The 131,116-nt window shown below is 44.7% G+C and overlaps 3 long non-coding RNA genes across 6 annotated transcripts; 1 reads left to right on the forward strand and 2 right to left on the reverse strand.

Moving 5' to 3' along the window:
• The first annotated feature begins 17,144 nt into the window (after positions 1–17,144).
• LOC126517442 (uncharacterized) lies at positions 17,145–54,868 on the forward strand. Of its 3 annotated transcripts, none has more exons than XR_008609563.2 (8): positions 17,145–17,342; positions 17,449–17,583; positions 17,692–17,903; positions 17,989–18,129; positions 26,606–26,817; positions 26,905–27,045; positions 49,847–49,947; positions 51,606–54,868. It is a non-coding gene; the product is annotated as an uncharacterized lncRNA (long non-coding RNA). The 3 variants fall into 3 exon arrangements; XR_007596203.3 differs by having other exon boundaries at positions 49,854–49,947; XR_011891345.1 differs by lacking the exon at positions 49,847–49,947.
• A 2,046-nt stretch (positions 54,869–56,914) lies between these two features.
• Positions 56,915–75,926, reverse strand: LOC129381364 (uncharacterized). Of its 2 annotated transcripts, XR_011891327.1 has the most exons (4): positions 74,439–75,926; positions 60,546–60,735; positions 58,339–58,754; positions 56,917–57,136 (listed from the first exon to the last, which is right to left on the reverse strand). It is a non-coding gene; the product is annotated as an uncharacterized lncRNA (long non-coding RNA). The 2 variants fall into 2 exon arrangements; XR_008609556.2 differs by having other exon boundaries at positions 56,915–58,754; positions 74,439–75,920.
• Positions 75,927–89,251: 13,325 nt separating this feature from the next.
• LOC129381737 (uncharacterized) lies at positions 89,252–90,873 on the reverse strand. The gene is made up of 2 exons (XR_011891343.1): positions 90,364–90,873; positions 89,252–89,405 (listed from the first exon to the last, which is right to left on the reverse strand). It is a non-coding gene; the product is annotated as an uncharacterized lncRNA (long non-coding RNA).
• Positions 90,874–131,116: the final 40,243 nt, after the last annotated feature.

A 131,116-nucleotide genomic window follows, 5' to 3' on the forward strand; every position in this document is an offset into this window, starting at 1 on the left:
GGGTAACGTATCGCTATAAACTATGTGGATGGTTGAAGTTTGATCCGCGGGTCAAACGCGTGGGCTATTTGTTAGAGGTGGGCGAATATGAATATTTTCGAATATCAATGGATTACGAGTAGCAAGTATTGAATGCAGAATCAAATATCGAATAATCAAACGCAGACGCATAGCAAGAAAATTTAGTTCGGTATAGTTAGGTTTCCAGGCTTGTACCGACGACTGAAAAAAAGGAGGACATCCAGCTGTCACGTACGAACAAATAGGATCACGTTTAAACAGAAGATCGTCAGCTATCAATAAAAGAAGAAAAATAGCCTCGCGTATTGAGAGCCTGGTTCTAAACAAGCTATCTAAGAATGAATGGCTATTGTGTGAAAAACACTGGTTAAAAATAAATGGTTAAATGATTACATGTTGTGGAGAAAAGAAAAAAAAAACAGCTGCTGAAGGATTTGTGCACGGTAGACAGATGTAAGGGGGCCCGTTTCAGGTCAAGTACAACATCTCTGTTCGTGCTGTAAGAAATAAACCAGTGCCTGACTAGACTGGATGGAACACAACATTACAGACTAAAAGCGAAAATCACAGGCTTTCATTTAGGCTTTCGCCGTGAAACCGAAAACAAAGCTTGCATGGCCCATTTTGTGTCAGCGTTGCTCTTGTTCGTTTTTCACTTGTGGTATTTTGCGATATTTTGTTTAGGAGATGGAGAACAGTAACTCGGCTTTCCCAGTCGAAATAGCTCATTAGATTCGGTATTGGAAAATAAGCGAATTGCTAGTTTCTGAATGCCAATACGAATTTGCGAGTGTGCTATATTCTATACAATTTCTATACAAATACAATTTCTAAGGAAGACACTTTCTTAAGTACAGTACTCTGAAGGTTTTTTTTTTGTGCGCCGGTGAATACGCGACCCCCACGTTAGAGGGAAAAAGATAGAGGGAAAAATTAGAGGGAAAAAGATAGAATTTAAGAGACCTCTATTGTAGAGTCGAGGCACGTTTCAGTAATTATGATTAGTTGACACACTGTTGTGTTGCCGTAATTACTGAGGGCATCAAGCTTCCGTACGATGCTTCTAATGCTAGTGAAGACATACGAAAAGGAATTCTTGGAGCTAGCATTGCTGGGGCCTAGGCATATAACGGGGGGGGGGGGGATGAGACAACCTTTTGGGTGTTAACGATCAAACGTTTACGTTTTGTCATCAAGAGATAGTTGGTCGTGTCTCAACTTGAACGGCTTCTGTTGTGTGTTGGCGAATTTGACTAAACGCCTTCTAGCTTTTAGAATGTTATGGCTGTAATTTTATAGAATTCGATATTCAATGCCCTTCAATTTCTCAACATGTGAAACCATTTGTTCTGTTGCGTTGAAATGTGAAAGATTAACGCTAACTGACATGGTGTTTAAAAATATAATTTGGCCAATCGGTGGGCGCGTTCGATCTCTGTTGAATGGTCAGCCATGTTTAATTATTTACGTCAAGGTTCTGTTATTAAATATTCTGATTCTGACCACGTTTCTCGTTCGCTATCCATTAATCCGAATAAGACTAGGTTAGAGCGCCGTGCGCGGTCTTTCGAGTCATCCAGGCTAGTCTTATTTAATGCGATATGTTTTTTTGCATTTTGATCGTCAAACGTCCGGATATCGTCAACTTGTTTCTTTTTTCATCACAACCAGTGATGCGCAATCTTCTTAAATTTTGGCAAGCCGGTTTTCAATCTCCTTTGTAGCGCTGTCACTCTGGGACAGCTTACGTTGCATGATTTACTTGGCTGGCGAAATTTGCGCATATTGGATTTCAGTCAGTACTGCCATTATGTCACCGCACGCTTGCGTTTCCACAGCATTGGTGCTTGGAACTGTGCTCAAACTAGACGTTTCCTGACAGTTTTAGTGGTTGATGAAGGACGCGTGCACAATCGAATGCAGTATGAATAGAACAATGTGGGCTCGGTAGCACAACAAGGGCTATATAGCAAGTGCGTCGCGCATACAATGAATATTGATGATGTCCTGCAGAAAAAAAAAAAGAAATCGTCAGCCCTTCTACTCTGGAGGAGGACGAGCAGCGAAGCTGTGGCGTTTGCCTCTCTCTCTCTCTCTCTCTCTCTCTATATATATATATATATATATATATATATATATATATATATATATATATATATATATATATATAATTCTCTACAAAGTGGCAATAATAATAATAATAATTATGATCGTTATTATTATTATTATTATCGAGATGTAAATCACTAGTGTAGCCACTATTGAAAATGTTCTATTGGCCCATGCTGGCCATAAAATACTTATAGTCGGCGATTTTAATACGCCTGGCATTTCCTGGCAAACTGGCAAAATTTCAACCCATTCTTTTTACTTATCTGCCAAGGGCAACTCGTTACTTGATTTTATATCTTTTGCATCTCTGTGGTAATTTAACAATATCCTGAACTCTTGTGGCAATGTACTAGACCTATCTATGCCTTAATAACGCAGAAGCTGTGAATATGTCCTGTGGCGATTTCTCCCTTGTTAAGCCAGGTAAATATCATCCGCCGTTTCATAGTTCGTTACAGTTCGCGTTACCTGTATAGTAGCAGGAGATTAAAGGATGCAGCAACACCTCGGTCTTTTAGTTTCTCATGCGGAGATTACGTGGGTCTTTACCACTATCTTAATGCTGCTGACGGGTCTGCAGTAGTAGAACTAAGAGATGTTAATGACCAAGTCACGGCATTCACGAATAATGAATAATTCACGATGCAATGAATAACTTTAAACCACTAAAATGTGCTAAACACTCTAAATTTTGCGACTGGTTTTCTGTTGAACTCAAAACAGCTTTGAAGCTTAAAGAGCGTGCTCACAGGAAAGCACAGCGTACAAATCAGGAACACTGGCATATAGATTTTAAAATGTGTAGGGCACCCTCTAAACGTCTTTACAAGCGTGATCATTCCTTCTGTATAACACGTGCGGAAGCTAGTACTTCTAAAAATTTAAAGTCCTTCTGGAGACACGTTCGTGAACTATCATCCAACAATACGAAACAAGGTATCTCTTTACTTAGCGACGACAGCCAACCTGTTCCAGTGGTCCAGGGCGTCTTCGCCATACACTTCAGGTCTCTGTACGGTGTAGGGTACAATGACGGAGTTAGTGAGCTTTCCAATCACCCTTCCCTGGATTCAAGTCTATCGGTTTCAGAGGAACTTGTCCTTTAAGAGCATCAAACGCTTAAAACTTTTTTTTTCGTGTGGTCTTGAGACGTACGTGTCCTTGCTTGTTCCAGTGCTCACTTGTATTTTCATTTCTGATTTATAAGAGGAACACATTCCCAAAGGCATGAACAACAACGCGGGTCGTTGGTAACACGTTGGTTGCGCGGGTGCGCTGGTAACAAGCTGGTCATGAATGCATCACAAATGAAAGTTGTAAGCTTCACGTGGACGACTAACAGGACCCAATGTCAGAAGTGTCAATGAGAAAATTATAGAGCGATGTGAAGAACTCCCGATACAGCGTTCTGCTGCTCAGTACGCGCGACATCAAATTGTTTTTTCGAACGTGAAAGAAGTGCACAGATGCACGCAAAATTGCCGCGCAACTGGCCGCTCGAGGCACTTTGCGTGTATTCGCGATTTTCCTTCAAGTTCGGAAACACACGTTTATGTAGGAGGTATTGAGCAACGGAAAGCGCTGTCGGGAGTTATTCATCTCGTTTTGCAATTTTCTCGTTTACATCTTTCATCTATTTCTAATATTTGAGAAGTTGATTAGTTAAGACTAATTATCTAATTAGGCGGAAAGGAAAAAATATGAGTATCTCCAAGTGACGGCAAAGAACATTACCTTTGTACTGTCTAGCTATGTGGCATTTGCACATATTTAATTCCGGCTAAAATTTGTTGGGGCACCCTGTAATACAGGTTCGCTGTAAAAAGGCATATAGCAGGTAAGCCGCCGTGGTCATGGCTGTCGGGCTAGCAAGCCCAACATCAACGAATTGATTTCGTCCACGCGACGTCTCAGCATCCACGTCTGACGCCATTATCGGGCGTTTCCATTTCCGCATAGCTCGAGAAGCGTTCAGCACGTAAAGGCAACTATTGCGTAACATTATAAAGTTGTGACCTGTGCGGTGCATAAACCTAGACATTGCGTCAGTGCACGTGTTGCGTAGGATTTAAATTAAGACGTGCGTCGCATTTCGTTTTACACAATTCATGTGACCGCTTCACAAAAGAACTTCGTTTCACGTAAATTGCGCGTTGGATGCGGGTAGTTCTTGTTGTTGTTTTCTTCTTCCGTCGCCGGTCGACTTGGCACACATGTGCGCCTCTTCATAGCCAATTCTGCTTCTGCGTGCAGCTCGATCGAAGCAACTGGGCTGAAGACGAGCCTGGACGCGTACCCTTCGAGTGGTGGCGCGTCCAGCTACAATCGTGTCCAGGGCCTGGAGTTCCTCTCTCCAGAGCAACTGTTCTTCGTGGCCGCGTGTCTCACGCGCTGCATCGGCGGCGACGCACACTCAGGCAGCTTCGCGCATGCGCAGTGTGACGCCACCTTTAAGTACGTCGACGAGTTCGCCCGCGTGCTCGGGTGCCCTCACCAGTCGTCCATGAACCCGGCGCAGAGGTGCAATCTGTTCTGACCGAGTGGCACCGGGGACTACGACGAATGTGCCTTTGAGCAAAAATGGATCACCGCTTGTGTAGTTGCGACAATATTCCTGTTTAAGCGCTATCTTCGGCACACCTCGTGCTGGCAAGAACATAACGTTGTGCGACATCTTTTTTTTTTTTTTTGTAGGCTCGTTAGGTCTAGTGGTGTTTCGGAGAAACTCGTGTTGACAGCCTTATGCAGTGGGCCGGACGGAACACAGACTTCAGGAAGACGTCTATGCTATGATGAGCATTTTCGTTTCTAGTCGTATATATTATGTTTATTTTTTTCACTGATAATGAAGTACATAAGGAATGATTGAGTGACCTTTCGAAGTTTGTGCTATGAAAGAATATTTGTCGTGATTGCTCTTTTTTACTAATTACAAGCGCCGATGCGAAATGACCAAATTCAACAGGCCTCCTCCTTGCTCAGTGTTTAGAGCCTCTTAATCTCAGCTGAGGTGAGAAATGCCTTTCGTCGAACACGACTTAGGTGGAGCTGTGTGTGTGATTTCGAATAAATTATGCGCGAATGTGTAATTTGCATATGATTGTCTCATTAGTGCCATTAGTACCAAGACTATGATGAGCACGTCGGTGTCGTACCGGAACACGAACTTTCTTCGAAATGAAGGCCCCTTAAACTCGGCGCTTGCTCTTCTGGCGGTGGCGTCGCACTCTTCTGGACCGGTACCACTGGGCCAGATGGTCTCGTGTTCGCAGCTCGCACTGTCGATGTGCAAAAAAGGACGGCGATGCAATCCCTGCCATGGAACGGCTCGACTAACAACGTGCTGACGGTGATCCGCACGCCAGATTGGCGGACTTGGCTCGTTTAGACGGACGAGGCGACTGGTATACGGTAGTCAGGTTGACCCGTGGCCAGCTCGAGAACTAGGTCGTGCGGCAGGGGGGTGTTGTGTTCTGCTCGTTCCGAGGAGCCGGACAGCCGCTTGCACACAACAGGCTCGGTAGGAACCTGTTGTGTGGGTTCGGGTAGCCCCGATAGACAACGTGGGCTCGCACAAGGCATGGTATCCAGGAATTCCATTTTCATGAGTTCAATGATTCGTACGATGGGATTAGGCAAAGATCTGCACCATACCCAAGGAGAAAATACGAAAATTAAGCACCTGTACAGATCCACCAAAATTTGTCAACGCGAGAAAGCGTCTCGAACCCGTTCCTACACCTTCTGTCAAGCGCTGCAGGCGACATGATGGCAGCGAATTACCCCCTTGGTGCGTTTTATATCGTAGGTGATCACCTACAATTTATTTGGCTGTTCATTAACGGCGAATGTGTCCTGCATCCTACCATAGAACATGTGTGCATTGCACCCCCAGCTTCGAGTACACTGTTCGTTTTACTCGCAATAGCATTTAATGCTGCGAGGTGTGGCACATGCAGTCCGGTGAGCAAAGAATAGAAGCACCAAGGATTCCGCGATTAAGCTAATCTCCATTTGCCGAAATTAATGTAACTTGAAATTGAAGGCTTCAGTCGAAAATTGTCATTGCAAGCTGTCAGAGCACTCGTCAATTTCAATTTCCGCGTGCGAATCACGAACAAGACTATGGTTCGTTTCGATGATTCTGTGGTCCGTATACTTTCTATGACGGGTGTACGTATATCATTTTTTTTGCAAAGATTTTACTGTCGCCACACGAATACGCGGCGTGCCAGCGATGGGAACTAGCAGATATTCGACACGAGTTTGTGAGAGCAATGCAAGGCTTCACAAATCTGCGTTCCGTAGCGCGATTACCGAGCGTATACGAACGTGTCGATGAATATGCTACAGTCGAGGGCGATAAGGGAGCGCGATAGCAGGAACGTGCTACTCGCGAAGACCAAGAGATGAGACCGCAGATACGGCGGGCTACTCGGCTCGGTCGCCTTGGCAACCGCCAAGCGTGCGCAGTCCGACCGAGACGCGACAGAACGGTATCGAGAGCTGCCTGCGGAAGCCACGGCTGCGTGCGAGGTGAGCCGAACTGCAATTTTTATTGCAATAAGGTTTAAAATAATAATTCTTGTGAAAAGTCAGTGAGACGCTAACTTTCTTAAAAGCTACATACGCTAGATAGAAAAAGCAACGCGTTAAATGTTGCTGGGGAATCCCGAGGAATGTTTCGTTTTGTGCGTTCATTGCCAAATTGTGGCGCAAAATATGGTCTTGCCGTGTAAGCCTGATGTGTATATGTCTGTAGCTAAAGCGCACTGTTTAAGCTCTACTTTCGGTCAGACGCTCTGAACGAAAGCAGGGGGAATTAAATAGTACGTTGGACTAGCTACATGCTGTGTTGCCTCTCGAACAGTACAACGCCACGTGCAAGCCTCTCTGCTGAAGCAGTGGCAAAAGCATTGGTCAAGGATTTAGCGAGGGCAAAGCTCTTCTAGGCGCCTCCGTAATCGGGACCACAGAAGGCGCTCTCGTGACGCCTGATACCGGTCATTCTACACTTCGGTTGTGGGTCTCGTAATTTGCCGCTGCTAGTACTACGTATAAAAGTAATTAGTCCGCCACAAGCTTACTATCTCAAATAGTGTAGCAACCTTAATGTTGTCCTGGCACTGAGGAACTCACAGAAGTGTTCAAAACGTCCTTTTGGCATCCCGACCTTGGACTGAACAAATGTGTCCAAACGACAGGAAAGGGACTGCCAGTACAGTGGACCGTTTCGGTCAATGCGAACTTTGAATCCTCGCGAGGTTTGTTAGCTATTAAAAATACTGGTAAACTTGCCGGCAGGTGTAATTGTTTATCTTTGTGTTCAGCAGTATTGCAACAGCGAAGAAGTAGGAGGTGCCATCCACGGTTCAGTGTGACTAAGAATCTTTACGTCAAATAAGACCAGCTGATGAAAACTAATCCGTCAGTCCCCCGTTCCTTTATACGGCGTACCTCGTAACGATATCATGGTTTGGGCACGTAAAACTGCCGAAGTGAACCTGAAGTCCTTCTTTTAAGCGAATCTGACAATTTCGCATAAAATGGCGGGTACAAAGAATAGGTAGGGATGTGTTCGAGTCTGTAAAACGTAGTCTTAGGCGCGGTATCAGTTCCACTTGACGCTCGCGGCGGGGCAAAGAAAAAAAAATGCGCAGAATTGAAGTCGGGCGTTCCGTGAAGCCCGATCCTTCAGTGCGACGTCCGTTTAGTTCAGGACTTGTAAATAGCTGAATGCAACAGCGATTCTTTATGACGTTATCTTTTTCCAACTGGTTGACCAGATGCGAGCTTATCTGCCAGACAAAGTCGCCGGCGAAGTTTGCTACGCAAAAGAAGCGCAGCACTTTTCCGTGTCATGCTGTTACACGGAAGCTGTTCGTGCGAGTGGGAAAGCGCTTGATGATGTACGTTTTCACCATGTTCCGAAAGAACTAAATCGAATTCTCCCTTGCGTAAAAGCGTGACGTCACGGGCCGTGCGCAAAGCGAAGTGGGAGACGTGCGCAAATTGATGATGGGTGAAAGATTTCCCTCATGTTAAGGCTACCATGGCATATGGGCGATGGATTTCTCCGATTACCCGAGTTTGCTGCCAGGAGCTGTTTTTCAGCGGTTTCCTGATCCTTTCTTTTTATAGGCGGCTCGAAACACGATACGAAGTGAAGGCCGACGTGCGATTCTGCGACATGTCTTTTCGTCGTGGAATGAAACCGTACTGCTCGCTTAAGGCGTGCCCCCTTGCCATGAAGGGACATGGTCGGACATGTGCGATTGAGCTCACTGAGCTATGAGGGTGCAGACGATTGATACCGCGATCAAGAAGCTCGATCACGTTGGAATGGAACCGGATGGAGCAAAATCGCGATCTGAAAAGCCCACATAGCAGCACTCTATCCAGGTTTGACTCTGCCGCGATCGTAAGTGCCCGTGTGGCGTCAACCGATGTGACAAAAGGTACGAATGCTCGTTTGCTGCGGTGCCAAACTGTTGTTGACATTGCCAGCTAAGACCATCGCACTGCATTTTACAGTGAAGCTGCCTAGAGCAACCCTGCGGCGGTGGTCGATGTTTGTACGTCTATTGCGTCGCGTCGAGGCGAAATAATTTTCGTCTCCAATTTGTCGCGAATGATCTGTAGCTCTACTCAAAATTCTACTCAAATTGGCCGCTAAGGCGACTCTATCATTACGCTGAGTTTCATTTAGCTGTCTTAATTAGGTAGTTCACAGTGAAGTTGTAAATGTTACAGGATTCCCGTCCGCTGTCTATACGTGGCCGTCTATGGAGGTAATATGGTTACAAAAAACGGCTGTAGCTCTTGTTATCATCGAAAATATTCCGAAACAAATTATATGACAAATAGCCGCTAGGACGACCCTAACAGTAAGCCAAGTTTTATCTACTTTTCGTGATTACATAGTTCACAGTGAAGTTGTAAATATTCTAGAATTCCCTTCTGCCATGCAGCGGCGCTTGCACATGTCACTATTTCATGAAATGAGGTTAAATCATTCCATAGTTAAAAGGCGTATTCCTTGTCTGTGTCCTATAATAATAATAATAATAATAATAATAATAATAATAATAATAATAATAATAATAATATACATAGATACATACATATATGCGTCGATTGATGTAAAAGACACCACAGCTTCGCCACTCGTCCTTCTTTACAGAGTGGAAGGGCTGGTGACTCTTATTTATTTTTTGCGATTTGTGCATCAAACCGCACAACTCGCCGTCATGAAGATCCGGCTTTGCGGACGCGCACGAAACCCCGAAAGAAAGGAACAACACCCGCAATGCGCCAAGCTGTCAGTGCATGCTAACGAGCATGCAGCGTGCGTTTTGCCTACATAACCCTTCAGCGGGTACCCGAAGACCACGTGACCGACTCATCGGGACGCAGGCAGGGAAAAGTCTATTATTCACCGAGTTCTTATTTGCAGGGAAGCTGAGGCACTTTTAGAAGTGAACTTCGAGCAAGTTGTTATAGCTATTCTATCCTGAATACAAAAATAGCTGTTTATCAGGCCATAATATTAATAATAATACGTCGCAAGTAGCTTTAGTGAAACGAGTAGCAGTGGTCGTGGGGAATGGTTTGTAGAGATTGACGGGGTATGATTGGCGAACACGATCGTGACGTCATCGGGGGCATCACCGGGGCGCATAATTCAAATGTGGTGCGGAACTTGCTGGGCTGTGTCCTGCGCGATCAGAAATGCTGAACATTTATCCTTTAAAGTGGAGTTCCTTTGTCGTTTGGCGTTTGTCTTCTGCATGCGTACCGGAATTAGTAAACTGTGAATGCGATTGTGGTAGTTTGGCAACCACAGTGCAATGAAGCATGGTGCAAGGATACGCGGAGCCCTGGGCCAATTTCATCCTTCGTAAATGGCTATTGGTGCTAGTTTATTTAGTCTTAGCTAGGCCTATGTGTTCTGCAGGAGTTGATTGGGCGGTAAATGTCTGCAAGGAGACGTAGGAGAATTTTCCGCAAGCTTCACGACAATTCACTGCATGTTTTTCTTTGTGGTATATTGTGGTTGTCGTGCACAGTATGGTGGTGTCGTCGTCGTTACTTCATTTCATTGTCCTAGCTGTTGCGGTGTTTTCGTCACCCCCCGTAGTAGTGTACATATCATGGCGGTCAGGTTGGCGTCATAGTGAAGCTTCGTACTTGTCATCACCGTTGCGGCCGGGTCATCTTGCCGCGGTCGTCCTTGTGACAAAATCGATGGGTTTGTGCTATCACTGTCACCATCGCGTCATCCTAATTTTTGTCAAGTCGTTTTTATCCTTGACTTGTGTGGTCATTGTCGTACCATTGTTTTTTCATCGTCTCTCGATCTCACACGCAATCACGCACATAATCACACGGGCACGCACACATGCACACGCACTCGCATACACAATAGTTCGGCTTACAAGGAGGATGAATTATCTACCAGTATGGTGAAGAACTATAGTTGGAGGCAGGTCCACATAGTGGAGGATAGCGTAACCGTGGCGTAAGGCACCTCATCAAGGCAGACTCAAGGCAGACAAGTAAGATATACAGATGCGACAGGTTGCGTAATTGTTTGGACATATGCACATTTTAAAACGAAGTTTTTATCCTACCCCCTCCCTGTGTGACGTGGCTGCTGCTACTGCTGCTGCCTGGTCGGCCGGCGCTGTGACGGATAGACGAGAAGGTTATGCGAAGGTTACATGCGAAGGTTATGTGTGGGTCATGTGCTAGTACCAGCAAACGGGTTTATATAACCCCTATAAGCCTGACGGCTAAGTAGTGCCAGTGCGTGGACCTCTGTTTGGCGCAATACAAAAAGTCCCTACATAAAATCATAACGTATGATACCCGCACATACGTATCTCATAAGCACACAGACGTCCTAATGTATTAGCACATTGTAATAAAGTACTTATTGTACTTTATTTTATTACAACACATTAGGTATGTGCCAGTGGGTGTGGGCCATTTCTTGGCCAATTCTTGTGAATGGCTATGTGCCACTGAACACAAGTGGTACAGAAGCCTTAATGTATCTTGACATGTCACACCTCTCCGTGCATACACCCCGTTTCTTTCCCCGAGAAGCATCATCTCACCTTTGCCCTCGTGACATCGTTGTGTAGATGTTTGACACTGCGTAGCCGCATTATTTGGTGTTGGAATTTGATCATATTTTATGAATGGTGTAGTGTATAAAAAATTGCATGAGAATAAACTTGCGACCTTCTTGGTAAATAAGCATGTACAATGCAAGTTTTACACGCAGCACAGGACGAAAATAAACGAAATTGTATGCATCGCCATAACTTGTATAGCATTTATTTACCTGCTTCACTGAAGCTTCGCTTGACAGAAATTCCAATGTGCGCCTCGGATCTGCATAGTTCTCACGCATTAGTAATATTGGAGTGTTCATTGGGGCCCCAGCTGGTACATTGCACGTCTTACAATAGCGTGAAGATGCAGGAAACAAAATTTGACTCCAAGCCACCGAGCGACTAGCAGCAAGATCATCATTGAGCAAAATCATCAACTGATAGTCAGCGCATGCGTTTATTCACTGCTGTTCACTTTGCTACTTGACAAATACGTTATCCTGCTTTATTCATCGACGTTTGGTCTAACAGTGAGTGAACCCAAGCAATAGAAGTCCCTAGAATCGGACAGCCGAATGCGTAGAACTTATCGTAGGACTAAAACAGCAAGCCTTGTGTGCCTTTCACCTCTTGAGTTAACAAAATGGGAAATTTGAGCAGATTAGAAGATGCACTACGATTATCATGACTTCAAGCAACATTGTGTTCTGTTACTCACTGTTTTGACAGTATTGCCATATTAAAGCTGTGAGAACTTTATGGCTTGGAGTCGATGGTAATATAATACACATGTGCAGGCAGTACCAAAATAAAGGAATAAAGGCGGCTGTGCCATTGCATGACCCACATCTAAATCTGAATTTTTCGTTTGGGAAGCTGTCGTTGTCGGCCGCTGTTTGTTCGTCGATCGTCTTCGTGGCGCTGTCCCACCGCTTTGCTTCCCTGGACGGCGCTGAATCATCTACACAGGTTGAATCTGCGACTGCGTGGCCAAATGGGGGTCTGCTGCTGGCATCGGCAAAATCACCACTGGAGATCGCTGCTATCGCGCCGCGCCCTATAAACAAGTCGACATCGACGACTGGTCTTCACTGGCAGCTGCGGCACTGCATGACCCACATCTAAACCTGAATTCTCTGTTTGCGCAGGTATTCCTGCGTTGACATATTTTTTTCTCTTTTTCAGTAACTGCTGCTGCTACTGCTGCCATCAACCGTTTCTCCTTTTTTTTTATACCTGAGTCTGCGTTTAATGCTCATACTGAGCCGACGAATGCAGAACTGTCGAAAGAAATGGAGGGGCTGGAAGAAAAGGTTAACAACATGGCTGAAAGCACGCATGAACTAGTCTTTGGTAAGATCTTGCTGAGAAAGGAGGAGTCTGGCATCGATGTTGTTGAGCTGAAAAAAAAGGAAAGTTCATTCCTTGAATACAAGGGCTGAGCACTTGAATGGACTTGTATAAGAACTACGCAGCCAATATGGCACGCTAATCGTTGAGAACAAACGATTGAAATCTCAGAACCAGTCATTGACTCGCAAGGTTGAGGAGCTTGTACAGTACCCTCGCCTTGGCAATGTCGGGATCAAGGGCGTTCCCTGCTCACAAGGAGATGACTGTGTTGCCATAATGAAAACGGCAGTGGAAAGAATTGGCTGTCCCTTGTCGGCTAGCGATCTGGACATTGTTCATTACGTGCGCACCAGATCTAACGACAACCACAATACCATTGCTCGATTGTGTTCTAGAACTAATGGAAAATGGAAAAGCGCTCCCAAAATGGAGACTTAGGAAGAAAGTTGGACAAAGCGCTTGTCTTGTGCTGATGCTGCACAAACTCTGTCTTAGCGACGTTGGACTGTCTGGCTCTTTCAACGCTCCCGTTTTCGTAAATGAGCATCTGACCTCGTCTAAGAAGGCTCTCTTTTCCAAAGCTCCAACTTTGTAGAAAGAAAGCAAGAAACTGGATGTTTTTTTGGACGGACAACCGCCGAATTAATGCTAGAAAGACTACTAATATCAATGTTCTGCGCATTCGAGATGAACCTTACCTAACTAAAATGGACTAGAGCTCATTGTTTATACAGCTGACGTAACAATTATGGCTTCTTCACTGAAACATGATTAAACCCTACTAAGCGGATTTCATTCCATCATTCAATTTGACGCTAGGAGACTTCGTAAGCACTATGCGGTAATCGGTAGTTTCTTCGCTTCGCTAACTAGTTAGTTTTCTACCCGTCGCGGTGCTTCTAGTGCTGTGGTGTTGAGCTGCGAAGCACGAGGTCGCGGGTTTGGATCCCGACCACGGCGGCCGCATTTCGATGGGATCCAAATGCGAAAACACCCGTGTACTTATATTTAGGTGCACGTTAAAGAACCCCAGGTGGTACAAATTTCCGGAGTCCCCCACTACGGCGTGCCTCATATTCAGATCGTGGTTTCTGCACGTAAAGCCCCATAAATTAATTTTTAGTTAGTTTTCACTTATTGCCATTACTGAAACTTGGTCATCTGACGAAGACAAAAATGTGCTGCTTCGCGAACTATAAGTCGGAATACTGCAATAGATTAACGAGCAGTCATGGTGGTGCAGCCATATATGTTTCTTCCAATATTGCTTATCGAAGAATACATGACCTATCCTTAAGCGTTACTAATTGTGAATCTGCTTGGATTCAATTGAGTAACTGCTTTCTTGCTCAGAACAGCAAGAATTTATATTTGGCTGCATTTACAGTTCTCCGTCATGGTCAGTCTACGAATTCTGTACCAATCTTGGTCATATATTACATACTGTATCACTAGGAAATAAAGATGTTGTTATAATGGGTGTTATAAATACTAATTTACTCGATGAAGCATTATCCATCTGTATTAACTGTACAAGTTTTTCCCGTAGCTACGGATATGATTAATTGACGTTCCCGCACGCGAAGTCTCTAATGGCACGGCACACTTATTGATCATGCTTTTTCTTACCTGCTTCATTCACCAGAGGCGAAAGTTTTGCACGTCGACATCAGTAATTATTACCCTCTGCTCTCACGCTTCCGTTCTAATGTACTACCTTACCCACCTTCATATACTAAAGGTGTTCTAAAAAAAAAAAGAAACGGCTTAATAACTGCTGTTGATAATACAAACTTGTCTGAAATTAGATCACTAAAGTACCCACAGAGAGCTTTTCCACATTTTTTCCCACTAATTATATCGTACTTACGAAAGTTCACCTCCAAAAAGAAATATAAAAAAAAACTGATTATCATAATCCATGAGTCTTACAGCAGTTATCATGAGCATTGCCCAAACGAGCCCAAACGGGAAAGCTAAACGGGAACCGTTTAACATGAGCTTACTTGCCCGTTACAAAGGCTTCTATAACACTTTTAACTGCAAACTGAAATCAACTGAACGGTTGTATTTCGAGCAAAAAATTTGACAGGCGGCTAACACGCACGCACGCACGCACGTCGGCCAAGCGCTTCAGCACTTAAACACCCGCTTGGCCGTGTCTTATGTAAACTATGATAACGTCGTTGAACGTGAAAATCGAAGCACGCACGAGAAGAGTGAAACCTAATGTACACGAGGTGCATGTCTACTCCTGCGTGTTTATGTTCTCGCAGGTCCAGCGTCACTAAAAATGTGCACCAGCACAGATGTTCGCCGACCGGTCTGTAAATCTACGTCCTCCTGTCGTTCCATTGAGAACGTGCCCCAAAGCGGACCGCATAAGCTTACGCGCCCTAACCATAACGTAATGCGAATCCTTTCGTTACAGAGATGAGAGACCAGTACCTAGGAGTGTTGTCCTCTGTGCTGCAAGTGGCGAACCAGCCCGACACGGCCTCAACCAAGAAACAGTCAGGTCCAGCGTCACTAAAAATGTGCACCAGCACAGATGTTCGCCGACCGGTCTGTAAATCTGTCCTCCTGTCGTTCCATTGAGAACGTGCCCCAAAGCGGACCGCATAAGCTTACGCGCCCTAACCATAACGTAATGCGAATCCTTTCGTTACAGAGATGAGAGACCAGTACCTAGGAGTGTTGTCCTCTGTGCTGCAAGTGGCGAACCAGCCCGACACGGCCTCAACCAAGAAACAGTCAGGTCCAGCGTCACTAAAATATGTGCACCAGCGCAGATGTTCGCCGACCGGTCTGTAAATCTGTCCTCCTGTCGTTCCATTGAGAACGTGCCACAAAGCGGACCGCATAAGCTTACGCGCCCTAACCATAACGTAATGCGAATCCTTTCGTTACAGAGATGAGAGACCAGTACCTAGGAGTGTTGTCCTCTGTGCTGCAAGTGGCGAACCAGCCCGACACGGCCTCAACCAAGAAACAGTCAGGTCCAGCGTCACTAAAATATGTGCACCAGCACAGATGTTCGCCGACCGGTCTGTAAATCTGTCCTCCTGTCGTTCCATTGAGAACGTGCCACAAAGCGGACCGCATAAGCTTACGCGCCCTAACCATAACGTAATGCGAATCCTTTCGTTACAGAGATGAGAGACCAGTACCTAGGAGTGTTGTCCTCTGTGCTGCAAGTGGCGAACCAGCCCGACACGGCCTCAACCAAGAAACAGTCAGGTCCAGCGTCACTAAAATATGTGCACCAGCACAGATGTTCGCCGACCGGTCTGTAAATCTGTCCTCCTGTCGTTCCATTGAGAACGTGCCACAAAGCGGACCGCATAAGCTTACGCGCCCTAACCATAACGTAATGCGAATCCTTTCGTTACAGAGATGAGAGACCAGCACCTAGGAGTGTTGTCCTCTGTGCTGCAAGTGGCGAACCAGCCCGACACGGCCTCAACCAAGAAACAGTCAGGTCCAGCGTCACTAAAAATGTGCACCAGCACAGATGTTCGCCGACCGGTCTGTAAATCTATGTCCTCCTGTCGTTCCATTGAGAACGTGCCACAAAGCGGACCGCATAAGCTTACGCGCCCTAACCATAACGTAATGCGAATCCTTTCGTTACAGAGATGAGAGACCAGTACCTAGGAGTGTTGTCCTCTGTGCTGCAAGTGGCGAACCAGCCCGACACGGCCTCAACCAAGAAACAGTCAGGTCCAGCGTCACTAAAAATGTGCACCAGCACAGATGTTCGCCGACCGGTCTGTAAATCTGTCCTCCTGTCGTTCCATTGAGAACGTGCCACAAAGCGGACCGCATAAGCTTACGCGCCCTAACCATAGCGTAATGCGAATCCTTTCGTTACAGAGATGGGAGTCCAGTACCTAGGAGTGTTGTCCTCTGTGCTGCAAGTGGCGAACCAGCCCGACACGGCCTCAACCAAGAACCAGTTAGGTCCAGCGTCACTAAAATATGTGCACCAGCACAGATGTTCGCCGACCGGTCTGTAAATCTATGTCCTCCTGTCGTTCCATTGAGAACGTGCCACAAAGCGGACCGCATAAGCTTACGCGCCCTAACCATAACGTAATGCGAATCCTTTCGTTACAGGGATGGGAGACCAGTACCTAGGAGTGTTGTCCTCTGTGCTGCAAGTGGCGAACCAGCCCGACACGGCCTCAACCAAGAAACAGTCAGGTCCAGCGTCACTAAAAATGTGCACCAGCACAGATGTTCGCCGACCGGTCTGTAAATCTGTCCTCCTGTCGTTCCATTGAGAACGTGCCACAAAGCGGACCGCATAAGCTTACGCGCCCTAACCATAGCGTAATGCGAATCCTTTCGTTACAGAGATGAGAGACCAGTACCTAGGAGTGTTGTCCTCTGTGCTGCAAGTGGCAAACCAGCCCGACACGGCCTCAACCAAGAAACAGTCAGGTCCAGCGTCACTAAAATATGTGCACCAGCACAGATGTTCGCCGACCGGTCTGTAAATCTGTCCTCCTGTCGTTCCATTGAGAACGTGCCACAAAGCGGACCGCATAAGCTTACGCGCCCTAACCATAACGTAATGCGAATCCTTTCGTTACAGAGATGAGAGACCAGTACCTAGGAGTGTTGTCCTCTGTGCTGCAAGTGGCGAACCAGCCCGACACGGCCTCAACCAAGAAACAGTCAGGTCCAGCGTCACTAAAAATGTGCACCAGCACAGATGTTCGCCGACCGGTCTGTAAATCTGTCCTCCTGTCGTTCCATTGAGAACGTGCCACAAAGCGGACCGCATAAGCTTACGCGCCCTAACCATAGCGTAATGCGAATCCTTTGGTTACAGAGATGGGAGTCCAGTACCTAGGAGTGTTGTCCTCTGTGCTGCAAGTGGCGAACCAGCCCGACACGGCCTCAACCAAGAAACAGTCAGGTCCAGCGTCACTAAAATATGTGCACCAGCACAGATGTTCGCCGACCGGTCTGTAAATCTATGTCCTCCTGTCGTTCCATTGAGAACGTGCCACAAAGCGGACCGCATAAGCTTACGCGCCCTAACCATAGCGTAATGCGAATCCTTTCGTTACAGAGATGGGAGTCCAGTACCTAGGAGTGTTGTCCTCTGTGCTGCAAGTGGCGAACCAGCCCGACACGGCCTCAACCAAGAAACAGTCATCAAATCAATGGCAATCTTGCATATTTTGCTGTGTCCAAGGCCTAACGTGTAGAGCATCAGGCGGCTGTGCCGATGGAACAGGGTTCGCTACCAACCTTCAGACCAACACGTGTCACTAATAGCTGGTATGTGCCGCTCTTGAATGACCTTTTTTCTTCACGCCATCTTCGCGCTTTTCACGTACGTGAGCATTCTTTTTTTTTTCCACAGGGAACGAATGGCACGAGATCAACATGTTCGTACCCTGCATGCACGTGCGGGAGCAAAGACGATGCTGGCCCTGCGTGCGTCATCGTGACGTCAAACCTGGGAGGCAGCACTGGGTCGGACAGCAAAAGTCAAGCCAGCCAGGTGAGCGCGTCGGAGACGTGACGTGTTGCGTCGTGATCTTTCCATAGCCTTTCACACTGCCAACATAAATGCATATCAAACGATTTCACACAAACAAACTCGAATACTTTTGGATTTAATAACGCGATTTCAGTGAACAGGATTGCGCTGAGATTCGAACAGCCTGTAGACAGATGTTTTTTCACGCGATAACTCATTTATGCAAATGCGTTTATCAAACGTGAAAGTTAGTATCAGCATATGTTCCTTTGCAGGGGGCTTAATGCATGCGTCGATGTTCAGGTTCTCATAGAAGTGAGGGAAAAGGAGCGAGTCGAGGTTCTAATGGGCTATAGGCTGTTTTTTACCACCACTCAATTGGGCAAACTGGTTTTTCAATCATGTAAGTTACCGTGAATGTAACTGCGTTTGCTGAGACAGTGTTGTATGGATATACTTTGAGCTTTTCATAGATTTTTTTGAATAGCTATGCGTTGAGATGCGAACAGGCTATAGCCGTGCGTTTCTTTCCGCAGTAACTAATTTGTCCGAATTCGCGTATCATTCGTTTTAGTTAGTTTTATTGTGTGTGCATATGCAAGGGGTTAATGTATGCGTCCAGATTCAGGTTCTCATAGAAGTGAGAACAGGAGCGAGTAGAGGTTCTAATGGGCTATATAGGCTGATGTTTTTTACCACAACTCATTTGCGCAAACTGGTTTTTCAATTACGTAAGTTACCGAGAGTGTAATTGCGTTCGCTGAGGCAGTGTTGTATGCATACAGTTTGAGCTTTTCAGAGATATGTGTGAACAGCAGTGCGTTGCGAGTGGAACAGGCTATAGCCTTGCGTTTTATTCCGCGATAACTAATTTTTCCAAATTCGTTAATAAATCGTTTAGGTTAGTGTCAGTATATGTGATTTGCAGGCGCCATAATGTATGCGTCGTAATTCAGCTTTTCAGAGAAGTGGGGGAATGGGAGCGCGTCGATGTTCTAATGGGCTATAGGCTGATGATTTTTTACACAACAACTCACTTGCGCAAAAGTGGTTTTTTTCAATCGTGCAAGGTACCGTAAGGTTAATTTCGTTTGCTAAGCACTGCTGTATGCATCCATTCTGAGCTTTTCAGAGATTTGTGTGAAGAGCAATGCGATGAGATCAAACAGGCTATAGCCTAGCGTTTTTTTTTTCAGCGGTAACTAATTTGTGCAGATTCGTTTATCAATCGTTTATGTTAGCTTTAGTATATGTGCATATATAAGGGGTTTAATGTGTGCGTAGAAATTCAGCGTTTTTTTTTCAGCGATAGCTAATTTGTCCGAATTCGTTAATAATTCGTTTAAGTAATTGTCAGCATATGTTCATTTGCAGGGGCCATAATGTATGCGTCGCAATTCTGCTTTTCAGAGAAGTGAAGGAAAGGGAGGGCGTCGAGGTTCTAATGGGCTGATGTTTTTCACCACAACAACTCATTTGTACAAATTGGTTTTTCAATCATATAAGTTACCAAGAGTGTAATTCTGTTTGTTGTGGCAGGGTTGTAAGGATACACTTCGAGCTTTTCAAAGACTTGTGTGAATAGCAATGTGTTGATATTCGAACAGGCCTTGCGTTTTATTAAGCGGCAAATAATTTGTACAAATTCGTTTATCAATCGTTTATGTTAGTTTCAGTATATGTGCATATGCAAGGGGCTTAATGTATGCGTAGGAATTCGGCGTTTTTTTCGGCGGTAACCAATTTGTCCAAATTCGGTAATAAATCGTTTAAGTTAGTGTCAGCATATGTTCATTTGCAGGGGCCATAATGTATGCGTCGTAATTCAGCTTTTCAGAGAAGTGAAGGAAAGGGAGGGCGTCGAGGTTCTAATGGGCTATAGGCTGATGTTTGTTACCACAGCTCATTGGACAAATTGGTTTTTCAAGCACTTAAATTACCGTGAGTGTAGTTACACTTGCTGAGGCAGCGTTGTATAGATACAATTTGAGCTTTTCAGAAATTTCTGGGAACACCAATGCATTGAGATTAGAACCGGCTACAGCCTTGAATTTTTTTCCGTGGTAACTAATTTGTCCAAATTTGTTTATCAATCGGTTATGTTAGCTTATATATATATATATATAATGGATATGCAAGGGGCTTAATGTATGCGTCGATATTCAGGTTTTCATAGAAGTGAGGGAACGAGCTCGCGTCGAAGTTCTAATGGGCTTTAGGCTGAGATATTTTCCCCACAACTCATTTGGACAAGCTGGTTTTTCAATCATGTAAGTTACCGAGAGTGTAATTGTGTTTGCTGAGGCAGTATTGCATGCAGACAATTTTAGCTTTTCAGAGATTTGTGTGAACAGCAGTGCGTTGCGATTGGAACAGGCTATAGCCTTAGAACTGAGGTGAAACAGCGCGAAAAAGAAGAGGACACAAGGAAACAAATACCACAGACAAGCGCTGACTGCCAACTGGAAGTTTACTTGAAATTCACCGGACATTTATACCTTTTTTCAGCATAGGCATGCGCACATCAGTCGTAAAAACATTTGCAAATGAACAACATTTTAATCTTTCTTCCAAAAATGTGATTTCTTTCGCCGACAAGGAAAGAGAGGGAGTGTTTATACATTTATCTCCTTCCTTTCTTATATGAAAGGCCTCTACTATTTCCCTTCTTACCCTTTCCTTTGCCTATGAATTTTGTCTTTTCAAATATGGGGGTGCATTGACACTTGTTACAGTGTCCAGCTAAATGACTCCCATAGCCATTCTTTAGGTTAGTGCTGTGCTGACGAGCTCTTTCATTGAAGCACTGTCCCGTTTGACCTATATAAGATTTTCCACAGCTCAGCGGTATTTGATAGATGACGTTGCGCCTGCACTCAGTGAAACGAGTTTTATGATTTGTGGTGCACAGGTGCCTTTCGCGCTTGTTCATGGGATTACATATCGAGGACAACTTACACGGGGCACTGAAAACCAAATTAATATTGTGTCTATTGGAAACCTTCTTCAGATTGTGTGACAACTTGTGTGGGCATGGCACCACGTGCGCTTGTCTTTTGTCTTTGTTTTCTTTTTGGGAAGCATCAGAACTTCTTTTCTTATTCTGCAATATGGCTTCGCATACTGAAGTGATCACAGAACTTGCAAAGCCATCGCCGCAATCATCTGTACATCCAAATTTCTGAATTGTATAACTACTATATTTAACAGCGAATAATTTATGTTCGTTACGTGTTTTCTTTATTATGATTTATACATGTAACCCACCCCTTATGTAACACACCCAACCCCGGGGGCCTTTAAGGTAATAAAGTGAAGTGAAGTGAAGTTCTGTAGTCGCGATATCTGACTTAAAAAACTTTGATTGCACTCATCATGCTCACATGACTTACTAAGTGCTGCCTTAATGCACGTTGTTGCTATTCCTCTCTTAATCAATTTAGAGTGTGCGCTGTCGTAACGCAACAAGGTTTTCTTAGATCTGGGATGATATCCCCAGCATACGTGCTCGTCCAAAGAAAAACAGAGGTTAATATCTAGAAACTGAATACGGTTGTTAATTGGCAATTCATACGTGAACTTAAGTCCTTTCGATGAGTTGATGAACAAGTTTAAAATTTCTTCGACCGCGTCATGAAAATGCATACAAGTATCTTTCTTCATAAGAATTAAGTAGTCAACATATCTAAACACTCCCATTATAGGCATGTCCACCAACTTAGCAGAATTTACATTGTCAACTGAGGATAAAGAAATGTCACATAAAATGGGGGCGATGGCTGATCCTATACAGATGCCAGTGCGCTGGATGTAGAATTGACTATCATAATTAACAGCAGTTGAGTGAAGGTAAAAGTCTAAAAGCGCTAAAAAGTTATCGCTGTTGACACATTGCGATGACGTCTTCTCGGACACAGTAACCCTGAAAGGGTATTCAGGCTTGTGTGTCTTGCAAGTGAAGAAAACATCTCTGCTTTGTTCACAAGCTGCCGTAGAGATGTAGAGGACTTATATGTACTTACATGTAATTATATGGACTTTGATGTAGCTGCCGTAGAGATGTAGAGGACTTATATTATTCTGTGCCGCGAGGTGGTTTGATGTGCGCTGTGCGCGATAGGATAGAAGATTTCGGAGAAGTTAATTTTCAGAATTCTGTATGTGTCAACAGCGACAACTTTTTAGCGGTTTTAGACTTTTATCTTCACTCAACTGCTGTTAATTATGATAGCCAATTCTACATCCAACGCACTGGCATCTGTATAGGATCAGCCATCGCCCCCATTTTATGTGACATTTTTTGTATCCTCAGTTGACAATGTAATTTCTGCTAAGTTGGTGGACATGCCTATAATGCGAGTGTTTAGATATGTTGACGACTACTTAATTGTTATGAAGAAAGATACTTGTATGCATTTTCATGACGCGGTCGAAGAAATTTTAAGCTTGTTCATCAACTCGTCGGGAGGACTTAAGTTCACGTATGAATTGCCAATTAACAACCGTATTCAGTTTCTAGATATTAACCTCTGTTTTTCTTTGGACGAGCACGTATGCTGGGGATATCATCCCAGATCTAAGAAAACCTTGTTGCGTTACGACAGCGCACACTCCAAATTGATTAGGAGAGGAATAGCAACAACGTGCATTAAGGCAGCACTTAGTAAGTCATGTGAGCATGAGTGCAATGAAAGTCTTTAAAATCAGATATCTAGACTACAGAACGCAGGCTGTCCAAGTTCTGTGATCACTTCAGTATGCGAAGCCATATTGCAGAAAGAGAAAAGAAGTTCTGATGCTTCCCAAAAAGAAAACAAAGACAAAAGACAAGCGCACGTGGTGCCATACCCACACAAGTTGTCACACAATCTGAAGAAGGTTTCCAATAGACACAATATTAATTTGGTTTTCAGTGCCCCGTGTAAGTTGTACTCGGTATGTAATCGCACGAACAAGCGCGAAAGGTACCTGTGCACCACAAATCATAAAACTCGTTTCACTGTGTGCAGGTGCAACGTCATCTATCAAATACCGCTGAGCTGTGGAAAATCTTATATAGGTCAAACAGGACAGTGCTTCAATGAAAGAGCTCGTCAGCACAGCACTAACCTAAAGAATGGCTATGGGAGTCATTTAGCTGAACACAGTAACAAGTGTCAATGAACTCCCATATTTGAAAAGACAAAATTCATAGGCAAAGAAAGGGTAGGAAGGAAATGGAAATAGCAGAGGCCTTTCGTCTAAGAAAGGAAGGAGATAAATGTATAAGCACTCCCTCTCTTTCCTTATCGAAAAAGAAATCACATTTTTTCAAGAAAGATTAAAATGTTGTTCATTTGCAGATATTTTTACGACTGATGTGCGCATGCCTATGCTGAAAAAAGGTATAAATGTCCGGTGAATTTTAAATAAACTTCCAGTTGGCAGTCAGCGCTTGTCTGTGGTATTAGCTTCCTTGTGTTCTCGTCTTTTTCGCGCTGTTTCACCTCAGTTCTAAGGATGAACCAACTAGCCCTCATCAAGATCTTACTAAGGCTATAGCCTTACGTTTTTTTCCGCGGTAACAAATTTTTCCGAATTCGTTAAAAAATTGTTTAGGTTAGTGTCAGTATATGTGCATATGAAAGGGCCTTAATATATATGTCGATATTCAGGTTTTCTGTGAAGTGAGGGAACAGGAGCGTGTCGAGGTTCTAATGGGCTATATGGTGATAATTTTTACCACAAATCATTTGAGCAAATTCGTTTTTCAATTATGTAATTCACTGTGACTGTAACTGCGTTTGCTGAGGCAGTGTAGCATGCATCCAATTGGAGCTTTTCAGATATTTGAGTGAACGGCGGCGCGTTGAAATTCCAACAGGCTATAGCCTTTCGTTTTTTCTGTGGTACCTAATTGGTCAAATTCGTTATCAATTATTTAAGTTAGTTTAAGCATGTGTGCATATGCAGGGGCCTCACAATGTGGGTCGATATTCAGATTTTCAGAGAAGTGAGGGAACAGCAGCGCATCGAGGTTCTAATGGGCTAAAGGCTGATGTTTTTTACCACAACTCATTTGAGGAAATTGGTTTGTCAATCATGTAATTCACTGTGAGTGTAACTGCGTTTGATGAGGCAGCGTGGCATGCATACAATTTGAGCTTTTCAGAGATTTGAGTCAACAGCTGTGCGTTGAAATTCGAACAGGCTAAACAGCCTTTCGTTTTTTTCCGCTGCAACTAATTTGTCCAAATTCGTTCATAAATCGTTTAATTTAGTTTCCGTATATGTACATATGCAAGGCCCTTACTATATGGGTCGATATTCAGGTTTTCAGAGAAGTGAGGGAACCAGAGCGCATCGAGGTTCTAATGGGCTGTAGGCTGATGTCTTTTACCACAAGAACTCGTTTGAGGAAATTGGGTTTTTCAATCATGGAATTCACTGTGAGTGTAATTGCGTTTGCTGGGGTAGTGTTGTATGCATCCAAGTTCAGCTTTTCAGATATTTAGATTCCAACAGGCTATGGCCTTGCGTCTTTTGCACTGGAACTAATTTGTTCAAATTCGTTTATAAATCGTTTATTTAGTTTACGTATATGTGCACATCATCATCATCATTATCATCATGGTTACGCCCACTGCAGGCCAAAGGCCTCTCCCATACTTCTCCAACTACTCCGGTCATGTACTAATCGTGGCCATGTTGTCCCTGCAAACTTCTTAATCTCATCCGCCCACCTAACTTTCTGCCGCCCCCTGCTACGCTTCCCTTCCCTTATAATCCAGTCCGTAACCCTTAATGACCATCGGTTATCTTCCCTCCTCATTACTTGTACTGCCCATGCCCATTTCTTTTTCTTGATTTCAACTAAGATGTCATTAACTCGCGTTTGTTCCCTCATCCAATCTGCTCTTTCCTTATCCCTTAACGTTACACCTATCATTCTTCTTTCCATAGCTCGTTGCGTCGTCCTCAATTTCAGCAGAACCCTTTTCGTAAGCCTCCAGGTTTCTGCCCCGTAGGTAAGTACTGGTAAGACACAGCTGTTATACACTTTCCTCTTGAGGGATAGTGGCAACCTGTTGTTCATGATTTGAGAATGCCTGCCAAACGCACCCCAGCCCATTCTTATCCTTCTGGTTATTTCAGTCTCATGATCCGGATCCGTGGTCACTACCTGCCCTAAGTAGATGTATTCCCTTACCACTTCCAGTGCCTCGCTACCTATCGTAAACTGCTGTTCCCTTCCGAGACTGTTAAACATTACTTTAGTTTTCTGCAGATTAATTTTTAGTCCCACCCGCCTACCCAAACCGGGGAAGTCGATAGGGCCTGAAGATCTTTCCAAGCTGTCCAAGTACAGCTCTTTAGTTAAATACAAGGGGGGCTGGGCACACTTTCAAGCGTGCTATAGGCTCATGTTATTTCTCGACAATGATTTTGCGTAAGTTCCAGTATTGTTCGCTTTAATTAGTGTTGGTATACGAGTATTTTCAGTAGAAATTATGTGTCCTTCCAGTAAAGTTTTTAGAGAAGTCAGAACAGGGCTGGGCGTACATTCTAACAACCTTTAATAAGCTATGCTTTCCCTCCGCAATATTATTCCTAAATTTTTGTATTGCCTTTAATTAGTGTCAATGTATGTGAATTTTCAGAAGTCGTAAGGCCTGTCCAGGTGCAGCTCTTTAGGTGAATACAAGGAGGGCTGAGCAGGCATTCTAGCGGGCTGTAGGCTCATGTTTTTTCTCGACAAGGATTTCGCGCAAATTCCAGTATTCTTCGCTTTAATTAGTGTTGGTATGCGGGTATTTGCAGTGGTAATGTCCTTCCAGTAAAGTATTCAGAGAAGTCAGAAGAGGGCTGAGTGTACGTTCTAACAGCCTTTAATAAGCTATGTTTTGCCTGCGCAATATTTTTCCTAAATTTTTGTATTGCCTTTAATTAGTGTCAATGTATGTGAATTTTTATAGGTCGTCAAATCTGGCCAGGTGTCGATTTTTAGGTAAATACAAGGATGGCTGGGCAGACATTCTAGCGGGCTATAGGCTCATGTCTTTCCTCGACAATGATTTTGCGTAAATTGCAGTATCCTTCGCTTTAATTAGTGTTGGTATATGGGTATTTGCAGTGGTAATGATATGTCCTTACAGTCCTGATATGATATGTCCTTACGCACGCACGCACGCACGCACGCACGCACGTCGGCCAAGCGCTTCAGCACTTAAACACCCGCTTGGCCGTGTCTTATGTAAACTATGATAACGTCGTTGAATGTGAAAATCGAAGCACGCACGAGAAGAGTGAAACCTAATGTACGCGAGGTGCATGTCTACTCCTGCGTGTTTATGTTCTCGCAGGTCCAGCGTCACTAAAAATGTGCACCAGCACAGATGTTCGCCGACCGGTCTGTAAATCTATGTCCTCCTGTCGTTCCATTGAGAACGTGCCACAAAGCGGACCGCATAAGCTTACGCGCCCTAACCATTACGTAATGCGAATCCTTTCGTTACAGAGATGGGAGTCCAGTACCTAGGAGTGTTGTCCTCTGTGCTGCAAGTGGCGAACCAGCCCGACACGGCCTCAACCAAGAAACAGTCATCAAATCAATGGCAATCTTGCATATTTTACTGTGTCCAAGGCCTAACGTGTAGAGCATCAGGCGGCTGTGCCGATGGAACAGGGTTGGCTACCAACCTTCAGACCAACACGTGTCACTAATAGCTGGTATGTGCCGCTCTTGAATGACCTTTTTTCTTCACGCCATCTTCGCGCTTTTCACGTACGTGAGCATTGCCTTTTTTTTTTTCACAGGGAACGAATGGCACGAGATCAACATGTTCGTACCCTGCATGCACGTGCGGGAGCAAAGACGATGCTGGCCCTGCGTACGTCATCGTGTCGTCAAACCTGGGAGGCAGCACTGGGTCGGACAGCAAAAGTCAAGCCAGCCAGGTGAGCGCGTCGGAGACGTGACGTGTTGCGTCGTGATCTTTTCATAGCCTTTCACACTGCCAACATAAATGCATATCAAACGATTTCACACAAACAAACTCGAATACTTTTGGATTTAATAACGCGATTTCAGTGAACAGGATTGCGTTGAGATTCGGACCGCCTGTAGACAGATGTTTTTTCACGCGATAACTCATTTGTGCAAATGCGTTTATCAAATGTGAAAGTTAGTATCAGCATATGTTCATTTGCAGGGGGCTTAATGCATGCGTCGATGTTCAGGTTCTCATAGAAGTGACGGAAAAGGAGCGAGTCGAGGTTCTAATGGGCTATAGGCTGATGTTTTTTACCACCACTCAATTGGGCAAACTGGTTTTTCAATCATGTAAGTTACCGTGAATGTAACTGCGTTTGCTGAGACAGTGTTGTATGGATATACTTTGAGCTTTTCATAGATTTTTTTGAATAGCAATGCGTTGAGATGCGAACAGGCTATAGCCGTGCGTTTCTTTCCGCAGTAACTAATTTGTCCGAATTCGCGTATCATTCGTTTTAGTTAGTTTTATTGTGTGTGCATATGCAAGGGGTTAATGTATGCGTCCAGATACAGGTTCTCATAGAAGTGAGAACAGGAGCGAGTAGAGGTTCTAGTGGGCTATATAGGCTGATGTTTTTTACCACAACTCGTTTGCGCAAACTGGTTTTTCAATTACGTAAGTTACCGAGAGTGTAATTGCGTTCGCTGAGGCAGTGTTGTATGCATACAGTTTGAGCTTTTCAGAGATATGTGTGAACAGCAGTGCGTTGCGAGTGGAACAGGCTATAGCCTTGCGTTTTATTCCGCGATAACTAATTTTTCCAAATTCGTTAATAAATCGTTTAGGTTAGTGTCAGTATATGTGATTTGCAGGCGCCATAATGTATGCGTCGTAATTCAGCTTTTCAGAGAAGTGGGGGAATGGGAGCGCGTCGATGTTCTAATGGGCTATAGGCTGCTGATTTTTTACACAACAACTCACTTGCGCAAAAGTGGTTTTTTTCAATCGTGCAAGGTACCGTGAGTGTAATTTCGTTTGCTAAGCACTGCTGTATGCATCCATTCTGAGCTTTTCAGAGATTTGTGTGAAGAGCAATGCGATGAGATCAAACAGGCTATAGCCTAGCGTTTTTTTTCAGCGGTAACTAATTTGTGCAGATTCGTTTATCAATCGTTTATGTTAGCTTTAGTATATGTGCATATATAAGGGGTTTAATGTGTGCGTAGAAATTCAGCGTTTTTTTTTTCAGCGGCAGCTAATTTGTCCGAATTCGTTAATAATTCGTTTAAGTAATTGTCAGCATATGTTCATTTGCAGGGGCCATAATGTATGCGTCGCAATTCTGCTTTTCAGAGAAGTGAAGGAAAGGGAGGGCGTCGAGGTTCTAATGGGCTGATGTTTTTCACCACAACAACTCATTTGGACAAATTGGCTTTTCAATCATATAAGTTACCAAGAGTGTAATTCTGTTTGCTGTGGCAGGGTTGTAAGGATACACTTCTAGCTTTTCAAAGAGTTGTGTGAATAGCAATGTGTTGAGATTCGAACAGGCCTTGCGTTTTATTAAGCGGCAAATAATTTGTACAAATTCGTTTATCAATCGTTTATGTTAGTTTCAGTATATGTGCATATGCAAGGGGCTTAATGTATGCGTAGGAATTCGGCGTTTTTTTCGGCGGTAACCAATTTGTCCAAATTCGGTAATAAATCGTTTAAGTTAGTGTCAGCATATGTTCATTTGCAGGGGCCATAATGTATGCGTCGTAATTCAGCTTTTCAGAGAAGTGATGGAAAGGGAGGGCGTCGAGGTTCTAATGGGCTATAGGCTGATGTTTCTTACCACAGCTCATTGGACAAATTGGTTTTTCAAGCACTTAAGTTACCGTGAGTGTAGTTACATTTGCTGAGGCAGCGTTGTATAGATACAATTTGAGCTTTTCAGAAATTTGTGGGAACACCAATGCATTGAGATTAGAACCGGCTACAGCCTTGAATTTTTTTCCGTGGTAACTAATTTGTCCAAATTTGTTTATCAATCGGTTATGTTAGCTTATATATATATATATATATATATATATATATATATATATATATATATATATATATATATATATATATATATATATATATATATATATATGGATATGCAAGGGGCTTAATGTCTGCGTCGATATTCAGGTTTTCATAGAAGTGAGGGAACGAGCTCGCGTCGAAGTCCTAATGGGCTTTAGGCTGAGATATTTTTCCCACAACTCATTTGGACAAGCTGGTTTTTCAATCATGTAAGTTACCGAGAGTGCAATTGTGTTTGCTGAGGCAGTATTGCATGTAGACAAGTTTAGCTTTTCAGAGATTTGTGTGAACAGCAGTGCGTTGCGATTGGAACAGGCTATAGCCTTAGAACTGAGGTGAAACAGCGCCAAAAAGACGAGGACACAAGGAAACAAATACCACAGACAAGCGCTGACTGCCAACTGGAAGTTTACTTGAAATTCACCGGACATTTATACCTTTTTTCAGCATAGGCATGCGCACATCAGTCGTAAAAACATTTGCAAATGAACAACATTTTAATCTTTCTTCCAAAAATGTGATTTCTTTCGCCGACAAGGAAAGAGAGGGAGTGCTTATACATTTATCTCCTTCCTTTCTTATATGAAAGGCCTCTACTATTTCCCTTCTTACCCTTTCCTTTGCCTATGAATTTTGTCTTTTCAAATATGGGGCTGCATTGACGCTTGTTACAGTGTCCAGCTAAATGACTCCCATAGCCTTTCTTTAGGTTAGCGCTGTGCTGACGAGCTCTTTCATTGAAGCACTGTCCCGTTTGACATATATAAGATTTTCCACAGCTCAGCGGTATTTGATAGATGACGTTGCGCCTGCACTCAGTGAAACGAGTTTTATGATTTGTGGTGCACAGGTGCCTTTCGCGCTTGTTCATGCGATTACATATCGAGGACAACTTACACGGGGCACTGAAAACCAAATTAATATTGTGTCTATTGGAAACCTTCTTCAGATTGTGTGGCAACTTGTGTGGGTATGGCACCACGTGCGCTTGTCTTTTGTCTGTATTTTCTTTTTGGGAAGCATCAGAACTTCTTTTTCTTATTCTGCAATATGGCTTCGCATACTGAAGTGATCACAGAACTTGGAAAGCCATCGCCGCAATCATCTGTACATCCAAATTTCTGAATTGTATAACTACTATATTTAACAGCGAATAATTTATGTTTGTTACGTGTTTTCTTTGTTTATTATGATTTATACATGTAACCCACCCCTTATGTAACACCCCCAACCCCGGGGGCCTTTAAGGTAATAAAGTGAAGTAAAGTGAAGTGAAGTTCTGTAGTCGCGATATCTGACTTAAAAAACTTTGATTGCACTCATCATGCTCACATGACTTACTAAGTGCTGCCTTAATGCACGTTGTTGCTATTCCTCTCTTAATCAATTTAGAGTGTGCGCTGTCGTAACGCAACAAGGTTTTCTTAGATCTGGGATGATATCCCCAGCATACGTGCTCGTCCAAAGAAAAACAGAGGTTAATATCTAGAAACTGAATACGGTTGTTAATTGGCAATTCATACGTGAACTTAAGTCCTCCCGATGAGTTGATGAACAAGTTTAAAATTTCTTCGACCGCGTCATGAAAATGCATACAAGTATCTTTCTTCATAACAATTAAGTAGTCGTCAACATATCTAAACACTCGCGTTACAGGCATGTCCACCAACTTAGCAGAAATTACATTGTCAACTGAGGATAAAGAAATGTCACATAAAATGGGGGCGATGGCTGATCCTATACAGATGCCAGTGCATTGGATGTACAATTGGCCATCATAATTAACAGCAGTTGAGTGAAGATAAGTCTAAAAGCCCTAAAAAGTTATCGCTATTGACACATACAGAATTCTGAAAATTAACTTCTCCGAAATCTTCTATCCTATCGCACACATTGCACATCAAACCATCTCGCTGCACAGAATAATATAAGTCCTCTACATCTACTGAAAATGCGGTTAGTACGGTTCCCTGGTCTTCATTTATGGAAAAGATAACTTCTTCCGAGCTTCTTACCAGGAAAGGGTCATTTATCCGCAACATATGGAGATGGCCTTGCAGAACTTTTCCTACATGACATTGCGATGACGTCTTCTCGGACACAGTTACCCTGAAAGGGTATTCAGGCTTGTGTGTCTTGCAAGGGAAGAAAACATCTCTGCTTTGTTCACAAGCTGCCGTAGAGATGTAGAGGACTTATATGTACTTACATGTACTTATATGGACTTAGATGTAGCTGCCGTAGAGATGTAGAGGACTTATATTATCCTGTGCCGCGAGATGGTTTGATGTGCGCTGTGCGCGATAGGATAGAAGATTTCGGAGAAGTTAATTTTCAGAATTCTGTATGTGTCAACAGCGACAACTTTTTAGCGGTTTTAGACTTTTATCTTCACTCAACTGCTGTTAATTATGATGGCCAATTCTACATCCAATGCACTGGCATCTGTATAGGATCAGCCATCGCCCCCATTTTATGTGACATTTCTTTATCCTCAGTTGACAATGTAATTTCTGCTAAGTTGGTGGACATGCCTGTAACGCGAGTGTTTAGATATGTTGACGACTACTTAATTGTTATGAAGAAAGATACTTGTATGCATTTTCATGACGCGGTCGAAGAAATTTTAAACTTGTTCATCAACTCACCGGGAGGACTTAAGTTCACGTATGAATTGCCAATTAACAACCGTATTCAGTTTCTAGATATTAACCTCTGTTTTTCTTTGGACGAGCACGTATGCTGGGGATATCATCGCAGATCTAAGAAAACCTTGTTGCGTTACGACAGCGCACACTCTAAATTGATTAAGAGAGGAATAGCAACAACGTGCATTAAGGCAGCACTTAGTAAGTCATGTGAGCATGAGTGCAATCAGTTTTTAAAATCAGATATCTCGACTACAGAACACAGGCTTTCCAAGTTCTGTGATCACTTCAGTATGCGAAGCCATATTGCAGAAAGAGAAAAGAAGTTCTGGTGCTTCCCAAGAAGAAAACAAAGACAAAAGACAAGCGCACGTGGTGCCATACCCACACAAGTTGTCACACAATCTGAAGAAGGTTTCCAATAGACACAATATTAATTTGGTTTTCAGTGCCCCGTGTAAGTTGTCCTCGGTATGTAATCGCACGAACAAGCGCGAAAGGTACCTGTGCACCACAACTCATAAAACTCGTTTCACTGTGTGCAGGTGTAACGTCTTCTATCAAATACCGCACAGCTGTGGAAAATCTTATATAGGTCAAACGGGACAGTGCTTGAATGAAAGAGCTCATCAGCACAGCAATAACCTAAAGAATGGCTATGGGAGTCATTTAGCTGGACACTGTAACAAGTGTCAATGCACCCCCATATTTGAAAAGACAAAATTCATAGGCAAAGGAAAGGGTAAGAAGGGAAATAGTAGAGGCCTTTCGTATAAGAAAGGAAGGAGATAAATGTATAAGCACTCCCTCTCTTTCCTTGTCGGAGAAAGAAATCACATTTTTGGAAGAAAGATTAAAATTTTGTTCATTTGCAGATGTTTTTACGACTGATGTGCGCATGCCTATGCTGAAAAAAGGTATAAATGTCCGGTGAATTTCAAATAAACTTCCAGTTGGCAGTCAGCGCTTGTCTGTGGTATTTGTTTCCTTGTGTCCTCGTCTTTTTCGCGCTGTTTCACCTCAGTTCTAAGTACGAACCAACTAGCCCTCATCAAGATCTTACTAAGGCTATAGCCTTACGTTTTTTTCCGCGGTAACAAATTTTTCCAAATTCGTTAAAAAATTGTTTAGGTTAGTGTCAGTATATGTGCATATGAAAGGGCCTTAATATATATGTCGATATTCAGGTTTTCTGTGAAGTGAGGGAACAGCAGCGTGTCGAGGTTCTAATGGGTTATATGGTGATGATTTTTACCACAACTCATTTGAGCAGATTCGTTTTTCAATCATGTAATTCACTGTGACTGTAACTGCGTTTGCTGAGGCAGTGTAGCATGCATCCAATTGGAGCTTTTCAGATATTTGAGTGAACGGCGGCGCGTTGAAATTCGAACTGGCTATAGCCTTTCGTTTTTTCTGTGGTACCTAATTGGTCTAATTCGTTATCAATCATTAGGTTAGCTTCAGCATGTGTGCATATGCAGGGGCCTCACAATGTGGGTCGATATTCAGATTTTCAGAGAAGTGAGGGAACAGCAGCGCATCGAGGTTCTAATGGGCTATAGGCTGATGTTTTTTACCACAACTCATTTGAGGAAATTGGTTTGTCAATCATGTAATTCACTGTGAGTGTAACTGCGTTTGATGAGGCAGCGTTGCATGCATACAATTTGAGATTTTCAGAGATTTGAGCCAACAACTGTGCGTTGAAATTCGAACAGGCTATATAGCCTTTCGTTTTTTTTCCGCTGCAACTAATTTGTCCAAATTCGTTCGTAAATCGTTTTTTTAGTTTCCGTATATGTGCATATGCAAGGCCCTTACTATATGGGTCGATATTCAGGTTTTCAGAGAAGTGAGGGAACAAGAGCGCGTCGAGGTTCTAATGGGCTGTAGGCTGATGTCTTTTACCACAAGGACTCGTTTGAGGAAATTGGGTTTTTCAATCATGGAATTCGCTGTGAGTGTAATTGCGTTTGCTGGGGTAGTGTTGTATGCATCCAAGTTGAGCTTTTCAGATATTTAGATTCCAACAGGCTATGGCCTTGCGTCTTTTGCGCTGGAACTAATTTGTTAAAATTCGTTTATAAATGGTTATTTAGTTTACGTATATGTGCACATCATCATCATCATCATCATCATCATCATCATCATCATCATCATCATCATCATCATCATCATCCTGGTTACGTCCACTGCAGGCCAAAGGCCTCTCCCATACTTCTCCAACTACCCCGGTCCTGTACTAATTCTGGCCATGTCGTCCCTGCAAACTTCTTAATCTCCTCCGCCCACCTAACGTTCTGCCGCCCCCTGCTACGCTTCCCTTCCCTTATAATCCAGTCCGTAACCCTTAATGACCATCGGTTATCTTCCCTCCTCATTACTTGTACTGCCCATGCCCATTTCTTTTTCTTGATTTCAACTAAGATGTCATTAACTCGCGTTTGTTCCCTCATCCAATCTGCTCTTTTCTTATCCCTTAACGTTACACCTATCATTCTTCTTTCGATAGCTCGTTGCGTCGTCCTCAATTTCAGCAGAACCCTTTTCGTAAGCCTCCAGGTTTCTGCCCCGTAGGTGAGTACTGGTAAGACACAGCTGTTATGCACTTTACTCTTGAGGGATAGTGGCAACCTGCTGTTCATGATTTGAGAATGCCTGCCAAACGCACCCCATCCCATTCTTATTCTTCTGGTTATTTCAGTCCCATGATCCGGATCCGTGGTCACTACCTGCCCTATGTAGATGTATTCCCTTACCACTTCCAGTGCCTCGCTACCTATCGTAAACTGCTGTTCCCTTCCGAGACTTTTAAACATTACTTTAGTTTTCTGCAGATTAATTTTTAGTCCCACCCTCCTACCCAAACCGGGGAAGTCGATAGGGCTTGAAGATCTGTCCAAGCTGTCCAAGTACAGCTCTTTAGATGAATACAAGGGGGGCTGGGCACATTTTCAAGCGGGCTATAGGCTCATGTTATTTCTCGACAATGATTTTGCCTAAATTCCAGTATTGTTCGCTTTAATTAGTGTTGGTATACGAGTATTTTCAGTAGAAATTATGTGTCCTTCCAGTAAAGTTTTTAGAGAAGTCAGAACAGGGCTGCGCGTACATTCTAACAACCTTTAATAAGCTATGCTTTACCTCCGCAATACTTTATTAAATTTTTGTATTGCCTTTAATTAGTGTCAATGTATGTGAATTTTTAGAAGTCATCAAATCTGTCCAGGTGTAGATTTTTAGTTAAATATAAGGATGGCTGGGCAGACATTCTAGCGGGCTATAGGCTCATCTTTTTCCTCCACAATGATTTTGCGTAAATTGCAGTATCCTTCGCTTTAATTAGTGTTGGTATATGGGTAATTGCAGTGGTAATATGTCCTTCCAGGAAAGTATTTAGAAAAGTCAGAACAGGGCTGGGCGTACATTCTAACAACCTTTAACAAGCTATGCTTTACCACCGCAATATTATTCCTAAATTTTTGTATTGCCCTTAATTAGGGTCAATGTATGTGAATTTGCAGACGTCGTCAGCTCTGTCCACGTACAGTTCTTTAGTTAAATACAAGGAGGGCTGGGCATACTTTCAAGCGGGCTAAAGGCTCATGTTTTTCCTCGACAATGATTTTGCGCAAATTCCAGTATCCTTTGCTTCAATTAGTCTTGGTATACGGGTATTTGCAGTGGTAATAATATGTCCTTCCAGTAAAGTATTTAGAGAAGTCAGAAGAGGGTTGGGCGTACATTCTAACAACATTTAGTAAGCTATGTTTTACCTCGGCAATATTTTCCCTAAATTTTTGTATTGCCTTTAATTAGGGTCAATGTATGTGAATTAGCAGACGTCGTCAAGTCTGTCCAAGTACAGTTCTTTAGTTAAATACAAGGAGGGCTGGGCAGACTTTCAAGCGGGCTGTAGGCTCATGTTTTCCTCCACAATGATTTTGCATAAATTCTAGTATCCTTCGCTTTATTTACTGTTGGTGTATGGGTATTTGCAGTGGTAATGATATGTCATTCCAGAAAAGTATTTAGAGAAGTCAGAACAGGGCTGGGCGTACATTTTAACAACCTTTAATAAGCTATCCTTTACCTCGGCAATATTTTCCCTAAATTTTTGTACTGCCTTTAATTAGGGTCAGTGTATGTGAATTTGCAGATGTCGTCAAGTCTGTCGAAGTACAGTTCTTTAGTTAAATACAAGGATGGCTGGGCAGACATTCTAGCGGGCTATAGGCTCGTGTTTTCCCTCCACAATGATTTTGCGCAAATTCCAGTATCCTTCGCTTCAATTAGTCTTGGTATACGGGTATTTGCAGTGGTAATAATGTGTCCTTCCAGTAATGTATTTAGAGAAGTCAGAAGAGGGTTGGGCGTACATTCTAACAACATTTAGTAAGCTATGTTTTACCTCGGCAATATTTTCCCTAAATTTTTGTATTGCCTTTAATTAGGGTCAATGTATGTGAATTAGCAGACGTCGTCAAGTCTGTCCAAGTACAGTTCTTTAGTTAAATACAAGGAGGGCTGGGCAGACTTTCAAGCGGGCTGTAGGCTCATGTTTTTCCTCGACAATAATTTTCCGTAAATTCCAGCATTCTTCGGTTTAATCAGTGTCGGTATATGGGTATTTGCAGTGGTAAGGATATGTCCTTCCAGTAAAGTATTTAGAGAAGTCAGAAGAGGGCTGGGCGTACATTCTAAACACCTTTAATAAGCTATGCTTTACTTCCGCAATATTATTCCTAAATTTTTGTGTTGCCTTTAATTAGTGTCAATGTATGTAAATTTGCAGAAGTCGTCAGGCCTGTCCAAGTACAGCTCTTTAGTTAAATACAAGGAGGGCTGGGCAGACTTTCAAGCGGGCTATAGGCTCATATTTTTCCTCGACAATGATTTTCCGTAAATTCCAGTGTCCTTCGCTTTAATTAGTGTTGGTATACGGGTATTTGCTGTGGTAATATGTCCTTCCAGTAAAGTATTTAGAGAAGTCAGAAGAGGGCTGGCCGTACATTCTAACAACCTTCAATAAGCTATGCTTTACCTCCGCAATATTTTCCTAAATTTTTGTATTGCCTTTAATTAGTGTCAATATATGTGAATTTTCAGAGGTCGTCAGACCTGTCCAGGTGCAGCTCTTTAGTTAAATACAAGGAAGGCTGGGCAGACATTCTAGCGGGCTATAGGCTCATGTTTTTCCTCCAGAATGATTTTGCATAAATTCCAGTATCCTTCGCTTTAATTACTGTTGGTTTATGGGTATTTGCAGTGGTAATGATATGTCCTTCCAGAAAAGTATTTAGAAAAGTCAGAACAGGGCTGGGCGTACATTCTAACAACCTTTAATAAGCTATGCTTTACCACCGCAATATTATTCCTAAATTTTTGTATTGCCTTTAATTAGGGTGAAGGTATGTGAACTTGCAGACGTCGTCAGGTCTGTCCAAGTACAGCTCTTTAGTTAAATACAAGGAGGGCTGGGCATACTTTCAAGCGGGCTAAAGGCTCATGTTTTTCCTCGACAATGATTTTGCGCAAATTCCAGTATCCTTCGCTTCAATTAGTCTTGGTATACGGGTATTTGCAGTGGTAATAATATGTCCTTCCAGTAAAGTATTTAGAGAAGTCAGAAGAGGGTTGGGCGTACATTCTAACAACATTTAGTAAGCTATGTTTTACCTCGGCAATATTTTCCCTAAATTTTTGTATTGCCTTTAATTCGGGTCAATGTATGTGAATTAGCAGACGTCGTCAAGTCTGTCCAAGTACAGTTCTTTAGTTAAATACAAGAAGGGCTGGGCAGACTTTCAAGCGGGCTGTAGGCTCATGTTTTTCCTCGACAATAATTATCCGTAAATTCCAGCATTCTTCGCTTTAATCAGTGTCGGTATATGGGTATTTGCAGTGGTAATGATATGTCCTTCCAGTAAAGTATTTAGAGAAGTCAGAAGAGGGTTGGGCGTACATTCTAACAACATTTAGTAAGCTATGTTTTACCTCGGCAATATTTTCCCTAAATTTTTGTATTGCCTTTAATTAGGGTCAGTGTATGTGAATTTGCAGACGTCGTCAAGTCTGTCCAAGTACAGTTCTTTAGTTATATACAAGGATGGCTGGGCAGACATTCTAGCGGGCTATAGGCTCATGTTTTCCCTCCACAATGATTTTGCGCAAATTCCAGTATCCTTCGCTTCAATTAGTCTTGGTATACGGGTATTTGCAGTGGTAATAATATATCCTTCCAGTAAAGTATTTAGAGAAGTCAGAAGAGGGTTGGGCGTACATTCTAACAACATTTAGTAAGCTATGTTTTACCTCGGCAGTATTTTCCCTAAATTTTTGTATTGCCTTTAATTCGGGTCAATGTATGTGAATTAGCAGACGTCGTCAAGTCTGTCCAAGTACAGTTCTTTAGTTAAATACAAGGAGGGCTGGGCAGACTTTCAAGCGGGATGTAGGCTCATGTTTTTCCTCGACAATAATTTTCCGTAAATTCCAGCATTCTTCGCTTTAATCAGTGTCGGTATATGGGTATTTGCAGTGGTAATGATTTGTCCTTCCAGTAAAGTATTTAGAGAAGTCAGAAGAGGGTTGGGCGTACATTCTAACAACATTTAGTAAGCTATGTTTTACCTCGGCAATATTTTCCCTAAATTTTTGTATTGCCTTTAATTAGGGTCAGTGTATGTGAATTTGCAGACGTCGTCAAGTCTGTCCAAGTACAGTTCTTTAGTTAAATACAAGGATGGCTGGGCAGACATTGTAGCGGGCTATAGGCTCATGTTTTCCCTCCACAATGATTTTGCGCAAATTCCAGTATCCTTCGCTTCAATTAGTCTTGGTATACGGGTATTTGCAGTGGTAATAATATGTCCTTCCAGTAAAGTATTTAGAGAAGTCAGAAGAGGGTTGGGCGTACATTCTAACAACATTTAGTAAGCTATGTTTTACCTCGGCAATATTTTCCCTAAATTTTTGTATTGCCTTTAATTAGGGTCAGTGTATGTGAATTTGCAGACGTCGTCAAGTCTGTCCAAGTACAGTTCTTTAGTTAAATACAAGGAGGGCTGGGCAGACTTTCAAGCGGGCTGTAGGCTCATGTTTTTCCTCGACAATAATTTTCCGTAAATTCCAGCATTCTTCGCTTTAATCAGTGTCGGTATATGGGTATTTGCAGTGGTAATGATATGTCCTTCCAGTAAAGTATTTAGAGAAGTCAGAAGAGGGCTGGGCGTACATTCTAAACACCTTTAATAAGCTATGCTTTACTTCCGCAATATTATTCCTAAATTTTTGTATTGCCTTTAATTAGTGTCAATGTATGTGAATTTTTAGAGGTCGTCCAATCTGTCCAGGTGTAGATTTTTAGCTAAATACACGGAGGGCTGGGCAGACATTCTAGCGGGCTATAGGCTCATGTTTTTCCTCCACAATGATTTTGCATAAATTCCAGTATCCTTCGCTTTATTTACTGTTGGTGTATGGGTATTTGCAGTGGTAATGATATGTCCTTCCAGTTAAGTATTTTGAGAAGTCAGAACAGGGCTGGGCGTACATTCTAATAACATTAAATAAGCTATGCTTTACCACCGCAGTATTATTCCTAAATTTTTGTATTGCCTTTAATTAGGGTCAAAGTATGTGAATTTGCAGACGTCGTCAGGTCTGTCCAAGTACAGCTCTTTAGTTAAATACAAGGAGGGCTGGGCAGACTTTCAAGCGGGCTATAGGCTCATATTTTTCCTCGACAATGACTTTCCGTAAATTCCAATGTCCTTCGCTTTAATTGGTGTTGGTATACGGGTATTTGCAGTGGTAATGATATGTCTTTCCAGTAAAGTATTTAGAGAAGTCAGAAGAGGGTTGGGCGTACATTCTAACAACATTTAGTAAGCTATGTTTTACCTCGGCAATATTTTCCCTAAATTTTTGTATTGCCTTTAATTAGGGTCAGTGTATGTGAATTTGCAGACGTCGTCAAGTCTGTCCAAGTACAGTTCTTTAGTTATATACAAGGATGGCTGGGCAGACATTCTAGCGGGCTATAGGCTCATGTTTTCCCTCCACAATGATTTTGCGCAAATTCCAGTATCCTTCGCTTCAATTAGTCTTGGTATACGGGTATTTGCAGTGGTAATAATATGTCCTTCCAGTAAAGTATTTAGAGAAGTCAGAAGAGGGTTGGGCGTACATTCTAACAACATTTAGTAAGCTATGTTTTACCTCGGCAGTATTTTCCCTAAACTTTTGTATTGCCTTTAATTAGGGTCAATGTATGTGAATTAGCAGACGTCGTCAAGTCTGTCCAAGTACAGTTCTTTAGTTAAATACAAGGAGGGCTGGGCAGACTTTCAAGCGGGCTGTAGGCTCATGTTCTTCCTCGACAATAATTTTCCGTAAACTCCAGCATTCTTCGCTTTAATCAGTGTCGGTATATGGGTATTTGCAGTGGTAATGATATGTCCTTCCAGTAAAGTATTTAGAGAAGTCAGAAGAGGGCTGGGCGTACATTCTAAACACCTTTAATAAGCTATGCTTTACTTCCGCAATATCATTAGTAAATTTTTGTGTTGCCTTTAATTAGTGTCAATGTATGTAAATTTTCAGAGGTCGTCAGACCTGTCCAGGTGCAGCTTTTTAGTTAAATACAAGGAAGGCTGGGCAGACATTCTAGCGCGCTATAGGCTCATGTTTTTCCTCCACAATGATTTTGCATAAATTCCAGTATCCTTCGCTTTATTTACTGTTGGTGTATGGGTATTTGCAGTGGTAATGATATGTCCTTCCAAAAAAGTATTTAGAAAAGTCAGAACAGGGCTTGGCGTACATTCTAACAACATTTAGTAAGCTATGTTTTACCTCGGCAGTATTTTCCCTAAATTTTTGTATTGCCTTTAATTAGGGTCAATGTATGTGAATTAGCAGACGTCGTCAAGTCTGTCCAAGTACAGTTCTTTAGTTAAATACAAGGAGGGCTGGGCAGACTTTCAAGCGGGCTGTAGGCTCATGTTCTTCCTCGACAATAATTTTCCGTAAACTCCAGCATTCTTCGCTTTAATCAGTGTCGGTATATGGGTATTTGTAGTGGTAATGATATGTTCTTCCAGTAAAGTATTTTGAGAAGTCAGAACAGGGCTTGGCGTGCATTCTAAACACCTTTAATAAGCTCTGCTTTACCACCGCAACATTTTTCCTAAATTTTTTTATTGTCTTTAATTAGGGTCAATGGATGTGAATTTGCAGAAGTCGTCAAGTCTGCCCAGGTGCAGCTTTTTAGTTAAATACAAGGATGGCTGGGCAGACATTCTAGCGGGCTATAGGCTCATGTTTTCCTCCACAATGATTTTGCATAAATTCTAGTATCCTTCGCTTTATTTACTGTTGGTGTATGGGTATTTGCAGTGGTAATGATATGTCATTCCAGAAAAGTATTTAGAGAAGTCAAACAGGGCTGGGCGTACATTTTAACAACCTTTAATAAGCTATCCTTTACCTCCGCAACATTTTTCCTAAATTTTTGTATTGCCTTTAATGAGGGTGAATGTATGTGAATTTTCAGAGGTCGTCAGACATGTCCAGGTGCAGCTTTTTAGCTAAATACAAGGAGGGCTGGGCAGACTTTCAAGCGGGATATGGGCTGATATTTTTCCTCGACAATGATTTTCCGTAAATTCCAGTGTCCTTCGCTTCATTTAGTCTTGGTATACTGGTATTCGCAGTGGTAATAATATGTCCTTCCAGTAAAGTATTTAGAAAAGTCAGAAGAGGGTTGGGCGTACATTCTAACAACATTTAGTAATCTATGTTTTACCTCGGCAATATTTTCCCTAAATTTTTGTATTGCCTTTAATTAGGGTCAGTGTATGTGAATTTGCAGACGTCGTCAAGTCTGTCCAAGTACAGTTCTTTAGTTAAATACAAGGATGCCTGGGCAGACATTGTAGCGGGCTATAGGCTCATGTTTTCCCTCCACAATGATTTTGCGCAAATTCCAGTATCCGTCGCTTCAATTAGTCTTGGTATACGGGTATTTGCAGTGGTAATAATATGTCCTTCCAGTAAAGTATTTAGAGAAGTCAGAAGAGGGTTGGGCGTACATTCTAACAACATTTAGTAAGCTATGTTTTACCTCGGCAATATTTTCCGTAAATTTTTGTATTGCCTTTAATTAGGGTCAATGTATGTGAATTAGCAGACGTCGTCAAGTCTGTCCAAGTACAGTTCTTTAGTTAAATACAAGGAGGGCTGGGCAGACTTTCAAGCGGGCTGTAGGCTCATGTTTTTCCTCGACAATAATTTTCCGTAAATTCCAGCATTCTTCGCTTTAATCAGTGTCGGTATATGGGTATTTGCAGTGGTAATGATATGTCCTTCCAGTAAAGTATTTAGAGAAGTCAGAAGAGGGCTGGGCGTACATTCTAAACACTTTTAATAAGCTATGCTTTACTTCCGCAATATTATTCCTAAATTTTTGTGTTGCCTTTAATTAGTGTCAATGTATGTAAATTTGCAGAAGTCGTCAGGCCTGTCCAAGTGCAGTTCTTTAGTTAAATACAAGGAGGGCTGGGCAGACTTTCAAGCGGGCTGTAGGCTCATGTTTTTCCTCGACAATGATTTTGCGCAAATTCCAGTATTCTTCGCTTTAATTAGTGTGTGTATATGGGTATTTGCAGTGGTAATGATATGTTCTTCCAGTAAAGTATTTTGAGAAGTCAGAACAAGGCTGGGCGTACATTCTAACAACCTTCAATAAGCTCTGCTTTACCTCCGCAAGATTTTCCTAAATTTTTGTATTGCCTTTAATTAGTGTCAATGTATGTGAATTTTTAGAGGTCGTCAAATCTGTGCGGGTGTAGATTTTTAGCTAAATACAAGGATGGCTGGGCAGACATTCTAGCGGGCTATAGGCTCATGTTTTTCCTCCACAATGATTTTGCATAAATTCTAGTATCCTTCGCTTTATTTACTGTTGGTGTATGGGTATTTGCAGTGGTAATGATATGTCATTCCAGAAAAGTATTTAGAAAAGTCAGAACAGGGCTGGGCGTACATTCTAACAACCTTTAATAAGCTATGCTTTACCACCGCAATATTACTCCTAAATTTTTGTATTGCCTTTAATGAGGGTGAATGTATGTGAATTTTCAGAGGTCGTCAGACATGTCCAGGTGCAGCTTTTTAGCTAAATACAAGGAGGGCAGGGCAGACTTTCAAGCGGGCTATGGGCTGATATTTTTCCTCGACAATGATTTTCCGTAAATTCCAGTGTCCTTCGCTTCAATTAGTCTTGGTATGCGGGTATTTGCAGTGGTAATAATATGTCCTTCCAATAAAGTATTTAGAGAAGTCAGAATAGGGTTGGGCGTACATTCTAACAACATTTAGTAAGCTATGTTTTACCTCGGCAATATTTTCCCTAAATTTTTGTATTGCCTTTAATTAGGGTCAGTGTATGTGAATTTGCAGACGTCGTCAAGTCTGTCCAAGTACAGCTCTTTAGTTAAATACAAGGAGGGCTGGGCATACTTTCAAGCGGGCTATAGGCTCATGTTTTTCCTCGACAATGATTTTGCGCAAATTCCAGTATTCTTCGCTGTAATTAGTGTGTGTATATGGGTATTTGTAGTGGTAATGATATGTTCTTCCAGTAAAGTATTTTGAGAAGTCAGAACAGGGCTTGGCGTGCATTCTAAACACCTTTAATAAGCTCTGCTTTACCACCGCAACATTTTTCCTAAATTTTTTTATTGCCTTTAATTAGGGTCAATGGATGTGAATTTGCAGAAGTCGTCAAGTCTGCCCAGGTGCAGCTTTTTAGTTAAATACAAGGATGGCTGGGCAGACATTCTAGCGGGCTATAGGCTCATGTTTTCCTCCACAATGATTTTGCATAAATTCTAGTATCCTTCGCTTTATTTACTGTTGGTGTATGGGTATTTGCAGTGGTAATGATATGTCATTCCAGAAAAGTATTTAGAGAAGTCAAACAGGGCTGGGCGTACATTTTAACAACCTTTAATAAGCTATCCTTTACCTCCGCAACATTTTTCCTAAATTTTTGTATTGCCTTTAATGAGGGTGAATGTATGTGAATTTTCAGAGGTCGTCAGACATGTCCAGGTGCAGCTTTTTAGCTAAATACAAGGAGGGCTGGGCAGACTTTCAAGCGGGATATGGGCTGATATTTTTCCTCGACAATGATTTTCCGTAAATTCCAGTGTCCTTCGCTTCAATTAGTCTTGGTATACGGGTATTTGCAGTGGTAATAATATGTCCTTCCAGTAAAGTGTTTAGAAAAGTCAGAAGAGGGTTGGGCGTACATTCTAACAACATTTAGTAATCTATGTTTTACCTCGGCAATATTTTCCCTAAATTTTTGTATTGCCTTTAATTAGGGTCAGTGTATGTGAATTTGCAGACGTCGTCAAGTCTGTCCAAGTACAGTTCTTTAGTTAAATACAAGGATGGCTGGGCAGACATTGTAGCGGGCTATAGGCTCATGTTTTCCCTCCACAATGATTTTGCGTAAATTGCAGTATCCTTCGCTTTAATTAGTGTTGGTATATGGGTATTTGCAGTGGTAATGATATGTCCTTACAGTAAAGTATTTAGAGAAGTCAGAATAGGGCTGAGCGTACATTCTAACAACCTTTAATAAGCTATGCTTTACCACCGCAATATTATTCCTAAATTTTTGTATTGCCTTTAATTAGGGTCAAAGTATGTGAATTTGCAGACGTCGTCAGGTCTGTCCAAGTACTGCTCTTTAGTTAAATACAAGGAGGGCTGGGCAGACTTTCAAGCGGGCAATAGGCTCATATTTTTCCTCGACAATGATTTTCCGTAAATTCCAGTGTCCTTCGCTTTAATTAGTGTTGGTATACGGGTATTTGCAGTGGTAATAATATGTCCTTCCAGTAAAGTATTTAGAGAAGTCAGAAGAGGGCTGGCCGTACATTCTAACAACCTTCAATATGCTGTGCTTTACCACCGCAATATTATTCCTAAATTTTTGTATTGCCTTTAATTAGGGTCAATGTATGTGAATTTGCAGACGTCGTCAGGTCTGTCCACGTGCAGCTCTTTAGTTAAATACAAGGAGGGCTGGGCATACTTTCAAGCGGGCTATAGGCTCATGTTTTTCCTCGACAATGATTTTGCGCAAATTCCAGTATCCTTCGCTTCAATTAGTCTTGGTATACGGGTATTTGCAGTGGTAATAATATGTCCTTCCAGTAAAGTATTTAGAGAAGTCAGAAGAGGGTTGGGCGTACGTTCTAACAACATTTAGTAAGCTATGTTTTACCTCGGCAATATTTTCCCTAAATTTTTGTATTGCCTTTAATTAGGGTCAGTGTATGTGAATTTGCAGACGTCGTCAAGTCTGTCCAAGTACAGCTCTTTAGTTAAATACAAGGAGGGCTGGGCAGACTTTCAAGCGGGCTGTAGGCTCATGTTTTTCCTCGACAATGATTTTTCGCAAATTCCAGTGTCCTTCGCTTTAATTAGTGTTGGTATACAGGTATTTGCAGTGGTAATGATATGTCCTTCCAGTAAAGTATTTAGAGAAGTCAAAATAGGGCTGGGCGTACATTCTAACAACCTTTAATAAGCTATGCTTTACCACCGCAATATCTTTCCTAAATTTTTGTATTGCCTTTATTTAGGGTCAATGTATGTGAATTAGCAGACGTCGTCAAGTCTGTCCAAGTACAGTTCTTTAGTTAAATACAAGGAGGGCTGGGCAGACTTTCAAGCGGGCTGTAGGCTCATGTTTTTCCTCAACAATAATTTTCCGTAAATTCCAGCATTCTTCGCTTTAATCAGTGTCGGTATATGGGTATTTGCAGTGGTAATGATATGTCCTTCCAGTAAAGTATTTAGAGAAGTCAAAAGAGGGCTGGCCGTACATTTTAACTACCTTTAATAAGCTATGCTTTACCTCCGCAACATTTTTCCTAAATTTTTGTATTGCTTTTAATGAGGGTGAATGTATGTGAATTTTCAGAGGTCGTCAGACATGTCCAGGTGCAGCTTTTTAGCTAAATACAAGGACGGCTGGGCAGACTTTCAATCGGGCTATGGGCTGATATTTTCCTCGACAATGATTTTCCGTAAATTCCAGTGTCCTTCGCTTCAATTAGTCTTGGTATACGGGTATTTGCAGTGGTAATAATGTGTCCTTCCAGTAAAGTATTTAGAAAAGTCAGAAGAGGGTTGGGCGTACATTCTAACAACATTTAGTAAGCTATGTTTTACCTCGGCAATATTCTCCCTAAATTTTTGTATTGCCTTTAATTGGTGTCAATGTATGTGAATTTTTAGAGGTCGTCAAATCTGTCCAGGTGTAGATTTTTAGCTAAATACAAGGAGGGCTGGGCAGACTTTCAAGCGGGCTATGGGCTGATATTTTTCCTCGACAATGATTTTCCGTAAATTCCAGTGTCCTTCGCTTCAATTAGTCTTGGTATACGGGTATTTGCAGTGGTAATAATATGTCCTTCCAGTAAAGTATTTAGAAAAGTCAGAAGAGGGTTGGGCGTACATTCTAACAACATTTAGTAAGCTATGTTTTACCTCGGCAATATTTTCCCTAAATTTTTGTATTGCCTTTAATTAGGGTCAGTGTATGTGAATTTGCAGATGTCGTCAAGGTTGTCCAAGTACAGTTCTTTAGTTAAATACAAGGATGGCTGGGCAGACATTCTAGCGGGCTATAGGCTCATGTTTTTCCTTCACAATGATTTTGCGTAAATTGCAGTATCCTTCGCTTTAATTAGTGTTGGTATATGGGTATTTGCAGTGGTAATGATATGTCATTCCAGAAAAGTATTTAGAAAAGTCAGAACAGGGCTGGGCGTACATTCTAACAACCTTTAATAAGCTACGCTTTACCACCGCAATATTATTCCTAAATTTTTGTATTGCCTTTAATGAGGGTGAATGTATGTGAATTTTCAGAGGTCGTTAGACATGTCCAGGTGCAGCTTTTTAGCTAAATACAAGGAGGGCTGGGCAGACATTCTAGCGGGCTATGGGCTGATATTTTTCCTCCACAATGATTTTCCGTAAATTCCAGTGTCCTTCGCTTCAATTAGTCTTGGTATACGGGTATTTGCAGTGGTAATAATATGCCCTTCCAGTAAAGTATTTAGAGAAGTCAGAAGAGGGCTGGCCGTACATTCTAACAACCTTCAATAAGCTCTGCTTTACCTCCGCAATATTTTCCTAAATTTTTGTATTGCCTTTAATTAAGGTCAATGTATGTGAATTTTTAGAGGTCGTCAAATCTGTCCAGGTGTAGATTTTTAGCTAAATACAAGGAGGGCTGGGCAGACTTTCAAGCGGGCTATAGGCTCATATTTTTCCTCGACAATGATTTTCCGTAAATTCCAGTGTCCTTCGCTTTAATTAGTGTTGGTATACGGGTATTTGCAGTGGTAATGATATGTCCTTCCAGTAAAGTATTTAGAGAAGTAAGAAGAGGGCTGGCCGTACATTCTAACAACCTTCAATAAGCTCTGCTTTACCTCCGCAATATTTTCTTAAATTTTTGTATTGCCTTTAATTAGTGTCAATGTATGTGAATTTTTAGAGGTCGTCAAATCTGTCCAGGTGTAGATTTTTAGCTAAATACAAGGATGGCTGGGCAGACATTCTAGCGGGCTATAGGCTCATGTTTTTCCTCCACAATGATTTTGCGTAAATAGCAGTATCCTTCGCTTTAATTAGTGTTGGTATATGGGTATTTGCAGTGGTAATGATGTGTCCTTACAGTAAAGTATTTAGAGAAGTAAGAATAGGGCTGGGCGTACATTCTAACAACATTAAATAAGCTATGTTTTACCACCGCAACATTATTCCAAAATTTTTGTATTGCCTTTAATGAGGGTGAATGTATGTGAATTTTCAGAGGTCGTTAGACATGTCCAGGTGCAGCTTTTTAGCTAAATACAAGGAGGGCTGGGCAGACATTCTAGCGGGCTATGGGCTGATATTTTTCCTCCACAATGATTTTCCGTAAATTCCAGTGTCCTTCGCTTCAATTAGTCTTGGTATACGGGTATTTGCAGTGGTAATAATATGCCCTTCCAGTAAAGTATTTAGAGAAGTCAGAAGAGGGCTGGCCGTACATTCTAACAACCTTCAATAAGCTCTGCTTTACCTCCGCAATATTTTCCCTAAATTTTTGTATTGCCTTTAATTAGGGTCAGTGTATGTGAATTTGCAGATGTCGTCAGGTCTGTCCTAGTACAGCTCTTTAGTTAAATACAAGGAGGGCTGGGCAGACCTTCAAGCGGGCTATAGGCTCATATTTTTCCTCGACAATGATTTTCCGTGAATTCCAGTGTCCTTCGCTTTAATTAGTGTTGGTATATGGGTATTTGCAGTGGTAATGATATGTCCTTCCAGTAAAGTATTTAGAGAAGTCAGAAGAGGGCTGGCCGTACATTCTAACAACCTTGAATAAGCTATGCTTTACCACTGCAATATTATTCCTAAATTTTTGTATTGCCTTTAATTAGGGTGAATGTATGTAAATTTTCAGAAGTCATCAGGCCTGTCCAGGTGCAGCTTTTTAGTTAAATACAAGCAGGGATGGGCAGACATTCTAGCGGGCTATAGGCTCATGTTTTTTCTCGAGAAGGATTTCGCGTAAGTTCCAGTATTCTTCTCTTTAATTAGTCTTTGTATACGGGTATTTTCAGTGGAAATGATGTGCCCTTCCAGTAAAGTTTTTAGAGAAGTCAGAACGGGGCTGGGCGTATATTCTAACAACCTTTATTAAGCTATGCTTCACCTCGGCAATATTTTTCTAAATGTTTGTATTTCCTTTAATTAGTGTCAGTATATTTGAATTTGCAGAAGTTGTCATGTGTATCCAGGTGCAGCTTTTTAGTTAAATACAGAGACGGCTGGGCAGACATCCTAACGGGCTAAATGATATTTTCGTCCCGTTACAACTTTGTAGAGAAGAGAGAACAGCGCTGGAAAGGCATTCTAGCGGGCCATAGGCTTACGCTTTTTTTCCACGACAATTATTTTTTTCGTAAAGTGGTGTGTTTGGTTAGTGTCGCTGTATTTGGATTTACAGAAGCTGTTACGTGTGCGTCCACGCAATTGTCAAATGAATATGTTGGTGGCGCCTAACTTCTATGCATTTGGATATCGCCGACTGTTCAACGAAACTCAAACCTTGCATATTTTTAACCGTCAAGTCTGGCGACATAGTTCAGGTAGAAAGGAAATATGCTGTGGAGTTTGTTATGCGTTATCGTCACATGACTTTTGTTGTTGTGTCAGTTGTGGAATAACGCTATCATTGAGTGCATTGCTTCGGCCATTCTGCACAAACTGTAATTTTGTGCTTCAATACTGCGTTTTTCTACCTGTGACCATCTCTGTTGCTTGCCCTACCTGACCATTTGTTCTCGCCGTAATTATCAATCAGAAAGGGCACCTTGAGGATGTACTCAGGTATATTTTCCGTGGTTAGTTTTTCTGCAAACTCAATTGTAACCCATTGTTTATAACATCCAAAAATTCTACTGAACCGGGCTCCTCTTCAAGGTCCTTTACTCTAGTTAACAAAGCCGTTGCCACGGCTTTTGAAATGCTGCAAATTTAGAACATCTTAAATTGTACAAACAAGGAAATAGAGAATATTGCGAACTCAATATTTATGGATTCACACTTCACTTACATATTAATGTAGTTGGTGAAGCGGCCAGAGAAATGGCACATGCCGGGGATAGGCAGCAGTTCAGCTGTACATTCAGTTCCAGTGTGGGTTAGCAACAACGAAGGAAAGTAAACGACAACCATGGTGTTGGATAGGGAATTTCAGTGAAGCATGCAACCTTAATGCAGCGCAATTCAGTGAGAAGCACGCTCAGCCCTGGGACGGTCATTACTGTCCAAGCTCAGTAGATGTGAGGCGTGGATTAGCAATGATGGAGTATGTGACAGGAATGCAAAGTGGATTTGCCTATTATATATTGGGGGAGTTTGAATGCTGTGTTGATTAAAATGAAATAGTTTGCAGGCTTGTTGCGGAGCAGGCTGGAAGCTGTATGTCGCGCTGAAGGAAGCAGTTGACGTATTTGTTGTCAACTGAAATCTCCGTGACATCCACAAAGGTGAGATACGTGCGAACCGTTGCCTGTGGACATTTAGAATAGCAGTGTGATCGGTATGACTGATTGGTATGAATTGACGCGGTATTGAGGGTGGGCGAATATTTGAAAATATTTAATAACAACTTGGGTATTTTTCGATTCAATTCAGTCGTCTAATCAAATTGTCAAACTTTCTGAGTACAGTATTTTTCCAATATTTCTCGAGTAGTTTCAAATTCGCAAATCTGTGATCAAATATACTATTCGAGCAAGAGTACTGTTGCATTTTTCCCCGCAGCCATATTAGGCATACAAGTGAAGTTACCGAATGAACTAGGCTATGTAGCTGTACGAGCCTAATTATACCGCCTTTGAGAACTTAATTTTGCCAAAGGGGATAAAAAACGATGTTTTCCCTCGAATATTAAGCATCCAATGCTATTGTACAACCTTTTATTGATATCTTGTGACGTGTACACCTTTTCTCGTCAAACTGGAATTAGAAAGACGTTGGCCTGAGCCACTGTAGCTGTAGGTGAGGGACATTCTGACACAAGTCAATTTGCACAGTTTGTGTCAGAATGGTGGGAAACTATTCTGAATGGAGTTGTTTCATGAAACAGCTTGTTTCATTTTCCTCATACTGCTGCTCACCGAGAGCAACATGTAACACAGTAGTATGCCAGGTTACGCTACAGGCATTCCGATCGATTATTTTCTGGTCACGTTGCTGTTTACGCTGATGGTACAGCGGTTAAAATGGGAAATGCAGCCGAATTGCAAAAAATTCGGCCTTCATGTCAACAGCATGGAATTTCTGGAGTGCCTATCGTTAAGCTAGCTTGATGTGTGCCTTGCAGTCGGAGGAGATAAAAAGCACTCGTTTCAGTATCAGAATCCACATACTGGGCCGATTCATTACTAGGACTCATGCTTTTTACAAACTTTGGCTACCCTCACAAAGCAGTAGTATGCCACTGACATCTCAATATTTGAAATATTCTAAGTTATATGCTATTAATAGGATGGCCCATAAAATGACTCATATTTCCAGGCTAGAATTCTCCCGCATGGAGCACGTGGGTTGCGCTGCGTGCATGTCACCGAACGTCACGTGGTCTCGCGCGAGAACTTTGCGGCGTTCGAAGGTTTAGATAATGGCTCTTCGTCCAGTTTCTATGAACGGTGCCAATTGTATCCTTGCTTGGCGATGTGCATTGTGATAAGTATTTCCTCGTAGACAGTTTAGGCCACGTTTTTTCTAAATTTTTTGAAAGTTATGATGTGTTGTATCTTGAATATCACTGTTTTTTACCGTACATGTTGAATCATACGTTTTCTTTTTTGGGGGGGACTTGTAACCACACGTTGTCATTAACAATAAAAAGGTACCTTTCACTGTGTCGATGAGTAGCCTGTTAGCTACTGTACATTAATAAATAGATACATAAATAAATAGGTTAATAATAAATTTTTTTATTATCTTATATCCATGGTCGACGCACCGTGACCGGCGCTAGGAACCAGGGTCCGTAAATTTCCTCTTCCCATTGTCCATAGCACCTACTGTCTATCGAACAGTAGGCAAAATCCTGAAAACTGAGGAAAACAGGCCGCGATCAATTTTTTTCTGCCTGAAGGTGTTCGCAGCCCTCTAATAATTATTTTTTCACGTTCAGAGCAACGTGCTCATCGTCAGTGGCGATGATGGCGAGGACCTCCCCACCACGGACTTGGAACCACAATCCCTCGATCGGGAGCAACTTGCTGCCGGACCGCCGAACAGCCGCTGACCCAGGCTGGAGAAGTTCAGCTGGAACGTCAAGTATCGAACCGGTGTCAGAGTGGCCACATCTATCGTCACGACAACGAGGCAATCAACACCATTGCTGGAAATCCCGACAAACGCCTGGTTACGCACACACATACACAAAAATAAAGACTCAAGACAGCGCTGGCCACAAGGCCAGAAGAATACGACGATGGTGGCGTTCAGCGCCGATGACGTGCAAGACAACTCGCGCTTTCGTACCACGAGTCTAACTAATGAGTATTTACGGGGTAGATCTTCGGTAGCCTCAGGAGATGTTAGGGCGGGTCATTGAAATAGAGCTTCGGTAACACAGGCTTACGGAGTTACCCTGTTGGTGATGGCAGAGGAAACGCGAGGAGCGAAACGTTGGTGGATGGCATGAATGGCCCAAGGAGCGGGAAACCACGCACGACGGCAAAATGTGATGTTCACGGGAGCGTATTCGCGCAATGTGTTCTTCACCCAGTCACCAAGGTGTTTCTGCACCCTTTTAACCCTGATTGCACAGCGCAGATTCTGTATGGTGCGCGTTTGAGGCTTCGTAATTTAAATTGGCGCACGTGGAACAGAAGTAGTCGTATTAATTCACAATCAGGGCATTTTTATGTCCACTACATGACGAAGGCCTCTCCCAGCGATCTCCCATTACGGCTGTCCTGTGCCAACTACTTCCAACTTGCGCCTGCGAATTTTCTCATCTCAGCTCGACTGCGCTTCCGTTTTCTTAGCACCCATTTTGTAACGCTAACGCTTCGCCGATTATCAATCCTACGCATTGCATAGCCTACCCAGCTCCATTCCTTTCTCTTTGTGTCGATTACAATAGCGGGTATCCCTGTTTACCCTCTAATCCACAGCGCTTTTCACCTGTCTCTGAACATTACGCCTAACGTTATTGGTCCCATTGCTCTTTTCGCGGTCTTGTTCTCGAGCTTCTTAGTCAACCTCCATGTTTCGGCCTCATATGTTGGCACCAGTAGAATGCAGTGATTGTAGAATTTTTCTGCGATAGTGTTTCTGTTTTAGTGATAGTGACTTTTTCTCCCAATCAGGATCTGGCAATGCTTGCCGTACGGACTCCAACTTATTCTTTGTCTTCTGTAAATTTCTTTGTCTTGATCAGTGTCTCTTGCGACTTCTGGCCTAGGTAAATGGACTCCTTCACACAGCCTAGAGGTTGATTGGCAATCCGGAACTTTTGTTCCCTTGCCAGGCTATTGACCATTTTTCCTTCTGATATTAATCCAACTGCACCATTAGACTTTCTGTTAAGGCCCTCAATCATTTGTATATCCTCCCCAGTGCTGCTTAACAGGACGTCGTCTGCAAACCGAAGGTTGCTGAGATGTTCGCCGTTAAACCTCTCCTAGTCCATCATATTTTGTTAGCTTGAGTACTTTGAAGCATGCAGTGAATACCATTGGAGAGTTTGCGTCTTCTTCACTACTTTCTCTATACGTACCTTTCTACTTGTGGAGAAAAAAGGTAGCTGAGGAATCCTTTTAGATATTTCCGAAGATATTCACATATGCCATATGTACTTCTTGATTACGCAATACTTCTGTGAAAATGCGTTTGATTGCTTAGAGACACCAGCAGTCATAATGAATGAAAGCATTGTAGAGTGGGTGCTCGTACTCTGCAGATTTCTCAATTACCTCATTGATGACAGGAGGAGGAGGAGGGAAGAGATCCGTTGAACATCCCGAAGCTAGCCTGTTTTCTTCCTTCACTGAAGTCAAGCGGTGCCTTCACTGAATTGGAAAATCGTGAATGCGTTGGAGCCATGTGGCTGTTGTGATTAGGTTCGAATCTGATTACAAACGAGTGCTTGCTGAACTTATTCTCAGTACAAATGTGTCCTCCAAGACGAGAAATAGAGGAAATTCTAGGAATTTTCTTTGATGTAGAAATGTGTTTCGGCATTATAGGGTTAACTACTCCCTAATAGTATTCGCGTTAGTGTTGTGTGCTTTGAACAGCGAACTCTGCAAAGTAAGTATTTGGAGACTTCCGCAACCAGCGGTCTCGTTAACGGACAACGAAGCCTGGTCGGACACGTTACTTCTGATGCTATTCACAGCGAATCTTGAGGACTCGCCACAGGGAGAGTACTCTGAAAAAAAATTACGCGATGACTTATGAAGCGCGCGCCTCAACTGGTGCCTGTCGATTGTGTAGCCGGTACAGTTAACCGTGCCACTGGCATTATGCGCGAGCTAAGCAATCGTCGTTCAGGGTTAGAGATGCTTCGATTGACCGTTTCAGTTTAGCGTTTGCAACCGAACAATAGCATTACGTAGGTGAAGAAATATCGTAGACCCTTCACACGTTCTGAACGTTAGTGGGGTTCTGCGGTTTGCGTGCGCTTGATAGCGTACGGTATTTAACGAGTTTCTGGTTCGAACATCTGCGTACGCTTAGTAGCGTCGAACATGCTCCAGCTTCAGCGTATGTTCTGATAACCGCTCTCTGAGACTCTTTTGTCGCCAGTAGCTACAAAACAGTTTGCGCTTCCTCTGAACTCGCCTGAAACGTTAGCGCATAGCGCGTGCAATTTCAGAGATCAGCCGGCGATTCCGGCGTCCGTAGGCCTAACCAGACTCGTCGGCATAGCAACGGCGAGGTATTTGCTAGTGGGTCGTCTTGGCGTGGATACGTTCGGCACGAGGCACCAGACGGCGGTCTGTTTTGTGGAGTCCTTACGTATGTGTTCCCGTGCGGTAAACTGACAGTCTTCAAAGGATGCACAGCGTGACGTCCCACAAATCCGATTACGTTTAACGTACGTAAGTCTGCAAACTCTCTTCTAAAACGGTCTGATAGTTTCGTGCTCTATTGTAGTTCTACAGCGTGCATTTCTCGGGTGCCCTATCCTCCGGCTAAGCACAAGCGTACAGCTGTTCATTCCAAAGGCTTCCTTAAAGATTTCCGATATGTTCTGCGTCTAAAATGAAGATTATCTTTTCTAGAACAGCTACCGCCTTTCAGCTCTTGCAGAGCTGATATCAATGTAGTGTTTGAGCGTGCGCGCGCGCGCACGCTGTTTCACACAACCAGAAAAATGGTTTGCCTCGTGTAAGAACGTTTACTGGCTTCGAAATAAACTTGCCTTGAATTAACGCCGTGCGTGTCCAGTCTGACTTTGTTTTCCTCACGAATGTCTCGCATACGAAAGATGCGTTCACTACCTACAATATAACGCATGCGTACTTGCGTTGCCGTTTACATTTTTCTTTCAGCGTGGACAAAATGGCACCAGTCAAGCGTATGTAATTCTTCTAGTGCATTAGAGGCAAGACGCTGTTAATCCACGCCGCGGCAAAGTCGACGACGAACAGTGTAGCGTCACCGCGCAGCCAGCGTAACTGGCGGCTTCCTGTGCGCATAAGCATGGCCAGAGCCGGGTGGAGCACGTCTTGTCTCGTCGGCAGAACGAACTGTGAGAGCATGGGCGGCGACAACGGCCTAGCTGGCCAAGCTACTGGTCGAGAAAAAAACGGTGTTCGGTGTGCCGTTCCGGTGGTCGAGCGGCTTGAGTGTTGATCTCGTATCCTTCAGGACGGCAGTTCGAATCCCGGTGCCTGCGTCGCTGAAAAAAAAAAAGACAGCGACGCCGGGGCTCAAAGTGCCATCCATGAAGGTTCGAGGTGGACCGTTAAGGCTGGGTCTCGGACCCCAGAGGACCTCCTGCATCGTAGTACCGGCGTACGCATGGCCAGTGCGCGGATTGAAGGCGGTGCGGACGTCGGCACAACGACACAGGTGACCCCCTGGGATCTACGTCGCCGTGCAGCTGGCTGGCGGAACTAGGAGTTCCGGCACCCAGCTGTGCTCTCGGCCGCCGGAATGTGGCGGATAAGAGGGAGTTTTGTGTCATGGTGCACACTATTTCCTCTCGCTATCCCCCGGGTATCCTAAGAGGGTGGATACCTGCTGCTTTTGTGGGAAGTGCGAAGCGCACCCCCACGCGAAGCGCACCGCAAGGAGAACGGCGACGAAGACTCCGTTCTCGTAACACCGCCAGAAGACGACCACGTAACACCCCAAGAGGCAACCTACCTGTAAAAGACCCGAAAGCTCCCCCCTAGACCAAAACCCCCCTTAGAGAAAGCGACGACCCGGCCGACCTCTAAGAGACCAGCCCCCCCCTTCGCTCTTTTGCCTCGAGAGGGCCCCACCTCTATAGAGGTCGCGCGGCAAAAGAGCGGGGGGGGGTGGGGGGGGGGCTGGTCTCTTAGAGGTGGGCTTTCTGTAGGGGGAGGGCGTCTCTTAGAGGTGGGCCGGGTCGGCTTTCTGTAGGGGGAGGGGGTCTGTTAGAGGTGGGCCGGGTCGTCGCTTTCTCTAGGGGGGGGTTTTGGTCTAGGGGGGGTTTTGGGGTCTTTCACAGGTAGGTTGCCTCTTGGGGTGTTACGTGGTGGTCTTCTGGCGGTGTTACGAGAACGGAGTCTTCGTCGCCGTTCTCCTTGCGGTGCGCTTCGCGTGGGGGTGCGCTTCGCACTTCCCACAAAAGCAGCAGGTATCCACCCTCTTAGGATACCCGGGGGATAGCGAGAGGAAATAGTGTGCACCATGACACAAAACTCCCTCTTATCCGCCACATTCCGGCGGCCGAGAGCACAGCTGGGTGCCGGAACTCCCAGTTCCGCCAGCCAGCTGCACGGCGACGTAGATCCCAGGGGGTCACCTGTGTCGTTGTGCCGACGTCCGCACCGCCTTCAATCCGCGCACTGGCCATGCGTACGCCGGTACTACGATGCAGGAGGTCCTCTGGGGTCCGAGACCCAGCCTTAACGGTCCACCTCGAACCTTCATGGACGGCACTTTGAGCCCCGGCGTCGCTGTCTTTTTTTTTTTCAGCGATGCAGGCACCGGGATTCGAACTGCCGTCCTGAAGGATACGAGATCAACACTCAAGCCGCTCGACCACCGGAACGGCACACCGAACACCGTTTTTTTCTCGACCAGTAGCTTGGCCAGCTGGGCCGCTATTGCTGCCTAGCTGGCCACACTGTTCGTTCTGTCGACAACATACCACATGCTCTATCCGCGTGCTCATGTGCACATTACGCTACACTCTGCGTACACTTTGCAGCAGCGTAGCGGAACTGTATCCGGCGTCACTGAGCACGCTGTAGTTATTTGAATCCTTGACCCGGTTTAGTAGCACTGCGAGGAGCGGTTATAGCAAGCTGTTGAATTCGTTTTATGAGAAGACCCACGTCCCCCTTTGACAGAATTACTTGTCGATTGACTGGCGACACTCGGACGCTTGTCCACGCTGAAAGAAAATGCTAGCGAAGAGAGACCAGACACGTACGGGCGTTCATTCCACACACCGTAATTTATTTCGAAGCTCTTAACCATTCGTACACCAGCAAAAACATTCCTCCGGCCCTGTAAAAAAACAAAATTGAGGGACGATCAAAAACTGAACATTCTCACCTTAATTTACGCCGTATACATGCGCGCACATGACGCCGAAAGTGCAAATTTCTCACAAATATGACATCGAATTCATTACTAGAACGACAGGTGCCGGGAATAGAAACTAACGCTGGCAGGGGAAAACACATACTATCACGAATTCTTAGTGGCAATTCTGAAGTCCTGGAGATCTTAAACCCAGAAGGCTGTATCTGTGCGAGAAACAACGAAATCCATTCTAGAGGTATGTTTGGAACAGCTTAACGGAAGCCTCCGGCTAATAAGCACGGCGCACGGCTGTTCGCGAAGATTGTGGAACGCGAGAGAAAAGTACGCGGAAAAACTACAGAACAGCCCGAAAGTACTTCGATGCTCAACAAGCGTTTTCATTCTTATACGGCGATTGCTTAACATGCTAATGTCACGCGTAAGTTTGCCTGCTACACAACACAGGCGCCAGTTCAGAGTGATAAATTATCCCGACGTCTATTTTACTCAACCTGCGGTATGCCTCCCAGATGAACTCCAAATTTTGTAGTAGTGTGGTGTGGTGTCCTTTCAGGCTTCGTTATCCATTGCTGCAGTTTTTCAAGTACTTTGAAGAGTTCGCTGTTCAGAGCATCCAACAACACAGACACCAAACGTATTTGGGCGCATTAAACCCTGCAATGCCCAAACAGCGTTCTACACGAAATACGTACAACTTCATTTCTCGTCATGGAGCGCATACTTATACTGAAGATAGCTTCAGCAAATATAACGAGCACTGCAGCTAGTAGTTATATTGCAGCCGAGTTTCACACGTGAACAGCTTAGGAATGTATGTCGCTACTTCTGTTTCACGTGCAGAAATTTGAAATTCAGTCTCGAACGGCGCAGCAATCGGATGGCGCGTTATGCACTGCAGGGTTAAAAGGATCCTGAACAAAGCTCTTCGCTTATTGAATAACAGTAGGCGAATAACATACGCCACCGCGAATAACATACGCCACCGCGAAAGTCTCCGGCTAATTTTGCAGTCGTACGTGGGTTCTTCGTTATTTCAGCTAGCCATGCACTCCACCAACATTCCACTCCTTGTCTTCCCCTCCCCCTCCCCCCTTACCAACTATATAACTCGGTAAGCCGCCGTGCTATCGGTGCTCTATTTCGAAGACCCGCCCGTAACTCACCTCAAGCTACCCAGGACGTACCCCGTAAACACTTATTAGTTCGAGTCGTGGTACGTGAAGTGTAAGACATCTTGCACGTCACGGGCGTTACACGTCGCCGTCGTCGTCGTCTTCTGGCCTTTTGGCCTGCGGTGTTTTCAGACTTTATTTTTGTGTGTGCGGAACCAAGCGCTTGTCGTAATTTTCAGCAACGGTGCTAATGGCCACGTCGTCGTGACAGTGAAAGTGGCCGCTCTGACGCAAGTTCGAAACCTGGCGTTCGAGCTGAACCTCTCCAGTCTGGGTCAGCGGCTGCTCGGTGGCTCGCGCACCAGGTTGCTTCAGATCGAGGGATTCTCCGAAGTCCGTGGTGGGGAGATCCTCCGGTGAGCATCCGGATCCTCCGGAGAATTTCCGGTGAGCACGCTGCTCTGGAACTGTAACAAAAAAATAAAGAAAAAATTGAGTGGGCTGGCAACTCCTTCAGGCAGAAATAAATGATTGCCGCGCGTTTCAGTTGTCAGAAATTCGCATACTGTTCGATGCCAAGTTGGTGCTACGAAAAGTGGGAGGGCGAAATTTACAGACCCTGCTTCCTAGCGCCGCTGACGCAGCATATAGCCCAATTATAGTCCATTTTATTTATGTATTTAATTTTTTATTTATTTGCAGTATCTAACAGGCTGCTGATCGGATCAATATGTAAGGGGGCTTTACGTGGTTAGTAATATGGTGACGAGTACTGAAAGAAACATACATATATTGGCTATGTACGAAAAATAATACAATATCAATGCTCTTAGTCAAGCGAATACAGAACAGAGCTCATATAAACTAGACGACTGGACATTATCTAAACTTTTGAACGCCACAACGTTCTCGTGCTGTTGCGCATGCATCTAGTTTGCGTTTCGTTTCAAAAGCACAGATCTACCCACGTGCTACATAGGGGACAATTCCAGCCAGAATATATACGCCATTTTATGGCCCGCCCTATTAATTGCAAAGATCTGAATATTTCATATAGAAACCTGTCAGTGGCACGCTGCTCATTTGTGAAGCGAGCCGGTGTGTGTCAAAAGCACGAGTCCAAGTAATGAATCGGCGGAGTATGAATTGCGATACAGAAACGAGTGCTTCTTATCTGCTCCGATTGCAAGGCTCACATTAAGCTAGCTGAAGGAGATGTTTCATACGCAGACCCGCAATTACGTACTGTTAACTTGAGGGCCTAAGTTTAGCCAATGGGCTTTAACTAGATTTTAATTCTGAACCACTGTACCATCAGCATAAATAGAAACCTGATCAGAAAATAACCGGATTGAATTTCTGGTGAGGTAGGTACACGGAATATAACTGCTATGTAGCCTCTGTTTAAGCATGTAGCAATAGTCTCTAGTGCAGCTTTTGGTGTCTTCATTCAAATCGCATAAACAAATGTAGGTGAACTTGGGAACGGGACGACATGTCCGAGTATTTTCAGAATTGTTCGCGTTTGAAACTACGCTGATGCTGCCCCCAATTGTGATTTACTCGTTTCAGTACTAGCAAATTATTCCGAAGCTCAGGATTAGACCGAAAATGTTCAGCTCACCAAGGAAAAGTAGTTTACAGCATGCGTTCGTTTCTAATCAGACTTTTTCACTTTTCTGTGCTGCGCTCTGTCGCATGCCGCTGGCAACGCTTTGGAAGGGAGTCGGGGCTTTCGCCCTTCGATTTGTGCAGCTGCACCCATGTTGAGTCTGCGTCGGTTAGGCGTTTCGTCGATCGCGGCTGGCTTCTTCATGGTAGCAATGTCGTACCTGGAAGCCACGTCGCAATCATCGACCACCGGATGAGCAAGCCTGAGCGCTCTCTCGTGCCAGCAATGCGGCCGTTGAAGGCGTGCCGAGTTCCGTCTGCGGACGCGGCTGCCTTAGAGTTTGTTGTCGCTGATTTCAGCAGTTGAAACTCTCTTTGTATAATTTTTACACATATTTTAGACCTCACGCATATTGAATAAGTCTTAGCGCGCAGCCTTGCGTGTCGGATTAGCCAAAGCGGTGCATTTGTTTACATTGACATCTACATCCACAGGTCGTTGATTGTTAGTGTGGAATGTAGAAACGGTGCATCGCTGACATGAAATGTGAAAATGTAGCAAAACGTACACATCTGCAAATATCAGCGGCCGAGTCAATTAAACAATATACTTTTGCACTTAGAAATGCTGAGCAAGAAGGTTCAACCTTGCTGGACATCCTGGCCAACCGACATCCAAAATGGAGCATCCGGCTGCGCGAGGACAACAGAGTGTGCTGCAGCCTTGCCAGTGGCATGAACACTGTGTCACGTACGTTGCTCGCAGCTGCTACATGTGGCTTGACATGAGCATGCTGCAGGAGATGTTCACCTCGCTGCCAAAGAAGTCAGGTCGACCTGGGATGATGCGAATGCAACAGTGAGAATGACATGTACTCGTCTTTCTGAGTTTATTGAACAATTGACCAGGCTAAACAGTTACAGCCCCATTAGAGAGCAATCAGGAGTAAGTTTGTGCCGTTCATTCCTTTATTTCAATAAACAACGGATTACCACAGGGGTACTATATGGCCTGCAAGCACTACAGCATGGGTCCATGTAAAAGCTAGTGCAAAAGAGCCTTACCTTTAGGTTTGTCTGTGACATGACTGTCAAAACCTTTTGCAGTCGTTAGCAGTGTTATATAGCATAACCAGCATGAAACATTTGAAACAACTTTGCCCCTACAATACACCAGGTAATAGGTGCGACGGCTGTGGGCAATCTATGAAAACGACCTATCCGCTGTTCTTTATATGACATGACTCAATGCGAAGCAAACCCCCGACCTCTGTGCAAAACTGTCAGTGGCATTCCATGAAAATAAATGGCACCATATGTTCTCGCCTACTCTTAACTGCTAATAGCACTGCCTATTGGATTGAATTTCCGGGCGACATGTCTACTGATGATGATGCCTGCTGCTGATGACATTTAACTTCAGTGATGTTTATATCCTTCATGCAGATGTAGCCTTGCTAAACCAACCCATTTTTGACTGACGTCCTAAATTGATTTTTATCCAACAGGCCACCAGGGCGGGCATCGTCATCATGACGGTCCATCGACCCAACTATGACATCTTCACCATAACGACGCGAGGTGGATCGCCGTCTGCAGTAAACAGCCGTGTCGACAGGCACACTACTTTAATATACTGCCTACTGCGTTGGCGGATAGGCAAAGAAAGTTGACGGCAGCACATGCTCCCATAAAGCTAGGGCTAAAATTAATTAAACCTAGCTGGACGACTTTTATCGAAAGAATGATTCACAGACGGAGAAGTCAGATGACATGCGATGTCACTCATTCATTCATGAGTGAATGTCATTCCCCCTTAAGAGAGAGAGAGAGCAAATGATAAAGGAAAGGTAGGGAGGTTAACCAGGACTGAGCCCGGTTGGCTACCTACACTGGGGAAAGGGAAAAGGGGACGGAAAGATTAAAAGAAGAGAAAGTCTACTGGGGATATCGTTAGTACACTTTTACTGACATTTCATTACGTGATGAATAAACTTGTTTGTGTACATTACATTGCACTTTAATATCAGAAGCATATAGCCTTTAAAATAATTTCTCCGGTTGCTTTATAAAATCAAACAGCTCAGATTCAACGCATAGATCATTCGCCCTGGAAATAAATTTTATTGACAATGATTAACGGGATGAATTAACGATTTGCGTAAATTACTTTCCGCGTTAAAAGCAAAAGCCTATAAGCATTTAAATATTCTCTCCGCCTTATTTTATAATTTCTCACAGCTAAATTCAATACATACATCATTCCACAAGTAAATGCGTTTTTAATGACAATTATTTGCGTGACGAATAAACGATTCTGCGTAAGTTACTTTCCGCGTTAAAAGCAGAGGCCTATAACACTTGAGAATATTTTCTCCGCCGTGTTTTATAACTTCTAACAGCTCAGATTAAAAGCATAGATCATTCCACCAGCAAATGCACTTTTTCTGACAATTACTTACTCGATAAAAAAAAAACAAATTTCCATGAGTTACTTTCCACGTTAAAGCCAGAAGCTTATAGCCCTTATAGAATAATATCTCCGCTTCCTTTAAATGTTCCATCGTCTCAGATTCAACGCATAGATCATTCCCCAGGAAATTATCTATTACTGACAATTATTTATTCGATGAATAACCGAATTTCTGTAAATAACTTTCTGCGTTAAAGCAAGGAGCTCATAGCCCCTTTGAAGCTTTAAAACACGGTGGAGAGATTATTCTAACAGATCAGATTCAACCCATAAATCATTCCTCCAGTAAATGCAATTTCACTGAAAATTACTTACGCGATAAAAAAAAAACGAATTCGCAGAAATTACTTTCCGTGTTAAAAGCAGAGTGCTATAGCCCTTTAGAATAATCTCTCCATTTGCTTTATAACTTCTAACAACTAAGATTGACAGCATAGATCATTCCCCCAGCAAATAAACTTTTACTGATAATTATTTAGGCGACGAATAAACGAAATAGCATAAATTGGCTTCCCTTTAAAAGCATACGCCTATAGCCTTTAGAATATTCTTTTATCACTTTTCCAAACAGCTCAGATTCAACGCATAAATTATTCCCACCTGAAAGTCCCTTTTTCAAACAATTATTTAAGCAATGAAAAAACGAATTTGCGCAAATTAGTTTCCCCGTTAGGAGCAGAACCCATTAGCCCTTTAGAATATTAGCGCCAATGTGTTCTATCGCTTTTCCTAACAGCTCAGATTCAACGCATAGATCAATCCCACCCGAAAGTTACTTTCTGAGCAAATTATTTACTCGACTAACAAACGAATTTCCACAAATAATTTGCCACGTAAGAAGGAGAGGCCTCTAGCCCTTTAGAATATTAACCCCACCTCTTTATCACTTTCGCTAACAGCACCGAATCAACGCATAGATCATTCGCACCCTGAAGTCCCCTTTTTCAGACAATTATTTAAACAATGAAAAAACGAATTCGCGCAAATTAGTTTCCCCGTTAGGAGCAAAACGCGTTAGCCCTTTAAATATTAGCGCCAATGTGCTCTATCGCATTTCCTAATAAACGAATTTGCGCAAATAAATTAAAGAGGAAAGAACATCAGCCTATAATAGTATAGTTCTAAGTGAAGCTCAATTAGCACCCATCCATCACTTCCCCTGCAAAGCATGTTTACAGAACTAGCTTACCTGATTAATAAATGAATTTGCAGAAGTAAATTTTAGGGGAAGGAACATCAGCCTATAGTAGTATAGTTCTATGTGAAGCTCAAATACCACCCATCCATCACTGCCCCTGCAAAGCATGTTTACAGATACCAGCTTAACTGATAACTAAACGAATTTGCGCAAGTAACTTATAGGGAAAAGAACATCAGCCTTTAATAGTATAGTTCTATGTGAAGCTCAAGTACCACCCATCTATCACTTCCCCTGCAAAGCATGTTTACAGATACTAGCTTAACTGATTAATAAACGAATTTGCATAAGTAAATTATAGGGGAAAGAACATCAGCCTATAATAGTATAGTTCTATGTGAAGCTAAATTTCCACCCCCCTGACACTTCCCCTGCAAAGCATGTTTACAGATACTAGCTTTACTGATTATTAACGAACTTGCGCAAGTAAATTATAGGGGAAAGAACATCAGCCTATAATAGTATAGTTCCATGTGAAGCTCAAGTTCCACACATCCATCACTGCCCCTGCAGAGCATGTTTACAGATACTAGCTTCACTGATAATAAACGAACTTGCGCAAATAAATTAAAGAGGAAAGAACATCAGCCTATAATAGTATAGTTCTAAGTGAAGCTCAATTACCACCCATGCATCACTTCCCCTGCAAAGCATGTTTACAGATACTAGCTTGACTGATTCATAAACGACTTTGCACAAGTAAATTATTGGGGAAAGAACATCAGCCTATAATAGTATAGTTCTAAGTGAAGCTCAAATACCACCCATCCATCACTTCCCCTGCAAAGCATGTTTACACATACTAGCTCGACTGATTAATAAACGAATTTGCACAAGTAAACTATAGCGGAAAGAACATCAGCCTATAATAGTATAGTTCCATGTGAAGCTCAAGTTCCACACATCCATCACTGCCCCTGCAAAGCATGTTTACAGATACTAGCTTAACTGATTAATAAACGAATTTGCGCAAATAAATTATAGGGGAAAGAACATCAGCCTATAATAGTATAGTCCTATGCGAAGCTCAAATACCACCTATCCATCACTGCCCCTGCAAAGCGCGTTTACAGATACTAACTTAACTGATTATTAAACGAATTTGCGCAAGTAAATTATAGTGGAAAAAAACATCAGCCTATAATAGTGTAGTTCTATGTGAAGCTCAAATACGACCCGTCCATCACTTACCCTGCAAAGCATCTTTACAGATACTGGCTTAACTAATAAACGAATTTGCGCATGTAAATTATAGGGGAAAGAACATCAGCCTATAATAGTATAGTTCCATGTGAAGCTCAAATTCCACCCCTCCATCACTGCCCCTTCAAAGCATGTTTACAGAAACTAGCTTAACTGATTAATAAAAGAATTAGCGCAAGTAAATTTTAGGGGAAAGAACATCAGCCTATAATAGTATAGTTCTATGTGAAGGTCAAATACCACCTATCCATCACTTCCCCTGCAAATAATGTTTACAGATGCTAGCTTAACTGATTAATAAACGAATTTGCACAAGTAAATTTTAAGGGAAGGAACATCAGCCTATAGTAGTATAGTTCTATGTGAAGCTCAAATACCACCCATCCATCACTGCCCCTTCAAAGCATGTTTACAGATACTAGCTTAACTGATAATTAAACGAATTTGCGCAAGTAAATTATAGGGGAAAGAACATCAGCCTATAACAGTATTGTTCTATGTGAAGCTCAAATACCACCCACCCGACAGTTCCCCTGCAAAGCATGTTTACAGATACTAGGTTAACTGATTATTAAACGAATTTGCGCAAGTAAATTATAGGGGAAAGAACATCAGCCCATTATAGTATGGTTCTATGTGAAGCTAAAATACCACCCACCCATCACTTCCCCTGCAAAGCATGTTTACAGATACTAGCTTAACTGATTATTAACGAATTTGCGCAAGTAAATTATAGGGGAAGGAACATCAGCCTATAATAGTATAGTTCCATGTGAAGCTCAAGTTCCACACATCCATCACTGCCCCTGCAAAGCAAGTTTACAGATACTAGCTTAACTCATTAATAAACGAATTCGCACAAGTAAACTATAGGGGAAAAAACATCAGCCCATTATAGTGTAGTTCTATGTGAAGCTCAAATATCACCCATCCATCACATCCCCTGCGAAGCATGTTTACAGATACTAGCTTAACTGAATAATAAACGAATTCGCGCAAGTAAATTATAGGGGAAAGAGCATCAGCCTATAATAGTGTAGTTCCATGTGAAGCTCAAATTCCACCCCTCCATCACTGCCCCTGCAAAGCATGTTTACAGATACTAGCTTAACTGAATAATAAACGAATTCGCGAAAGTAAATTATAGGAGAAAGAGCATCAGCCTATAATAGTATAGTTCCATGTGAAGCTCAAATTCCACCCCTCCATCACTGCCCCTGCAAAGCATGTTTACAGATACTAGCTTAACTAATTATTTAACGAATTTGCACAAGTAAATTATAGGGGAAAGAACATCAGCCTATAATAGTATAGTGCCATGTGAAGCTCAAGTTCCACACATCCATCACTGCCCCTGCAAAGCAAGTTTACAGATACTAGCTTAACTGATTAATAAACGAATTTGCGCAAGTAAATTTTAGCGGAAAAGACATCAGCTTATAATAGTGTAGTTCTATGTGAATCTTCAAGGGGAGATGCATTACCAACAAGCCCACATTGCAACCCTCGTGAACTTTATTTCTATGTGAAGCTCAAATACCACCCATCCATCACATCCCCTGCAAAGCATGTGTACAGATACTAGCTTAACTCATTAATAAACGAATTTGCACAAGTAAACTATAGGGGAAAAAACATCAGCCCATTATAGTGTAGTCCTATGTGAAGCTCAAATATCACCCATCCATCACATCCCCTGCGAAGCATGTTTACAGATACTAGCTTAACTGAATAATAAACGAATTCGCGCAAGTAAATAATGGGGGAAAGAGCATCAACCTATAATAGTATAGTTCCATGTGAAGCTCAAATTCCACCCACCCATCACTTCCCCTGCAAAGCATGTTTACAGATACTAGCTTAACTGATTAATAAACGAACTCGCGAAAGTAAATTATAGGGGAAAGAACATCAGCCTGTAGTAGTATAGCTCTATGTGAAGCTCAAATACCACCCATCTATCACTTGCCCTGCAAAGCCTGTTTACAGATACTAACTTAACTGATTAATAAACGAATCTGCACAAGTAAATTATAGGGGAAAGAACATCAGCCTATAACAGTATAGTTCTATGTGAAGCTCAAATACCACCCATCCGTCACTTCCCCTGCAAAGCATGTTTACAGATACTAGCTTAACTGATTAATAAACGAATTTGCGCAAGTAAATTATAGCGAAAAAAACATCATGTTATAATAGTGTAGTTCTATGTGAAGCTCAAATACCACCCGTCCACCACTTCCCCTGCAAAGCACGTTTACAGATACTAGCTTAACTGACTAATAAAGGAATTTGCGCAAATAAATTATAGGGGAAAGAACATCAGCCTATAATAGTGTTACGTAGGAAGACGCAGACGAAAAGCTATGTACAAATATATTTACAAGGAAAATACGCTGCGCTTGGCCAAGAGGCAACAGCCCGCGCTAGCTTCTGATCGTCGTCGTCGTCTTCACACTGCTGGCCTTTCGTGATCGCGCATATTGTGCCGTAGCACTACCCCGGCTGCAAAAGCGCCGTCCCGGAGCGACTAAAGATCGGACTCGGAAGCAGTGTAGTAGGCCTTGAGCCTACTGACGTGTACGACATCACTAGATGCCACAGGAGAGGACGAGGTTGAGGCCACAGGAGCAATTTCGTAAGTCACAGGCGTCACCTGGCGCAGCACGCGGTAGGGCCCTGTGTATCGCGAAAGGAGCTTCTCTGAAAGTCCGACGTGACGAGAGGGCGACCACAGGAGCACGAGCGCACCAGGTGAAAACTGTACGTCACGATGGCGGGCGTTGTACTGACACTGCTGAGTGGTCTGTGAGGCCGTCAGTCGAGCACGGGCAAGCTGGCGTGCATGGTCAGCGAGGGCGATGGCGTCGCGCGCATACTCGCTTGTTGAGACCGCAGCAGGAGGAAGTGCCGTGTCTAGGGGCAAGGTAGGTTCGCGACCGTACAGTAGATAAAAGGGAGAAAATCCGGCGGTGTCGTGCCGGGAAGAATTGTACGCAAATGTTACGTAAGGAAGGGCAATGTCCCAGTCGTGGTGGTCCTTGGAAACGTACTTGGCCAGCATATCGGTAAGAGTACGGTTTAACCGCTCTGTCAGGCCATTGGTTTGAGGATGGTATGAAGTAGTCAGTTTGTGTTGAATGGAGCAGGAACGCACAATGTCAGCGATAACTTTCGAGAGGAAGTTTCGACCACGGTCAGTAAGCAGCTGTCGCGGGGCGCCATGAAGCAAGATAATGTCACGCAAGAGAAAGTCCGCGACGTCAGTGGCGCAGCTGGTAGGGAGAGCCCGAGTGATAGCGTATCGGGTGGCGTAATCAGTCGCGACGGCTACCCATTTGTTCCCAGAAGATGACGTGGGAAAGGGACCGAGCAGGTCTAATCCAACACGAAAGAACGGTTCCACAGGGACGGTGATCGGCTGGAGATGACCGGCAGGTAGCACCTGAGGTGTCTTCCGACGCTGGCAGGGATCACAGGCAGCAACATAGCGTCGAACGGAGCGAGCGAGACCAGGCCAATAGAAGCGGCGGCGGACGCGGTCGTACGTGCGGGTTACCCCAAGATGTCCTGAAGTGGGTGCGTCATGCATCTCAAAGAGCACAGTCTGTCGTAGCTGTTTTGGCACAACAAGAAGAAGGTCAGAGCCGTCAGGGAGGAAGTTCCTTCGATACAGAATGCCACCCTGGAGGACATATCGGCGAACGGATGCGTCGGTAGGTGTAGAGCGCAGACGCTCGATAAGTGCTCGCAGCGATAGGTCTCGGTACTGCTCATCGGCGATGTTACCGAAGGCAGAGACAGAGAAAATGCCGTTGGCGCTACTACTGTCGGCGTCGTCAGGCTCGTCGACCGGGTAGCGAGACAGGCAGTCAGCGTCCTTGTGCAGTCGGCCAGATTTATAGGTGACAGTATACGAATATTCTTGGAGGCGTAAGGCCCAGCGACCAAGCCTTCCTGTAGGATCTTTCAGTGAGCATAACCAGCAAAGCGCGTGATGGTCTGTGACAACGGAAAAGGATCGGCCATATAAGTATGGGCGGAATTTCGCAACCGCCCAAACTAGGGCCAGACACTCACGCTCAGTGATGGAATAGTTGCGCTCCGCGGGTGAGAGGAGCCTGCTGGCGTAAGCGATAACACGGTCGTGGCCACGCTGGCGTTGTGCCAGTACTGCTCCAATTCCGTGACCGCTGGCATCAGTACGGACTTCGGTAGGCGCAGAAGGATCGAAATGGGCCAAAACGGGAGGCGTTGTGAGAATGTCGATTAGATGAGAGAATGCAGAGGCCTCGTTATCGCCCCACTGGAAAGGAGCGTCCTTTTTCAAAAGGTCGGTTAGTGGTCGTGCTATGGCGGCGAAATTTCTCACGAAACGGCGGAAGTACGAACAAAGGCCGATGAAGCTGCGCACATCCTTGACACACTTCGGAACAGGGAAGTGCGTAACAGCATGGATCTTGCCTGGGTCCGGTTGCACTCCGTTCGCGTCAACGAGATGTCCAAGGACGGTAATCTGGCGACGGCCGAATTGGCACTTCGATGCGTTGAGTTGCAGACCGGCTCGCCGAAAAACGTCCAGGACTGCTGAGAGGCGCTCGAGGTGCGTAGCGAACGTTGGGGAGAATACGATAACGTCGTCCAAGTAGCACAGGCACGTGGACCATTTGAAACCGTGAAGAAGGGAGTCCATCATGCGTTCAAAAGTGGCAGGGGCGTTACATAGACCGAACGGCATCACTTTGAATTGATAAAGACCGTCGGGTGTGACAAAAGCAGTCTTCTCGCGGTCGAGATCGTCCACGGCAATCTGCCAGTAGCCGGAGCGAAGGTCAATAGAAGAGAAATAGCGAGCACCGTGGAGGCAGTCAAGGGCGTCATCAATCCGAGGTAGGGGATACACGTCCTTTTTGGTAACCCTGTTAAGGTGCCGATAATCCACGCAAAAGCGCCATGAGCCATCCTTCTTTTTGACCAGTACTACAGGTGACGCCCATGGACTATATGATGGTTCAATAATGTTCTTGGCAAGCATTTTGCGAACTTCTGCGTGAATAACTTGACGCTCAGCTGGTGACACTCGATACGGGCGGCGATGAATAGGAGGGGCATCGCCGGTATTAATGCGATGTTTGACAGCTGTAGTTTGGGCTAAAGGACGATCGTTAAAGTCAAAAATATCGTGGTAGGAAAACAGAACGCGGTAGAGTTCACGAGCGTGCTCGGAGGGCAAGTCGGGGGCAATCATTTTCCGTAAGTCAGCGATGGTACAATTTGCCGACTGCGATGGTAGAGGAGTATCGGATGAAGTGTCGTCTACTGCAATGGATGCTACTGAGTGATCCCCGAATGAACAAAGCTGGGCCAAAGACATCCCACGTGGCAGCACTTGTGTCGTCAAGCCAAAGTTGACCACTGGCAGGCAGACGCAATTCGCCGTAATAGATAAAACTGTATGGGGTACTGTGATCCCATGTGTAAGGAGGACGTCTTGCATAGGAGCCGCGATGTAGTGACCGTCGGGGACTGGTGGGGATGACACTAGGTCAACGTAGGTCAGTGCCGAAGGTGGCAAGCGAACGAAGTCGGCGGAACTGAGGCGACTGGGGTGTGGTTCAGCAGGATCCAGAACAGGCAGGTCAAGGCGGAGAGTACTGGCGGAACAATCGATGAGAGCAGAATGTGCGGAAAGGAAGTCTAAGCCGAGGATGATGTCGTGGGGACAGTGGGCGATGACTGTGAATAGCACGATTGTTGAGCGATCGGCGAAGGAGACGCGGGCGGTACACATACCAATTACGGGGGCTGTTCCGCCATCGGCGACACGGACAACAGGCGTCGTGGCGGGCGTGATAATTTTCTTGAGCCGGTTACGAAGGTCAGCGCTCATTACGGACAAATGCGCCCCAGTGTCTATGAGAGCAGACACAGAAACACCGTCGACTTGCACGTCAAGAAGGTTCAGATGAGTGGGCAAAGTCAGTAGAGGATTTGGCGGCGTAGGGAGCAATGCAGCGTCACCTCGAGGCGCTGCATCGTCTAGTTTTCCGGCTGGGAGCGGCGTCCGAAGGGAGTCGGCGAATAGGAGCGACGGGGCTGGGGAGAGCGAGATTGTCGTCGTTGGGGCGAAGGCGAACGAGAATAGGGGCGGTTCGTTGCAGGAGAATCAGTGGCGGCATTATCGGAGCGTGCGGCATAGGGACGAGAAGGGCCACCTGAGGGGCGAGAGTAGGCAGTAAAAGTAGGCCGGCTCGGGGAACTCCAGCGACTACGACAGTGCCGAGAAATGTGCCCGATTCGATGGCAGTGGAAACAAATAGGCTTGTCGTCAGCAGTGCGCCATTCAGATGGGTTGCGGAAACGTGGTGGGTAAGAAGATGCGGGACGGGGCGAAATCGAAGAAGCCGGGCGGGTATTAGGGCGATGGGCCGAGCAGATGGTGTGAAGACCCATGTTTTCAAACTCCTGGCGGACAACTGCCTGGATCAGTGAGACCGTGACTGCAGATGTGTTGGTGGGACTGGAGTCGAAGGCAGCCGGATAGGCGGCCTCGATCTCACGCCGGACGATCCTGGTAACATCGGCAGTGTTGTTGGGACGAGGAGCGTCGGCACAGGAAGATGTCGCTGGGGTGTTGGGCAGACGGGCAAACTGCTGGTCAATACGTCGGCTTTTGGCGAGTTCCAGGCGGCGGCACTCTCTTATAACAGCATCCACCGTCGCTACGTTGTTGCAAACGAGCAAGTTGAAGGCGTCATCGGCAATGCCTTTGAGGATGTGGGAAACCTTGTCTGACTCAGTCATGTGGGTGTCAACTTTGCGGCACAGAGCCAAGACGTCCTGAATGTACGTGACATAGGGCTCTGTTGACGTCTGCACACGGCCGGAAAGCGCCTTCTGCGCGGCAAGTTGTTGACCGTAGGGGTTGCCGAACAAGTCTCGAAGCTGTGTCTTAAGTGAATCCCAACTGGTGAGCTCATCTTCGTGCGTGCGATACCAAACTCGAGGTGTGCCACCGAGGTAAAAGACTACGTTGGCGAGCATAATAGTAGGGTCCCACCGGTTATTGCGGCTGACGTGTTCATACAGGCTGATCCAGTCATCGACGTCTTCCCCATCTTGGCCCGAGAATACGCCAGGATCACGGGGAGCGGGGAGAGTGATGTAGGTCGTCGAAGTGGCAGCAGGTGTCGGAGCCGGCGGAGTCGGGTTGTCGTCGCCGGGAGCCATGAAGGAAGGCTCGACGTACCGTCCACTGCGAAGCTCCGTGACGAGGTACAGGGAACGTCCACCTCCACCAGATATGTTACGTAGGAAGACGCAGACGAAAAGCTATGTACAAATATATTTACAAGGAAAATACGCTGCGCTTGGCCAAGAGGCAACAGCCCGCGCTAGCTTCTGATCGTCGTCGTCGTCTTCACACTGCTGGCCTTTCGTGATCGCGCATATTGTGCCGTAGCAATAGTATAGTTCTAAGTGAAACTCGATTTCCACCCATCCAACACTTCCTCGGCAAAGCATGTTTACAGATACTAGCTTAACTGATTATTAAACGAATTTGCGCAAGGAAATTATAGGGAAAAGAACATCAGCCTATAGTAGTATAGTTCTATGTGAAGCTCAAATACCACCCACCCATCACTTCCCCTGCAAAGCATGTTTACAGATACTAGCTTAACTGATTATTAACGAATTTGCGCAAGTAAATTATAGGGGAAAGAACATCAGCCTATAATAGTATAGTTCCATGTGTAGCTCAAGTTCCACACATCCATCACTGCCCCTGCAAAGCATGTTTACAGATACTAGCTTAACTGATTAATAAACGAATTTGCGCAAGTAAATTATAGGGGAAAGAACATCAGCCTATAATAGTATAGTTCTATGTGAAGCTCAAATACCACCCAGCCATTACTTCCCTTGCAAAGCATGTTTACAGATACTACCTTAACTGATTAATAAACGAATTTGCGCAAGTAAATTATAGGGGAAGGAACATCAGCCTATAATAGTATAGTTCGATGTGAAGCTCAAATACCACCCATCGATCACTTCCCCTGCAAAGCATGTCTACAGATACTAGCTTAACTGATTAATAAACGAATTTGCGCAAGTAAATTATAGGGCAAAGAACATCAGCCTAATATAGTATAGTTCTGTGTCAAGCTCAAATACCACCCATCCATTACTTCCCCTGTAAATGCACGTTTACAGATACTTACTTGAATAATAAACAAATCTGCGGAAAGAACTTATAGCGGATAAAAACAGCCCACAATAGTATAGTTCTATGTGAAGCTCAAACTCCCGCCATTCATGAATCCCCCCGCAAAGGATGTTCACACATACTTACTTGATTGATAAAGGAACTTGCGCAAATATCTTATAGCGGACAAAAACGCCAGCCTACAATAGTATAGTTCTATGTGAAGATCAAGTTCGACCCATCCATCACTCCCCCTGCAAATGCTTACACACACTAACTTGATTCATATACGAATTTGCGCAAATAAATTATAGAGAAAAAAAAAACATCAGCTATGTTAGAACCTCAGCTCGATTGTGTTAGCGCAGTCCTTTGTGAAGCTCAATTTCGGGATATTGTGGTAATATGCCGCCAACTGTGTTGGCGAATATGCAATGAAAGCTGACCACCTCACTGGATCACAGACGCAGATGAGGCTGCGGCTGTGATTAAACGATCAAATCACGTTGCACCAGTTTTACACAAAGCCTCCATGTCATGAGACTTTTCTATCTGAATGGCATTCATAGCAGCTATCTTCCTTCTTCCTTAGTCTTGTGGCGATTACATCGACTGGCCGCATGTTGTACGACGGCAAGCGACGGGACCTGCTTCAATGCTGCTCCTACAGGGGCATACTTTGTCTGAGATTCAGGAAGCCCTCTGACTACAACAGAACGCCTACGTTGGTTCCCGCTACTAAATTATGTGCCTCTGAAAACCACCGCCACTGAAAGGAAATGGCGCACCAGTCACAACGAGTTCTTGCACCAACTCTGAACGAGCACGCTGGGCGCCTGCTATCCTTTGAGGACGATCATCACGCCCACCGTGATTACTCACATTCACTATTTTGCTTGTATTTCAATTTTGCTGAGGTTGTGTGAGTGCAATATTACAAAACTGCATCAAATACGAATCGAATAGTGTCAAAAGCGAAACGAATTGGATATCGAATACTTTCAGAATAGTTCTCGAACGAGGAACTGCCGTTCTCTCCATGAATATAAAGAGGTCTTCACATCCCAGTATACTCGAAACAATACCGAAATTTCTGTGATTATATTGCTTCGAAGTAAAGCTTATTAAAAGCACAAATGATGGAATAGGAGCCAATAAGCAGTTTATTCTCACTATTAGGACTGATGGATCAGTGCGAACTATAGCAATCCAGCCAGAAAAAAAAAAAAAAAAACGAGTGATAGCGGGAAGAAACGACAAAACACATTAAAAAGGAAGAATTAAACAAGAAATGATGCGTAACGGTCTTTGCAGTACACCTTGCATACCGCAGTCGACCTTGTGACGCTGGGCTGCTCGAGTATAGGGCTACCGAAATAATTTTACAGGCAATTCACCGTGCAGAGCGAGAGGTATTGGAAAAATTACGACGCAAGAAAACTGCTCGATGAGCTCACCTTGTTGCTCTGACTCGTACAGCTGCCTCCGGTGCTGCCTCCCACGCTTCACCTGGTGACGAAGCCAGAAAATCCGGCATCGTCCTCGGCCAGCAGATGAGTGCACGACACGACTGGGTCCATGTCGTGCCGGCCGTTCTCGGCAGCGATGGACGAAAGCAAACAAAAGAAAACGTGGTTTGCGTATGTGACAAGAACGGGAAAAACATTTCATGATACGAGACACTGGGTTGCTAGCCTAGTCAGCATCAAACTCGAACTTGTTCTCAGATTCCGCCATACCCTTTCTTTTAATTGCGGTAACATTTATATGGACACTACATGAGCATTATTACTATCGCTGGCACAAATGCACCTATACAGAAACTAACTTATACGGTTATTAAACCCATTTGCGCAAATTACTTATAGAGCAAAGTACAAGCATTTAGCCCGTTAGAACCTACGCTACGTCGTGCTAACTCAGTTCTCTGTAACGCTCAAACTCAACGCATCCATCACGCCCCCTAAATATGCACGTGTGCAGACACGTAAATGATAGATACATCAATTCGCAGAAGAAACACCAGCCTACAGCATGTCAGAACCTCTGCGACGTCGTGTTAACTCACTTCACCGTAAAGCTTAAATTCGAACCATCCATCACTACCCCTGCAAATGCGCGTATACAAACTTGCACCAATATTCAACGAATATGCGAAGTACATCATCGCGGAAAGAACGTATGTCTATAGCCCGACAGAACGTCTGCGCTGTCGGGATTACTTATATATAAAGCTCAAATTTCAACCATATTTCACTCCCGCTGCACATGCACATATACTGAAGTTAACTACACGATTATTAAGTGAATTTCAAGAAATTAGTTGTCGCGGAAAACTGCAACCAGCTCATTTGTGGTAACTCACCTCCATGAAAAGCTTAATCTCGACGTACCCATCACTGCTCCTGCAAACACACGTACGGGGTTACTAAGTTACATGACTATTATATAAATTTGCAAAAATTACTAATCTTGAAAAAAAAAACTAAACAGAGCCCAACAGAAGCTCAGCCACGTCGTCTGACCCAAATCTCTGAAAACCTCAACTTCAACGCATCTATCACTCCCCCTGCAAAAGCCCGTATGATGACACTAACATCCGTTAAAATCAAACGAATATGCAGAAATTTCTGTTCGAGGAAAGAACATCAGTCTATACCCCATAGAACCTCTGCGTAATCGTGCTAACTTATTTTTCTCTGAAGCTGAAACTTGATGCATCCATGCCACCGCTTGAACGCACGCTCAAAGACAATAAATACATGATTATGAAGCGATTTTGCGCAAATTACATATTGCGGGAAAACGCATAAGCATATAGCATGTTAGAACCTCATCTCAGTCGTGTTGGCTCAGTTCTATGTGATGCTCAAATTCGATCCATCCATCACCGGCCCTGCAAATGCACGCTTAAGCACACTAACTTATTTGATTATTGAACGAAATTACCCAAATAAATTATAGCGGAAGAACGCATGAGCCTTTAAAAGTATAGTTCTATGTGAAGCCCAAATACGAACCATCCATAATTCCCCTTGGTAACGCACGCTTATAGGCACTACCTTACTTGATTAATAAACGAATTCGTACAAATAAAGTGTAGCGGCACAAAAACATCAGCCTATAATAGTGCAGTTCTATATGAAGCTCAAGTTCCACCAATTCATCACTCCCCCTGCGAATTCCCGCTTAGACCCACTTACTTCATTAATAAACCGATTTGGGCAAATAACTAACAGTGGACAAAAACCCTTGCAAAGCATGTTTAAAGATACTAACTTATTTGGTTAATTAACAAATTTGTGCAAACTAATTCTACCGGACAAAAACACGAGCCTACAATAGAATAGTTTTGTGTGAAGTTAAATTCGACCCATCCATCACTGCTCATGCAAATGCACGCTTACAGCCAGTAATTTACTTGATTTATAAAGGAAATTGCGCTAATAAATTATAGAGGGAAAAAACACCGGCCTATAATAGTGCGTTAGAACCTCAGCTCAGTCGTGTTAGCTCAGTTCTATGCGAAGCTCAAATTCGAGCCAGCCATCACTGCTCCTACAAATGCACGCTTACACAGAGTAACATACTTGATTAATGAAGGAATTTGCGCAAATAACTTAAAACGGAAGAAAACATCAGCGTATAATAGCATAGTTTGTTCTTTGTGAAGCTCTAATTCGACCCATCCAACGCTTTCCCAGCAAATCTCCCGCTTACACGGAAACTTACTTGATTAATAAATTAATTTCTGCAAATAAATTATAGCGGAAAAAACATCAGCCTATAATAGTATGTTAGAACCTGCCCACATTGGTGTAAGCTGAGATCTAAGTCACGCTCAAATTCGATCGATCCATTACTGATCCTGCAAATGCTCGTTTACAGACATTAACTTGCTTGAATAAAAACGAATTTGTGAAAAAAAAAATTATAGCGGAAAAAACATCAACCTATATTAATATGTTAGAACCTATGCTCAGTAGTGTTAGCTCAGATCCATGTCACGCTCAAATTCGATCCATCAATCACTCCCTCTGCAAATGCACGTTTACAGACACTTTCTTGATTAATGAACGAATCTGCGCAAATAATTTAAAACGGTAGAAAACATCAGCCTATTATAGTATAGTTCTATGTGAACATCGAGTTCCACACATCCATCACTCGCCCTGCAAATTCCCGTTCACAGAGAAACTTACTTGATTAATAAACGAAGTTGCGCAAATACCTTATAGAGGAAAAAACATCAGTTCATAATGGCATGTAAGAACCTCAGCTCAAGAGTGTTAGCTAAATTCCTATGTGAAGCTGAAACTCTATCCATCCATCACTCCCCCTGCAAATGCACGTTTAAAGACACTAACATACTTGATTAATAAACGAATTTGCACAAAAACTTAATAGAGGAAATAACACCAGCCTTTAAAAGTATGTTAGAACCGCAGCTCAGCCGTGTTAGCACAGTTCAATGTGATGCTCAAATTCAAACCCATCCATCACTGCCGCTGTAAATGCCCGCTTATAGACACTAAGGTACTTGAATAATAAACGAATTTGCGTAAATAAATTATACACGGAAAAAATCTGCCTTTAATGGTATGTTAGTACATCAGCTCAAATGTGTTAGCTCCGTCCTAAGCTCGGTATACTCCTGTTCACCCAGTTCTTGGACAGGTAAACACTGGAAGCTTACTTCACTACTCCTACAATGTCACGAATACTGTCACTAAATTATATGATTTCTAGGCGAGTTTCCTCAACATAGCTATAGCGGAAAAAACGCCAGCCCGTCGACAGTACATCACCTCAATCGAATTGACCTAATTTCCTGAAATGCAAAAATTCCACACATCCAGCACTCTCCCTGACAATCTACGAATCCTGACACTGATTTGCACAGTTGATAAACGAATTTACCAAAATTATTTACCGGAGAAAATAAGATCAGCCTATATCCCTCTTAGACGCTCAGCATACTCCTATCTGCTAAATTCTCCGAAAGGCTCAAACATGACGCTCACTTCATTTCTCCTGAAATTGCACGAATACTGCCACTAACATACGTGATTGGTAAATGAACTTGCTCAACTTAGTGTTAGCGGAAAAAGCGCCAGCATATAGACAGTCAGTACGTCAGCGCATTCCTATTGATTGAATTCTCTGAAAAGCTCAAGTTCCGCACATACATCACTCTCCCTGGAAAGGCACGAATACTGACGCTAACTTGCCTAACGGATAAGCGAATGTGCCTAAATTACTGTTCGAAGAAAAAAGATCTGCCTATAGCACCCTTAGAAGCTCAGCCTGATCCGCTCCCTTTAATTCCCCGAAGGGCCCAAACTGGACGCTTAGTTCATTACTCCTGCAATTGCAGAAATACTGCCAGTAACTTGTATCATTAGTAAAGGAATTTGCTCAAGAAAGCTATAACGGGAAAGCGACAGCCTTTAGACATTTAGTACCTCACAGCATTACTATTGCCTGAATTCTCTGAAAAGCTCACATTCGAAGAATACATCACTCTCCCTGCAAATGTACGTGTACTGACACTAACTTGCGTAATGGATAAACGAATTTGCCCAAAAAACTTGTCGCAGAAAAATATCAGCCTATAGCCCCTTTAGATGCTCGGATACTCATGTTCGCTCAATTCTCTCAAAGGCTAAACTGTACGATAACTTCATTACTCCTGCAATTGCACGAATACTGCCACTAAGTATGATTAGTAAAACGATTTCCTGAAGTAGGTTATAGCGGCAAAAATGCCAGCCAGTAGAAAATTAGTACCTCACCGCATTCCCTATTGACTGAATTCTGTGAAAAGCTGAAATTCCAGGCATACCTCACTCTCCCTGCAAATGTACGTGCACTGACACTAACTTGCCTATATGATAAAAGAATTTGCCCAAAATTACTTTCGCAAAAAAAAAAAAAATTGCCTATTAGCCCCTTAGAAGCTCAGTGTAATACAGCACAATCAATTCTCTCAAAGGCTCAAACTGGACGCCCACATCACTATTCCTGCATTTCCACGAATACTGCCACTGAATCATATAATTAGAAAACGAATTTGCTCAGCTTATTTATAGCGGTAAACACGCCAGCCTATAGACAGTTAGTACTTCACCGCATTTCTGTTGACTGAATTCTGAGAAAAGCTCAAGTTCCACGCATACAACACTTTCCCTGCTAATGTACGTATGCTGACACTAATTTGCCCAAGTGATAAACCAACTTGCCCAATTTACTTTTCGCAGAAAAAACATCAGGCTATAACACCTTAGAAGCTCAGCGTATTGCTGCTCACTCATTTCACTGAAACGCTCAAACTTGACGCTTCACTACTTCTGTAATTGCACGAATACTGCCTCTGACTTGTATGATTAGCAAACGAATTTGCTGAAGTAACATATTGCGGAAAATACGCCAGCCCGTAGACAATTAGTACCTTATCGTATTCCTATAGACCGAATTCTTTGAAAAGCACAAAAGCAACGCATAAAACCACTCTTCCTGCAAATTTACGTATACTGTAACTAACTTGCCTATGGGATTAATGACCCCGCCTAAATTACTTCTCGCAGAAAACAAAGTATCTCCGTATAGCGCCCTTAGTAGCCCAGCTAACTCCTGTTCACTCAATTATCTGAGAGGCTCAAACTGGACGCTTACTTCATTACTCCTGCAATTACATGAATACTGCCACAAAGTTATAGGATCAGTAAACAAATTAGCTCAACTTAGTTACAGCGGAAAAAACGCCAGCCTGTAGATAGTACTTCACCGCATTCATATTGACTGAATTCTCTGAAAAGCTCAAATTCGACGCATGCATCCCTCTCCCTGTAAATGTACTTGTACTGACAATACCTTGCCTAATTGATAAACAAATTTGCTCAAATCACTTTTCGCAGAAGAAAATATCACCCTATAGCGCCCTTAGAAGCGCAGGTAACTCCTGTTGACTCAATTCTATGAAATGCTCAAACTGGACGCTAACTTCATTACTCCTGCAATTGCATGAATACTGCCACTAACCTATATGATTAGTAAACGAATTTGCTCAAGTTACGGTGCGAAACACGCCAGCCTGTAGACTGTTAGTGCCTCACCACAATCCTATCGACTGAATTTTCTGAGAAGCTCAAATTCGACGCATACATCGCTCTCCCTGCAAATGTAAGTATACTGACACTGACTTGAATAATTGATAAACGAATTTTCCCAAATTACTTTTCGCAGAAAAACAATATCACCCTATTGCCCTTAGAAGCTCAGGTAACTCCTGTTCACTCAATTCTCTCAAAGGCTCGAACTGGACGCTGACTGCAGTTCCCCTGCTAATGCACGTATCCTATCACTTAATCGCTAAGAAAGGGCGTTGGCTTTAATTAATAAGCATAAGTGAAATTGGCCAGTGGCAAGTTTCAAACAGAGGACCCCTAGCACAACAGCTCTTTTTATTTAGCTGACGTTTACTTCAGTTCATACAGCCACTGCATCTATGATTCCTATACTTCGTGTAATATTATTTTTAAATCGCATTCCTTGCTTTGGTCGCCCTTTCTCTTTATTCTGTATTGATAAATTTTTCCGCTGTGCTTGAAGACGTTACATTAGGGGCTCACAAGCTTGAAAAAAAAAATACATCTTCATTTACATTACACGTTTGCTCAGACGTCTGACGCTTATTACAAAACTGTTATAATTTTTTCAATGAGCTTTCCATTCTGACTCAACGCACGTCTGCTATTTGATTTTTCCTCAAGCGATACTTCGCTGAATAAGTTGCAATTTACCCAGATTGCATTTCTTTTCTGTTGTACCATAAAAGAGGTGGCATAATTGTCGATGCGCTAACGATAGCCACTTATTATTGTTTATTTTTTACGCTTCATTGCTAAGGGTTATAAGGAATGCTTGTTTACTTAAGTTTATTGAGCGTAAAATAATTTTTTAGGTAATTACCTTTGTAGAGCGAAAGGCTACGGAAAGATCAAGACGAAAGAAGACACGTCTTCGATGCGATCGCCTTGGTGGCCTAGCTAGCAGAGTCGGTCACAGTGCGGCCTCCCACACCGGTCCCGGTGACGATGCACGAAACGCCAGCATCGCCTTCTCTTGAGGGATGGGTACTCGCCACGATCGGTTCGATCTCCTCCCGTTCGCTGACGGCACCGTTGAAAAAGAGACATGGCACGGGTATGTGAGAAACACGGTGAAAGAAATGAGGACGCGATGCCTTCGGGTTCTGTTCTTGACACCGTAACCGCAGCCATGACCTATTGAAAAAAGATATCTATAAGGACATTAGGACTCATTAGGTCATTCGGCTATTCTCATTTGAGTTAGTATAGTCAGCTTCTCCCGAGTTGGTTAGGCATATAGACAAGCGGTCTCATTTGAGTTAGAAAGACATCGACACTTGTGGCGTTTACCTCGACTATGACTGCGTCAGGTACAACCTAGTTATAAAAACGACAGGACAGCAGACCCCGTTTGTGCCGGCCACCGCTAGCATGCCTTCTCTTTTTTCGTCATCTTGCAAAAGCAGGCGTGTATTCTGTGGTGACCACTTATGGAGATAGTTTCGCTAGATTTTGCGAGACTCGGCACCGGACTCAATTATGTAAACGGCCGGCACTGTTCTTTGCCTTGCGTGAAGATAGTCAGCTTGTCAAAGTGCCAGAAAGTATCTCGGTCGCGTACAAAAACAGGTGAACGCAAGCAAAACACACAAACAAAGTGCTTAGGTCCGACAAATGAATAATTACGTAAAAGCAAAAATAATTTGTCTCAGCAGTGCGAAAAAGCAAAACACAGGAACAAAGCGCAAAATGGTAGCTTGTGTAAAAGGACCTAGGCCCAGATTCCGTAAAGGCCATGATACCGCAATTCCTGACGGAAGACAACCGAACGCATGGGATGCTAACACATGACAATCCTAACTGCCATAGCCTTTCGCCTGAAGTACAGCTTTCGCCTTCGCTATTATTACGAATATGCAGGCTGTGACTTTCATAGAACTCTCGCTGATGACTATTTATGGAAACTGGAGGCCAACATGATGTTCTTCTGACATTTGGCTGATGCTCATTTGACGTTACCTTAACGTAGCGTGCAAATTTGCCTACGTGATGCCTGATGATTGAGTGTCTAGTGTCAGATTTCACCTTCCGCTAATGCAACGTAAGGGTGGCGGTGCTTGTGATTAGTTTTGCTAAAAGGATCAATTGCTGGATAAAATAACCTTACCAGACTATTGTTGCCGAAATTATAACGTCTATATTATTGCGCTGAGTAATATGTCTATATTGGGAACCGCGCAAAGAGCGATGGAATGACAATCGCTAGGCATAACTTTGAGAGACAGAAAGTGAACGGTTCGGATCAGAGAGCAAACGGGTATGACACTATTCTTATTGAGATCAAGAGGAAATGCGCCGGTTAGATAAGCGTTGGACCATTAGAGTTACAGAATGGGTACCAAGAGAAGGGAAACGCAGTCGAGGACGGCAGAAGACTAGATGGAGCGATGAAATGAGGAAATTCGCGGGCGCTAGTTGGAATCAGTTGGCGTCGGACAGGGGCAATTGGAGATCGCAGGAAGGGGCCTTCGTCCTGCAGTGGACATAAAACAGGCTGATGATGATGATGAATGGCAAATTCGTAAGTAAAGTGAAGCATGTGTGCTATGGTTTGACTGAGCCGACTGAGTGTAAGAGTGAGGTTGAAGGCATAACATTAAGGTAATATTTGATACCCTAGCTATGTTGACTAATCATGCTAACCTAACTTGCAGGAAAATAAAATCGGTTGGATTCCATAAGGTACGAATTACCATATAATGACCGGCAGCTTACCGCCTTCCTTGAAAGCCGTACAATCACAGCATTCTAAAGGTCCCAATATATGGAGCATACACTTGGGGATTAACGAATAACTTTGAGAAAAATGCTAGGCGTAACGCTCAGAGACAGGAAGACAGCGATGTGGATTAGAGAGCAAACAGGGGTCGCCGACACTATAGTTGACATTAAGAGTAAAATATAGAGTTTACGAACCATGTAATGCCTAGGGAAGACGGAAGTAGCATTAGAGTTGCAGGATGAACACCAAGGGAAAGGAAGCGCTGCCGACGACGGCAGGGAATTAGGTGCTGTGATCAAATGAGAAAGTTGGTAGACATAACATTGAATCAGCCGGTGCGTGAAAATCGCTGGAAGATGACATTAGTAGCCTGATGGTTATGGTTAACCAGATTAATCGACGTGGTCATCTTGGGCAATAACCAAATAAATCGATAAATACTTTAGAAGAGAGATACCGGTTTTTTTTTCGTCGTGCGCAAGTGTGGAGGTAGTTTCTCTATTGCATTAGGAGTTGGCTCAGAGTAGATGACAGACATGTTTCTCATATTGAATTAACTTATCAACGCTGGTGTTCCTAATAACAGATCATAGGCATGGGAAACGCCACTATTTCCCATTTTAACAAGGTGCGTTGGCCAATGCCGAAGAAATTTTTTCCAGAACTGTAAGGTCGCTCTTCAAGGACACTCGTGGACATAAGCCAGTAGCCGCCACAGCAGAAGTTGCATGACCCTCGGTGACCGTCTACGCACATTCTTTCAAGATTACAACTGCCCCGAATAGGTCCCGAATACGCGTGATTGCAGATATCTCTATACATCCCTGTGCATACCCTGCCATCAGCATACTTTTCTCGATAAGCATTACAGATCTTCTTCGTCGTCGTAATATCGCTACGCAGGAATATCACCACATGATTTGGTGTGTGCATTTCTAAAGTGCTTCTGAACAATGAGCGCACAAATATAATTTTACGAATTGAAGGCTATGCATAAACATTGCGTGAATTACTTCATTGCACAGAATAAATCAAGCCATTATAAGTGACGTCGTTAGTTGTATAGCATCTAAATAAAAAAAGTTCCCTTGAAATACATTCCGGCATGTCCGTTCTATCTGGGTATAAATTCTAGTCAAGCCCAATTTTTAAAAAGTACGGGCTTTTACGTGCCGAAACCACAATCTGATTGTGAGTCGCGACGTAGAGGGGGACTACGGAATAATCTCGACCACGTGAAGTTCCTTCACGAGCCTCTAAATCTAAGTACGCAGGTTTTGTCGCATTTCGCCCCCATCCCAATGCGGTCGCCGAGGCAGGAGTTCGATTCCGCGACCTCGTGCTTAGCAGCCGAACGGCATAACCGCTAAGCAACCTCGGCGGGAAAGGGAAACATTTTTGTTCTTGGCGTATCCCTCACTCGGCATGTTTTCCCCTGATGGCGACACGACAAGAGACAACAAAAATGGGCCAAACGTCGACAAACGTAAAAGTTTTCTGCAGTAGTCATTGACTGCACTTTCAAGGAACGAGCAGGTTACCTTCTTATATAAAGGGGATACATTGAATTCAGTGGCGGGCTGCACTGTACTGGTATCTGTATTGCATTTGTTTAACGGTCGATACGGCGACTTCGCGAGCAGGACATAAAAACATTTTACAGCAAAAATTAGCCGAATAAACATGTCGATCAGGGGCTACGCGAAAAGTTCTTTGAGCGTAATTAGTTCCCTTCGAAAGCAGCAGAAACCATTGTACTCACCTCGTATGCTATGAAGTGGAACTTGGCCCGGCGGTCCGTCCGTCCCCGCCTTGTTTCAACCAGAAGCCACGGTGATGTCCTACATAAACGAGTCGCCAGCATTAATCCAGATACTTCGTAGTGTCTTCAAAAAAGCGGCACGTGTTGTGTTTTGGCGTCATAGACTAAAGGTATTCACGAAAGCAAGTGAGCACTCTTTCGCGTAATCACATGCACTGTCAAGGCAAATAGGCAGCCAACGCGACCGCAACCCGCGACATCGTTTCATGCTACATCGCCCGTTATTGCAGCGAGTAATATCTTTAATTACAAGGAAATATTAGAAATGAAACAGCGTGAAAGGAAAAAGGTCAACACAAACGCTGATTTTGCGAATGTTTACGAAAAACGCGTCCAACATGTCTTTTTGATAAAGAAATTATTACAAAAAAAAATCATTTTACCAGCTGTGAATCCTTAACGCAGGGGCGACTTTCTGACCAGCAACCTAGGAGGCCTGAAGAAAAGCTGGCCACTAGGTCCGCAGGGAAGGAATCGAGTTACCATGTCGCTAGATTGGCTGGCCACCAGATCCGCAGGGTGGGCATCAAGACACCGAGCAGCTGGAACACCTGGCCACCAGGTCACCACCTCGCCAACGGGGAAAAGAATGTTGTACAGGAAAAATGAGTCAAAGGCACATATCACATAGACACTACATGAAACGTTCATTGAGCACAATTATTTCACTTCGAAAGCAACAAAACATTGTGTTCCATGAGAATTGTAGCCCACGAGGCAAATAGCCTCGTGGACCACATTTTGCGGCAAGGTGCGATACACAAACTGAGAGGACGACTCTGTTCTGTATTCGGCTTGCATCCCCGAACATTGATGGTAATTAATGGGTCATTGTTTTCTATTTTGTCAATTGCAGGGCAGCTCGTTTTAACCTTGTGGACTTGTGCTCATTGTCAGGTGTTGTGTCTTGCAATACCATTATTTCTATCCGTAGAAGGACCGCACCCCGACATAGAATGCTTGTCGTTTTTCTCTCTTCGTTTCTTAGTTGCTGTTGATACTTGCAACATTTTTTTTTTGTCTCTCCTCACATCTGAGTGCCATTTCTGTATTCGTAGTAATGCGATAATGACATTTCTTCAAATGTATTTTCAAAATCGTCCCCATACCGGTCTTTGCCTATGGAAACAGACAGATTGCGAGTGCCCCGTCAATAAATAAATACGAAGTGTTTCGTCGTTTCTTGACTAGCTGCTACAGCGAGATCAAAGCGCATTCACTGACGCATGCAAAATCCCTACAGCGTTCACAGTGGCACAGCAGCTCGTTCAAAAGACGCTTTTCTCCTCGCAAAATGCTTCTCAATATAAGCGATTTCCTAGGCCCCCATAATCTAAACTTCGCAAGCCAATTCAGAAATAATTTTCTTTCGCAAAGAACGGCACTATTCATTTGGGATGCTGGAATAGACACGTACAAAATAGGAAAGTCAAGTCATCACAAGAAAGCCGGAGCATCGATTGCGATAGCAAATTATTAGACAGCGATTGGAAGTAATGATATTATTGGCCGAATATTCTTGTGAACGATCGCTTACTAACTAGATTAACAAGCATGGCGTCACGCGAGCGCAGACAGGCTTTTTCCTCTGAGCAGTCGAGCAGTCTTGCGACGCAAATTTCATGGTCGACCGGCAGATGTTAATCAGCCTCGACGACGTCTTCTACCTCTGCTTGTGCTTCGGTGCCGAGATCTTTAGGCGCACTCAAGACATGGTGACTCTAGCTTTGCCGTATGGCATTGCCATATGATCCCCGATATGTTGGAAAAGACACCCCTATCACGAGATGTTCTTCAGTGAGTGAACCTCTGAGAAGGTGCTAAAGTGAGAAGGGTTTTTCGTCTGAGCTTGCCGGATCAATGCGCCCTGTTGTACTGTAAGCTATGGGCGTAGCTTACACACGAGAAAATGCAATACCAACGCACACGTTGCAAACAGAAGACTAAGCAAGGTAGATCAAGTTTCAACAAAGTAAGGAAGTTGTAGCACAAAGATAAATATGCGCATTGGCGCCTGCAATCGTAGGCGTATACCAGTCTGGAAGTCTCTCCAGATCTGAATATCGAAGAATCTTGACATTCCGACTGAGTTAGGAAACAAAGCCATTTAATGAGATGCTTTTGGAAAATCCGGAACGTTGGGTAGCGAGTTCCTGTTTCGAGATTATTGTCTCGCAGGAGAAGGGAAAACACTAGAACAGGAAAAAGTTCGCGCCCTGTCATTCCCTCGAAGAGTAGAATTTTAACAGGACGATCGCGAAAGCGGAAGTACCGTTGGTGACTCACTGTGACGTGATGACAAGAGCAGCCGCTAAAAGATGGGACTGTTGGGAGCCCTTCGTATCCCGGGATTCCGATACCGTGCTTCTGCGCTTCAGTCGGGCCCCGTGACCTGCCCATAGCTCTCCTTATTGAGGAGGCCGGACAGATACCAGCAAGCACCACCCGGTGGCAGACAAACTCCTTGACGTGAGAAACGCGTGAATCCCCCGCCAGGAGCCAACCTGGCCACCTCCCAACCCCGCAAAGACCAGCAATTCTTGCCAGCCGGTCACGGGACTGGTGATTAACGAATGGTTACAGTTCTATATTAGTGTGACGCTTTAGCCCCTAGCCACGAGGAAGACGAAAAAACATGCAGATATCCAGCACAGCGTTGCAATGTAGATGACGCAGAGCGTGTTTGAGCAAGCGAATTGGCCACAGTAGCGGATGACAGCTGGGCAGCCCGGTCGCCAGTACATTTTAGCTGTCTGCCTCGCGAGTCCGAACGAAGGCGATGCAAGATGCATCAAGCGTGTTGGTGAAATGCGCATGCTTAGAGAAGTGTGAAACATCTCCAAACCTACTTAAGGCTGCAAACTCCTTATGGAAGTGTGGCACGTGCATTTTAGGGGATTGTGCAAGAATTGGACACACACCCGCTAGGCACAGACCAAGTTGTACGTACCGAGCGCGTCGATTTGTCTGTTTTGGCGCACTCCCGGTGTTATACATAAAACCAGTGAACCCAAGTTGTCTACTGCAGTCCAGGCAGCAGCCAGCAACCAATTGTTTATTCGGACACGTATACCAAGATGACCCAAGTTGCGTATTCGACAAGCGATCATCTAGTCCACACCCAGTGGCCCAAGTTCTCTACTTATATCCAAAAATATACAAAGTGAGAAAACGACGACGAGCGGCAAGCTCCGCAGAAGAGGTAAAGAAAGCTTCGCTCTAAAAGAGGACGAACGAATGCGACCGTGTGAAACACTCCCGGACCGCTCAGAAAGCATCAGCCGTCTCAGTCCTTTTATTTCATACGAAGTGTCGCGTTTCAGTTGTGGATGCTGTCAAGCTACGCGATGTTGTCGTTTTGAGCCATTCAGGCAGGGCATTTGCATAAGCGCTGGCGAGATGGCTCCTTTGAAACTATAGCAGAATATGAGTGTCCCAAATGATGGTATTGCACATTTACCTGTTCACTGTCACTACTGCATGTGCTACGTCGAGAGATAAACGTATTAGGAATAAGCGAGGATACTACTGCACTGATGGAAGCTATTTATGTATGGCGTCCCGGGGTAGCACATGCGTGGGCGATACTTACATTTATTTGGCAAGTATAGTGAGCAGAGCTTCTTGAGCGGCAAACTTCAGTGGTTCAGTGATTTCGCCCGTAGTCTCAGCATTTTTTTTTTCTTAAAGGAGAGCATTTTTTTCCCTAGTCGGAGCCACGTGTCGTAGATTAGCAGACGACGAAGAAAAAGAATGGATTATGGGCTGCTGCCTCCGCGCCAGGCGCCAAGAAGTGCGCGCACGTTTATCATCATCATGATGCCCTTTGTGTTGGTCCCTTCGTTTTTTTTTGGCGACGCGAGCTGTAAGTGGCCGGCATTCCCGCAACACCACGATCAAACGCGAGGACGTGCAAAGTCAGAGTTTGTCGCCGGTGGGCGCTTACCCCCGCGCGTTCGCTCTCACATCGCTTTACCAACACGACCTAGTCCCTAGTGGTGTTGGCTGTACTCGCTTGGCGCCTCCTCTACTTGCTCCACTCGCCGGTACGGGAGTAGGTACCCCTTACAGAAAGTCTTATAGAAAGTCTATAGAAAGTCTATAGACATTCGTCTATGAAGTCTATAGACCGTCCATAAACATTTCTTTAGACAAGTCTATGAGAGTCTGTGGACTTATGGCCTTACATTTTTTGTAAACTAGTCTATGAAAATTCTGAGTCTACAGACGCTCTGTAGACTGTCTATACACCAGAACACCGTGAATTCAAAGCGCGTCGCCATATTGATGAGCGCCGGTCGCGCCATCTATCCCAAGCGCCGCGAAGTAGCAGGCCTGGGCTGCCACGCCGGGAGATGCGACCCGGCGCGAAAGCGAAACTTGGGCTTTTTAGCTGGGCGGAAGGCGTGTTTCGCGTTTTTTCTAGCCTGTCATTTTCGCTGTCTCGATTCAATCAAACTTCAAGACCTCATGCAAGTCCGCAATGGCCACACTGAGTGATGTGCAGACTGCAGAAGCGAATACATCGGGTAACCACGTAAGCACGTAACCTGTGAAGGATTTTACAGCACTGTGTTGGTGCCACATTTTATTAAAGCACGCAGAACATTGTCCTCTGCACTTTCAGTTTGGTCTTGTTTGTCATGGTCACTACTGGGTTGGCCGCGTTTGGCAACCAACTGGCGAGGTCGTTTGACTGCCTGATTAGCAGACGCCTGCCCTTCACCACCTGCAAATTGAAAACAATACATATGTTATAGCAAGAAGGGCTGTAGTTCTTTCCCATGCCATCACTGTTGCGAAGACATAAAGTCCTCTCAAAATGAAATAGAAAATGCACCAGGCCAATTGTATCGTGTAACCCCTTAAGAGTACAACATTAAGAACACAAGCCTACAGTACTCGAACAAGCAGCATGTGATGCTAAACCTGCACTCATTGGAAAATGAGGAACTACAGTAGTTATAATGTTCAACTACATGTGCAGTCAAAGCCCATAAAACAGGGCGAGCATGACGGTTGCAGGTTTTGTATGTACAGTTGCACAAACCATGACAGGGCACATAAAATTACCATCCCTACTTAAAGCTGCATCATCAGGGAAGCCTTTGGTACAAGACAACAACCGCACCTGCATTCCAAAAAATTAGCCCCACCAAAAGCAGCTACCTGGTATCAGACCTGTTTCGCTCGTGCGAGGCCATATCGGATTGTTAGCGCTCCCTTAGAAAACAGTAAAAGAAACTGGTGAGAACGAGCAAACTTTTGTTACAAAATACAACAATAATTAAGCACCTTATTTTCCTCGCCTTATGAACGGAAAAATTTTGCGCTTTGCCCTGCATAACAGCCCGCACGCAGTTTAGAGCTCAGGATGCTCAAATGAATTCGTTACGAATGACACCTGCAACACCAGCTCGTAAAGACAGGCGCGCTGCAAGAACACCTTCGGCGACGAGCAGTCGTTGTTTACGTTTTTGTCGACGCATGCTACGTGACGAGCAGACTTCGTTTTACTTTCATTAGCAATAACGCTCACCAGCAGGGCAACATACTATCGTTTACAACTTGTCGTTCACGCTTAATGGTCATGCCGTGCAGCAGCTGCAAGTATCGCTAACCGCAAACTCAACTGTTCCGCTTAACCGTCGGGAGCTCTGCCTGAATGAAAACACGAAAAGGCTTGCCTTCTTGTTATAGCCAAGGCGAAGCACCGGCGCGGGATTCTGCTCTGTGGGCTTGTCCAGAAAGTGCTCGGAGCAAACCTGCGTGTTACACATATTACGTTCGTAGGGCGCAAAGTTGAACGTGGCACCAAAATATACACAGATCGAATACTCACTCGTGCATTTTCACTGGGTTGGTAGTTCTTCCTATTCACTGGAGCTATCCACCGGTGGCGCAGCTTGTCATTCTTCGTTGCGGATGGAAATCGGTGCAGGCTGAAAACACCGCACCGGCACGATTCCCTACGTGTATTGTGCTCTTCGCAAACAGCGCTAAGCAACCTGCTCCTTTTCCGCTGGTTATTTTGGCATCCAAACACGACGCAACGATGCCCAGATGACTTCTTGTACTTTGGATTCGCGCGAACGGGCACGTTTCCGCACTTTGGAGTCCTAGAGCTAGCGCTAGCCATGTCTGCTGGTCGCCGGCGAACACGCTTTGGCAGCCCAGAACAAAATGGCGCTGGTCGACCGGGCAATCCTGGTGCGAGAGTATGCGTTCGATTAGCCTGGGTGCGAGGCTAGCGTGTTCTGGTCTATAGATTAATGAAAATTCGCGTTTGTAGACAATTGTCTGCAGAATGTCTGTAGATAAATACAGTTCTATTTTTCTAGATTGAAGTGTATGGAATGTCTATAGACAAATGTCTATAGATAGTCTACAAACATTAGCTTATAGAGATTTTATAACATCAGTCCACAAAAGTAGAACATGACTGAAGTCTATAAAATCTCTAAGCAACTGTCTAGACTAAAGACATTTGTCCATAGACATTCCATAGACTTCAGCCTACAAAAATAGAACTGTATCATCCTATGCACTTTTCACTATAGACATTCTGCTGACATTTATTTGCCCACAAACGTGAATTTTCATTAATCTATAGACAGTCTGCAGACAGCCTATAGACTCACACTTTTTAAGTGCAAGACCGTAAGTCCACAGACTGTGTACGGACAATTCCTGTAGACCAGTCTATAGCTAATCTATAGACATTAGCCTTACACTATTTATCGACTACTGTCGATACAGGGCGTCCCAGCTAACAAATTTACTGAAGATGTTCAACGAAGAATAATGTAAAAAGAGACGGTGCAGTAAGATCCGAATTTAAGACCTATGGTGTCCAGCCGTCAGAGATCTTAACTGTAGGTCTTTTTATAATAGTATATCTTGCACTGTGTGTTTTTTAAGGTTGGTTAAAATAACCGGGATGGACTGCGGACTGCCTATATAGAAGTTATACAAACCATATATTGACAACTGTGTTTCAATTATATATAAACACTCGCTGCTGGGGTTTCTAATATGCAGTCTATTCGAAATGTCTATAGAATTTTATTGCATCCAGCATGCATATGCGAACATACCTAGGGAACTGTAGAGGGAAAATCATGCATGTACATGCAAGCAGTCGAAAAATCTCAAATGCATGTAGCCCTCAATCTCTATGTAGGATTGCGTGAGCATTTGTGCACATGCAACGTTAAGAAGTATTACAGTTGCATGCAATGCATCCGCTTGAATGAAATCTGTTAGCTACCTGCTATCTACAAATTAGTTTACGTATTTGTTTACATAAGATAGGAAAACAATTTTTTATGTATTTCTGCATGTGCACCTGATGCTTCTCATCTGCACTTATGCGTTAACGCTAGTTGATTAATAATGCTTCTGAACCAGTTGTTCGCCCATCCCCCGACACCATTGTTGTAAAGGGGCAGCTAAGTATGCTATACACTTTTGTGATCAATTACAAAGCCATGCACCACAGTTTAACCAAATAATTCTTGAATTTACGGCCTGACAACTGGAATAGACGCCTATGCGAATACGAGTCACTGCTTTCGGAAGTTCGAAGCGGTGAAGCCTCACTATCGCTTCACTATGGCCCATTTGCAGTCGTTCTGTGGAACCACTGCAAATGGGCCAAGAAGAAACTAATTCGTGTTGAAAATTGACGATGAAATGAGGACACTGTGAGAGGCCATAAAAAGATATTACCGCGGTTCCTGTTTGTTCTAACTCAGTGTACGCGTATTTCGAGCGTTTCGTTTTCTCAATGGGCCAAATGAGAATGTGTCGCCATGCATGCTTGAACTACACGCGCACGCGGTGACGCTTTTGTCAAAACAACGTCACGCGAAACGTTCTAGCCCATAGGCTACGGTATTCATGAACACACTCATAAAAAAAGTTTGCACCCTTCGGGGCTTGTCGTGTCCCAAGCGCTAGTAACTACGCCATAGCAAATGCGTCATGCCTTGCGCGCATTTGTTTTCTTTAGTGCAGCACACCCGGTATTTCCAGGTATGTGCGTAATCAGCGTGACACAATATCCTCGACAGGAAAGTAGCAAATGCAGTGTTTTCAAGAACGGAAACACAACCAAGGCAGATGATTATTGCTGTGTGACAAGCTACAAAGGGTGGAAACTTCTTTAAGAGTGCAGGACTATTGATTTCTCGCCCTGAATTAAGAACACGTTTGCAGTCTCCAATGACGAAGTTGGGTCGGAAACAGAAACCTTTCAAAGTCGCCAAGGAATCAGACAGCTTGGCAGGAGAACGTATCAGAAGAACCAAACGCGCTTAACATCCACACGAAAACTGAATGGAGATAACACTCGTCAGCCTACGTTGATAATTCAGTGCTGAACTCATGTGCTGACCTCCCGGTGAACGGAGAAAATAACGGCGTCACACGAGCCAGCAGTTGTGAGAACAACAAAGGCACGAACATAGTCTCCTACGAAAATTAGCATCACTTTTCTGCAGAAGCAAGCCATCGGCGTTAAAAGTACCAGCAGGTTGAAGGCGGCTGCGCTCTTAAGGAAACCTACAGTGTTGTTAAAGGTGACAAGAACTATACTGAGCTGTCGTTTACCATAATACAAGGGAACTATGAAATATTAATGAAGCACGCAATAGCCGAGATCACGAAGTAGTTACCCCATAACAGTAGGTCTTGCGTGCTCGGTAATTATTCTCAAAGGCACATCACTCCGTGGCGCCTGGAAGTGCAGCATACGTCGTAGTCACATCTCAGGGACACTTCAAGTCAAAGCCTTTGTGAATTCTCTACGCGTCGACGTGGTTCACGGCAGGCCAGTGGGCACGCAACCACCACGAAAAACATGCACACCACCGCATCGCGGACAGACAGACGCCATTTCAAATCTGCGATGCTCAAAGATTCGCACTGCGTCCGGTTTGCGGGGGAAAGAAAAAAAAGAGGGAAAGAGCGTTGCTCTACTGATAAAGTGAGCTCAGCGATGAACCGGTGGGTAATCGTACTTTCGGCTGGTCGCCTCCACCCCTAAGCTGAGTCGGGCAGATCCGGCGTGTCACGAACCCAGAGGTAGAGGACAAGCGCGCAAGCCGAACGTGCAACTCGCTCTCGGAGGAGGAAATCGCAGATGTATAACCAAGGGACTGCTGTCAACGTCCGATATTTCGCGTAACGAAAGCACCCCACGCTGCCGGGAAAACATGCGGACGCGACGGTGTGACGAGCGTTCGCAGAGACGACAGCTTGCAGTGGCCTAGGCTGCCTAAGTTACGGCGACGCCATGCTGTGATGACGTTGTAGGAAACACGTCACTCTCGACGACTGCTCCGACAACAGGACTCGGAGCGCTTGAATATAGAATGCCAAGGTTTTTGCCTTTTTCCTGAATGCCAGCTGTTATTCGCGATAGCGTTGTTGCTTCACCTTGCAGCTCAGCCATGGCAGTTTACCCGTGACGGCGAGAATGCCGCTGCAGCTCTACTTCGACGTGTCTTCTCGAGCGCCGTTATTTGCCCCGCGACACACATTCGGTGTTTTCTTGTTTGCACGACAGCGCGTGCGGGCTGCGTGGACGTCGGTAACATTTCTGCAGTAGCAAATTGCAAGCACTTGAGCGCCTTAGCACAGGTGTAAGATTACATGTATAGCCCATTCGTCAAAAGGATCCGGACCGTACTGTTTGACATCTTGAATACGCAAGTTGTGTTGCGAGGGGAGGTTTTGAATCGCTTTGGCTTCGGCCGCTCTTGAATACCAATGCAACACGGGCACTTCAGATCGCGATCAAGCCCGATCCAGATCAAATTTTTCCATCGCGAACAAGAATGGTTGCCGCTGCGTGGTCCAGCAATCCGGGTCGAGTTTGCTAAGCTCACAGCACGACGGTGCAGACGACAGCAATACAAATCGCGATCGACTGGATGCGGATGGTGCAAAATCGTCGTCGAAAAGTGCCCGTACAGAAGGACCCGACCCGCATCGTACGCGATCGCGATTCAACATGCCTGTGTGACAAGGCTATAAATTCGTCATATGCTTAGGGACCTCGTGGACGTCACATTCAATGTGTTACGCGACGCGACGTTTACATAAAATGCTCTCTGCAATTCTAAGTCGGCTTTCCACGTGAGTTTTCTCACGCTATATTTCGTTTTTTTTTTTTGAGTCTGACAAATCATTCGTCTGAGCTTTCCGGATCAATGCGCCCTGTTGTAAGTTCTGGGCGTAGCCTACACACGAGAAAACGCAATCTCAACTGACCCGTTGCAAACCAGAAGACTAAAAAAATCCATCAAGCTTCAGCATGCTTACCAAGTTGTAGCGCAGACAAACCCAATCTATGCATTGCCGCCTGCCAATCAACTTCGGGAATGAAGCGATTTAATGAGATGCTTCTGCAAAATCCGGAACGTTGGGTAGCGGGTTCCTGTTCCTATACCGAAATTCTAGTCTCGCAGCAGACTGAGAGCAGGCAAAACATTCGCAACCTACAATTCTCTCGAAGAGCGGCATTTTAACAGGTCGATCGTGAGACTGGAAGTACCAGAGCTAAGTCACTGTGACGTGATCGAAAGAACGGCTGCTAAAAGATGGAACTGCTGGGAGCACCCCCGCGAAGACCTAGCATTTCTTGCCAGTCGGTCACGGTAATGGTGATTAACGAACGGTAACAGTACTATATTAGTGTTACGCTTTAACCCCTAGTCACGAAGTAGCAGACGAAAGAACACACAGATATCCCACGCAGTGTTTCGATGCAGATGAGACAAAGCGCTTTTGATGAGCTATTGAGTTAGCAGCAGCAGCGGTTGACAGCGGGGCAGCCTGGTCGCCAGTACATTTTAGCTCTCATCCTCACGAGTACGAACTAAGGCGGTGCATGATGCGCGAAGAGTATTGATGAAAGGTGTGTACACAGAGAAGTGCCACAGGAGGAGGAAAGAGAAAAGCAGAAGGCAGGGAGGTTAACCAGAATAACGTCCGGTTGGCTAGCCTACACCGGGGAATAGGAAAGGGGAAAACAAAGACGACAGGGAGAGGAAGGAAGGAAAGAAGGAAATTAGCGGTGAGTTCGCTGACGCGTGTGGTTTAATAGAAATTGCATTAATAGTCACAGACGTTCAAACACATCGTCCTCAAGAAGCACAAAAGCGCCTGCACCGCTTCATGGGCAGACGAGCGAGCTCTGGGGGCAGTGTTCCAGCAGCACCTGCACAGAAAGCCGCCCATTGCCCAGTTTTTGGAGAGCGTTAGCAAGTTCTTGTCTTTCTGGGGCATATCGTGGACAGTGGCACAGCAGGTGGTCGATATTTTCTTCGGTGCCTCAAACCTCGCATGCTGCACTGCCGGTCGCTCCAATTAATGTAGAGTATGCCTTTGTGAAGGCGACTCCTAACCAAAGGCGACAGAGAAGCGTAGCTTCATGCGAACGAAGTCCGACTGGAGGTGGGAGTTGCAGTGAGGGGTTTAATCGATGAAGTCGCGTAAGTCTTAAGTTTGGCGAATTCCACTCGGTCAGTACCTGGCACTCGGTGGTGTGTGCTAGGTGTCGAAGCTGCCTTACGGCGTCTGTCCTCGAAAGCGGAATTGGACGCACAGCGCCTCTACTTGATGTGCTGTGCGAGCAGCGTTATCGGCGGAATCATTGCCACTGATTCCACAATGGCCCGAGAAAGTGCCACACATATCTGAAGCCTTAAATGTATTTAGAAGTGGCACACGTATCTAAATAGATAGTCTTCATACTCCTTATGGAACTTCGACACGTACATTCCAGGAAGTTGGGCAAAAACTGGACACATGCACGGTAGGCACATTCCGAGTTGCACATACTGAGCGCGTGGAGTTGTCTGTTCGTGCACATTCCCAGCGGTACATAGAAAACTAGTGACCCAAGTTGTCTGCTACAGTCGAGGCAGGAGCCAGCAGCAAAATGTTTGTTCGAGCACGTATACCCTGATGGCCCAAGCTGCGCATTCGGCAGGAGAACATCCAGCACATACTCAATGGCCCAAGTTACTTATGTCCGATGAGAAAACGACGACGAGCTTCAAACCTCGGAGAAGTGTAAAGAAAGATTCGCTCTAAAAAAAGACGAACGCATGCAACCGTGTGAAACGCTCCCGGTCCGCTCCGAAAGCGTCAGCCGTCTGTATCAGTTTATTTTCTACGGACCGCTGCGTTTCCTATCGACTAGCTGTGTCAATTCCAAACTATGGCCACTGATCCGTGGTACCATTGTGAATGCTGCCAAACTGAGCAATGTTGGCGTTTTGAGCCATTCAGGCAGGCCGTTTGCATGAGCGTAGGAGCGGTAATTCGTTTGAAATTTTGGCAGAATGCGAGTGTTGTTACGTTTCGCCTACAACGCGCGGTAATGCCGGCGCGGATGCAACGGACGCCGGGGCTTCGTTCAAAGCGGCGGACATTTTGGCCCGTTCGACGCCGCCGCAACGCCTCCCCGCCAAGCGTGTCCAGGCGTGTTTCAGTGCCACGTGTCTTCGTGTGTGCGTGTGTGTGTGTGTGCCCACGCTTGTCAAAGCGCGGCAGCCGGGGAGCGGAGCTCCCCAAGTGAGGAGCCAGGAGGTCTGTCCGTCGGCGGGTTGGCGATGCGTCACTACACTCGTCTCGACCTGTCTCTCAGCTCGTCCGTGCTCCGCCGTCGCGTGGGCTCCGTGCTCCGCCGTCGCGTGGGCTCATCCCGTGACCTTCCTTCTGGCCCGCGACGCCGAGAGTATAAGAGCAGCTGCCCCCGGACGCCGAGAGGGAGGCTCCGATTTGTTCTGTTGAGTTACGTGCTCTCCCGTCTCTCCACTTCGGTCGACCTGACCGGCCGCTCTTTTGCTATGTTAGAATAAACAAGTTGTTCTGTTACCAGTCTACTCTTGCTTTGCCGGGACCTTCGGATGCTTCCAGTGCCCCAGGCCGCCAGGCCAACGCTACCCTTGGGGCTTGCGACCCATTGGCAATAACGGGCGTCAGCACCGAGACCCCAACAGCTGGTTGCCAGCGGTGAGATCGCGACAACGGAGGCCAGCAGCGAAGAGATGCGGTTGAATGTATGCTGAGCAGCACAACGACCATCCGGGATCAGTGCAACGAGCCCTGTGTGATGACTGGTTGCCTGCAGCGGAACGACTGCGCTGAATTCTTGGCTGCGAGGTTTGGTGAGTGCGGGACTTTCTTCTTCTGAGTTTTGCCAGGCTTTTGTTAGTGTCAGAAACAGAGCTGGTAATTGTGGTTGTCGTTGCTGCCGGGTTAGTTTGCGGCAAGACAATAGTAGGCAGTAGAGAAAGCAGCATTCAGAGCAGCCATGGATTTGAAGTCGTTGCGCAAACCGATATTGCTGGAGCTTGCAAGAGAGTTGGGTCTGGATGTCTCAGACAAACTCAGAAAACCAGAACTGCTAAGGGCTATTCTTGAGTTAGAAGCTGAGGATGACGAGCTGTCGGAATGCCTTGTGACCATTGAGGAGAGGGAGCGTGAACTTAAAGAACAGAAAGAGAAAGATGAGCGTGAACGAAAAGAACAGAAAGAAAAAGAAGAGCGCGAACACGCTTTGGAAATGAAGCGTCTCGAGGTAGAGATGGAACGCGCTCGTAATGGAAGTCAGGCACACGGTGCAGGAGAACGAGTATTGTTCAAAATGACTGACCTGATGCGGCCGTTTAAGCTTGGAGAGGACATTGGTTTGTTCCTGGTTAACTTTGAGCGAACGTGCGAGAAGCAGGGGTTCTCTCGGGAAACGTGGCCACAGCGCTTGCTCACTTTGCTACCCGGCGAGGCGGCCGACGTAGTCGCTCGCTTGAATAGAGAGGAGGCAGAGGATTTCGACAAAGTGAAATCGAGTCTGCTAAAAAAGTACCGGCTGTCAGCGGAGGCGTTCCGTCGGAAGTTTCGGGAAAATGAGAAAGGCAAGAGTGAGTCATATACAGAGTTTGCCTACAGGCTTATGTCAAACATGCAGGAGTGGCTCAAAGAAGAAAAAGCGTTTGGTGACCACGAGAAAGTTCTGCAGTGTTTCGGGCTAGAACAGTTTTATAGTCGGTTACCTGAGAACGTGCGGTACTGGGTCTTGGATAGGCCAGACGTTAGTACGGTGGCTCGAGCCGCTGAGCTAGCCGAGGAGTTTGTGACGCGTCGGGCTCGCGGAGCTAAGGACGGTCAAAAGGGTGAATTTGGCTCCAAGTTTGAGAGGCCGAAGTTCACGCCCATGAGAAAGCGGTTCGAGACGAGGCGAGCGCGCGTGTGTTATACGTGCCAGAAGCCGGGTCACTTTTCGGCGCAGTGTCCGACCGAACGTGAGGAGACGGCGGCAACCGAAGCCGAACGCAGAAAGCGGTTCGAGACGAGGCAAGCGTGCGTGTGTTATACGTGTCAGAAGCCGGGTCACTTTTCGGCGCAGTGTCCAGAAACAAAACCAAAAGTCGTGTTTTTGTCATTATGCAGCACTGACGAGAACATCAAGCTTCTCGAGCCTTACATGCGAGACCTCCTCGTGAACGGGAAAGAGTGCCGAGTGCTTCGCGATTCCGCAGCTACAATGGATGTAGTTCACCCCTCTTACGTAGAACCCGATATGTTCACGGGCGAGTGCGCATGGATCAAGCAAGCAGTGGAAGCTCATAGCGTGTGTCAGCCGGTAGCAAAAGTGCTTATTGAAGGACCTTTCGGAGCACTTGAGACGGAGGCCGCAGTGTCATCTATGCTGCCCCCCCAGTACCCGTACCTATTTTCGAACAGGTCCGATCACCTCCTGCGCGAGAAGGGGCTTTTGTTTGGTGAGGCTAGCGTTCAGGCCTTAACCAGATCGAAGGTTCGGGAGCTCGCTGCAAAGGCGGTAGTTGCGGGACCGACGTTGTCGAACGATGAGAAAGGGTCAGAGGCGCAGCAAGCTGGTATTCAGAGCACGCCCGAACTGAATAAAATTGAGCCTGTAGCGTTAAAGGCACCAGATACTGGAGAGGAAATTCCCGATGCGGGAAAGTTAGAAGAGCTTCCGGTCGAGCTTCCGGGACTAGGCTCAGTGACGAACAGGAAAGACACCGATCAAGTCATTAGTGACTTAATAAGTAAAGCATCGCTGTCGCCTGAGCAGAAAACCGAATTACACCAGCTCTTACAAGAGTTTCAAGGTCTGTTCTCTGAGAGGCCTGGTAGGGCTTCTGTCCTTACTCATGACATAGAACTTACCTCCCCAGAGCCAGTACGATCCAAGGCGTACCGGGTGTCACCCCGCCAGAGCGATATTATGGAGGCTGAGGTAAAGAAAATGCTACAGCTCGGTGTTATTGAGGCGGGTGAGAGTGATTATACCTCCCCTTTGATATTAGATGAGGTACCGGGCAAGGAACCTCGTCCTTGCGTCGACTACCGCAGGCTTAATTCCATCACTAAGGATCAAATTTATCCGATCCCTAACATCGAGGAGCGCCTTGAGAGAGTGAGTAGCGCTCAGTTTATTTCCACCCTAGATCTTGTCAGGGGTTATTGGCAGGTTCCACTTACAGAAGAGGCTAGTAGGTATGCGGCGTTCATTTCACCAATGGGGACATTCCGTCCTAAAGTTTTGAGTTTTGGTTTGAAGAACGCGCCATACTGCTTTTCAAGCCTCATGGATAAAGTGTTGCGGGGACAGCAAGAATTCGCTTTACCGTATCTAGACGACGTAGCGATATTCTCCGCCTCCTGGCCTGAGCATATGGCGCACTTGCGGGCAGTGCTAACCCGCCTGCGCGATGCGGGCTTGACAGTCAAGGCTCCCAAGTGCCAGTTAGCACAGGCCGAGGTTGTCTACCTCGGACACGTGATTGGTCGGGGTCGTCGCCGCCCCTCTGAAATAAAGGTGGCCGCTGTGCGAGACTTCCCGCAACCGCGCACGAAGACCGATATTCGGTCGTTCTTAGGTGTCGCCGACTACTATCAGAGGTACATCCCCAGGTACTCTGATATCGCGGCTCCCCTAACGGATGCTCTAAGAAAGACAGAGCCGCAAACAGTCGTCTGGGACGAGACAAAGGAAAGAGCTTTTAGCGCCCTAAAGAGCGCCCTAACAAGCCAGCCTGTGCTACGATCGCCCGACTACACAAAAGGGTTCGTTGTTCAGTGCGATGCTAGTGAGCGAGGCATGGGCGTTGTACTGTGCCAACGGGAAAATGGAGAAGTAGAACACCCCGTCCTGTATGCTAGTCGTAAGCTGACGAGTCGTGAGCAGGCGTATAGCGCCACCGAGAAAGAGTGTGCGTGTATCGTGTGGGCCGTTCAGAAATTGTCATGTTACCTAGCTGGCTCGAGGTTTATCATTGAGACGGATCACTGCCCTCTCCAATGGCTGCAGACCATCTCTACCAAAAATGGCCGCCTCCTGCGCTGGAGCCTCGCTTTGCAACAATATTGCTTTGATGTGCGTTACAAAAAGGGGAGTCTCAACGGTAACGCCGATGGCTTAAGTCGAAGCCCCTAACGTGGGAATCAGCCTCAAAATTGCTTGTTACTGATGTTTTTCTTCCTGAGGCAGGATTTTTAACCTATTGCTTTTGTGTAGTGTTTCAAAGTGCTGATGTGCTTTCTAGTGCAATTTTCCGATTTGTGGACGCGTTCTGAGTGCTGCTAAACTACTGTAAGGAACTAGGCAGCAGTATAAAAGGGGAAAGAGCCTGGCAGGGCTTAGTGAGGGTTGTGCCGTGCTTGCTGACTGAGCGGTTGACTTTCGGCGTAGTTCTAACGCTTGCCGGAAACGAGAACAAAAATGTCAACTCTCCCGAAGTCACTTTGCAGTGTCCTGTGTGAACCTGAACGTGAGAACGAGGCCTTCTCTGTGCGCTGCGCTCAGGCAACGCCAAAGGACGCCCAACTTCGGTTATGGGCATCATCGAGCGACATCCCTCCGGACAGCGGATGCAGTCCCCTGACCATCGGGATCTCCTTCCCCCGGCGGGGCGGTCTGTTACGTTTCGCCTACAACGCGCGGTAATGCCGGCGCGGATGCAACGGACGCCGGGGCTTCGTTCAAAGCGGCGGACATTTTGGCCCGTTCGACGCCGCCGCAACGCCTCCCCGCCAAGCGTGTCCAGGCGTGTTTCAGTGCCACGTGTCTTCGTGTGTGCGTGTGTGTGTGTGTGCCCACGCTTGTCAAAGCGCGGCAGCCGGGGAGCGGAGCTCCCCAAGTGAGGAGCCAGGAGGTCTGTCCGTCGGCGGGTTGGCGATGCGTCACTACACTCGTCTCGACCTGTCTCTCAGCTCGTCCGTGCTCCGCCGTCGCGTGGGCTCCGTGCTCCGCCGTCGCGTGGGCTCCGTGCTCCGCCGTCGCGTGGGCTCCGTGCTCCGCCGTCGCGTGGGCTCATCCCGTGACCTTCCTTCTGGCCCGCGACGCCGAGAGTATAAGAGCAGCTGCCCCCGGACGCCGAGAGGGAGGCTCCGATTTGTTCTGTTGAGTTACGTGCTCTCCCGTCTCTCCACTTCGGTCGACCTGACCGGCCGCTCTTTTGCTATGTTAGAATAAACAAGTTGTTCTGTTACCAGTCTACTCTTGCTTTGCCGGGACCTTCGGATGCTTCCAGTGCCCCAGGCCGCCAGGCCAACGCTACCCTTGGGGCTTGCGACCCATTGGCAATAACGGGCGTCAGCACCGAGACCCCAACAGTGTCAAAAATAACCGTATTACACATTTACCTGCTCATTGTCGCTTCTGCATGACCGTCTTCGAGAGGTGAACGTCCTCGGAAGAAGAGCTTCTACTGCACTGGTGGAAACTATTTACATATTGCTTTTATGCAGGGGTAACACATGCGCGAGCGATACTTTGATTTCTTTGTTAAGTATACAGTGAACAGAGGTTATTGAGTGGCACACTGCAGTGGCTCAGTTTTTTAGTCCGTAACTCATAGCGTTTGTTTTCCTTTGTGTTTCTTAAAGGGGAGCATTTACTCGCCTAGTCGGAACCACGGTCAAACGAGAGGACGTGCAAGGTCATAGAGTTTCTCGCCGATACGCGCATACCCCCAAGCGCCAGCTCGCATACCGCTACACCACCACCACCTATAGTCTATAGGTGGGGTTGGCTGTACTCGCCTGGCGCTACCTGTCCTTGCTCCACTCGCCGGTAGGGGCGTAAGTACTGTACGAGCCACGTAAAAGAACAAAGGCTCTGCCGAGACCACAGAGGTATGCGAGACGTACCGACGTGACGAGACAGGAAGTGAAGCCACGGGCCGACGAGACACACGCAGTCGCGGAGTAGAAGCGACGCGCAGCCGAAGAACAGCGGCACGCCGAGTGAGCGGCCGCTGAAGTGGCTGCCGAGATCGAGCGGCGCCGTTCGGAGGCCCGCCACTTGCGGGACGCCGACGCCTACTTTCAAAAAGCACTTTGCCGAAGAGAAATTTGGTTCGGCTTGTACAGTCTGTGACTGGCTCGGATTCCGATCGTACGTCGTCGGGGTGTCGCGGCCCGCGCATGTGGCGGTGGTCGAGTAAGCGCTTGAGTTCTTGAGTTCTTTGTGGCTTTGCGTCACGTGCAGGGGAGAAATGCTTTGCATTGGCTTAGATGGTCACCGAGAATGCTTTCTGCCGCATTTTATAAAGACATAGCTGTTCTTAGCGAGTTACCACAACTTTTCCGTATCGGCTATGTTCCCAGCCTCTTACCGTGGGCTGATCCCTGAGATTGTGGAGCCTGAAAGTGTGGGCCGATATGTACCTCTGCGACCACTGGCCGCGGTGATGTTCCTCATATACGTGTATATCTATATATTATATTTTGTAAATATAACAATTAAAATGGTCTGATGGCAGGTTTCGAACAGAGGGCCTCTAGCACAGGAGCCCGATGATATAGCCATTAGAATAGCACATCCTTTACGGGTCCCTGAAACAGTTTGGACCATCTTGCAGACGCGTGTGGTACAGCAACAGTAAAACGTACGCGCCACAATGTAAGTGAAGCGCCTCACATAAAGATATATGTGGCCCATTACAAGTTACTCTCTCCCTAGCCACGCTTGTTCTCCTCAACTCTTTAGCCAAGCGGTCGGCGCTACTCCGCCCGCCTTGCCTGACTCGGCGTCATAGTGTGACGTCGTGTCGTCTACTTTACTCCAGCAGCAAAGTATAATACGCTTCGTACTGCTTACTGCTTGGTAGCTGCGGTATACTGCTTGGTATACTGCTTGGTTAGCTGTGTGTTTGCCTGTTTAAGCTCTTTGCCAACAGGTGGCTGCACCCTGCAGGCCACTAACTTTTGCACCCTTCCGCCTATCGGGCTAAACCGTTGGTTTTCACGGCGCTCAAAACACTGGCGGGTATGTGCAACATGGTGCAGGGTAAGAACAAAAGAAATGAATGTGGTATCAAGCACGTCGACAGGTTCGTCCCATGCAGAATAGGGGTAGTGTACCAGATACCTCTCTCTTGTGGCAATAGCTACATAGGGCAGACGGGACGGTGCCTAAACGTCAGACTGCAGGAGCACCGCGCAGGAGTAGAAGGATTGGCGGGGGGTGCCAAACTGGCTGACCATTGTCGCCACTGTCGTAATTGCACGCCTAGGTTCCGCGATACTAAAGTCTTGAAGATGTTTGCGTCACAACTGAGCCGAGAAATCTATGAAGCTTACTGTATAAAAATGCAATCTGGCAGCTGCGTAAGCAGCTCTTCAGTGTCATTGAGCGATAAAGGGTTCAAATATTTACAAGCAAATTTGTGGCACTCACGCCCGCATGCCAACGTCGAGTGATGGCTGTTTGATGATTAGCAAGTGTGATTATGATACTTGTGTAAATGTGGGATTTCCCGGAGTAAATCTTAGTTGAAGTTCCGCGCCTGTCTTGCGTGTTCCTTCTTTGTCCCTTGTTTTTGTGCGGTTACATGATGCATTCCATTAATTTATCCAGCTATTTATACAAACTATGTTGATTTTGTATACCCGCCCGCGCCCACACAGTAACGCCACTACGGCGACGCAAGAAATCTGTAAGTAAATAAATCTAAACTTAAACGTCAAGGATTTTGAAGACGGATGTCTTGAAATTGGTGCTACCCTTAGAATTTCACCTAAGCAGATATGACCCTACACCTCAGCTTCGATTTCTCAATTACAGCGTCCACCCTAATGTTTTTAATTAAGAAGGTTATTTGCATATGTCGTTTAAATAGATGAATTTCTTCTTGCTGCAAATGTTCGCCAAGCCATGTACCTTATCTGAAAGAACTACAGTGGCCATGATGTGTCAGTTTTCCGGATAAAAAGAGATGCCTGATATAGCAGTACCGCATATGCCATTAGAAGGGACTAGTTTTTCCTGCTCTGCTCGTCCGTGTTGCGTATATTGGTAGTAGGACGTCCTGGCGGGCTAGTTGGTTCATAGCTTTAGATGTTTCTTATAAGTGCGCGAAAAAAATGAGGACAAGAAAAAAACACACCAAACCACAAGCGCAGACTGCCAACTGTTTATTTCTTTAAAGCAAGCAATGTACATATATTTCATTCGGGAAGCTGCGCACGTGTCCGCATTGTCACTCTCACATGTGCCGATAAGCTTAAAAACGTGAAAGTTTATCTGCTGGGTAACAGTGCAGTCCAAGATTGCGACAAGCGATCACCGAAATAACCGTGCGCCATTCTTGCACCATCATCAAGAAAAGGAGAGGTAACATTAAAAAGAACACCGGAAGAAAAACAGGAAGAGACCGCGAGTATGTGAAGGAAACGGACATGTCACTTAACAAATAACCGGTGTAAAGGCGAAGGATGAGGGCATAAAATAGTTTGAAGAAAGCAAAAAGGCTAAGAAAACTAAGGACCACATAACAACAAACGGGGAATATCACACCAATCAACAAATGTGGCAATGACGTCATGAAAGCATGAAGCCTCAAAATATGTCCTAACGAAAACAACCATGGAAAATGGGGGTGACGGCGACTATTGAATTTACAAACGTGGGTGTGGAAAGAGTGAAATCTGGTGACAAAAACTAACGCTTGGCGCGAAACACCTACAACAAACAAAACCAAAAGAAAAAAAAAACCTTAGACCGCCAAAAGGAATTTTTTAAAAGGCATATTCCAGAAAATTGACTCTTTCTGAAAGCAACGAGACAGATGGCGCGCTCATGCATATTTCGTTGTAGGTGTTTTGTGCTGCGAATGCCACCGAGCGTTGGTTTTTTCACCAGTTTTCACTTTTTTCACAGCCACGTTTGTAAATGGAATAGTCGCCATCAACCCCACTTTCCGTGGTTGCTTTTATTAAGGCATACTTTGAGCCTTCATGCTTTCATAACGTCATTGTCACATTTGGTGATCGGTGTGATGTTCCCCGTTTGTTATGTGGTTTTTGCCTTTTTGCTTTCTTCAAATGATTTTATGCCCTCATCCTACACCTTTACACAGGTTATTTATTAAGTGACATATCCGTTTCCTTCACATACTCGAGGTCTCTTACTGTTATTCTTCAGTTTTTTTTTTTTACATCTCCCTTTCTTGATAATGCTGCAAGAACTGCTCACGGTTATTTCGGTGATCGCATGTCGTAATCTTGGGCTACGCTGGTACCCAGCAGATAATATTTTACCTTTTTATGTTTATCGGCACACACGAGAATGACAATTCGGACACGTGAACAGGTTCCCAAATGAAATATGTATGTTGCTTGCTTTCCAAAAATCAACAGTTGGCAGTCTGCGCTCGTGGTGTTGTGTGTTTCTTGTGTCCTCGTTTTTTTTCGCGCAGTTATAAGAAACGTCTAAAAAATGCGTATATTGCTATGGAACGCGAACGAGAAGTAATTCAGTGCACCACATACGCGTAATTACTAGATTACTTCTGATGTAGCTATGATCAAGCTGTGTGTGTGTCATAATCTAAAGCCTAAACACACGCGGTTAGATCACACCAACATCGCAAACAATCGCTAATAGGGAAAGGCAAGTAGCAGTTTTTCCTTTGCACCCTTCATTCAATCGCGACAGTGAATATTTTCTGCAGTACAAATTAGTCAGTTGTAGTCCCACTTCAATCCACTTGGCCGTGACCTATGACCTTTCAGTCACACTTTGGAGCAAATACAGGGCAAATGAAACGTTCACAAGAAACAATAATTCGCTTTTAACAACGTTTGAGTCTAAAATAAAAATGAAATTGTGTCTGTGTTCGGCAAAACGTGAATACCAAACCAATGTCATGTAAGGTCATTGTCTTTGGTTTATTGTTCTTGCCTTAGTGGGATACATGGGGCATGGGTGAGGATTAGACCACTTTTGGTTAGGGGTATTTTTTTAACGGTTATATAACTTATGTCTGCCGTGTTCCTTAAGATGTGCTGAAGATGTGCCGCTCCGATGTGTTTACCTGTTCGTACAGCGTGTTCGTGCACTTCGTGCCCTTCAACGTTTTTCTAGCGTGAGACTGCTCTGCCTGAACAATCGGACAACTGTGTGCAGCCTGCTGTGACTCTGGCAAGTGGGTGTGTTCGCGCGAGTCGAGCGATGACGGCCGTTCCCTCTCAAAACATTAAAATTGGCTTGACATGGCTTCATCATCATCATCATCATCATCTTGCTATTTCATATCCACTGCAGCACACAGGCCACTCCCTGCGATCTCCAATAACCCCTGTCCTGCACCAACCAATTCCAACTAGCGCCTGCGAATTTCCTCATTTCATTGCCCCACCTAGTCTTTTGCCGTCCTCGACTGCGCTTGCCGTCTCTTGGCACCCATTCTGTAACCCTAATCTACTGGTTATCTAACCTACACATTACATTACCTGCCTAGCTCAATCTTTTTCTCTTAATGTCAATTATATTATTGACTATCCCCGTTTACTCTCTGATCAACACCTTATCGTTATGCCTAGCAACCTTCGTTCCATCGCTCCTTGCGCGGTCCTTAACTTGTTCTCAAGCTTCTTTGCCAACCTCCATGTTTTGTGCCCCGCATGTCAGCACCGGTAAAATGCACCGATTATACAATTTTCATATCAGTAATAATGGTAAACTTCCAGTCAGGACCTGAAAATGTCTGCCGTATGCGCTCCAACCCATTTTTATTCTGTAAATTTCCTTCTCATGACCAGGGATCTCTGTAACTGACCTAGGTAAACGTACTCCTCCAAAGACTCCAGAGGCTGGCTGGCGTTCCTGAACTATTTTACCTTGCCCGGCAATTGATAATTATCTTTGTCTTATGCATAATAATTAACACCAGTCTTACACTCTCTGTTAAGGTCCTCAATCGTTTGTTGGTACATGGCTTAATTAACATCTAATATCACTACGCTCAGCGCTTAAATCGAAGTAAGGTTTTGCTTTGTTATCCAGTGTAAAAAAAAGTAATAAACAGCAAACCACTGCTTCCGAAAACTTGCATGCTCAGTCGACGGCTCCCATGGAATCTGTCTGCTGACGTCACGCAGGAGCAAGCAGGCCTTGTCTCTTTCTGGTCCAGGTAAGCAACCGACCTTGGAAGGCACGAAATATAAATGCCGTCAGAGTAGGAAAGCGCTAGTCGAGAATTCAACGTATTTTATACGCACAGTGCACAATGCGTGATTTGAGCTCAGTCTTTGCACATACGCATTCAAACCATAATTTATACAAGACATAAGAAAACTACAAATGTATTTCAATAAAGCCCATATACAGTTGGGCTAGTCTCGATCATCTTCATATGGGGAAAGCGCACCAAGCAGACGACGAAGACTAACTTTTGACTTTTTAAATTTATTAATGGGCTTTTACGTGCCAAAACAACTTTCTGGTTACGAGGCACGCCGTAGTGGGGGACTACCGAAATTTGGACCACCTGGAGATCATTAAGGTGCACCTAAATCTAAGTACACGGGTGTTTTCGCATTTCGCCCCCATCGATATGCGGCCACCGTGGCCGGGATTCGATCCTGCGACTCGTGCTTCACGGTCCAACACCATAGCCACTAAGCAACCATGGCGCGTTTTGGGCTTTGAAAAAAAAAAAAAAAAATTAATCAGCCCTTCCACTCTCTGAAGAAGGACGAGCTGAGAAGCTGCGGTGTTTTGCCTCAGTCGACGCATCTGTGTATATGTTATTATAAGTACCACCCCACGGCAGACGGTAATTCCACAATAATTACAACTTCACTGTGAACTAAGTAATGAAACTGCACGTAATGATGGGGCCGTCTTAGCGGGCAATTTCTGTTCGATTTTTTTTTCAAGATACCTAAATTAGATTTAGAGCTACAGAGCATTCGCGAAAAACTAGAGACGAAACTTTTTTTTTTTTTTTTTGTCAGCGCGACGCGTAGACGTACGGGCATCAACCACCGCTGGAGGGTAGCTATATGCAGCTTGGCTGTAAAATTGTCGTTCGTGTGCGCGCGTGTCCTTGTTGCGTGCTGCACAGAAGACGCTCGCGAGCTTCATTATCCATCGCAACAGCCTAAGCAAACATGCGGCAATGGTGACTCGGCGCTTCAGCGACTGCCGCAAGTGTCAAAAGCGCATCGCGTGGAAGCGAGGAGCGAGAAAGGACACGCATGCGCGAAGCGCCCCTGGCGCAGAAGTGCCTGTAGCCTCCGCACCACGATGTGTGACGGCAGACGGCGCAGCAATGCAGTTTTGAGTCGCTCCGTCAGGCATTTCAGATCCCGCTCACTTTTGCCGCTGACAGTACTTCAAAAAGAAAGCATACAAAAAAAAAAAAGGACAGGGACGACAGCATTGTGCTCCTCGAAAACTTCGTTCTCAGACGTGCCGCGTGAACAACTAATGGTTTTCACGTATCACTATGCCACTTATTTGGTGAAGAGGCGACTTACACAAAGTCACGCCGACTATCGGTCTGGCTCGCTTGCCGAAAGAACGAATCGTGATAGCGACTAGCCGACTTGAAAAACTGAGACCACCACTACCTTGTCACTTAGCGCAGTATTGCAGTGCAAACGACATCACCGGCTCACGCAACGATGCCTTGCGATGCGCAGTGCCCTTGGGCAAGCTATCAGACATGGCGAAGGCTTTGCGCTAACGTCACTCTTGAAGGGTTCCCCGCTCTTGCTTATGGAATCCCACCAGAAATCTGATCGCGTTCACACATGCTTTTGTAAATTGGCATCCGATTCTTTACGCTTTCGTGCTCGATTAGGAACCGATCCGCCCATCCACCGAAGGTTAGCCAAGGATTAAAGATCTCGCCGAAGCCTTACAGTTTCACGTAAATTTATGGTCCTACCAATGTGAATAGACATTAAAGAACCCTGCTATATTTACGTGCCAAGACAACAATCTGTTTATGAGGCTGTCGTTTTTCTGGGCGACGTGAATATAAACCCTTCAACGTCCCCAAAGAGACTAGCCGCTCAGCGGGCGCACATGACAAGTCCCTTAGCACCTAACATTCAGGAGCAAAATCGATAGCTAGGCCCCATCAGCCTATATTGAAAATGCAGTGCTGAACTTATACGCTGACCTTCCGGCGGACGGAGAAAACTGCTCCACACGACTCAGTAGTGGCGAGAACAAAAAAGGCATCAACATGAAGCCTGCTACAAAAATTAAGATCACATTCTTGCAGGGGCAAGCCATCGACGTTAAGAGTACGGTCGTTTTCAAGCGGCTTCCACGCGTAAGGTAACCTAAAGTGGTGTTAAAGGTGACAAGAACTACACTGAGATGTGATTTACCATAATTAAGCGAACTATAAAAGGGTAATGAAGCACACGATAGCGGAGATCACGAAGCAGTCACCCTACCATTACGTCTTCGGTGCTCGGTGATTGTTCTCAAAGGCACCTCGGTCCGTAGCGCGTGGAAGCGCTGCATACGTCGTAGCCACGTCTAAGGTTCCAGGTCAAATTTCTTGCAAATTCTACACGTGTTGACTTGGTTCACGGGAATCCAACGGGCCCACCACCACGGCGCAAAATATGCACACGACCGCACCGCGCAAAGACAGACGCCATTGTTTAAGCTGCGATGCTTGCACTGCGTCAGTCTCGGCGGTGAAAGCAGGGAAAAAGGGAAAGGGCGTTGTTTGCTGATAAGACAAGCTGAGCGATGAATTTGTGGGCTAGGCGCGATTTCCGTCGCCGACGGGCCTGACTTTATTTGAGGTATGGTCTACTGCAACGGGGGCAGTGCGACGTCCGTCCGTATAGAAAAACAATGGGAGAATCGTAGTCGCTTCTGCGATGACGCTGCAAGACGGGCGCCGCCATCGACCGGTGTGCGCGTCTTTCTGCTTGAACACATAAAACAGCCTTTCTAAAAAAAATCATGGAGTTTTACGTGCCAAAAAAAAAAAAAAAACACTTTCTGATCATGAGGCACGCCGTAGTGGAGGACTCCGGAAATTTCGACCACCTGGGGTTTTTTAACGTGCACCTAAATCTAAGTACACGGGTGTTCCCGCACTTCGCCCCCATCGAAATGCGGCCGCCGTGGCCGTGATTCAATCCCGCAACCTCGTACTCAGCAGCCCAGCAGCATAGCCACTGAGCAACCACGGCGGGTAGCCTTTCTCAAAAAGTAAATAAAAAAAGTAACGCGAACGCCAATGGATTTCGTTCGACACATTGAAAATTATCTCGAAACTGCTGCAGTACTGAGAGTACGGTCCGAGTGGATACCCCTTGTGAACTCACCCGGCATAATTCGTAAATTGAAATATGTGCTGTAATTAATTAAAGAGCTAATTAGCCGAATATGTTACTTAATGAATTAAGCGTGTTTATTTCTCGTACAAGTAATAGCCCGCTCATCGAGTCAATTGAATCAAGGTTACAATTGTGTTGTCTGCCACAGGCAATTTTAAAAACTTGCTGCAGACTAAAAACAAAATGCCCTATATATAGGCCAATAAAGTCCGCAAAGAACTGTATGTCGCGAAAGGTTTTTGCGGTATCAACCACTAAGCGGAGCGAATAGGACGGAGGGATAATGGTTTGGGCAATGAGGGTGCTATTGGATGGCATCGCCGTACGACCCGTGCTGTGTTGCGATAGACAAACCTATTGCGACAGGTTTTTTTTTTCAGCGAGCGGACCTCTGAGAAGTTGCTGAAGTGAGAAGAGTATTCGCCTGAGCTTGCCGGATCAATGTGCCCTGTTATAAGTTCTGGGCGTAGCTTACACACGAGAAAAATGCAATCTCAACTGATGCGCTGCAAACAGAAGACTAAAAAGTAAATTCATCAAGCTTCAGCAGCACAGACACAAATAAAGCAGACGTAAGCTCTGCCGCAAGGTAAATATACCTGGTAGCGAAGCTTCCATAGGAGCCCATACGTTCAAAACATGGCGGTCCATCGGCGGTTCGTGGGGCTTAGCGCCATCTGTATGTGGTGGGAACACTTCCGGCGGAAGAAAAAATAATGTGACGCCATGTCCGTTAAAAGCAGAAGTGACGTCATTTTGTATTCGAAGGCGCAAGATTTGTTTTGTTGGCCTGCATTTGGAGCTATAAATTCAGATGCCCCGCCATTCGACTTGATGGGCGTTTCGAGCTTCCAGCGCGGAAAGCGATGCAGGAAAAGCCAGCCGTGCGGTTGTCGAAATCGCACCCCTGCAAAGAACATACTTTCTTTGGAGGTCGACGAAAGCTTTAAGTGTAGAGTGCAGATCCTATCGTCGGATGCCAAGCTCGTCGGCCGGCGCAGTCGCACGAAAACAACTACACAATTATCTTGCGGTCGTAAGTCGCTACTTTTGACTGAACAGATTAAGAAGCGATGAAGCTACCCTCGTCACCTAATTCGGACAAACTTCGACAAGCAAGAAAGCACAAACTGTGAGGGGGGCGTATTTCAACAGGTTAACTTTAGAGTGCGCCTTTCTGCCCATTTCAAGACGTGCATTGCATTGCGAGTGATAGTGGCGCCAACGCCCCCTGTAACGATGGGCGCCGAAATTAAATGCATTTATAAATAATAATAAAAGTGAATAAACTTGTATTTTCTTAACTCGTCACGAATACATAAAATTGACCAAGAATTTTATTTTCGTTGAATGAATCTAACTTTGTCTCGCTTGAATTAAAAAAAAAAAAACGCTTTTTTCTTTCCCAATGTTTGTTCCCTCCAAACATAGTCGCGCTTCAATCACTGCTCCCATAACCCCCCATGCTGATGTCGGTGACAATCTGTGCGCGAAATGCAAAAACGCCCGTGTACCATGCGCTAGGGGTCACGTTAATGATCGCCCGGTGATCAGAATTAATCCGAAGTCAACCACTATGGCGTGCCTCATAATCAAATCGTGCTTTGGGCACACAAAACCCGAAAATTCAATCGTTTTGTCCGAGTGTAGCGCGTTATTGAGGCCGTAGATTCGCCTAATAAGACATTGGTTTTGTGAATCCCCGTTGTGGTTCCATGTTCTGCTTCTTCGCCGTCACTACAACCTGACATTATAAACGACGTGGCTGCCGCACAGGTCCTGTAACGGTCCGTCGAAGCACTGATCGAGGAAAATAGTGCGTGTTTCAGCTGTTCAGCAACTTTCCTTCCATCCCTATCTTGTTGGCTGAAAGAGCTCGATGCAGAAAAAAAAATATGCTATACGAAGCTCAACTTTATAATTTTAAATGCAGCTATTTATCAGAAAAAGAACTCCCATTGCATAGTTAAAATATACAGCTATATATTGGTTTTACTTGCCGCCACACCTAACAGGCTACTTAAAGTGACTGATAAAATGCTCATGCAAAACCTAGTTTATATACAGCGGTCAGGGGCACTGTACTGTCAACACGCTATCAATGTGGATTTTCTACCTCTAGATAAGTAATAGGAAAGGCCCTTTGCAGGGAATATTTATCGTGTTCGTATTTTAATATATTATATAACTTTGTACAAATACTTTAAATTGGAAAATGCGTCCATATTTAGGAGGCAGCTTCGCTCAGAACCTGCTAGCTAAATGCGAGATTGTTTTTCTCGATGAGCGCCGCCCCGATTTTATGAGGCTTGCATTTAATAGACAAAAGGTAAACTATAATAACTGCAGGAAGTGGATCTTCCATTTATCCCGTACATTTTATATTCTTGAAAATCACAAATGAAATAAAAAAGAGCATCACGTTTAGAACACTATAACGGAGCAATAAAAATAATTCACCAACGATTACAATACTCCCTAATGCGAAATCTGAGAGTAGCTCTATACGTGTATTTATTTCACGATATATTGGCTGGCGCGGACAATCTATTTCGTGCGGCACGTTCCACACGGAGCAAAGTGTGACGCGTCTGTCTCGCTAATCGGCAGATAGCAAGAGGCAGCGCGTGGATGACGTGTGGGTGCGATTCAGAGCAGCCGCCGCAGACAGACAAACCTCCGCTCATGCAGCGCTTTGTTTCAACACAGTGACGCGCGCTACTTTGGGGCCATATCGTAGCCATCGTCGCCGCACAGCCCCTCTAAATAGTGTGCCAGTTAGTCCATCCTGGACTGCGCAAGTGAAAGAAAAGCGATGCGCTAATTAAATATGGTCAACAGAACGCCATGCGAAAATGTGATGGTCTCACACATTATACAGTGTTACAAGGCAGTTCTGAGCGTTTGACGACATTGCACGAGAAGCAAATTCAAGAAAAAATTGAAAGGAATGCAGCATATCTTTGCCGACACGACATACGCCGCATCTAAAACACGCACTTCTATTTCATATTGCTTCTCTGCGAACCGGTGACCATTTTCGTCGTGCGAATTTTGGTAAGCACAGTTGCAACCAAGCACACTACTGTTTTTATGTGATCGCGGACTACGGAAGAGTGAACAATAAACCTAACAACGATACCAGTACAACGCTGCCATTAACACTGTAAAATACACCCTTAAAAGTGAATAAGAGTAATTCAGCCTATATTTCACACTTTTGCATTCGTTCGGTTCAAGGATACCAGTTATAGACCAATATATGTTATGCCACCAGCGGTGTTCTGGTCGTTACACGGTTACGTCCGCAGGGTTCCCTACAAGGTGGGAGGTATCACGCAAGTTTCAATCAGCGAATTCGCCAGGCTCGTTAATTTGGGGCAAGAAAAAAAACTGGATAGTACGATACGGGAATGAGTTCTGGCTACAAGAAAACGCTGAAATCAGTCACTGACACGGGGTTACGCACCCTACTCAGACTTTACGAGTCACGTGGATTACCGTAAACGCGTCGTTTGTCGAGCTCTCTCCGTGACAAGGATTCTCTAATCACCCGCCTGCGCGTCAACGGCGTGAGCTCCGAACACACCTGACCGATTTGGCTGCGTAGTACGGGTCCCGAGGATCGTGGCAGGTCACTGTTTATATTTTCGCCGCCGCTAAATCAACGGCCGATTTCTCGGCGCCATAATTTAGGGGAGTGTTCTGGTACGACCCCAAGGCGCTCGTTGGAGTCTCGGACGCGATGGCAATGTCGCTGAGGCACCGCGACGGCGCGCTACGCTCCTCGGTGACATGCAATTGCGTGGTGTTTCTGGGCGCCGACGAGAGACTTGTGGCCGAGCCTCAGGATTCACGGTCCAGGTGCTGCTTGCAGGACCCGCGCCTATAACTGCGGTTGTGTGGAAACTCTTCGACGGCGATTGTTGAACGTCAAGATGGCAACGAGCTCTTTTTAGCTGGCGGCTCTTCTTGTGAAGGGTCTACCATCACTAATGACATCCCTTGAGCTAGCGAGCGGATGCTGCAGCGTTCGCCGACGAAACTTAGTGGGCGCTCTGTCAACGGGACGAAGCGGGAGGTTGTGCTGTTTAGCATAAACGATGGCTTGCTGGACGGCTGGTTGGCCGTGGACAAAAAAATTCGAACCTTCTCCCGCCGTCCATTGCCATCTTGCGTCCATTCACAGCCACCAGACCTAATTACCAGAGAAAAAAACTCGAAAATTCTCGAGACTTTTCCGTGGCTTCGAGCATGCGAGAAAATACAAAAAAGGACTGTCGCAGTTTTTCTTCCTATATGCCAACTTCTGATTGCGTCTACTATAAAAACAGCCAATTCAATGCAGTTCATGGTTATCTACATTCGTTCATTACTCGGGCACTACAGTGCGTTATTGAGGCTCAGAAAAAAGGCGTTGCCAGGGCCCTTATGGAGCTCGTCCAGGTCTTGACGTTACGGAGGTATCTGCCTACCGCAAACCAGGTGGTTCTGCGAGACACGTGTGGTTTTACTTGTCCCCAGCCTTTTATCGTCGTGCAGGGAAAATAAAAAGAACTCAGGTGCAGATTACTGTAGAATGAATTGAAAAGGCTTAACGAGAAATCACAAAAAGCATTTATTTTTATTCTCCCAATGAGCCAGCGCGCTAGCAACGTCACAGGTTTCTTGTTTGCAAACTTGAAGGTTGTGTATACGTACAATCAAACCTACCCGGCCGAGACGAACAAGCCGACAGCGCTCTATGTGGCATTAATAAACAAAGGAATTCAACTTGCTCGGTTGCTCATATTCGTGCGTTAATCGTACAATAACATTGCACTCATGTCAGTGTGGTCTCAGGTTTGAAGAAGACACGCTAATGGGGACGTTTAAAGGCCCACGGCAACAAAATTTGACTTAGGGTGAATTTGTTATGAACGAGTAGTATATAGTATATACCACCAAACTAATCTTCGCAAAACAGAGCTGTTAAGTGTGATAAAACTTGTTCACGGGAGAGACAGCAAAAAGTTGGCAACTTTCATAATGCGAACATCGTGACAACACTTAGCTTTCTGCCAAGCGAATGGACAGCGTGGCTTCACATTCATAGGGTGAGATCGGTTCATACTTGCTTGTGCGCGCTTGACACCATGCTTTCTAATTAGCAGGCGAATGTTTAATGCAACTACATGACCAAAAAAAAAAAAAGAAAGATAACTACGAATCTTACCTCGTGCACTTGGGTAATACATTGTTATCGCAATAAATGCTTCCGTCTTTTGGGCGAAACTGCGACTTTTCATTCACAACTGCACACATTTCTGACCAGCGGGACGAGAGCGCGAAGTTGGGATACTTGTTTTGCAGTCGACATTGCGAACAGCGCAAATAATGGGACGAGCAACGAGGCCTTTCTCGCGTCATCGTCGCCGTGCCGTGAACCGAGTTGTTACGTCCGTGCAAAGAACTCAACGACACTGACACGGGGGCCGCGCTGTTTTACTCGGCGTCACCGAAACAGCGCTAAGATGACGGTCACGGCTGGCCACCACCACGTCCGCCAGATGGCGCCGGCGCCGAAGGGCAATGACGATGGCGCCGCGTTGCATGCATCCGTGAAGCACTGGCACACCTCGAGGAACATGCCCGTTGGGTAAACACCATGGCAGTCCTTATTGTGCTTGTCCTTGAGGTAGCCGCAGGAGCGCGACACCCGCAGTGGCATTTCGGGCTTGTACACTGCGCAACAAGACATGCAGCGAATGGAGTGTCCCTTACGAAACAAAAACAAAAGTTTTTACGGGCTTGAGGCTGACTCCTTTGCCTTCCTTAATCCAGCATCGCCGAGAACGCCATTATTCAGCGATAAGGAGCGTTTCGCAGGCGTCTTTTTGCGATGGTGAAGGACCGGCGTGTGACGGCATGCTCGGTAGGAAATGGCGATCAAAGTTCAGCCAGCAGCGCAAGCTGCGCTGGAGTGCCGAATATGTAGTTATCAATAATTATATAATTAAAGTCATCTTCCGGATACCTCACTCGCATATGCATCAACTTCTTTGAATAGCTTTTTTTTTTTGCCAGTAATCCCGTCATATTTGTTTCCCATGCGCAGTTTGACTGGCTGAGAAAAACGCCGCCGTACACCGCCGTACAAAAACCGCGGCCGTACACCGCCGTACAAAAACACCTCCAACTCACGTTGGAGGTGTTTTTGTACGGCGGCGGCCATGGAAGGTTACGGCGTGGTCCAGCAACGCAGCCTGCGCGACGGCTTTGAAGCGGCCGCATGACCTTGGCGTCGATGATGACTTATTAAGAAACTGCTAGCATGCAGACCCTTAGTGCTTCCGTATACGGTGCGTCAACTCGCTGATACCATCTCTCCATGATCTTATCAGTTGCTTACATTGGCATAGATCTACGAAGGACTTTTGACACGCTCGAGTTGACTCCGCTAAATCGGTGTTTAGGCACACGAATGCTAATGCAAACCCCATAGTAACGTTGTTTGATGCGGTGGTACAAGGTTTTAGTTGTGGGTGGATCAGGAAGCTAATTTCGAAATTATTAACTCGACAAACATTTCATTGTTTTTTTTTGTACGAATGTACTCTCCACGGCCAAAATAACGGCGAAGAAACTGTTCTAACTTTCCTTCATGCGCAATGTTGTGTGCGCCTTTCGGAGTTTTAGACGTACTATGGACTTTAGAAGGTATAAAGGCTACACGTAGACAAGATGTGCCAAGAAGTATTAGTTTGGGCTATATGTGGTATATTGAATAATGGCCGTTGTCTTCAAGTCTGCAGACTATAGCCAAATTAATTTCGATGGGGCTAGAGTATACTATGCTTTCGGACGTATAAAATCGTTTAACCCACGTGATCATTACATGCTTCACTTCAATGTGGTGTTCAGCCCAAATCCTCCGAGGACTTGTCCTTTAATGATCATTTATTAACTAAAGGATCGCGCAGTTCACAGCACCATAAAGTAGAAGTCATATTCTGATATTGACAGCTGTATCTAATAAATAAGAAGGCCTGTGTCCTCTCTTCTATTTCGCCTTCCTTTAGGGGTTGGTCATCTTTGTGATGTTTCTTTTTTCACCCATTAATGTCATACTTAGTTTTTTTTATCCTAGCTTTAGCCTTTGTGGCGTATCACGTATTTTTCTTTCTTGCCTTCTTTCTGTCTTTCATTTCTGCTTCTTCCCCACTCCTTTCATAACTGCAGGCAGGCGTTCGTTTTGTGGGTCTTCCGGCGGCAATTTCCAGCTTGATCGGTCGTCTCTAACCCAGCGATAGCACTACTACCAACAATGTATCATCCGTTAAGCGTGAAGCAATCTAACCATTGAAAATTACGAAGGGAAGGGTGTGCAGCGGTGTCATATAGTGTCATCATATGACAGCGCGACGTTCCTTCCCCATCTCGCAAAAAAAAAAAAAAAAAAAAAAAAAATGGTCCACTTGCCCACGAGCGCGCTCTTCCGGCAAAAGGGCGGGTGATCGCTGTTGTTGTACTGCGGAGGCGGCACGCACTCCTTGACGTAATTCTGCGGCGAGGTGATGCAGTCCTCGTCGAAGACCGAGTTGCACACCGAGCAGGTCAACGCCTGGGCGGCGCCTGCACGGTCCCGGCTGGAAATGATTACAGGCCCGGCCGCTCCGAGACGAAAACAACGACAAAACGTTTGTGCTCGAGAGAAGCATTCCCGTGCATTATGGAAAATGTCGGTACCGATGTATATTTACTACCCCCTTCGTGACTGATTGATTGATTGATTCATTGATTTACGGGGTTGAATTAGCGCCCCAAACCGACACCGGCCACTTCGAGAGACGTCGCAGTGGATGCCACAGTTGATGAAAGTAAGCGAGCATGCTTGTATCTTCTAAACAAGGAATTACTCGTTTTAATCTGGCTCTCTGAGAGAGAGAGAGCGAGAGAGAGAGATTAAGAGAGAGACAGAGAGAGAGAGAGAGAGAGAGAGAGATTAAGAGAAAGAGAGAGAGAGACAGCTAGACCAAGGACAGGAAAGGCAGGGAGGTCAACCAGACGGTCACTCGGTTCTGGCTCTCAAAGTTGTGTAAAAAATTACATGTGGCGTCGCTCGACGGTGAAACAGTGTACCTATGTGTGTGCTGACATGTAAAAAAAATTCGAGCAGCGAGAGTAATTTTGCTTGTATATAATAGTGCATTGCCTGAAATTGCGTTGAATGCGCTTCTGCGTAGTTTTCTTCGAACGAGACCGCAAATTCTTTCTCGTTTCCAGCTGGCACGGGTTGAAATGCCTCGTGTAAACCAGCTTAGTCCCGGTGAATGGAGTGGCACATTGATGCATGACTTCCAAGAGTGCCGTCGCGTTCAGTAACCAATGTCGTTGGCGTCCGGTCACAGTTTTAAGAAGAGACAACTCAAATTCAAAAAAAAAAAATACTATTTTGGAAATTTCTAATCGCTTTCCAGAGAAGCTATTGCATGTGTATACAGGGTGTTTCAGCTAACTTGGGCAAGTATTTAAAAAAGAAACAGAGGCGCTACGCATGTCGAATCGCGGTGGTATTGTCCTGAGCCATATGGAGTACGTCATGGTATTATATTTTCCAATCCGCTAAGCCAGGTAATTAACAATGATTGCTTAGTTAACTTTTTAAATGTTATCTCCATGAAAAAATCTTTAATACAAAAGTGCTGATGCTCGTGCCTAAACATTGAATTATTTCGTTTATGCTAAGTTAACTGCCCGGTTTGATTTTTTTCTATTTTTTTTTTTAAAGTGCGTGAAATTTAAAAAATACCAAGTGACTGCCGGCTAACGGGCTGCGCTTTTAGTGCCCTCGAATGTAAGTAGAACGAATTAGCAAAGGCTTCTCCACGCATAGAGATCGATTGAACAGCCTTCGTTTGTGTCTTTTTCTCGCGCTTTTGTTATTTTAGCCGTGAACCACCAACACTACCAAGCATCTAGCCTTCATAGCTGCAAAGTATGACGTCTCGACATCGCTATTTGACATCGAACCAAACCTACACTGTTAGGCGAGCGCGACACTCTAAACGATGGCTCTGCCTCGTTCGTATATAGTCCCGCCTTTCCGGTTCGTTAGCTTCGTCGCGTCCACTCATGGGGCGCCAAGGGTGCTACACTGCACTGTAAAATAAGTTAAACGTAAATAACGGTGTAAACCTGTCTCTAACTCAAGCCTTTACACCCAAAAAAGGCTGCAAAGGTTACAATTATACAGAAGTGTACACCTTTTTTTCATAATTAAGGGTGCAAATTAGTTGACGATGTGGTCTGTCGAATTCCGCCACACTGTCGAGCTCGCCATTTGGCCAGCTCTGACTGGCTCAAAACGGAAACGCGGCCGAATTCGGCAATGTGATAAAATGAATGGAGATATAGGAAACAAGGAAAGGCAACATGACGAAGATCGACACCAGAATAGCACCCGAGTCATTAGGCCTATTTTAGCGAACCACCACAAACCACTCTTGGGCTGTCAGTAGTCCTGCCCAGAACTTCTTTACCAGCTTCGGCGGATGCGCAGCTAGGGTTTTCGTTTGGCGGCGGCAACGTGCGCTAGTGTGTGTGGTATTGAAGAAGCCCAGATGCAGTGAACAGAGCAGAAGGGTTGAAAATTGAGCTTGGTGCATTGCTGATAACTCGGAACAGCGTGAAACGATGCGACAAGAAAGGTAACGCATGCAGCAAGGTGTTGTCAAGTGCGCACGTTGTCAAGTGCGCACAGGCAAACACGAACACATCTCGCTTGATGACTGCGGACACTCGCTGTCAGAACGCTGGCATGATGAAAAGCGGCAGCTGTTGTGAGTTCCCCTTCATGCCACCTCTTGCTTCAACGTGAGCTGGGTGTGCTAGAACATAGCGCACATGAAGCCATCAACTTTTTCTGACGTCCCTTAGCGCTTCAAACCCAGCGCAGATTACCACCAAGGTAAGACGCACTCAGCTGCGGCAGCTGAAGTAGTCAAAGAGGTGCACACTAACCTGCCCCCTTCAGTCTGTGCACTTTAGTCTTAGAACGAGGGACATGCATCTGGGTGTGAGTATCTCTGCGACAATGTTAATCCATTTCGTAGATAATGTGGCACTTGGGTGAGCTGCAGATGTAGTCGAGTTGAAATGCGAGTTGAAAATTCGGTGAGTATTGAAGTGCATTGTCATAAATTCTTTTTAAATTTGTAGTTATCATGGCAATTTGAAGAACTGTGCACACAATTTTTTTGTGTGCACAGCCCTCTTTTTCTGAATTTTTTGTTAATGTGCACACTGCATTTTATGCGTCTTTGCATATCTGAATGTCTTATTGTATTTTGACATGTATGACTGCACTTGTTATATTGCCGTCACCGTTGCTTGTACCGTGTGTGTGTGAGGACATCGGAATCCCCCAAACTGCTAGCACAACTTCTTCCTTGGCCCATCTAGCAACATTTTTGTTACTGATTGATTGAGGAGCCGAAAGGAAATTTTTGATGTCGCAACATGACATGTGGCAGCAGTGACATGATGACATGAATAAAATCAAAAGTGTACGAGTAGGACGCTGGTAAGCAAGGTTGATGAAGCATGGTTACCCTGTTTTTCCTTTCAGAGCTGGTACTTCAGCAATGGATTCAGTCCAATCAGAAAGTGGGTGTTCTCAGATGAAGAGCACATGTCCAGTCACCTGAAGCAATGCAAGTACTTTGACCGCAACATCAAGACGATGCCTACGGCTGTATGCTTCGGCATCGGAAACTCTCGAGGCCCCAAGACGCTAGTTCACTTGGCTATGAAAGCTCCACCGACTTGAGCAGTGCCAGTTCTGTCTTTGCAAATCGTTGTGCACAACATTGATGGCAGTGTTATGAAGGCGTGTGAAAAATATTACTTGGGGAAAAGTATTGTTGGGACTTCATGGTCCGCTACGTTGAATGTGATCAGTAGTTCCTGATGTCGGGCAGTGTTGCATTTATTTTTGGAATCTAGGATTGTGCTCTGTGGATTTGTAGAGTAATGGGGGCCTGTTGTCTTGTTTATTTTACTGGGAGGAGGAACTTGAAAAACGGCCTCGATCATCAGTGAAATAAAGCTCAGCAGTAAAGTTCTGGAACAGGTACAGGAATTAGGCTTTGATCGCATCAGGTATTGTGCTGGCTGGTGCACGTTGAAGATGTGTAAAGAATACTTGCATGCCAGCTGATGTTGAAATCAAAAGGGGAAGTGAGCAGAGTGCGCAAGAGGGTCTGCAGCTTGCTCGTGTAACAGTGGTTATTAGTTTGTGATGATCTCGAGAAAACATGAGTAGGGGCAGCTCGCTTATGGGACATGTTGGGCAGAGAAGCTGAAGAGATTGCAGCTTATTTGTGTTCTTCTGCTGGCCTCAGGCAGTCCGTCTCAAACCGTAATAGTGAACATCAGGGGTGGGCTTCTAGATTGCCAAATAACAGAAGCGGATAAGTTAGCACATTTGACTCTGCTTTAGTGCTTTAGTACACTCTAAAGCACCCCACTGGAAGGGCACAGAGAGGCCATAAGCTGAAATTGTCAGCTTGTTGCTTGACTTGCCGTTTAGAGTAGGCTGTAATTATGGACCAAAGGACTGATGTAGTTCATAGACCAAGCGTGACTTGACTCAGGTGTGGCATATCCTGCTGCAAGCAGCTAGCTCATGTGGTACCCATGTGCATGCCATGATTTTGTGCCAGTGGCCTACATCACACAATGAAAGACATAAATTTTCAGAAGTTTTGAATAACCTGGAAAGAAAATCTATGTAATTACGCTGTCCTATACAAATATTTGTAGCAGGGTAATTCTGCACGTTATATACAGGCAAAAATATGAACAGACTGTTACTATTATTAGCTTGACTAGAAATACAAGATTGCGCATATCTGTCACAGATGTGACATGAAAACGTACATTTTCTACAAATGTGTTTTGAAACACAAGCACATGATATAAAAGTTTGCACACTACTCAGGTCGGTATCACTGCTTTCACTTGAGGATATCTCATGCACAGACCTTGTCAAAAATTTCGCATTGTGTTTTTTGCATGCAGAAAAGTTTGGCCAATTTCACACATGCTCTAATTCTATCTAGATCTTTTACTCACAGGGGACCCAGATCATGAGAAGGAAATTTAGAGAAGAATAGAAATGGGTTGGAGTGCATTCGGCAGCAGGCATGACGAAATCCTGACTGTGAGCTTATCCCTCAGTTGTTGAAAAATAAGTACAATCATTGCATTCTCCTGGTGCTAGCATATGGGTCAGAAGCTTGCAGGTTAAAAAAAGCCAAAGAACAAGTTAAGGACCGTGCAAAGAGCAATGTAAACAAATATGTTAGGTGTAACGTTAAGAGACAAGAAGAGAGTGGCATGGATCAGAGAGCAAATGGGGATAGCCAATATTTTAGTTGACATTACGAGAAAGAAATGAAGTTGGGCAGACCATATAATGCGTAGGGCAGATAACTGGTGGATGATTAGAGTTACAGAATGGGGGCCAAGATAAGAGAAGTGCAGTCGAGGATGACAGCAAATTAGGTGAGGTAATGAAATTGGGAGATTTGCAGGTGCAAGTTGGAATCGACTTGCACAAGACGGGGGTAATTGGAGATTACTAGGAGAGGTCTTTGTCCTGCAGTGAACATAAAGGTATGATGATGATGATGATAGATTAAAAGAAATGAAATTTGTTCCCCTCAACATTTCATTTCTTTTTTCCCCCCAACCGTGCACACCCCTAATCACACTTTCTCTGTGGCCTGAATCACTCATTTGGTCCATTGTTTGAATTCACCTTTACGAGCAAACAGTCTCTGTTGGGACAGGTTTTGGTCTGTCATTGAGTGAGAAGAGAACTGTGGCTATCTATGTATATGTGTCAATGTTTACCTGTAGACGTGAACTCAGTGGCGTTGGTTATTTGATCAAGTGATCGTGTATTCCTAACGTACGTGTGTGTGTGTGCCGAAGTTTATGAGAACCTTAAATGGTGTAGTGAGCTTCAATGAACGTCGTGTTCTCGTAGTTGATGTTCCGCAGTTCAGTACCTGCGAGTGTAAGACCAATGGTCAGGGTGTCTGCCTAATGGCAGTATTGTTTTGGTGATGACTGGCGAGTTTTTTGGTGCCAGAGTACAGCATTTGGTCGTGCTATGCCTGCCACACATTTCAGGGTCTTTCATGTTTCAAGGCAGGCGCAGGGGGCATTTTGAGCGGCGAAGTGCACGACCAGAGACCGCATTGTGCAGGGCTTGTCTGTACCAATCATCTGCATTCGCTATGTGCCAAGACATTCGTATTCTTTTCGTTTTTACATGTAAATGACTACAGAACAAGAGCCCTTTTAGCTAACATGGCAGAAAGAAGCCTTTAGGTTAATGTGTGAAAAAAAAAGGAAAAAAGAAAATCGTGGTGCCAGTTGGTATCGGAACCTTTTGCCCATGAAGTACAGAACTTGACTCCTGGAAGATGTCTTCTTTTTTTTTCCCCCCGTTTAAAGAAATGAATCGATGCCTTGGTGATCGAGCATTTTTGGCACCAAGCATCTCCCATAGTGGCAAAACCTTTGCTGCACTCTCGCAGGAGCCTTATAACTAAATGTGAGCATTTATTTTTCTATGGACAGGTGTAAACTGCACAGAATTTTGGTGGCTAAAATTATGTCTCATTTGTAGAGCTTTCAGTGTAATTTGTTCTTGTGACTATATTCTTCTTTGCGCTATTTATGGCATTTAAAGCTTTATCCTGGCACATCATGGCCCATTTGTGAATGGGCTGCTGAAATATGAAATCAGATTGTGTGCAATTTTTCTGCATTTGTGTGATGCAATATCTGTAGTGTTGCTTGTTTAACGTTTGTTGCCTATTTATTCTCGTTTCGTTCTCTCTCGATGGGAATGTGCTTTGTGTACAAGCCACTTATTGACTTGCAAAACAATTTTTTTTTTGTTTCTTGTACATCTGGGTTTCTCAAGTGGGAGCGTTATGAGTGTTTTAGGACAATGATTTCAGTTTGCAGAGCTGCATTATTTTGGCATATGAGCTGCAGCTGTTTTCTTGCGCATTCCAGTCAGTCTGCTTGATTAATGGGCTGACCTCAGTGCCAGCCATGTGCTTAGCTCGTATAAAATGTGCACAAGCTTTACAAGCACCGATACAGCTTGTTGAGTATGCCTCTGAGATTAGTAGCATATTATGGAGCTTTAGTGCAAGAGAGACAGAGGTTCACTACAACAAAGTTACATTCTACATGAAAATATTTCGTTGCATCTGAAATCTGTTAAAGCAGTAATTTATTATGGTTATGTTTGTTGTAAAGAGGTGTGGTTGTGTGTGGGAGTGTGTATTTAAAAACAGCGCCATTAGTGATATCTTGTGGCGCTGTCATCAACCATAATGCACTAGTGAGAGCCTGACGTTCCATGACTCTGAGTAAACAAATTACCTTTGGAGCGACTATGTTGTTGCCGACATATTGGTCCCAGCAGATGAGGGCAAAACAGTTCGGTGTTTCAGCTCAAGTTCTGTGCATTTTGGTTGAGCACGCTGTCGCAAGATGCCACTCCCAGTAGTGGTGCTGTGGCTCTGTACGTTCCAGTATTTCAGCATGCATCTATGCTAGTAAATGCTTCTGTGCTAAATCTCACTAATGGGTTTGATGCTATACTTGTGAACTTTCAAAACTGACGCTTGATGTGTTGTCTGTTTGCGAGTCCTGATAAGTTCAGATTTTTTCGTGCTATTCTTCGGCTTCCAAGACACTGGCACTTTCTGCTTTCGTTGCGTGTTGGTTTGTAGCAATTCATTACGTTGTGATTGGAAATCTACCTTGAGAGAGCAACTGCCTTATTGAATGTGGCGAGGGCTTGTATTACCAAAGCGTTAAGAGTTGTGTATATTCAGCTCAATGTAACGGGGAACTACAGCAGTGTGTCACACATCTTTCTGTCCACATAGCTCAGAGATTAGTGAAAACAGCCTCTATTTTCTTAAGGTATTCCGTCTGCTGGTGGGGTTGTGTCAATTGAGCACTTCCATTAGCAGCGATTTCACCGGGCGAAGATTGTTCAGATGCAGAGTGACCAACGTAATCCAGACCTTAAAGAGAAAAGAAAGAATACCTTTGGGTTTCGTGGAGATCACTTGCTGCCAGTGCAAAAGAAAACGGCATGTCTTCCACACAGGAGACAATTGCCGAAGCGCGCACACCACTGCTAAACCTTACTGCACTTCGCAAACTGTCTTAAGAGGCTCTCTTTGTGGTGCAGATCTTTTTGTAGGAGATGCCCGAAAGCCTGTGCTGGTGAGCGCACTTATTTCTTGCATTTCCCTAGTGTATTCTTTGTGTTGCTGTGTGTCGTGCTTGGCGTAATCTTTTGTCGTTGCCAGGTCACCCTCCCATGTAACATATTTTACATTTCTCTCCGATAGTTGTGATGCCACGTGTCAGGGTCAAACCAGCAATGAATGGCATTGCCCGTACTTTCTGCTGACATGAATGCTATGGTTTTCATTTCCACTTTTGCTGCTAGCGATCCTTAGTACACAGAATTTTCGAGGTGCTACTTTTTGTTGGATTGAATGAGATGACAGTGGGGTTATATCTTGGCAGTTTCTTTTCTTCTCTTAGCTTTTTTCCGAGTTCATTTGGAGAGCTATGCATGTGCACTTTTATCTAGCCTTTCCATAACCACGTGCTGCATTTCTTAATAGTTCGTCTCGTGCTTCACTCTTTTGCCCCGTTTATTGTCGGCTACTGAAAGTTGTTTCTTTGCGTTCCACTCCGTATTGCATGTAATTTGCATTATTTCATGGAACAAGAGAAGTTCACCAGGAATCCTTAAAAATGTTAAGATGATGCTTCTATTAATTGAAATCACTGCAAAAGCTCTAGAAAGGTAAAGCAAGCATTCTTCCAAAAAGGTGACGTGCATGTGATGGAGCCGCTGTGGGAACCATCGCTTACTGGCGTGTCATTGTTGACATTCCCGTGACCGCCTTCACAGTTTTGCCATCAGGACCAAAATTTTAATCGCTGATGAGGAGCCATTGTAACCTGGCATGCTACGCAATGCTACTTCTGTGCACCGCAGGGATTTGTCCCACAAGCACTGCGATGTGTGGCGAGTGATTAGCTGCAAACTTATTGGTGCGCTAAGGTGGGGTGAGTGACGTCACGTCGCCACCGCTTCAGTCAGGTGTTGTCCTCACAATCCACTCCTGTGTGCCTTAATCACAAGGTCTGGACCGAAAAGAATCAATGAGTTGTAGACTTGACTGCGGTCATTTGCGTCGTGTGTATCAGCGGTGGCATCAGCTAGGTGCGGTTAGACATTGTTAGAATGCCAATTGCATGGAATGTCTTTCCAACGTGTTTCTGCAGTGCTCTTAGCTCGCATTAGAGCCTTCGTTTCTCTCAACACAAGAACTGTGGTGTTATCCGAGCCAAAATGCGCACTGCGAGTATTGTCCTTTATATGTAGCCACTTGGAGCACACTTTACTGGAGTAATGGTGCTTTTATCACAGTGTAAAATGGTCACCGCTAGACTGGGTGACAAAACGCCGAAGGTGCATGAAATACAGTTCACGTAGCTGCTTGCTACTTAAACTCTCGGATGCTGTACATAACTTAATGTACAAAGAAAAAGGTGTTAAGTGTCCTAGATTTTTATGTTCGCAATGTGTGTGCTAATCAAAAATCTTTAATCCTTCTAAAGCTTGCTTTTGCCAAGAGGTGTAATTATGTGCATTGGAAATACAGTCAAACCTGGATATATCGAACCGGAAGGGGATCACAAAAAAGTTTGATATATGGGTTATTCAGTATATACAATAAAAATATTGTACAAATCTTTTTCAAGGAGGTGTTACAGCTGTTCGTTTACACAGTAATTCGTTATATGTGGGTTCGATATACTGAGTTCGACTGTTCTTTCAAGGCATTATGGCCATGTAGCTTGCGCTATGGTATATTGGAAGGACTGGCAGTTGATTTTTAACACACTTTTCTTTTCCGCAGCACTATGGAAAGTTTCTCAGTTGTGTTATCAATTGCACCATTGCTTCCTGTGCAAAACGTGTAATTATTTTTTGGTGGGTTTTTTCAATCTGAATGCTGTCCGAACCTGATGATGCATTGGTGCTGGCAACAATGACGAGAACAGTGGTAACATGCCACAAAACTGTTATGTCTGGATATGGATGCAGTTTTTACAGAAAACAAGATTTTTGACAGTACGATTTTTATCTAGAAAAATGTATCTGCTCCATTGGCTCACACGCCACACGTGCATGCTTCTTTATTCGTTCTTGAAATGAATTTTTGTCTATACTGGTGCAATCTTATGGAGGAGGCTACTCGGTGTCATTCGCTTACCAGGCATTTGGAGGAAGTGTACAACATACTTGGGAGTTAATGCTAATGTTGCTAACGCAGTGTAATGATGCTAATGATGCCCGAATTAGGAAATGCTCATGTGACACCCATGAGTTGCAGAAGCAGAAATGAGAGCCACCTTAAATGGAACGTGCGAGTTGATGTGCCCAGCAAAAGAATGTGGCCGCCTTTTCACTGGCTATATAAATTTATTTATGTGTGAAGAAGCCTGCATGGTGGCAGTAATATATTTTCTTCCTTCAAAAGCAGGACTCATTTGACGAGGACTGAAGCTTGTGTATACATATAAGGCCACAGGGTATACACACTATGGGAACAGTCACATATCATGTTTCTTCTCATTTTGCCCAACTTTCAGGGCTGGTTTTAAGTACTATACATACTTTCTTGTTTAAATGATAACAGTATGATTTCTTGTGTGCCCCAGGAAAGGCACGACTGTTTCGCCTGCACAACACGAGATATGCTCGGTTTTTGGTTCCTTCAAGCCATGCTGGACAAATGAGTACTCCCTGTCTTTGTTGTCACTTGTAAAAGAGGGTGAGAAAGTTTAGTGAAGATAGCGTGGCAAGCATGTGTCTGCTACAGGCTGCATTTAATTCCTAGTTCCTGGTGTCTGTCTTTGTGCTTTTATCCTTGGGTTTTCTGTCACGGTGTGGGTGTTGTGCAAACCGGGTGTTGTATCACCCGGTTTCACTACACCGGGTATCACTACACTTGTGATAAGGTTTGGATCTACAGGCAGGATAGTCATGTTACCGGTGAAATTGTTGCCGCATCTTGCAGCACGGCATGTTGTGATGTACTGCTCTGGTTTACACTCGGTCATCAACTGACAGCCCATCTGTGTGCTCTGTTGATGGTTGGAAAGTGCGGTTTATTGCGATCCTTAAGTCTATTTTTCTAGAAGAATTTTCGAGATTCCCATTTTCTTCTACTTCTTGTGACAAAAAAAAGAAAGTGACTCGCTGTAGGTCGTTTGTGCTGCGCGCATGTATGGTGGATGTGATGTTGTAATGTTGTGTAGCTTGTAACGCTGGCTGTAGCTCTTGTAACTAGCTGTATACTGTGCTGTCTTTTCAACCTTACCGATGGCTTGCACATGGCACTGCTGGCGCCATTGCCAGCTGCTGCCCACAGCTTTTCTTTGCACTGCTTGGTACAGTGACAATCTTTAAAGGGGCCCTAAGCCACCCCGAGCTCAAAAATATATTTTTACACAGCTGGTTACCAAACACTATTTAGTGAGCATCATTCTGCAAAGAACTCGATGTAGAGAAAGTAATAAGAGGATGGCATAGTTCGAAAGCAATTGAGGAAAGCAGGGCATTTGCAACTGTATTCTTGCTTCATTGCATGCACTTTCTCAAGTGGCTGCCAACGAAGCATCAGAAAAAATGCTTGCTGAAGTGAGCACATGGCTTGCATGTGGCACTTTTTGCTCTCATTCCTTTTTTCTTACTATCAGGTTATACCTGATTCTCCCACTGATTCATGAAGCTGCTTGTTTGAAGATTCTTATGGGTTGTGTGCTCTTTAGATGAGTGCGTATGCAAAGTTGTGCACTGAAATCTCGGAGGCAACAACTGTCATTTGCCAAGTGCGTGCTAGATGGCGCCACAGTGCATACCACACCACTGTAAAAGCAGGTGTCTGCAAAGCACACAGCATTTCTGCCTTGCTAGCTAAAACTCGTCAGCATGCACCTTAACCATTGATCGACGAGCAGTGGTTGACATCAGTGGCGCTGCGCTGTGTACAGGAAAGCCTTGGATTGGCTCACTTGCAGTCATGCATGAAGAGCTTTAGTTTGCTTTGTTGCTTGCCAAACTTCACATTTGACATCCAGTTACATGACGCAGCACAATATGGAGAACTACATTCGTGATCAAAAGCAAGCAAATGGAAGCATTAAGGAAGCAAGCTTACAGTGCAAATGTTTGCTAGTGGCATAAAGGGAAACTAGTTCCAGAAAAGAAAATACTGCAGATGATGCCATTTTCTTATTTCTATTTTTGTTACTGAAGAACAAAAAGCAAATGTGCATGCTTGACATTTACTGAATTGCTCTGCCAACATGATGGACGATTCAGTACTTGGAATACTGGAGTGTTACAGACATTTTGTGTGCTAAAGAGACAGCCTGCCCAGTGTCATGCAGCGGAGGAAAATGTTGCTGGCATAGGGAAGAAAATGCAGTTGTAAAAGATATTTTTTGAACTCCCCACAATGAATGGTGCCTCAATATAAATGCATATCATAACCACTACATTGCACTCTGAAAGTGTCAATCAAAGATATTAGAACCAGCTTAGGGCCCCCTTAAAGTCATAGCTACAAGCAGTGCCTTTGGTATCCTGGAATGGTGACTTCTGCCACAACA

The sequence above is a fragment of the Dermacentor andersoni genome, unplaced genomic scaffold (genome assembly GCF_023375885.2).
Source record: "Dermacentor andersoni unplaced genomic scaffold, qqDerAnde1_hic_scaffold ctg00000041.1, whole genome shotgun sequence".
In the NCBI taxonomy this organism is placed as follows: domain Eukaryota; kingdom Metazoa; phylum Arthropoda; class Arachnida; order Ixodida; family Ixodidae; genus Dermacentor; species Dermacentor andersoni.